Here is a 124015-nt window from a genome sequence, read left to right as displayed (position 1 = left end):
CCATACCTGAAGAATGGCCTGTTTGGCTATGTACTGGAGGACCCCTGGCAACTGTAGGTCTGTATTCCAATCACAGTCAATGCCTTCAGGAAAAGAGGGAAGAAAATTGAGACAAAAAATAATTTTCTGTAATGCAGTTCAGGACTCTGCTACAATGGGGCCTTACTAGGATTCCTTGAGTTTTGCAGCCCCACGCAAGCTGTATTACACCAATCACACTTCCATTTTTGTTGTGTAAACCAGATATTGTTAGCAAACAGCCTGTTGTTCAGATGTGCTCCCTTTTACTTCCTCTAGAATATGGAACGTAGATTTGGTTACAGTGCCTTGTGGTTAGGAGCTGCTAGTAGGTCAGATGACATTGCTTTGTCTGCTTATTGGGAGCTGATGCTTCCTTGTTTCTAAGAAAGGCGTGGTCTTGCATCACATCAGGAGGTTATTATGGAGGTGACTCTTGTGCAAGTTCTTTTGTCAGCAAGAGGTTTTTGCGATACTGCTAACAAACCAAATAATGTATGATAACTGGCCTTGATAATTCCTCAGGATAGATGTTAGGCTGCAGGGATCAATAAAGCTGTTTAAAGAAGACATTGCAGTGAGCACTTCGCAACCAGGAACAGGAAAATCTGTCCCACGATAGTTATGTTGCAACAGTCTTTATGTGCTGCTTGACCTCCATCTCCGCTTCTTCCCCGCTTCTGAGCTATTAGTAAGATCGCTTTTTTTCACCATCGAAACTTTTCCCGCGTCCCTGTGAAGCCTAAATTCTTAACCACACATTTATTATTGTGAGGATTGATTTCTCCCCCGTTCTATTATTAGCTTCTGTCTCTCCCAAAACAACTTAGCCTGTGTCCTCACCCTCACTCAAGGTCTGCACCATTGTCATTGCATCATAGTATAGTAGGTACAGCACAGGAGGAGGCCATTTGACCTATTGTGCCTGTGCCGACTCTTGGAAAGAGCTGTCCAATTAGTCCCATTCCCCTGCTTTTTCCCCATAGTCTTGTAATTTTTTTCCCTTCAAGTATTCACCCAATTCTCTTTTGAAAGTTACTATTGAATCTGCTTCCACCACCCTTTCAGACAGTGCATTCCAGATTATTACAACTCGCTGTATTAAAAAAAAAAGTTTCCTCATGTCGCCCCTGGCTCTTTTGCCGATCACCTTAAATCGCCACCTTCCACTAGCTCCCCGTGCCCTAGATATTTTAATTTAAAATCCTAGCCCTCACCTGCAAGGCCCTTTGGCCTCACCCAAATCTACCTCAGTGATTTCTTCTGCACTCTTGCAATCTCCTTCCAATCCTCTGATATCAGCCTATTCCTTGTTTCCTGCTACATCTGCTCCATCATCAATGGCCACTCCTTCAGCCAGTAGCCCCAAGCAGCTCTGCCTTGTCACCTACTTCCCTGCTTTAAACAGCCTCCTGAAACCGCTGCCCTTCAGCAGTGCTTTCCCGCTTCTGCCCAGTGTCAACTCTTTGTCCACTGCCCTGTAAGGTGCTCTGATAGGTTTCTCTGCATGTGAGGAGTGCTATACAAGTGCAATTTGTTTTGTTTCTAGGACTCGTTTAATTGGAGTCTCAAACCTTGATCTGTCAGAATTCCTTTACCAGCCAATGTAGTCTTCCATTCCATTATAAATAGAAAACCTCTTTATGGTGTCTAGGTCCTTTGTCCAACCTCTAATATTTCTAAGACTGTTTGTAATAGTGTACAAATGCTTAATGCATTTGTTTGAAATTTCTTTGTGGGCTACTTTGATGGAAGTGTTAACCCGTTTAAAATAAATGGCTTTAACACCTCTGCCAACAACGGAATTTTATTTTACTGTTGCAAATGGTAATTTCTAGGCTTTAATCTTTTTTGTCAATAATCTTACTTGTGCTCCTTATGAACCTATCCTGAGTGAAGTGGCATATCACCCACAATGCCAGTCAAGGCTACCCCTACAATTCTTCCAGTCTGGCGAGACTCCAAGGAACTCTGGCAACATGCTTGAGCTGTGCAGCAGGAATGGCAGAGTGATGTGAGGATGTTGTGTCACTGTGCTGCTGGTGCACACATCATACTTAACATTGTCAGTGACCCGAGGCCTCACGCACACTGTGCCTGGAGTGTTCTCAGGAATGGATTAGGAGGTTAGAAGTGATAACTCTTGATTCCTGTGGCTGATGTTTTCCCCCCTCCTGTTTTCTGCAAAAACTGACCGTATAGAAATCAGGACATGTTTGTGACTATATGTTTCCCTAACCATGATGATTGTTGGTTGGTAGCAACACAGCTCCAGTAATGCCTAATCCCTTTTATTCCACCGTTAAGGGATTGTATCACTTTCTGAGGAATCAATGTGGAAGAATTGTCTGGGTAGTTATGAATGTATTATGAATATACGATTTTTACTGCATCATTTGAAGAGTTTTTAACCGGATTGCTGCATAACACTAAACTATGTTTTCGCTTGCAAAGCCTGGAATGCAGACAAAAATGGGCAACGGACATCAAATATGTGTTTTAATATCCTATGGAATGTGACATTGGCATCCAAATCGTGTTAGTCTGCAGTGCATGTGATTGATATTTTTGTACATTGAGCAACAGGGCTCAAGTGAAACCGTCACTTATAAGACCCCAAGGATTTGATTGATGTGTTCTTCTTACTCACGAGGATAGAATGTATGGCCACTTTCAGCAATAGTCAGTTTATGTTTCAGTGGCACATCTCCACCCTTGCCTATTCTTTTTATGCCTTTGTTATGGGACACCTTCCAACATGACATCCTTTTAGATCATTGATGTGTTTTCAGCACTCTGGATTTTTTAAGGATTGCTAATTTTAGCCCAGGCATTTTGACACGCAGTTGTAAATAAGTTGGTCTAGCCTATCATTTCATTCTTTTTCACTGTTGATGATGAATTCTTTCAATAAATTATTAAGCTTCCACTCCCTCAAAATGGCTTACATGTTGGTGTATTTTTGCACACCACTCTCCTACATTTACCACTAGTGTGCAATAAATTGTACCCCACCACAACAACTTGCATTTATATAGCACCTTTAACATAGGAAAATGTCCCACGGTGCTTCACAGGAGCATAATCAGACAAAAATTGACACTGAGCCAAAGGAGATATTCGATGGGGTGACTAAAAGCTTGATCAAAGAGGTAGGTCTTAAAGGAGGAGAGGCAGAGAGGTTTACGCAAACAATTCCAGAGTTTAGAGCTTAGATGGCTGAAGGCACGGCCACCGACGGTGGGGTGAAAGGAGTGGGGGATGTGAAAGGAGTGGGGGATGTGTAAGAGGCCAAATTTGGAGAAACAGAGTTTTTGGAGGGTTGTAGGGCTGGAGCAGGTAACAGAGATGGGGGAGGGGAGAGGCCATGGGTGGATTTGAACACAAGGATGAGAATTTTAAATTCGAGGCGTTGGCAGACCGGGGTGCCAATATAGGTCAGCAAGCACAGGGGTGATGGGTGAATGGGACTTGGTGTGAATTAGGATACAGGCAGCAGAGTTTTGGATCAGCTAACGTTTATGGAAGTTGGAAGAAGGGATGCCGCCAGCAAAGCATTGAAATAGTCAATTCTGGAGGTAACAAAAGTATGAATAAGTGTTTCAGCAGCAGATGGGCAGAGGCAGAGATGGGCGATACTACAGAGGTGGAAATAGGCGATCTTTGTGATGGAGGGGATATGCGGTCGGAAGCTCAGCTTAGGATCAAGTTGGGCACAGTCTGGTTCAGCCTGAGACAGTGGCCAGGGAGGGAATGGAATCAGTGGCAAGAGAGCAGAGTTTATGGTGGGGGCTGAAGACAATGACTTTGGTCTTCCCAATGTTTAATTGAAGGAAACTATGGCTTATCCAGGACTGGATATTGAACAAGCAGTCTGACAACACAGGCAGTGGAGAGGTCAAGAGAAGTGGTGAAGTAGAGCTGGTGTCATCAGCGTACACGTGGAACCTGACATCATGTCTTCGCTGAGGGGCAGTATGTAGATGAGAAATAGGTGGGGGCCCCCCATTGGTATGTTTACAAAACCAAATATCTTCATGGCCTGACTCTGTTATGTCTGCAATAGTCTCCAACCCACATCTCAGCAAACACCTCCCAACTTTGCTCCATTGCCTGTTTTCCCCACTTTCCTTTTATTCTAACACAGAAGGCAAAGTCTCCAGCCACCACGCCTCTGCACTCTGAATTTCTCTTCCTAAACCTTGCTGCCTCGCTCCTCCTCAAAATTCACTTCTGTGCCTTCAATTACCTCCCCTGACTTCTCTCCTACTTTGTGCTCCCTTGTAAAGTGCTTCAGGATGTTGTGAAAGGTGCTAGACAAATGTCAGTTGTTGAAAATTGATTGTTGCTTAAGTTGCAGTCTATTGGATGGTTTCATTTGCTGTTGACAGTAAATTCGCAGGCAAGGATGCGGAAGATATTATTAACGGTTTATGAGCATGTTAGAGCAAAGTTGCTGCCAAAACAGCACGTAGCCCTTTCATGTTGACAAATTATGCTCGACACTTCTGTCAAAAATATCACTAATCAGGTGTTATCCAGCTTGATGTTCCTGATGCAATTTTACGGCTTCACCAAATATTTTTCTCTTTCTCAGCGTCAAGGATCACTTCCCTAAGTGAGTCCTCACCCCCTACAAACTGAAATGTGACCTTACATGCCCAATATTTGCTCATGGAGTGTTGTCCAGGGGTCAAGACCACCCTTGTTACTGTAATTTGCTCACTGGGGTTGACACAAAACCCTCTCATGTTCTCCTAGTCTTCAAATAGCAGAAGGATAAACACTTTATCAGACCGTGTGACTCAGACTATGATCCACGGAACAGGTTTATTAAAATACAAATAAGTTAAATAGCAGAAAACCAATGCAGAACTTTTAATTTACACCTCCTTGGACATAAAAATAATGAAAGACGTGACACTTGATTAACTCTTCATATAATACTGAACCTGGACCAACGTACCCAAAACTAACATACTTGAGGATTAGTCTCCCCTGGGGTCTTCATGCACACACCTCTATCATGGGCTGTAGTAGAGTAGAACAGGAAGAGCGAAAGATCTGCCCAGGTTGGAATTAAATATACCTCCTGCCCCTTTGTTCAAACAGAGACAAAGGAAATCAAAAAGATATCTTTCACAATTAAATTGTCAGTCAGTCAGCAGTAGAATTTAAACTGATCAGCTAGTTGCTGCCACAGAAGCATGTCCAGTGAAGTGTCAGTAGACTCAAAATTGATTAGTTTGTTCCCAACCTGTGATCAAATTTAACTGTTTGAAACACCTGGATAGGCCATGAGACTTTCCCTCGTTTGCTGAACAGTTATTTTGATTTAATTTCAGCACAAAGCAAGCAAGTGAATAAAGTTGCAATTAAATTTGCATATTAAGAACACTTTGTATCGTTGCAGATAGTTTGACTCTAGGGACAAACACACTAGATTAAAGAAACGTATAGTGGCTAAACAGTTAATTTCTTTAAAAGGAAACCCACCTTTAAGCCCGGGAAATATAAAGAAAATACAGTACAAAAGGGAAAATATTCAATTTTTATCACATTAACTAGGCCTCAGCGCCAGGGTGGCCGTGGAGAAGGAGCATGCGGTGTCTGCCAGTACACTTGAGGCCTTCCGCGACCAGTGGGTGCCGCAAGGACTGGGGTGCATAGTCGACATCGGTAACAACATTATGATTTGTTTTAATAAGTTTCCTTTGTCCTTCTTTGTATGATTCAGGTTTAATTAGTTGCTCCCCTTAAAAAAAAACTAGGCCTCACATTTCTGTAAATTGGCTGATGAATCAGGACTAACATTAATCTGATGTTGTCTGGCTGGATGACCTCCATCAATTAGACCTTGCCTATATGACAATGATTTGAAAACAGTTGCTTTCAGATATTTCATCTCTGTCTGGCGTGTGGGAAAGAACCCGATGAGACCACTTGTTTTCAACTGGCATAGGTGAGTAGTTGCTGAATCTGTCACAGGGTTTCTTGCAGGTCAGTGATGATATTCTTTCCATCAATTAGCTTGGTAGTCAACAAAGCTTTGGATTATTCTGTTGTCCAAGTTATCATGCTTCTCCCCGACCTGGATGGCCTGGTCTTCAGTCTCTGCCTTCTGACTTGGATCGGTACACCTCCAGTTCAGTAATATTATCTGCAACCTCTTTTAAGTTCCTGCTGTAAGGTTCTGAGTTTCTCCTTGTGTTCACTAATCCTTGAATTAATACAACTTTTAATGCCAACATGCTCTTTATTTTACATAAATACTATGCTGACATTTAAAGGAAAATACCACTTCAAAAATATAGTTAACAAATGCAATGACCAACAGCAACCCCCCCCCCCCCATCCAATTATACACAGCATTGCAACAACTCATGGTGTATGCTCACTTTCAACATTCAGTTGCAAAAACACTAAACTAATTAAAGCAATAGCTGATTCCATTATCCCTAAAGAGTGGTGCCATTTTGATATCACATTCTCTAATGACAACTCCTACCATCCACAGGTCCAGATTGGTCACGGCCCGTGGGTGCAGTCACTTCGGCTGCCTGCCTCTCCTCTGCAGCTTTCTCTGCGCCCGGGTGGCCCTGGACAGTATGCTTGAGGCATTCCACGACCGGTGGGCACCGCAGGGACTGAAGTGCATAATGGATGCTGATAACATTGTGATTTAAATTGCTAATTGATCCATAAAGATGACAGTGGGTTACCCCATGTCATCAACAGAGAAACAAATTTACACCTGACAACCCCCCCCCCCTCTTTTTAAGGGGCAAAACTAAACAAAAACAATGACAGCTCCAATTAAAAACTCTTTTCTGCTGCAGAGCCCTATCTGACTAACAGTGATTTCATGGAGCACATTTAAGCTGTGAATCAAGCTGTGAACTAGATAACATAAGTTTTCAAATGGGGTTCCCTTAAGACCATCAGATTTCTGTGCTCGTTGACGTATTAGCACTTTATGTCTGTTACGGTGCAGTAATCTTTAAAATTCTGCAATGGTAGCAGTGTTTGCTTTTGGGCAGCATGCTTTCCCTTTTGGAAATTAGGATGGGGCAGGGCAGAAGCGGGGGTGGAGGAGAACACCTGGGAGCCTGTCCATATTTGCAGGAGGTTCCCAAACACCCATACGTCTGAAAACCACTGCTACGTAGTGAAATGGATAAAATAAAAATAGAGAATTTCAAATTGCAAAACCTCCCCTGCAAGTTACAGATTGACTCACCTATAACTTTCCTTGCTAGAAAATTGACTGACCTGCTTACAGTGATCTTCTCTGCAAGAAGTGCAGGCCACTTTATGATAACGATTAAACCAACTATAATGTTTTTTTATAATGTCTTACTATATGGACATGTAATACAGTGCAGCTGTAACAAAAAAAAGTTTAAGTGCTACATGAAGTTTTGTACACTGTGCTCAAGACACTCGCACTGAGAAAATAAACGGGAAAAGCTGTAAAATAGTACAAAATTCACACCAGAGTGTGAATCCCTGACCATAGTCATGGCAACGGAGGGAAACGAGGAGTGGAGGCCAGGTAGATCCGATCACTCCACAGGAACTATTCATTACATGTCATGTCCAAATCCTATACTGGTTCTGTACTGGAAGCAGGTTCCAATTCCCAGTCACACACTATCAGAACTGCATCATCAGATATCTCACTCGAGGGGAAGCGCATTTCTTTTCAGTAGTTCACTCTGCAGAAAGCCTACTCCAGCTTCAATCAATAGAAGCCCCTTCCCAATTCCAACATCAATCCGCAGGAAGCGTGTTTTCAACCTTAGAGTAACTCTACAGGAAGAAAGCTGTTAGCCCCATTCAATCTCATTCTCACTGTATAGAAAGCTAGTTGCATTCTTCAGGAGGCAAATCCTCAAACCCAATCTTCCCACAGAAAGCATACTATAATCCACAGCCAGATTCTGTGAAAAGCAAGCTCCCAGTCCCAGCCTCATTCACTATAGGAAGAATATTCGCAGTCCATGACTAACTTTCTTTATAAGCTACATACCCAATCCCACTCTCACCCACAGCAAGCTGTTTCCTATTTCAATTCTACAGTAAGCCTATTTCTAACTTCTACCTCACTCCACAAGTAGCGTATACCAAATCTGAGTCTTAATCTGGAGGATGTACATTCCCAATCCAACTCTCCCTCTATAGAAACCAATCACAATGTCACTTTTTACAGGAACACATTTACAATCCCAGCCTTGCTCTGCAGCAAGCAAATTACCAATTTCACTCTTACATTTTACAGAATACTGTACCAAACCCAGCCGCAGTCCCTACAGCAAGCACATTTGTATTCTCAGTCCCAGCCAGCTCTCAACGGGAAGTACGTTCCCATTTCTAGTTGCCAGATTTGTTCACTTCAAAGAGCACGCTGCAATTCCCAGACTCTCACAATACAAAGAGTGTATTAGTAATCCCAGATTCCCAATTTAACTTGTCTACAAGGAAGACATTCCCAATTAAGATTCCCAGCCTCCATCACTATGGAGAGTGCATTACCATTCCCTGAATTCCCAACCTCACTTGCTACAGGCAGTGCATTCCTCAAACCAGCTTCCCTGTCTCAATCCCTGTAGGGATTGTAGTCTCAAAACTAGATTCCTAGTCCTTCACTCCACATGGAGTACATTCCCAATCCTAGATTCCCACTCACATTCTACAGGTATTATGTTCCAAAGCCCATATTCACAGCCTCACTCTCCACAGGGACTATATTCCAAATCCAAGATTCTCAGCCTGAGATTCTAAAGAGTGTACATTCTCAAGACCAGATTCAAGCCACACACTTTACGGGGAGCAATTCTTAATCCCAGGAAAGAAAAAAGAACTTGCATTTATATAGCACCTTTCATGACCTCAGGATGTTGGCGCCTTACAACCAACAAAGTACTTTTGAAGTGTAGTCACTGTTGTAATGTAGGGAAACACAGCAGCCAATTTGCACACAGCAAGGTCCCACAAACAGCAATGAAATAATGACCAGATAATCTGTTTTTTAGTGATGTTGGCTGAGAGATAAGTATTGTCCAGGATACCGGGGAGAACTCCCCTGCTCTTCTTTGAATAGTGCCATGGGATCTTTTACATCCACCTGAGAGAGCAGACAGGGCCTCGGTTTAACGTCTCATCCGAAAGATGGCACCTCCAACAGTGCTGCACTTCCTCACTGCACTGAAGTATCAGCCTGGATTGTGCTCCAGTCTCTGGAGTGGGACTTGACTTAGAGGCGAGAGTGCTAACACCTTATACCTTAGCTTTGCACTCCAATCCCAAATTCCCAACACGTCTCTCTACTTGGATTGCATTCCTAATCCCAGATTCCCAGCCTCATGTTCTACAGGGACTGTATTCACAATCCCAGGTTCTCAGCAACTCTTTTTGCAGAGATTGTGTTCCCAATACCAGGTTCTCAGCATATGTCTCTCTGCAGGAACTGTATTCCCAATCCCACGTTCTCAGCCGTGCATTCTGCAGGGACTGTACTCACAATCCCAGGTTCTCAGCATATGTCTCTCTGCAGGAACTGTATTCCCAATCCCACGTTCTCAGCCGTGCATTCTGCAGGGACTGTACTCACAATCCCAGGTTCTCGTGTAGATATTGTGTTCTGAATATGGCGTTCCCATCATCTCGTCCCACAGGTTGTGTTTTCTGTTTCAGATTTCCAGCAGCACTCTGCAGGGATTGAATTCTTAATCCCTTAATCCCATAGTCCCATCATTTCTCTGCTGGAATTATGTTCCCATTCCTTTCTGCCAGGACTGTATTCCCAATCTCCAATTCCCAGCAGTATCCTCTGTAGGGATTATATTCCCAATCCCAGGTTCCCAGCCTCTTCACTGGAAACTCCTTCCCACTCAACAATTCCCGTGACGTCATGCCGTCCTCGCAGCTGGGTAAAAAAATTTTAAAAGTTTGTTTTCAGAAAGAAAAACAGAAACAAAACTTTAGATTTTTCAGGAGGAAATAAAGCCTCTAAGAAAATCTTTACGTACAAAAAAAAGGCACGAAGGAGCAGGAGGTTGTCGGGGAATTTAATAATTATAAAATAATATTTTCAGATTGGGATTTGGCGAGCTGTGCTGTGAGGATGGTTTTGCTGAGTGTGGAAATCGAGAGGATTGTCCCTGGTTTCACTTTTTATTTTCTCGCCCTTCGTTTCCACTTGACTTTCATTGGGAAGTTGTTGATGTGTTTTGGGTATTTTTTTCCTCTCTCCTCTCCAGTTATTTCCTTCTCCCACTTTTTTTTGTGTTTTAAACAAGTGAGCGTGTGAGGTGTGTAGCTGCCAGGACCTGGCTGCTTTGCAGAGTGCCGGAGGAGATATGGAGCCGCGGAAAATCGAGGTAAAAAAAAAATATAATGGTTAAAAGTTTTGTGTGTTTTTTGGGGGAAAGTTTGAGCAAAGCGCGGGTTGCAATGGGAGCTGTGTGGCGGGAGGGTGCCTGGATGCAAGGGGCCAGGCTGGAAGGTTGCCAGGGGGCTCTGGCTGCTTGTTTAGAGGCAAATGCAGTGAAGTTTGATACAATGTGTTTTGTTGCAATGATACTTTGTTATTAATGGCTTTGCTTCTTTGTCTCTCTCGCTCCCCTTCCTCTCTCTTCCCCCCCCCCCCCCCCAGTGGATCGGCTCTCCTTGCGGCGCCCACGGACCCTACACATTCTACAGGGCTTTTAGCCTGCCGGAGCCGGGCTCCTCCGGCAAAGGCAAGGCGGCGAGGGCGCTGACGGCGAGGCTCGGCCAGTTCTTCTTTGTCAGATGCGAGCCCCATGAGCCCGAATGCATCGCCGAGCTGCAGCTCCTGTGGGAGGATCGCAGCCGCCAGCAGCTCCTGGCCAGCACCAGACTCTATTTCAGCCCAGAGGATACCCCACAAGGACGGAACCTGCACCACGGCCAGGTAAGGGGTGGGAGGGGGGGTCAAAGGAGCACCCCCTGGCCAGCTGCTTGCTTATAGACTGGCAGGGGGCAAAGGGCTCAAGCTCATTATGGGATGGGGGTAAACATTCCTTCATTTCCCTGTAACTCTTCCGATCCCATTTTCAGTTCTTTAAATTGTTTCAAGGTCAGATGATTTCTGCTCAAACATGATTACAATCAGGGAAACACACCGAATACATTTACATGTTCAGCACAGTTTAATGAAGATTGGCGACGTCAGCGAGGGATTATGGATACAGATTTGAATTTGAAAAAAAAACTCAGGACGTCACGTCAGTTTAACTTTGATTGAGCAGCACCTCACCAAAAGAGAATTTATTTTATTTAAAAAATACAAAAATATATTTTTTTAAATCCTTCGAAGTTTTATATTTAAAATCTTGTCCGGGGCTGGGTGTTGGATGGAGATGTTAGTGAGTTATTTCCAGGAATCTGCAAAATGAAACTTGGTATGCTTTGTTTTTTAATCTTTTAAACAGTCCACATAACAATGTTATTGGCACGAGTTCAAAACTGCAAACGGCTTTAGACGATTGGTGTGTTTTGCTGTGATTTAAAAATAATTTTAAAAAAGATTAAAGTGTCGCTGCAGTTTGATCACTGCTGCAAAGGGCGTGGGTCCCGCTCTCTTTCCTCAGTGTGGGCTAGATTCAGTTCTGATGAGTAACAATCAGCAATATGACAGTCTTTCTTGAAGTGATTTGCAGCTCTGTGGGGTCAGCGGTTGCTCAGATTCTCTGCATCGGTTTACACCATAACTTCTGGGCAGGATTACAGTACTGTGCAATTATGTTGCGAATCTGCATTGTGGGAGTTGGGTTGGATTCAGGGGGTTGCAAAATCTGTCTCTTCCCCCTCATTTCAGCGAAGTGATTACATGAAGACGGGCTATCTATGATGAAATATAAATAATATGAAGAAAGTTTTACAGATCAACTTTTATTCACTCTCTTCATGCTGTCTGCAATTTGGGATTCAACGGAATAATCCGTTCCGGATCCAAGCCAAGCATTCCCTGTCAAACGAGTTTGATTTTTTTTCCAGGGACAAATAAAGTGACTGCCTCTTTGATAAGAGAATCCTTTTATTCTTAGTTATTTTGACTGCAGTGTTTCTTCCAGGCTTGGTGTTTTGCAGTAAATCAAACAATATGTTGTAGGATTTGTAAATTAGTTAATTACACAGTTGCCTAGTTGCAGCATTAACACTGGCAATAGAAACGAATGACAGGCTGGATGGTACTATTGGCATGGGTCTTCTTTTAAAAAAATTCGCAAAGCCAAAATCTAATGACAACCATAACCCTAAAGGGTGTGTTTATATCATATCAAAGCACATCCACTATTCACTCTTGGATTCACATCTTGCTGAGATCACTGCTGCTGCTGCACTCATTTTCACAAGAAACCAGTAGGTTTCAAAGTTTCCTGTGTGGGGGGAAACCAGTGCAAATATTGACATTTTGTTAGGGAGCCCCTGTCCTATCTTTAGACTGTGTCAGCTATTCAAAGGAACACAAGATATTATTGCAGAATCTTTTTTTGTTATAGAGAATAGCAACAGAAACAATACAACAAATAAGTCAACAAATATAGAATACAGTCAACTCCTGTTCTGAATTCAGTTTTATTTATCATTAAATTTCCACTTTGCTGGGTTATTTATGTTGCTTTATTCAAATTATTAAATAATTCAATTTTTTAGAGCAAAAAATTACTTCAAATTATCAGGAATAAAATGTACAGAATTCTTGAGACACTGCCGTCTGAGCCTTTTCTCTGTTTTTATCCTATCCATCATAATGACCACCTATGTAACATCACCTCTCTCCACCCCTACCTCAGCCTATCTGCCGCTGAAACCCTCATTGATGTCTTTGTCACCTCCAAACCATTCCAATTGCTCTCCTGGTCTGCTTCGCAGCCTCCATCTTCCGTACACTTCAGCTCATCCAAAACCTGTCCTGCACCAAGTCCCGCTCACCTTTCACCCTTGTCCTCGCTAACTACATTGGCTTCCGATTCCCAAATACCTCATTTAAAATTCTCGGCTTTATATTTAAATCCATTCATGACCTCGCCCCTCCTCATCTCTGTAACCTCCTGCAGCCCAACAACTCTTCCCCCCCCCCCCCCCCCCGCCACCTGAACCCTCTTCCTCTGATTCTGGCTTCTCGTACACCTCACCCCCCTCGCCCCGCCCCCTCCCCGTGCCCCATCATTGGCAGCCCTGCTTTAGACTGCTTAGGCTCCCTCTCTAAATCCCTTTTGACTTTCCATTTCCATCCTCCTTTAAGACCCTCCTTAAAATCCAACTTTTTCATCAAGCTTTTGGCACCCCTTCTAATAGCTCCTTCTTTAGCTTGGTGAACATTTTTTTTGATTATGCCTTTGTAAAGCACTTTGGGGCATTTTTCTATGTTGAAAGCGCTACATCAATGCACGTTGTTTTTAGTACGGAGGTGGAAAGCTCTCCACTATCAGGAAGAAAGGAGAAGAGGGTAAATTTGGAGTTGAGCTGGTCGAGTATATTTTGGGCTGTCACAGCTTTTTGCTGCCAGTGGTATGAAAATGATGTCTGAACCCCAATGTTGCACCTCTGATTTTTAGAAATGCACTAAAAAGATGGGTTTCATTTAAGTTGACCTTCTTGAAATGCGCCGTTTATATTGACAAATAGAAGTTGGATTTGTGTTTAAGTTCAACCACAGTTTGTTAAAAATGGGGCACAAGCGATGTTTGAGAAAGCCTTGAGATTTCTGTGATCTGGGAGGAGAGAAATATTCTTTGAGTTTCCTTTTGATTTGTGGGTGAGACACATGGGTCAGTTGAGGGGATGTTGTACGGAAAGGCACTGTAAAAAGTAACTGCCAATCCTGATTGCCTGATTTAACAGCCTGATTGTGATGTGATCATAGAAATTACAGCAAAGACGGAGGCCATTTGGCCCATTTATCTCTGTGCTGGTGAACTGGAGATATCTGTTTTAATCCTATTTTTTTTTTACGCTTTCCAAGTATCTTTTATATTTTTACTTTTCAAATAACTTTCCAATTCCCTTTTAAATTATGTTATAGTCTCTGCCTCAATAGCCACCTGCATTAAAGCATTCCATGCTCTTATAACCCTTTGTGTGATTAAAAGTTCTTCTAACCCCTCTAGCCTTCCAATGACAATCCTGAGTCCTTGATCCCCTGTTATTAATTTGCCAACTTCAGTGAAAGTAATCTTTCACTATTTATCCTCTTAAAACCTTTCATGGTTTTAAAACCCCTTATCAGACCCTCCCTTCCCCTCTAATTTTACCTATTCCAGTGAAGAAGCTCCATTTTCAAGCCTCTTTTCATACCGATAATCTTCGATCTTAGTATCATACTGGTGTATCTTTATTGTTCTATTTCCATGGCTCTAATATCCTTCCTGTAATGTGATGCCAAGAACTGCAAACAGTATTCCAGCTGTCACCTAACCAATTAGATCACTTCCTTGCTTTTATATTCAATGTTATATATAAATCCAGAATCCCATCTTTTAATGCCTTTTCTATTGCACTCTCACCTTTAACAATTATGCAGCAGCACCGCATATCTCTTAAGAGTCTAACCATTTAGGTTTTATGCATCCATTCATTGTTCTTTATCTCAAACTTCTCTGTATTGACCGACAACTGCCAGCTATTTGTTCCCCTGTATTCTTCCTTGTAATTTGACATTATCAGCAAACCTCAGTATCATTCCTCCTGTGCCTATGTGCAAATCACTTATATAAATGGAAAATAAAAGAAGCCCCGGTATAAGTCTCTGGGCCACACCACATCCCACTAATCTGAAAAGAAAAACATCTGTTTACTTAAACTTTTCACTTTCTGTCCTCAACACAACTCTGTTCCTGCGGCTATATTCCCTTTAATACCACGTGCTTTAATTTTCATGACTAGTCTCTTATTTGGTGCCTTATCAAACACCACCTGAAAGCCCATATGTATGACATCCATCTCATTCCCTTTATCTATACACTCCATGATTTCCCTCAAAAATTCAATTAAATTAGTCAAATGTAACCTGCCTTTTACAAGTTGATGCTGACTGCCCGTGATTAGCCCATGTCTTTCTAAAAACTCATTAATTTCATACATTCTATGGACTGTAAAAGTTTACTCACAACTGAGATAAAACTAATTCGTCTATAATTTCCTTTTTTTGAACAGGAATGTAAGCTTAAATTTATATTGCACTTTTAACATAGAAAAACATCCCAAAGCACTCAAAGAGGCATAATCAAGCACGGACACCATTTGTCATGCTCCAGTTCTTCGACACAGTGCTGTTTCCAAAGATGTTTGGAAAATTATAGTTAGTGCTCCCACTACCCTTTCCCCAACCTCCTTCCATATTCTGATAATCCTGTGATCGCTTTCCTCTGTAAAAACTGATACAAAATTAAGCATCTGCGCTATTCCTTTATTCCCAAGTACAAAAAGTTCCCTTCACCTCTAAGTGGCTCTCCTTTTACTACTTATCTATGTACTATTTGCCTGTAGTCCCTCCTGGACTTTGCAGTCTGTTGTTTTGCTTTGTATCTATAGCTTTTATCTTTGTTATAGTTTTCTTCTGTATTAACCCTCCCTCATATTTATCATATGCCTCTTTTTAAAAATCTCTTCTTTGCTTTAACTTCTGTATTTATTTGTGGACTCCTGCCTTTGATGCATCCACTTTACTCCTAGTTGGAATGCATTTAACTTATACTTTATCCATCTTGTATTAAAATATCTCTGACTGCTGGTCCACTGTTTTTGTTCTGCCATTCTTTCCAACTAATTAATTTGGGCTAGGTCCTCTTTCTTCCAACTAAACTTGGCTGCTTCCCGTTCTGACGATTTTATCTTGGACTCCTATTTTCTTTTTATATTTTTAATGGATCCTAGTTAAGTAATGGCCACTGTTATCAAAGTATTCACCTACCTTCTGGCCACTTACTTTTCTTGCTTCATTACCCAAGAAGCAGACTTAGCATTGCACCCTTCCCTGTTGGACTTGCAACATACTGATTAAAGGAACACCGTCTCCATTTCACAGACTTTTATCTTATCCTGGTCTACTTTGGGATAGTTAATGAGCCCCATTATTTCAACTTTACTGCAAACTTCAAATTGCCTACAAATCTTATTGATTTCTTTTCTACTACTTGGTCTATAAAGTACTCTCAATATTGTAACAAATCCCTATTTCTTCATTCTACCCAGCCAGACTTTAAGCACCACAATTATGTATTTAGCTAATAAAACCACCCTCTTTCCTTTTTTCCTTCTCTATCTCTCCTGAGAAATTTTAAAGGCTTGTCTCACCCCAGCTGAAGCCAAGTTTCTGTCAAGACCACATCATCATCTCTGTCCTTTCTAACAAGTGCCTCTAGTTTCCAGACTTTATTTCTAATGCACATTTGCATATAAACACTGATCCATTCATAACCCTCAGTATCCTTTCCTTCTCTTTTAAATTTTTTTTTACTTCACTTTTTTTGTGCTCTCCTATCTGCCCTGAGATATGTCCCTCCAGACCCCCACCCCCACGCCACATGAGCCGATATTAGATAATTTTGTCTCTCGCTATACTTATTCTTGGCCCCTGTTTATTCTGCCATTTTTTTTCCAACCAATATCATCCTCCATCTTACAGATTAAAATCGTTCTCTTCCCGGCCCCCGCCCCCCCCCACCCCTGCCAATTGATTCATGGTCTCTCTGAGATCAATTTGGTTTAGTTGTTTATTGTCCTTTTCTTTAGAAGTGGTTTTGGTGAAGCTCCTAGTTTAATAAGCCAAAAAGCACCTCTCCTCTAACCATCTTGTGAGCTGAACCAGGCATCAGCTTCTGAAAGTAAAAATCTAATGGAAATGCTTTTACTGTATTTCTTCATTGGAGTAAGGCAAGGTGACGGGGCCTGCCCGGAGACTGGCCAATCAAATTCACCATGAGTTAGAAGGATGGTCTTGTAATCAGCCAGATCTTTCTGCTGTTGGTTGCTATCCAGTGACCCATGCTGGAGTGCGTGTATCAATGTTGGGTGGGGACAGGATTGGGCTCAGCTATAATACTCTCCATGGGTGAATAGCCTGCTGACACTGCATGATAAAAGGGTACTAAGGAAAGATACCAGAGTCCTGATGCCAGGGCAAGTGTACCCAAGCAAGAGTGAGGGTGAATTTATGAAAAAACCTAGATCACCATAAAATGTACCAAACAGATTTCATATCACCTGTTGCTAACGATTTCTGTCCAACCCACAAAGCATCCCTGGGGTCTGAAGCGAGCACTATACAGAGTTAGTGTCTGACCCAATAGAACAAAGCAAAAATCCATCTGCATGAAAGAATTGGAGTGTATTGCACAGATAGAAGGCTTAATAAACCATTTCATTGGGAAGAAATGGATTTTCTATCTGTTGTTCAGCTAATGACAGGCAATGATATTCTACCTACATAATATTGGTTCTCTCTACCCCCACCTCAGCCCCTCCACAACTGAAACTCTCATCAATGCATCTGTCAACACTAGACTCCATTATTTCAATACCCTCCTTTCAGGTTTCCCATTAACACAAACTCCAACTTGTCCAAAATGCAACTGTCCTTATCTTGTCCCACACTAAGTCTTGTGCACCTATCATCACCCTTGATGACCTAAACTGATGTCAGTGGCTCCTAAGTTGGTTCTTCAGATGGTTGAGCCGTGTATATCTGATCTTCTGGCAGATAGTGGAATAATCATAAAGGAAAGGTCTGGATTTTGCTCAGAGAGGAATCTGTAGAACCATTTATGGCTTTATTCAAGATTTCAGTGTCGAATGGCTCAGATGAAACCAATTTACATTGCTTTCATCGATTTTCATAAGACTTTCAGCATAGCATCTTATGACCCTCATGAAGAAGCTGGAAGCTATGGGAGTACATCTTGGATCTTGGATTTTATCTGAGATATGTACTACAATTCCAAGATCCATGTAAGGGTACATGAGATAGTTAGGTCCCCCTTCTCTTTTTTTGTCTCTCTCTCTGAGACAAGGTTGACCACTGTCATTTATGCTGTTCAGTGTCTTATCAATGACATGTTGGATAGAACTGTAAGAGATGGACTTGTATCTGTTCCAAGCATTTCTGAAAGTATTGTGGTGCTTTTTACAGAAGATACTGTGTTGGCAAACCCACTGGAGCACCTAGTACACTCTACCCACCATCTTGAACAATGGGTTAACCAGTGTTATATGGGGACCCCAAATGCAGAATTATGGCTTTGCATGGCCCAAGGGGAGGGGATTTTAAGAGTTCTGATTGGTGCTTGGGTGTCCTGGTAGATGCCAACTTCAACCTGGACATAGTGTGTCAGAACCAAGCTGAGAGGCGATGAAGGGTGCTTTGGTCTTTTTAATCTTCTTCAATGATAGCGCAGTCCCAATGCAGGTTAAGTTTGTGGCATATAAGACATGTACCAAACAGTTCTGTTTTATGATTTTAAAAGAAAAAGAAGAAATAAATGTGCATTAATCTAGTGCCTTTCACATCCTTAGGATGTTCCAAAGTGCTTCACAGCCAATTAAGTACTTAAAAAAAAAAAGTGTAGTCACTATTGTTATGCAGGGAAACGTGGCAGCCAATTTGCCCACAGTAATGCCCCAGAAACAACAATGAGATAAATGACCAGATAACCCATTGTAGTGGAGATGTTTGACGGATAAATGTTGACAAGACACCAGGAGAATTCCCTTGCTCTTCTTCGAACAGTGTCATGAAAATGTTTATGCCAACCTGAGAGGGCAGACAGGACCTAAGATTAAAAGAAAGACAGCACCTCTGACAATGCAGTGCGGCCTTAGTACTGCATTGGAGTGTAATTTTAGATTATGTGATCAAGTCTCTGGAGTGGAGCTTGAACCTACAACCTTCTAATTCAGAGTTCTACTACCAAAACTCCTAGGAATACAATAGAAGAGTTCCTCTGGCCGATATGTGAAATACAGGTCCAAGTTTTGGTGCTAAAAAAGGGAAGTGGCTGCAGGGAAGGAGGGTTTGGCCTACACTGATTACCTGGAGGGGGAACCAGCTAGAGGAGTATCCTTCCCATGAGCACCTGGATTGAGCAGCAGGTGATGAGTAAGCCCGCTATGCGACACTGAACTTGGACATCTAGAGCACCAAGATATCTGGCATGATGCAAGCTGCCTTTTTTGGGTCCATCCGCCAAGCTGAAAGCAGATGTCTGTCATATAGCCACTGAGGAAACAGTGAGATTTCCGATGGCTGCAGCTGGAATGCATTACCTGGAGGCCGGGTACGAGAACATGCACTCCTCCACCTGGGGCTGGGTCCCTCCCAAGATTAGGTTACAGAGAGACAAGCAGCTGCTGCCGAATCAACGCATCTCCAGTTGATGGGACCACTGTTTAGTGGAATGCGGTGTGTAGCTTTGCTCTGATCAGCAGGATGATTGTATTTTTCTGGTGGGTTGTGCCTCACACCATGCCTCTTGTGAGGAGCTCCTAGTACCTGCTGTACACCTAATAGGGGCTCAAACCCCTGCTTGTCTGATGAGTGACTTGTCACTCTCCCCTTGGGGCCTCTTTGGGGTTGAAGTGGCTCCACGATGACATGCCTGGTGATGGAAATTTGGAATCAAGTCAGCCCTCTGTGACAGACCCGGTAATCCAACACTTGAACCAGGCAGCTCCGCAGCACTCCAAGGCATTATTGATGACTGACCAGCCAGCCTGGCTCACTAATGAAACCTGGAGGGTTAAACCTGTTACCAGGGGCTGGGATTTTTGACGTTTTGACTCTAGGTTTCCAAAACTGGCCAAACATCCTTCTAGTCTTTATCCCACACAGGGAACGCTGTAGCTAAAAAAGGAGCAATATCCCTTTAAAAATGGAGGCAAACTGTTATGGATTATTTTGCAGTAGTTGATCCCTTTGTATAATCTTTCAGCTGGAAAATTACATTAGTCTGAAGGTGGACTGGAGCATGTTTAAAATAACAGTGGCAGGCAAAGTATGTGAGTGATAAACTTTTAATGCATTTTGTCGAAAATAGGGACATAAAAATACCTGGGAGCCATTTAAATAAATTATTGCTGGATGTGTGTTACAAGGCTGTGACACTCAAGTCGTTTAGATGATGCAGACTTCAAGAGAATGAATCTTAAGTGTTTTACTGAGACATCTGGGCCTCATAGGCTGGCGCAAACTGGGTGCAGGGATCAAACCCTGTGCCGAAACGGGTAGGCCCAAGATCTACCTGCTATTGGGCCTCTGGCCTCATTTACATCAGACCAGCGAGCTGCAGACACCAGCTGAGCATCCCCAGGCAGCTCACCGGCAAAGACCATTTGAATTTCAGGCAGCTGATAACTGACAGTGGCCCTTTGGTAGGTCTAGGGAGTGGTGGGAGCAACCAGCAGAGGGGGGGGGGTAAACGGGAGGGGGTGGTCGAGGCAGCGATCGGGCGGTAGTCAGAAGTCGGGGGGGGGGGGGGGGGGTTGCGAGGGAACATCATTGAATTTCTAGGATCCTGAGCTCGCAAGTGTGTGACACAGTTTTGAATGAGCTCCCACGTCTTGTTAATAAGGCACAGGGGAGAGAGCCACGAGGATGGTCCCTAGTGTCAGGGGATTGACGTGTAAAGAAAAATTAGAGAAATTCAGAAACTGCTGTTCACACAAACAGTAATTAACAGTTGGAACCAACTTCTGGGTATAGGGAAAAATGTTGGAATCATTGTGAGATAGTTGGTGCTGTGATGGATGAACTATAGATTCTTCTGGATAGAGGAGCTAAGATTACTACGGCCGAGTTTTCCTCTAGTAGTTCTTTCTCCATGATGGGAAAAGTGTTTTACATTCTTGAGACTTCAAACAAGAGTGAAGAGGTGGGTGCGTTTCCTGAGAAATAATAGGCTTGTCTACTCTGCATCATCATTCGTCTGCTTGGAGATCCATAACTTTCTGCTTCTAAATCCAAACTGAACAAAATCAGTGCAGAATACCAGTTGGAACTAGATTTTCTAGCCATTGACTACGAATGGGCAGAAACAAGCCCAGATCATCCCTCCGACTGCACAACTAGCACTCTTTACTTGGCAGTTTAATTTGATTGCACTCTCAGCTGATTTTAACAGAAAATATTGATACAGCTACAGTGCATTGATGTCTTGATTTTTATTCCATAACACATCTTTGTTTTCCCAATGCATATGGATTAACCAGGTCTGATTTGTACACTTTTAAAGAGATATATAGTACAACAGGTCTTACAAACTACAACAAATATATTTGAAATTAAATAATGGTATAAAGCACAAAAGATTTCAGCAAGTTCTAAAAATTACAATATAAAATATACATTCAACAAGAAAAATCCATAATAGGTCCACGTACCCCTCAAAGAATCAAGAGGTTGAAAGTTCCAGTTTCCAATAGTTCCACAGTTTTGCTGATTTCAGGTTATAGTCAGAGGAATCCATTTGCATGGATTGTTAAATACATCGACACAAAGTAATATGCCAAAATTGAAAGTTGTTTTTGATGGGAAAAGGAAGTATCTGATAATCATTGAACATTCAGCCCACCTTCATCATCTTTTACTACTTTCGATAAGGGCATTGTGCCATTTGTGTCATAATCTTCAGAGAAAGAAGGACCCAAATGGGCAGTTCAGAAAAGGGACAAATAAAAGCAGCTAAAAAACTGAGATAAGAAAAGGGGTCCACTGATAAGAACAGAAGAAATAGAAGCAGGAGTAGGCCATACTGCCCCTCGAGCCTGCTCTGGCATTCAGTAAGATCATGGCTGATCTTCGACCTCAACTCCACTTTCCCGCACTATCCCCACATCCCTTGATTCCCTTAGTGTCCAAAAATCTATCGATCTCAGTCTTGAATATACTCAATGACTGGGCATCCACAGCCCTCTGGGGTAGGAAGATTCACAACCCTCTGAGTGAAGAATTTTTTCTCATCTCAGTCCTAAATGGCTGACCCCTTATCTTGAGACTATGACCCCTAGTTCTAGACTTTTCAGCCAGAGGAAACAGCCTCTCAGCATCTACCCTGTCAAGCCCTCTAAGAATTTTATACATTTCAATGAGATCACCTCTCATTTTTCTAAACTCCAGAGAATATAGGCCTATTCTACTCAATCTCTCCCCATAGGACAGCCCTCTCATTTCAAGAGTCAATGGTAAGATAAAAGGAAATCTGGAAAGTGTGAAGGGCAAGGTAAGTTCATGTGAAATCTAAATAAGGATGCACAAAGAGGCATAGAACTCGGAGAAGGAAACTAAAGTAACATCAGGAACAGGTTTGGGTACAGGAGAACCAGAAGGAAACAAGTGAAGAAACAGCACGTAAAAGAATGTGAATGTACAAAGTGACTTGAAGGTATAGTCCAAGCAGGAAATTGTGAACGTGATTCTTGGGCAGGAAAGGAAACAAAGGTATAAAAGTAAAAATAATGGGAAGACCACCTTAATTGGAGAGTGAATTGGAGTTGAAAATAATATTGACTTTAATTTGAAGCTTGAAACAAACCTATGAAGTGAAGAACTCATCTTTACAGAAATCAAGAATGCAGAGGAACAAGTGGGAGCCATTCCATCGTCGTCTAGAGTTTGAGACATAGGAACAGGGGTAGGCCTTTCAGCCCCTCGAGCCTGTTCCACCATTCAGTTGGGTGAGGACTGATCTGTACCTCAACTCCCTTTGCTCCATAATCCCTTAATACTCTAACCTAACAAAAATCTATCGATCTCAGTCTTGAAAATTTCAATTCACCCAACATTCACAGCCTTTTGGGGGAGAGAGTTCCAGATCTCCACTACCCTTTGTGCTTCCTGATTTCACTCCTAAATGGCGTAGCTCCAATTTTATGGTCATGCCCCCTTGGTCTGGACTTCCCCAACACAGGAAATAGTTTCTCTCTGTATCTACCCTATTGAATCCTTCAATCATTTTAAAAACCTCAATTAGATCACCCCTCAACCTTCTAAACTCAAGGGAATACAAGCTAAGTTTATGCAACCTGTCCTCATAATTTAACCCTTTACATCCTGATATCATTCTGGTGAATCTGCGCTATGCTTCCTCCAAAGCCAATATATCTTTTGCTGCTCAAAGACTGGACAGAACAATGTAAGTCCTTTTTGTTTGTGATGCCATGACAAAAAGGAAGAATGGGTCTTCTGATTCGTCTCCCTTCCGAGAAAAAAAATGTTTCTCAGACAGAGATAGAAAGAAAAAACTGCAAATCTGAAATTAAAACGTAAAATGCTGGAAATGTACAGCAGCTCTGTCAGCATCTGAGAAGAGAAAAGACTGATTAACATTCTTGGGACCGTCCTTCATTAGAACGGTCTGGCAAAGAGGACCGATTCCTGGATCTTGCACTCAGGAAGTGAAGATCGGAGAATTGGACGTACAATGTTGTAGCTCTGTCTGGCCTGTGCTCTTTGAGCATGACCTCCCTGCTTGGAGTGTGGAATTAACCATCAGATCTACATTTGAAACGTTACTTCGTCTTTACTCCAGGTTCTGATGGGTCTGCTGTGCATTTTCTGCATTTATTTAAACTTATTAAACAGTGCACCATGGGGACAGTGCCCCCTTAAGAGCAGGGAAGTTCTCCTCGGTGTCCTGGCCAATATTTATCCCACACCCAATATATCTAAAACCAATTATCTGGTCATTGTCACATTGCTGTTTGTGGGACCATGCTGTGCGCAAATTGGTTGTTACGTTTCCTACATTACACAACAGTGACTACACTTCAAAAGTATTTAATTGGCTGTAAAGCACTTTGGGACATCCTGAGGTCATGAAAGGCGCTATATAAATGCAAGTTTTTTTCTTTTCTTTCTGTTAAAATTTAACTAGAAGTTTCATTGAAGTTCTTTCATTGATTAATGTACGGCCATAGACTGATGGCCAGGAAGTCGTCTCCTTGTGGTCTCTAAAAGTCCTATGTGAAGTGAGTTTTGCCAGTGAGTCCAGTTCCTCATGGGCACAGCCCTATTTTGACACTAAATTGACAATCTTACTCATGGACCACAGGAAAGTCCGGGAAATGGCAAAAAATGTCACAGTTGTGCATTAGGGGTTACCTTACTGAAATTGGGGCTGAGGCTTGTTGTTGGAGCAGAATTGAGTGCGTGTTACTCTGAATCTGATCATGTTTTACCTGACTGCTTATTGCTGACACTGGGTGTCCAAAATGGATGAGAACGGAATTCACCCAAAATAACTCTACTATTTGCAGAATTATAGTATTCACAATTCATAGAATCTTACTGCACAGAAGGAGTCCATTCAGCCCCTTGTTCCAGTGCCGGCTCTTTGAAAGAGCTATCCAATTAGCCCCATTCCCCAGCTCTTTCCCCATAACTCTACAACTTTTTCCTTTTAAAGTATATAACCAATTCCCTTTTAAAAGTTACTATTGAATCTGCTTCGACCACCCTTTCAGGCAATGCATTCCAGATCATAAATCTCTGCTTAAAAAAATTCTCTTCATCTCCCCTCTGGTTCTTTTGCCAATTATCTTAAATCTGTGTCCTCTGGTTACCGACCCACCCGCCAGTGAAAACAGCATGCGATTATGCAGCTAGCAAATGCTGGCCCAGATATTCTGCACTTTACAGATGTGTTGCTGCTTGATAAAATGGCTTGTTATTCACTTTGCCGGATTTGTAACTGGAGCACATGCTGACGTCATCGCATTTGTTATTTTAGTGTTTTCTTGCAAGTGATTTGTTCAAGAATCCCTGCAACAGGTAGTGTTTGCAGGGCCATGAACTCTTGGTGAAAGCCGACATGGTGGACACTTCGAGTTCCAGGATCTTCTGCGCCCTGTAAACTCTTGTCGACACACGACGGCAGCACTTTTAAAGTAGTAATCTGTCAGAAAATGGACAGTGAAATATTAGTAAGAGCTGCATGTTGTGCAATTTCTAGCACGCTTATTAATTACAGAAAGTTTTTCTGGAACTTTCCAACTTGCTGGAGTTTGATTAGAATGTAAAAACACCACGTTGGAGATGACGTGTTACTTTGTAACGCTGCTGTGGGGTAGGGGCTGAGGTTTTGTCCGTTCCTGCTTTCAGGGATATGGAATTGATTGTAGTGCCCGTCTGTATGTTATTGAGAATACCTGGCTAAGTCTGACTGTACGCTGTGCTTCATGCTTCTCATTCCTAAAATTTCTGTTTCCTCCTTGTTTGCCGGGAGCTATGGTACAGGCATGTTCAAGGCCACAGCCAATCCAGGAAAGTTTTAATTGAGGGAAGAGAAGGAGGAAGAAAATAAAATCTTAACAATTACTCAGAGCACTCTGAAAGCAAAGCAACGGGCTCCCTGTCTAGAGAACTATGGGGAAAGTTTTTTTTTGGAGTTAAATGCCTAGAGTAGAACTGTTATGAAACAAGAGAGAAATACTGTCTTGAGTGTTTCAAATGAACTGCAATTTAGCTATAATACTGGGAATTATTTGGACTTGAAGAATGTGGGAAATTTTCCATGTTGTAACCTCTTGTATCATGCACATAACAAGATTGTGTACTAAGCAAGACCCTGCCACTTAAATATAGAAACTTTTTTTTAAGTTCCTAACTGTTGTGATCATTCCTGCTCGCCAAATTCCTTCTGCCCTAAATACCTAATAAGTGAGTGCTTTTGTTGTAAGCGTGCACTTTTTTTTTGCCTGGGGCTGGCATCTGAACTATAAAGTCTTCTTCCTGAATAGTAGCTGCAAGCAAGTGGTATTGTAGAGCGGAGACTCCAAAATGTTATTTGCACAGTACTGTTCACTCGGAGATTTGAGAGTGTTTAGTCACCGTTGACTTCTGGTGTTAGCAGGGTGGGACACTTCCGTCTCCTCCTGGACTGCAGGCCACGTTCTGATGCACGAAAGGGGGTCTTCAATGATTGGCAACAACTCCGGGGTCATTCACTAGTATGATATAAAGTGGAACCGTTCAGACATGATTCTTCGGACGTGCGAATTTCTAATCTTGACCAGAGCGGTGCACGGTTCCCGCAGATAAGCAACAATTAGAGAGGGAAGACAAGAATCAGAGGGGGGAGTTGCTGCTGGCTGTTTCTAGTAGCTGTTTTATTGAGTGAACCTTGCTATGAACACAGTTTCAGCATGAAGTCGACAACCTATTTGAATCTATGGCGATGCTACAAAAAATAGTATTTTTCCAAAACACAACACAAAATGAGACTGAAGTACATAAAGTAAGGCAATTTGTTTATTGAACTGGTAATAGCAAACCAGAGTGGCTGATTCTTTTTGTCTGATTACGCTCCTGCAAAGTACCTTGGGGCATTTTACTATGTTAAAGGTGTTTTATAAATGCCAGTAGTTGTTGTTATTGAAACGCGGAAAAATGGACTTGCCTACGTTATTACTTGTTCTGTTATCTGGATGCAAACTCATCTGAAATTGATTGAGAAACTGGGCTGGGTTTTTGACTCTTCTGTTAATTAAACTGAAATCTAACAGATCTTTTCGTTAAAAGAAATTATCCACTGTAAGTGAAGGTTTTTTTTTAATTTTGCAGATTAAAGGTGATTTAAGGATGAATTGCAGAGCTGTGATTGACAATGGAAACAATATTAAGGGGAGGTCGAGCAGTCTTATTTGAGGCTGCTTTCTATACAGACGTAACGGGAAGTTAGGGAGAAAGCTAATTTACCACTAATCAAAAGGACCTTATTGTTAAAAGACTAGTAATTACTGCTAATTTTGTTCCAGCTTCAGGTACAGTAATTAGGAATGTGCCACTTAAATTTAGTCCTGTGGATAGCATTTTAAAGAGATAAATTATTCAGTTTTGTTGCTATGATAGTTTGTATCCATATTCATTTAGATATAAAGGGGTACATTTTTAACCCCCAAGAACCAAGTGGGTTGGGGGCGGGTGGGAGGTTACAATAACAGGTTTTTGCAGCGGGACTGCATCCCGGCTCCAACTCGCCCACTTCTAGGTTTAACCCAGGCAGGTTTGTATGGGTACGGACAGCAGACACCAGGAAGTCCTGCCCCCACTTAAAGCTGGCGGGCCAATAGTTAAAAGGGCAATATACCTCATTGAGATTCTTGAGGTACTTAATATTTTGTGTATTGGAAAATTAAAATGAATTTAACTGTACCTTTTTGGGTTTCCCTTCGCTTCCAATTCACGTCAGGTGCAAGCAGGCGGGAACGGCCGGATCCATGAGATGAGTGTCTTTATTGCACTGCTTGTGGGCCTGGAGGAGCAGGAGTGCTTCATCCCGCCCCACCTCTCAGATTTGCAGCTCCTTTTACTGCTGACAGGCAGCCAGCCTGTCAATCTGGCTGCCTGCCGCGTGGGAAACCCGGAAGCTGAAATATTTATCTTCAGTTGAGTTGCGAGCGCAGATTGCAACGCACTCAATTCGCTTCCGGGTTCCCCACCCGAATATCTGCGGACACATGGGGTACTTGGCTCAGAGTAAAAATTATCCCCAATATGTCTATATTGCTTTCTTGCAATTGGATGCTCACCATCAAGATGAAAATTATTTATCAGATTAAGAACATAAGAAATAGGAGCAGGAGTAGGCCATACGGCCCCTCGTGCCTGCTGCGCCATTCAATAAGATCATGGCTGATCTTCGACCTCAACTCCACTTTCCTGTCCGATCCTCATATCCCTTGATTCCCTTAGTATCCAAATATCCATCGATCTCAGTCTTGAATATACTCAGTGACTGAGCATCCACAGCCTCTGGGGTAGAGAATTTCAAAGATTCACAACCCTCCGAGTGAAGATTATTTAAAAGTATAATGAAAACAACTGATTATTTTTATTTTTATTACAGTTATCTCTGTCTGCATGTTGGGTTGTGTAACAAATGGCTCCGATCTCTTTAAGGGCAGGGTTTTAAATGGCCGTTAGTATAAATGTGACTGTGATCAGAGACCTGCTTGGATTCATGGAGTCAGGTGACGTGAATACATCTCATAAAGGATCAGGCTACTTCCCAAGTCGACAGCTTTGTTTTGATTAAGGGAGAGATCCGGATTGCTTAGATCATTTTCCAATAATGTTTGTTACATGGTAATTTGGGTCAATAGGCAAGAGTTCGTGTGTGGCCTATGTGCATCTCTGCACAGACTCCCAATCCCTGGGAAATAAAGCAACCTGCTTCTACAAATAGGCTTCCACAAATACAAGCCCGTAAATCCACCGCTACCAGGTCTCCAGTGCCATTACTTTTAAGTCTAAGTGGCAGCAGCGTGAAAACTGGTTTAAATGCAGGAAAATAGTGATAACCATTGATTTTAATGGGGGGTTGGTGGCGTAGCTATTATAATTCTCACTGTTTTCAGAGAGGGTGATAATGGAGTGGCACAAAAGCCCCAGGAAATTATGGAGTGGTGTAATTAATGGCATAAACCACTTACTCCGTAATTTCCTCTTCATTTACGCCATTCAAGAGTCCTTACGCCATAGAAGCGTCATTACAATGGCACAGATCCCCAGGAAATATGGCCAAAGCTCTGCAGTCTGGTCCTGTTAGGGTCAATTGTTAATGCTGTCAAACTGCCAACAGCTGGCAGTGGGGGGGGGGGGGGGGGGAAGGAAATATCTACAAGCCTTCTTGAGCATGGTTAAGTGATATTTCTTTTGGTTGATATAATTCAGTCAGAGCCAAGTTGGATGACCTGCATGCAGGAAGGTGGCGGGGGATATATGTGGGAGAAGGTGAGGGATGGTGGTGCTGTAAAGAATGTACCAAATGCCACTTACAGGTCAGAGAAGGGGTGCTTTGTGGAATGTACCAAATCCCACAAACAGATCAGGGCTTATCTCATGCACAGAATTGCCGTTGCATACTTGTCCCAGTTTTAAAGTTAAGACCAGAGTGTTTCCATGGTAGCGAGAGCTTTTAACAATAGCCATAATCCACTGATCTGACAGTTGCCCAGTGGGAACATTTCTAAAGATATTGAGTAAAAGCTTACTTGTATGAGGAGCTGGGCTTAATAATGCAATTCATTTGTTCTGTGTAGAGTTATTCACAAATTAATAGAACTATATATAATAAGGGATTTAAATAAAAAAGTATCCCTGTGAAATCAGGGCTGTGGCAGGCACTTCATAAAGCTTCAAACTAGGGTAGGCTTTTGAGAATGTCTTTTGTAAGTACCGGTTTTGAAAGCGTCACAGAAATATGAGAGGGACTCTTGCTGTCTGCTGCCTTTTAAGCAGTCAGCTTTTAGAAAGACTTATTGGTACTTGAAAGGTCGTCTTGTTTTTGTCCTTCCACTTGTTTTCCTCCTTTGGGTGAATATGTTAACATTGATCACTAATGGCGACATTAGGAAAACTGGATTGAAACAGTTACTGATCCTGACAATGTGAGGGAATCAAATGAACTGAATCACTGTCAGACCTGGGTTAATTTCAGTTGAGTGTGGTTTTTTTTGAGGGCTTAATTTCACTCCCTTCGTTTTTTCTTCCTCTTTCTGGTCTTACCAGGCCCCACACTTCCTGAGGCTGGGGCGGACCATAAGAATGGCAATACCGTTCTTAAGTCTGCCTTTGGGAGGCACGTGAGAGTGGCCCGGCAATGACGCTGTCTCCCTGTCACAAACCACTTGGCCTTCATTAAACATCTTCCCTTAATAGTGTGGCTGAGATTGGGACAGTAGTTGAATGGTGGGAATGGGGCAGGGATCGACCATGCAGTGGCTTTGTGCATTGTCCAATGCCATCTTCAACTCTATGTTAATTTAGCTATTTTTCACCATTGGGATCTGTAGTAGAGCTGAATCTTCTAGTGACAAAAGGAATCACCACAGGTTGTAATCTGTACTGAACCTGACATCTTTCATACTGATAATTATTGGGAATTTTAACCCCTTCAAACTCCCCCATCCCCATAGTAGTTATGCCATTATGATGCAGGAATGGGAATTCTCCCCTCTGGCTGTAGAAGTCCATAAGTTGCAATCCCTCTGCTTGTGGAGTCCATACCATTGATTCTTGTTCTGTGCAATATAAACTGGTGCCTTGATCTCCTGTACAGGCAACTGGATGCCCATATGGGGACATGATAGTTCATTGCTTTCCTTACTCTGCTGTTGGGAAACTGGACTCAGAAAGTTGAGGGATGTTCAGTGAGGATGTGAAGTTTTTGGGGACTACACTAATGTCAAATGCCTGGATAGCAGCATTAGTTAATGCATGACCTCTCTGTTTCACCCTCTCATCCTCGGTTTTAATTCAAAAAAAAATCTGAGTGTGCTGGTTTTGTGTTTTTGGATTGTAACCAGTTTTAAAGTGTTAATAAGCTAAACCTTAAAGCACAAATCAAAACCCATGTTTATTTATTTATCCTTTCCCCATCTCCATCCCACCACAATGTCCAGAGCCTTCCCGAAACAACATGGCTGAGATTGGGGCTCACTCTGTGGCATGGCGGATGTGAACCTGTACCCTAATAGAGCAGCACCAATAGGTTTAGGATATGAAATTAGTAATAAATAAAAGATGCCACCAGCAGCTAAATTGAGAAGGGTTTAAAAAAAAGAGATGATTTTCTGTTAAGCAGCTGTGTCTCTATAGTGATGGCACAGGCCAAACAGTAGTCAATATTTGCAGTGGGAAAAAAAAACTGCTGACTGCACTTATGCTGTGAATGTATTCCCATTTAAAGTGAAGGATTGCGGGAGTGAGAGTGGCCTGTTCAGTATCCTGCCCCTAGAAGACAGTTGCCTAGTTTTATCATGGTTATGCCTGTTCTGACATTTCTCTGCCAAATATCTTTTCTTGTGATGGCCCCACTTTACAGTCCGTGAAAAGTCAGGCTGATAGAGGTGGGGATGTGGCAGCCTATAGGTTGCTCGTCTGTATACTGGAGCACCGGCCACAGTGTAATGTAGGAGATGTGCATTGACGCGCTCCAGTGCTCAGGACTGTGTGTCAACCTATATCTCCCACAGTACAGCCATTGGTCTGTAAGAGTGTCAGTGGGACCACGAGCTGGATAAATAGAGGAGCTGGCATGTGTAGGCAGACATATCAACTCAGGTGTAGCTACACCTTTGACTGGCAGTGCCAAAGTTTGAGAGTTAGCATCTCTTTCTTTTAAAGCCTGTTCTGAGCTCGTGGATCTGACTGTTGTCAGTGAATCTTTCTTCATTCTTCTTTCAGTACAGATAGAATCTGTCTTTGACGGGGAAGAAGAGTGAAAACACAACCATGAAGTATAGACAGTGAGACAAGTAAACAGTGAGTCCGTTCACAAGAAAGTACAAAAAAGTTAGGAATCTGAAGAAATAGAGAAAGAGAATGAATGACAAAAAGAGACATTGGCATTAGTAAATCCAGATGATAGTGATTAAAAATAGTGCAGAAAATGGTGAAAAAATGGAAAAGAGAACAAGACATTGATATGTGCAATAGGCAAGCAGACTAGAATGAGCAGGTTAAAATCTAAATTACAATTGAAGGAGGAAGAGATAGATAAGACATTTTAAACAGTTCTTATGATGAGATTATTAGTCTATTGAGTCGTCATAAATCAGTACTCACTAACTAGTATAGGAAGGTGTAAATGATTCTGTGTATCTATTACTGGTGGATCTCTCATGGCATTGCTCATAGTGAGTTGGAGGATGTGGTGTTTGCTACATAGGTCTGTTAAATTCAGAAAGCAGCGTCTTTCTCTTTTTCTCTCACTTTTTTTCTTTCTCTCTTCCTTTGCCCTATGCTCTCTGTCTTTCTCTTCTCCTGTCCCAACTAGCATCATTCTCCACCTTTCAGCCCTCTCTCTAAATCTCATCTGGATCTCTCCCTTTTTACCTCCCCTCCTCAAGGGGTATTTCTCCTCCCTCCCTCCTTCTCCTTTGAGATCTAGCTCCCTGTCCCATACCCAGCAGTATCTGTCTCTTTCTTCTCTTCCCATTCCGTTGTCACAGCACTGCTGGGTGGGAGTTCATTCATCAGGGGTAGAATCCTGAGTATATGAGTATCAAGGTCATTGCAGGTTATACAAAGAAAGAAGCAGGTTCCTTTATACATGGGTTGGAGCCTGAATCTTGGGGTGGCTTCTAGGAATTGTAGTTTTTTTTAATGGAGACAGATCCCAGCTCATGCATTATATCAGCCAGTTAATAAAAGGAGTTAGCTAGCGAGGTGAAGGTTATGGAGTATGGAAGGGACAGTGGACCTGGAATCCAGGATGTTCAGAGGTGAATCATGCTGTTTATAAAAGGGCACAGGAGAATATTGGAACTAAATTTCTGCGGGTTTTTTCGTGCGTGTTTGTTTTATATCTAGGGATACAAAATGAAGAACTGTTATAGTTCTGTATCTCAGGATTTTTCTTTACTTAAGTGTAATTGGGTGGAATTTTTTGATAGAATGTGATTGGGAGGAAATTTGGGAGAAAGGCTTTGCACAGTATGATTGATAAGTAATGGGGATAAAACAACCAATTAGAAATAAGAAAGGTACAGAAACTCAACCAACGAAGAAGAAGAGGAAAATCTTAATGGTCACGATAGATGCAGAAATGTTATTATAAAGATGTATTCTGTTCAAAGGTGATATTTAATTGGTAAATAGGAATGACAATTAATGAACTATGTTATTACAATACATCATGCAGTGTTGGTTAGGCAGCAATAATGAAAATATTTGTACTTCAAGGTAATAACGAGGCTGATGATAACAGCCATTACATTCAGCACCTCCGACACAAGAGAATTGTAAATGGTTGAGTGAGCAAGCATTTGGAGCTATTGTCACAAAATATTCAGGGTTAGTTTTGTTTTTCTTTGAGAACTGATCTGAAGATTAGGAGTGGGACCTACAAGAATTTTATTTTTTTGATTTCTAGAGGATGGCTGGGGGAGAAGAGAACAGTCGTGGCTTTGGATGGTTTGCTGGAAGAGGGGTCAGTTAAGCCATTGCGATTATAGTTTAGTCCATTTCTGGGTTGGATTGAGGATGCATGATGGGAGCTGCTGGTGAGCGGGTCAGTTTTTAACCAAGAGTTGGAATTTTGACAGTGTGATTATGGGGAGGCATTAACTCTACATAGTAGTGTACTGGCAGAACAGAGTGGCAAGGTATGAAACTTGACAAAACATGCCTGAAGACTGGGTGGATATTCTCAAATGGAAATTGAATTTGAAGAGTACAAGATGCAGCTCATGAGGAAAGTGTTTCTCAGACTCCTACACCAGAAAAAAAAATGAAGACCAGTAAATGAGGATTTACATTTTGCTGTATGACTCAGATAATCTGTTTGGTTCCAGGAACAAAATCAGGAGATATAATTTAGCAGATATTTATTACAGTATGTGGAAGCAGAACATTACCAGGGCTTGTAGGGAAAATTGGAGATAATCCAAAGGAGTTTATAGGAAACTACTGGTATTAGAAAATAGATGTTTTTCTTAAAGGTCAAGCTGGAAGAAATATATTGATAAAATGTAACGGTCGAGGATTTTTTTTTCCCTTCCTGATTTTGATGGGAATCTCAAGAGTCCAATTCACAAAATAATCAGTTAGGGGCTAACGAGGAATTCAGTGCCTTTCTGCTTAGAAAATAGGTAAAATATCAAACAGTGTCCACCAGCAGAGGGACAGGAGTGGGGAATGTAGCTTTAGTGTGAAGACCCTAAAGCTAAAGAGAAGATAGTTCCTGCTACACCGATCTTAGACACTACAGAATCTTTGGAGAAGCCGAAGAATCTCTCAGCATTAATAGACTATTAAAAAAAGGAAGCAGCTCAGAATCAAAGAATGTGGGAGATTGCTGCTGTAGGGAGATGGTATAATGAAACATTTCAAGGGCACAGAACCTGTGCTTCTTGAGGTATCATGGTGATCTGGACTAGTTTCCACCACCTAAAGGGGTCAGAGAGGAATTTGCAAGATTTTTTTCCCCAAATTGGCCTGGATTTTTAATCTTTTTTTTGCCTCTCCCAGGAGATTACATGATTTTCGGGTGGGGTGGCGAGTGTATATATTGTGATGCACAAGACATTGCAGTTGTGTGGGACAGGCTGGATGGACCAGAGGGTTTTTTCCTGTCTGTCATTGTTCATATGTTCCTAGCTCAAATATTATGGAGATGATGGTAGTAACCACGTTATATGAGGTGCCAGTCTTCAAAAGAGACACAGAAAAATCCAAATGATTGAGCAATAAAAATATTTGGAATGACACTTGAGTTCAAAGTTGTTAAAATGAAGGAAATATTTATCAATACATATAAAAGCCTTGTTTCTAATTAAATTATATCGCACTTCAAAGTGTAAACGTATTACAAAAGGGGAAAGGAAGACAGTCATTTTCTGCAGACTTTCCTGACCCAATTATAACCTGCCTTCTCCCCAAGGGCTGCTACCAATGCAGATAAATTTCCCTTAAGAATTACCGTCAAACTGACCTCAGCCTGCGCCTTGTATAGATCATTTACATGCAGAGAGTATCTCAGCAGTGGCCTTAAAGGGGCAGGACAGGTTGAACATGGTTTCATCTTCCAAATGGCAACTTGCAAGTGTCCTTAATATAATGGTGCAGCCACAAACATACAAATAATGATGGACAGGAAAAGACCCTCTGGTCCATCCAGCCTGCCACACAAAATATATACTGAATACTCCTGGATTCTGTCAGGAAACTTCCCTTCTCAGTTAGTTTGGCTCCTCGTGCAATCTGTGCAGAAAGGCAATGGAGGAGGTGCATTGCCAATTTAGGAACATTTTTTGTGCCATTTCACTAATATGGGGAAACTCACAAAATGATTTCTTTCAATTTTCAACCAGTAATCCAAAATCCTCTGCTGCCTCAGCCAAGGAGCCATCTTATGTGTGAGGTTGGAGATTGAATGTGAGCAGGTATTTCAAAGGCTGCACACTCTTCAACAGATGGGTACTTTGCGACAGGAGTCGCTGGATAGTGATCAGGAGCAAAAAAAAAGCTGCCCAGTATTTCCCTCCCTATCCTGGGGTGCTGTGGCCAACTGATGTGCTCCTAGTTAGATCAGCTGACTCAGCATAAATGGAGAATCAAACCTGGAACCTTTATGTGTGTATGGATGAAGTACATGCTGCCTTTATCAATTTAGCCCATGGGGTACGTGAGGTTTAGGATGTTTTAACTGGACTTCTTAGTAAAACATTGATTGAGCAACTGCTATAACAATCATCAGGTTATTGAAACCTGTTGTTATTTGGTAGCGCTGTTGCCTCTGGCAAGAGAAGGTTGAGAGTTTGAGCTCCCAATCTGGACAGACACTACAGTGCAGTATTGAAGGAGTGCTTCATTGTTGGAGGTGTCATCCTTCAGATGATATGCTAAACCCGGGTCCTTTCTGCCCTTTCCAGGTTTCTGGCCAACTTTATTCCCTCAACCAATACCACCAAAACTGGATTAACTGGCCATTCATCTTCTTGTCGTTTGTATGATCTTGCTGTGCACCAACATTTTGCCCACACAACTATAATCACTGCACTTCAAAAGTAATTAGCTGTACGTGAAGTGCTTTACGATGTTTCAGAGAGACATGATAAGACATTCTGCAAGTCCTTTTTTCTTTTTAATGATTATCCAGTTGAAGCTTACTAAAGGTTGAATATGTTTTATTTTTCCTTGTGATAGGATGAGGTCATTGCAGTCTCCAAAAAGATAATTATCCGGTTACAAGATTTGGCGAAATGGGTGTGCATGGAGACTTCACAGTGGGGCTCGAACACACAGGAAACAAAATCTAGCACTATGAACTTGGACACCAATGGCCACAAGGAGGATCCCGAGCTGATCGTCAGACCACCTTCACGCTGCCGCCTCACCTCAAACCATGTGGGAAATGAACTTGAAAATTCAGGTGAGGATTCTTCTAGTCAGTACATGAGCTGAATTTGTAAAAGAACTCCGAATGAAGGGCTAAAGCACTTATGTGGGACTTCTTTCCCCCTCTTCCCCCTCCCGACTCCATGAATCATCTGGTGCTGATTTTCTGTAGAGGTCAGTCAACACTCTCATCAACTTTGACGAACCAGAATCTGATTCCTATAGCAGTAGAAAGAGGGACTGAGCATGCTTGTTCGTTTCCTGGGCATACTATTAGTCAAAATTGCTCATTTTGGAACGGGAGTGATGTTTATTCTTTGAATTGATGCCCTCACTGAAGCCGTCTCTGGCCCAGCCAGGCTTACTCACCAACGAAACCTGCTCAGCTCCAGATAACCTTGCAAATCAATCCACAAGGGCCCTTCACTCTTTTCACTTAGAGTGGAATATTCAAAAAAACTAAATCAAGTAACTAGGAGATGAGGTGGTGTAGTGGATTAGACACTGGCCTTCCTCATCTTGGGTAAGCACACATTTCACAAAAATAAAAGTCATAAAGAACATAGCTGCAGTTAAATGAAGTATTCTACCCAGGGGACTGGCTGGTAAATTTGGTTGTCATGGACTTGTGTTTCCAAACGGGATTAATAGATTCTATAGAAAGTACTTGGTGTTTGATGTAACTAGGGTCCACTATCTGACCACGGTGCTCTCATTTGGCCTTGTCAGCACCCAGGGTTGTTAAAGTGGTTCTTCCATAGTTGCAACCGTACTTAGATAATTGGCTTATCAGGACATTGCAGAGATACCAGTCCAGCAAGTGCTAAGTTTTAAAGGGACACTCGGTCTCCTCATGTAATGAAAAAGCCTCCAATAATGGTGAGTGCTAGAAGTAACGTTTATATGACCTTGGTTTCAAATAGCTCTGGCCTTGGGCACCACATTGCTGTGCATCAGAACCTTGCAGCTGGAATGCTCCTTCAGCAAGTAGGGAGACTGTATTTAAGCATAACACTGCAAAACTGAATCTGCTTATTTAGCAGGGAAGCCTGTTTGAAGGGAGCACAGGCCAGACGTAGGGCTACGATATTGTAACCCCGATTCTCTGACCTGTATACTTTATGAGCGGGCTCCCTGTTGGCCCGTATATGTGCAAGTCCAAAAGTGCAAGACTTTTCTGAACACTGTTGCAACTCAGTTTTCTCTCTGTTGTTCCTTAAGAAACTCCACCTTCCAAGGATGTCGAGACTCAGCAATAAGTGGATTGCCATCTTAAGATAGTGGTCTTAAGAGAAATGCACTGAATGGTTTTACTTGTAAGGTCCTGTAATTGTCTTGATGGTTGATACTCCCTCCCAGGATGGAATTCCCCTCTCCAAGCAGCACGGACCAAAGATGTATACCAGTCTAACACATGCAGTGGTACTTAAAGGGATTCAAACAACAACAACTTGCATTTATATAACGCCTTTAATGTAGTAAAACATCCCAAGGCACTTCACAGGAGCGATTATCAAACAAAATTTGACACCGAGCCACATGAGATGTTAGGACAGGGTCACAGAGGTAGGTTTTAAGGAGCGTCTTAAAGGAGGAGAGAGAGGCGGAAAGGTTTAGGGAGGGAATTCCAGAGCTTAGGGCCTAGGTAGCTGAAGGCACGGCCGCCAGTGGTGGAGCGATTAAAATCGGGGATGGGAAAGAGGCAAGAATCGGAGGAGTGCAGAGATCTCGGAGGGTTGTAGGAGGAGGTTACAGAGGTAGGGAGAGGCGAGGCCATGGTGAGATTTGAAAACAAGGATGTGAATTTTACAATTGAGGTGTTCCTGGACTGGGAGCCAATGTAGGTCAGCGAGCACAGGGGTGATGGAGAATGGAACTTGGTGCAAATTAGGATACGGGCAGCAGAGTTTTGGATGAGCTCAAGTTTATGGAGGGTGCTCAGGACCTTGTGTCACTGTAAAATGTCACAACGTCTCCTTGAGCAGCAGGTGATACTCTGAAATGTAACTGATGCTGACATCCCACGGGATCAGAGTGTAGACGGTGAACAATGGCTCTTCCAACAGTGGTAGATACTTTGGCTTTATGAAAGCTTCTCCACTTAGCACCTCTAATACTAAATAGAAGTAGTTTGCCAGCTAATCAGGATCATAATTATAATCCCATTTGCGTGACATTCCAGTTATTTTGATTAGTTTATAGTGACTTTTTACTCAGGATCAAGTGTCTTAAGTTTGAGGCTGAAGTAGCTGCCACATGAATCCTTCCCAGCATTCTGAGAGAAATTTTTCTTTGGCTTTCTGTACTGTTTTGTTACAATTTATTTATATGCAGAAGTTAGATAGATGATTAACAATATGGCCTTCAATGTGGCCTTGTTCTTTCAATGTACTGAAATGCAAAGCTCTATTTTTCTCTCTCTCTCTCACTCACTCACACTCACCTCACTCACACTCACCTCACTCACCTCACTCACACTCACCTCACTCACACTCACCTCACTCTCACTCACTCTCACTCACTCACCTCACTCACTCACACACACACACACTGAGTTACGTCATCCATCATGTCACTCGTGAGGAGTTACTGCTACTATCTGCTGTCTCCTTAGTGCTCGTCAGTTGTCTAGTCACCAACTATTGACCATTACTCTGGAAGGAGGAAGAGAGAGGTAAGCAGAATATTTTTGAAGTCCAGGTGTTTCCAAGATGACATGCCTGATGGGAGATTGGCACCCCAAGTCAATCCTCCATGGCAGATTCTGGAGCATTGATGATTGACCAGCCAGCTGAGCTGATAAGCTGTATAGCTCTAGCTGACTAAACTTCAGCAGTATCACTGTGTGAAATTGTTGACCCCCGGGCCTTATCTGTTGCCAGCCTGTACCTGAGCTCTCTAGACTTAGGTAAGTAGAGTAAGTCCCTAAATGGGAGAGGATTTGATATCGGCAAATATAACTGTGCAGATTTCTCAGCAGCTTGACTTGGAGCCTCTTAAACGCAGTGATGGTTTTCCTTGTGTGTAGGACACCTAGCTGACCCCCCAAAGAATAAAGCCACGGCACTTTCATAATTAGGTTTTATTTAAACAGTGCTGGTTGAGGCAGAGGGGTAGCCACCAAACCAGAATAGTCCCAGCTGCTGTTGAATGTTAGGGTTACTGTTCCAGATCAGTTATTTTTTGAAAGAGCTTTCCCTGGATGGCTCTGTGAGCAAGTGTATAGACTGGCGTGCTCTTGATGAATCAAGCAAAGAAGTTTGATCGCTGATCTGGCCACAATTTGTTTCACTGAAGAAAAGAAAGTGAAGTTTCTCCAGAATATTACCCTCACTCAGACGGATATAATCACTTGTACATGGCGGCTGAATTGCATTCTGAGAGGATGAGGGAGACTCAAAAGTTTTTGTTGTCGTCTTATTTTCCAGTTTCAGTTCTCTAGAATAATCACAAAAAAAGAATTAAAGTGGGATTGGGGGGGGGTGGTGGGTAAAAATAAATTATTTCCACAGAGGGCACGTGTAAGGACAAATTCTCTACCACAGCTGTTGCTGCAGTAGAATCTGTAACTTCTTTCAAAAGGGATTTAGATAGTTGCTTGAAAAAAAAGGAAGATTAAAGGGAGAGGTTAGGAGATTTTTTTTTATACTCAGAAGGCTGTTAAGACTTGGAATGCCCTATCAGACACAGTGGTGGAAGTAGACTCCCATTATATGGGTACGGTAGCGTAGTGGTTATGTTACTGGGCTAGTAATCCAGAGGCCTGGACTAAAATCCAGAGTCACGAGTTCAAATCCCGCCACGGCGGCTGGCGAATTTAAATTCAATTAATTAAATAAAAATCTGGAATTAAAATACTAGTATCAGTAATGATAGCCATGAAACTACCGGATTGTCGTAAAAACTCATCTGGTTCACTCATGTCCTTTAGGGAAGGAAACCTGCCGTCCTTACCCGGTCTCGCCTATATGTGACTCCAGACCCACAGCAATGTGGTTGATTCTTAATTGCCCTCTTAGGGATGGGCAATAAATGCTGGCCTTGCCAGCGACGCCCACATCCCGTGAACGAATAAAAAAAAATGATAGCTTTTGAAAGGGAAGTAGATAAATATTTGAAAAATAGAAATTCTAAAAGGGATGGGGATTGAGACTAAGTGGAAGCTCTTTCCGACGACTGACAGGAGAATGATGTGCTATAAACTATGATTCTATGGAAGGGGGAGTAAGCACATGAGCGGGATCAGACTAGATGGCTCATGTAGAGAAAGGCACCAATGCAGATTTGATGGGCTGAATGGTCTGTTTCCATGCAGTTCCAAAATCTTGCCTATCTGCGCCTGTTTGACCTTCGCTTTTATTAGAGTATTGAATAAAACTCTGCCGTAATCACAGCAACCCAAGTATTCACCCATGCAATTTTGATGCACTGCGGAATGCTAAATCTAATGTAGCATTCTCCCTTGTACCGTGTTAAGCAGTGACTGATTACCTTTGTGAAATTGCTTTTTCCTGATCTCTGTACTTCACCTCTGCGATAGTGAAATTCCTGTGATTATCACATCATAATTCCTGCAGTCTCTTACTTGCCCAAACAACTTGTTATCTGTGCATCTTGAGCAGGCAGTCAAATGACATTGACAGTTAGTACTTAAGGGCCTTGTTATTAATACTTACCCTTATTGCTTCAGCTACCCCCCCTCCTTTGTTCTGTTAATGTAGTCCCTTAACAACCTGTGCCTAGTTTAATAAGTCTATTAGTGAAACACTCCGTCCCTATTAGCACCATCTCCTGTCCATTTTCAGATTGCAGCTGTCTTCAGTATTTTCACTGGCTTCATATTTTTTTTTTATTCGTTCACGGGATGTGGGCGTCGCTGGCGAGGCCAGCATTTATTGCCCATCCCTAATTGCCCTCGAGAAGGTGGTGGTGAGCCGCCTTCTTGAACCGCTGCAGTCCGTGTGGTCATCTTTCTCCCACAGTGCTGTTAGGAAGGGAGTTCCAGGATTTTGACCCAGCGACGATGAAGGAACGGCGATATATTTCCAAGTCGGGATGGTGTGTGACTTGGAGGGGAACGTGCAGGTGGTGTTCCCATGTGCCTGCTGCTCTTGTCCTTCTAGGTGGTAGAGGTCGCGGGTTTGGGAGGTGCTGTCGAAGAAGCCTTGGCGAGTTGCTGCAGTGCATCCTGTGGATGGTACACACTGCAGCCACAGTGCGCCGGTGGTGAAGGGAGTGAATGTTTAGGGTGATGGATGGGGTGCCAATCAAGCGGGCTGCTTTATCTTGGATGGTGTCGAGCTTCTTGAGTGTTGTTGGAGCTGCACTCATCCAGGCAAGTGGAGAGTATTCCATCACACTCCTGACTTGTGCCTTGTAGATGGTGGAAAGGCTTTGGGGAGTCAGGAGGTGAGTCACTCGCCGCAGAACACCCAGCCTCTGACCTGCTCTCGTAGCCACAGTATTTATATGGCTGGTCCAGTTCAGTTTCTGGTCAATGGTGACCCCCAGGATGTTGATGGTGGGGGATTCGGCGATGGAAATGCCATTGAATGTCAAGGGGAGGTGGTTAGACTTTCTCTTGTTGGAGATGGTCATTGCCTGGCACTTATCTGGCGCGAATGTTACTTGCCACTTATGAGCCCAAGCCTGGATGTTGTCCAGGTCTTGCTGCATGCGGGCTTGGACTGCTTCATTATCTGAGGGGTTGCGAATGGAACTGAACACTGTGCAGTCATCAGCGAACATCCCCATTTCTGACCTTATGATGGAGGGAAGGTCATTGATGAAGCAGCTGAAGATGGTTGGGCCTAGGACACTGCCCTGAGGAACTCCTGCAGCAATGCCCTGGGGCTGAGATGATTGGCCTCCAACAACCACTACCATCTTCCTTTGTGCTAGGTATGACTCCAACCACTGGAGAGTTTTCCCCCTGATTCCCATGGACTTCAATTTTACTAGGGCTCCTTGGTGCCACACTCGGTCAAATGCTGCCTTGATGTCAAGGGCAGTCACTCTCACCTCACCTCTGGAATTCAGCTCTTTTGTCCATGTTTGGACCAAGGCTGTAATGAGGTCTGGAGCCGAGTGGTCCTGGCGGAACCCAAACTGAGCATCGGTGAGCAGGTTATTGGTGAGTAAGTGCCGCTTGATAGCACTGTCGACGACACCTTCCATCACTTTGCTGATGATTGAGAGTAGACTGATGGGGCGGTAATTGGCCGGATTGGATTTGTCCTGCTTTTTTTTGTGGACAGGACATACCTGGGCAATTTTCCACATTGTCGGGTCGATGCCAGTGTTGTAGCTGTACTGGAACAGCTTGGCTAGAGGCGCAGCTAGTTCTGGAGCACAAGTCTTCAGCACTACAGCTGGGATGTTGTCGGGGCCCATAGCCTTTGCTGTATCCAGTGCACTCAGCCGTTTCTTGATATCACGTGGAGTGAATCAAATTGGCCGAAGACTGGCTTCCGTGATGGTGGGGATATCGGGAGGAGGCTGAGATGGATCATCCACTCGGCACTTCTGGCTGAAGATGGTTGCAAACGCTTCAGCCTTGTCTTTTGCACTCACGTGCTGGACTCCACCATCATTGAGGATGGGGATATTTGCATAGCCTCCTCCTCCCGTTAGTTGTTTAACTGTCCACCACCATTCACGACTGGATGTGGCAGGACTGCAGAGCTTTGATCTGATCCGTTGGTTGTGGAATCGCTTAGCTCTGTCTATAGCATGTTGCTTCCGCTGTTTAGCATGCATGTAGTCCTGAGTTGTAGCTTCACCAGGTTGGTACCTCATTTTTAGGTACGCCTGGTGCTGCTCCTGGCATGCTCTTCTACACTCCTCATTGAACCAGGGTTGATCCCCTGGCTTGTTGTATACCTGTAATCACAATGGTTTGTTCCTAACACTCCTTGTGTTGTCAATTTAATCAGTACGTTGCTGCCTGGTCTTAAGAAAAAATTTTTTAGCTGACAGGTTGTGTCTCTGACACTAATATCACAGTAATAAAGCTACTCAAATTTCAGAAGTAAATTTATTACAGTAACATTAGTCCCTTTCAGTTAACCTCGATCCCTACTCCCTCTCCTATTTTTTTCTTCCCCTCCTTTTTCTATCAATTTTCTTCCCTCTCATCCGTGAGAGCATACCTGGTCATTATCTCATTGGTGTTTGTGGGATCTTGCTGTGCGCAAATTGGCTGCTGCGATTCCGACATTACAACAGTGACTACACTTGGGAAAAAAAAAGTCCTTTGTTGGCTGTGAAGCACTTTGGGACGTCCTGAGGTCATGAAAGGAGCCATATTAATGCAATAAAATAAAAACTTTAGGTAGAAATAAATATTTACAATCAAACAAAAATACTCGTCCTTCACTTTTGCTCAACTGGTCGTTTTTGTGTGAGTCTAACCATTGAGTGTCAGCAGGTTATTTGGGCAAGGGAAGCATGAGGTATAATCCAATCCTGTTCTTGCCTGAAGTTCACACACATACTTCCGGCAGAGGTTGCTGGATAGGAAGCCTGGCATCTTCCATTCCCTAATCCCAGGGCACTAAAGCTGTCTGTTGCACCGATATCGTCAGCCCTGCCTGAGATTAACTAACTCCGCACAGACCGGGGATCGAGCATGGCACCTTTTCGGTATATATGGCCCAGCTACTCGATACTTTAACCAGCTGACTAATCAGGGAGCTATTTTTGTTTGATTTTAAATATCTATTTCTACCTAATGTTTTTATTTTTTATTTTATTACATTTATATAGCGCCTTTCACGACCTCAGGATGTCCCAAAGTACTTCACAGCCAATGAAGTACTTTTTTTTGAACTGTGGTCACTGTTGTAATGTAGGAATCACAGCAGCCAATTTGTACACAGCAAGATCCCACAAAAACCAATGAGATAATGACCAGATAATCTATCTATATAACCTACCATTGTCATTTAAAAAAAAACATTTTACTTGCCTATTCTCCTCTGTTTCCTGGGTCCGACAGTCTGTTTTTGAAGGTGGGAGGAAGATTGAAAAATGGCAGAAAACTAGCCTCAAAAATTGACACTGTCCTGTGGCCCAGTCAATCTCTTTCTTGCTTTTATTTTCAATGACAGATAGAAACGTGCTACCATTGGATGGGCTGTCTTTCCCACAGCACCAGTAGCTAGGATGGGTAACTTGTCAACTGCAGTAGGGGTTAAGCTTATACTTCAACAACTTCAGTTTATCAGAACCAATTTATTAATTTGCATTCATTTCTTTATCCAGAAAATTGTATTGTAGTCTCAATTCTTGGCAGCAGTAAGACCATTTGCTTTTACATGTTTACCAAAGTCTTGGCTCTTCTCTTCTTCCCTCCGCCACCAAAATCTGGTTTATATGAATCCCAATTACTGTTTCTGTTTTTATGTTTGTGTTTTGCACCAACGTATAATTCATTACATCTCTCATTGGGGGATCCTTGTCTGTTCTCATGCCAGGCTACTAGATGCTGCAATGAATTATATCGAGAAAGCATGTCATCTTTAGGGGAACAGAAAAGTGGCAGTACCTGCCTTACCTGGAAATCTCCCTGTTGCTTTCCTGGTGGCTGTGGAGAAAGTGGTAGGTCAGATTTGCTGCCCTCCCAGCAAAAGTAGGACTATCGGCAGGCAACTACGAGGAGGAGACTTTATCCCATCTCTTGCAGATTTAGGAAATGCTTCCCTAGGTTTGTTTGGCTGAAAGTTTCTAAATTGATGGCTTGGCCAGTGTGCTACCATCTGTGGTTGCCGTTTTTGGTGCAGTCTGGTTCTTCAGATTGAGACGGATCACAACGCTGCTTAACAGCAACGTTACTGGACCTGGTGGGCTACTTGCCAAGAATAATACTCTATAATAGATAGATATGTGCATATTGTACTTCATGGAGGTGGGAGATAGGGGTAAGTGTTGTGCTTGTATTTAGTGGGGAGGGTTTGGAATAAGATGTACACATCAGGTGTGTGGGGTGTTCAGAGGAGAGAGAACCTGTATTTGCTCAGGCTGCGCTGGGGGTGTGCAGGGGCAGAGTGGATCTATATGCTTTCGGAAGGTGTGTGTAGGAGGAATGTAAAACCCATGGGGGCAACTTTCACCTTCACCGGCCGGGCGTTAACCTGGTGAAGCGGATTGCCTGCCCATTGTGGAACCTGCCCGATTTTCATCTCATTAAGATCACTGAGACGAAAATCGGACGGGTTCTACTATGGGCTGACGAACCGCTCTGCCAGAATATTGCCCACTTGGTGAAAGTAAAAATTACCCCCATGTGTGCTCAAACAAGGGGACATGCAGGGAGAAATATGGGGCCGTGCTTGCTTGAACTGAATCAATACAGATAGAAAAGGCTTGGTGTTCCCACTCTTGATGTGCTTCACAGAACTGACTGCTGGATGTTCCACTGTGATAGTAGAGATCCTCATGGGAGCTTTATGTCTTGTAAGTCACATTGTTTTCCACATCCACTATAGTGACAGCATGCAGTTTCCTTCTGGTATCACTAGTACTGAATGAGGTAATCAACCCACAGTCTATATCTAGTCGGGCTGAAATTGGGACCAGTTACCTGCGATGAACGGGAACAGGCCAGTATCTGATATTACTGAAGATACTCCTTTGTGTTTCAGGATTTAAAGATGATCGACCACGAGTTAAAATATTAAGCTACCCCCAATACTGCCGCTATCGGGCCATCCGGAAAAGAATTCAGAAAGCGTCAGCTGAGTGTGTCAGTGAAGCACAACTGCTGGCTCTTGGAGGGTTCCTTTTGGTTAACCAGAACACGAAGATTCTTTACTGTCGTGAAACATTTGAACACCCAACGCTGGGAGATAACAAATCCATATGTGATGAGTTTGGTGAGTTCTGAAAATTTGACATCTTGTTGCCTGTATGAGCTTGTTTCCTGGGTTTATTTAACTGACATTTCGGCACTTTAATCCATGATGTGAATTGTAACCTTACTGTCCAGTGGTGGACCAGTCCCTGTCAAGATGAATCCTTGTGTCTTAGAATGGGAGGACATGAGCCCACAATTCCCGGTCTCAACTAGGTTTCTAAGGGAGTACTGAGCACAAGGAGGGAGGGAATGTTCGAGGGAACAGTTGATCAAGACTGTTCTAGTCTGTGCAATCGATCATCCTGCTTTCCGGCCCTTTAATTTTCACCTGTAGCAACGCTGGGCACTAGGAACACGCAGCCATCTCTTGTGACCTCTGTTGTTAAGGGACCACTGACAGGAAATATGTCGCAATGCACCGTTCTGTCGATTGTGTGTAACTAGTATACACCTTCCCAAATTTGGTGCTTGTATAGTACGCCTGACATCACTTCTAGCAGAAAGCGGCAGCCAGCCCAGGCATGATGGGCCGAATGGCCTCCTGTATTATCAACTTCTGTGTTTCTACGTTACCTCAGAGTGCTCGATGGGATGAATATAGAGCTTGACTCTGAATATATCCTTTGTTGTGCTCTAAATGTTCGGGAGCTGGATTTCCGTGGGGGGGGTTCTTCGGTTCGTCTACTGTAACTTCATTGGAAGAGCCGTGGAAACCCTTCAAGCCTTTTGGAGTTTCCACGGTTCTCCCGCTGAAGTTCCGTTGGATGAGCAGGAGAACCACTGTGGAAATTCGTCCCCTCTGTATTAAGCTAAACCCTAATGTAATTGTGATGACGTAAATGGGTCTGAATTTGTGCCAATCGTACTTTTTTTTTTTTGTTTTCCCTCTTTAGCGCCTCGTGTCCTGACACGTACTTCAGCCGGGAGAGTGGTGCGGACGAGGTTGCAGATTACTGCACGACCACGGTCACTGACGCTGCTCCATCTTCAACTGACAGGAGGTAAGGTTGTCACCACACTAAATTGGCAGTTTGTCGTTTTATTTCTTTCACTCCAAGGTGAGATGCCCCATTTCCATACGACATTCTGTCTAGCAATCTAAAATGGAAATCGATGAATTCTTTCAATATGTGCCAGGTGTATTCAAGGCACTTCAACCCAGTAGCAGAGGGGTACGAAGTGAATGCCTTAACCCACTGATGGTCGTAATCTGAACAATCCATTTCCCTTTTACCTGTGGCCCTCAGCAGAGCTGCGGGTGCCCTTTGGACTCTATGATCAGTCTTTGCAGCCTGACTGTGAGATATTACCAGACCCAGGAACTGGTGTTATTCCCTTTCCTTCCCTTGCTGTCTAGTGAGGAGAAACAAAGGGATACTATTAGGAAGTGAAACCATCTATGTAACTAGCAAAAGGAGCTTATCTTGGGTGCAGACCTGCATCCCAGAACTCAGCCACGTGGTGTGTTGGTGTGCTCTTGAGACTGACTTATAAGCAAAACGTTCTTTAGGATTATGCTCCTTGACAAAGTGAAAAACATTGGTTAACACTAGGTTGCTAACCTCTCCCCAACCTGATTATATCCTGTTCAGCAATAAAAATGGAGCAATATTTGCACGTATGTTTCTTATTGGAAGATCTTTGAGATGAACTCTGTATGAGACGGCTTTGAACTCTAATCTTTTTAGGATGTTGACTTATTTTAGTCATAAATAGTAGGTGGAAACTCTTGGAGCTGAGCAGAAGCAAGTGAGTTGTTGCCTCCAGCCTTCTGTTCAGGCTGCTGCTTCTCAGTCAGACACATGGAGGTGAATTAAGAACAGCCCCTGTGGCATTACATGGAATTTCATCTTGTTTTTGAAAACAAGCAGACTTACTTGTTTGTCAAATATTTTTACATCAGGAGGTTTTTTCAAGAAGGGATGGGTTGGAATCTAATATATGACAAAAATATAGTGCATGTTCAGGCTGAGACACTAGTCACAACAATACAGTACAGTACACAAATCCTTTTTATACCAGTTTTTACTATTAAAATATTTCCACTCGCCCTCTGCTGACTTACTAGGAGAGTTCCAGCAAGTTGCATGTGTCAAACTCCCAATAGGAACAAAATGCTGGAAACACTCAGCAGGTCAGTCAGCATCTGGGGCAAGAACAGAGGATTTGATGTTTCAGATTGGACCCTTCATCAGAACTGGAAGATATTATAGATGGACAACATTTAACAAGGAACAAAGCAAGGAAAGAATGCATACACACAGCTGTAAAGTACTTAAGTGAAAAATAGGAGCTGGTTAAATGGCTGAAGTGATATAAACATGAAACAATAAGAGGCGTATTGAGAGAAAGTGTGAATAGGTGAGGCAGGAATTTTGCCTCCTGTTAATATCATTTGAGTCATTTAACCATCTCTTTTCCACTTTACAAGGCATTCTATTTCTTTCTTTTGTGTGTGTGTTTTTACCCTCCTCTTCCCCTTGTTCCTTTTTAAATGCTGTTCATCTGTAATATCTTCCAGTTCTGACCAAGGGTCCGCGCCTGAGAGATTAACTAACTAGTTTTCTCCACAGATGCTGAATGATCTACTGAGTATTTCCAGCATTTTCTGTTTTCTTTTCAGATTTCCAACATCTGCAGTTTTTCTTTTACTTTTGGTTATATAAGAACATAGGAAATAGGCGCAGGAGTAGCTCATCCGGTCACTTGAGCCTGCTCTGCCATTCAATAAGATCATGGCTGATCTTCTACCTCAACTCCACTTTCCTGCCCTATTCCCGTATCCCTTGGATTCCCTTAGTGTCCAAAAATCTATCGATCTCGGTCTTAAATATACTCAACGACTGAGCATCCACAGTCCTCTGGGGTACCCACATGAACAGTTTGCTGAAGCAGAATATTTCATCCACAGAGTAATTTGTCCTCTACAAACCGGATGCTGTACTTCAGAATGATATTAGCAAGGGTCTTGAGCTGAATAAGATGAGAAGGAACATATTGTGCACATTTTTAGCCTCTGGTATTGAGGAAAAATTAAGAGAATGCAACAATTTCAACACCACAGTCTTACTGTCACCATGTTTTATATGACGATTGATAGTTTTAGGGAGTGCATTTCAATTTCTTGGGTAATCTGGTAAAGGAACAACTAAATTATACGGGCCAAAAAGTTCCATGGTTCAGTTCCTAGTCTGTGCTGAGATAGTAGATCTCAACTGGGGTGACAGAAGAGTGATAGTTGGCCTCAGCACCCCAGATCTACAGAGGGAAAAATTCTTGGCCACTATCCACTGACCACTACAGGACTTTGGTGGGGTTGTGGAGGAAGGACTTTGAAATAGCAACTCTTAATGTGTTACTTCTGTTCTGTGAAAATATCCAGAATAACATAGTAGAGCAGGCAATGTAGTGTGTAGCATGTAGTAGATTGCAATGTAGTGTGTAGCATGTAGTAGATTGCAATGTAGTGTGTAGCATGTAGTAGATTGCGATGTAGTGTGTAGCATGTAGTAGATTGCGATGTAGTGTGTAGCATGTAGTAGATTGCGATGTAGTGAGTAGCATGTAGTAGATTGCGATGTAGTGTGTAGCATGTAGTAGATTGCGATGTAGTGAGTAGCATGTAGTAGATTGCGATGTAGTGTGTAGCATGTAGTAGATTGCGATGTAATGAGTAGCATGTAGTAGATTGCAATGTAGTGTGTAGCAGAGCACACTATGTAGTGTATATCATGTGTAGAAGAGCATACTATGTATCATGTAATAGAGCACACTATACAATGTGTACAATATTATAGTGTTTAGTAGTACATAGAACAGACTATATAGAATGTAGTAGATTACACCAGTTTGTATAGTATGTAGTACACTAGTGTGTGGCATATAGGGCACACTCTATAGTATGTAGTACGGTGCATTGCACGTAGCATGTAACAGCCTATTCTATATAGTGCTTTTCACATATAGAACATATTATGTATAGTAATGTGTGTTAATGTGTAGGGCATACTAGTATTTTTTTTTTTATTCGTTCACGGGATGTGGGCGTCGCTGGCGAGGCCAGCATTTATTGCCCATCCCTAATTGCCCTCGAGAAGGTGGTGGTGAGCCGCCTTCTTGAACCGCTGCAGTCCGTGTGGTGACGGTTCTCCCACAGTGCTGTTAGGAAGGGAGTTCCAGGATTTTGACCCAGCGACAATGAAGGAACGGCGATATATTTCCAAGTCGGGATGGTGTGTGACTTGGAGGGGAACATGCAGGTGGTGATGTTCCCATGCGCCTGCTGCTCTTGTCCTTCTAGGTGGTAGAGGTCGCGGGTTTGGGAGGTGCTGTCGAAGAAGCCTTGGCGAGTTGCTGCAGTGCATCCTGTGGATGGTGCACACTGCAGCCACAGTGCGCCGGTGGTGAAGGGAGTGAATGTTTAGGGTGGTGGATGGGGTGCCAATCAAGCGGGCTGCTTTATCTTGGATGGTGTCGAGCTTCTTGAGTGTTGTTGGAGCTGCACTCAGCCAGGCAAGTGGAGAGTATTCCATCACACTCCTGACTTGTGCCTTGTAGATGGTGGAAAGGCTTTGGGGAGTCAGGAGGTGAGTCACTCGCCGCAGAATACCCAGCCTCTGACCTGCTCTCGTAGCCACAGTATTTATATGGCTGGTCCAGTTAAGTTTCTGGTCAATGGTGACCCCCAGGATGTTGATGGTGGGGAATGTCAAGGGGAGGTGGTTAGACTCTCTCTTGTTGGAGATGGTCATTGCCTGGCACTTATCTGGCGCGAATGTTACTTGCCACTTATGAGCCCAAGCCTGGATGTTGTCCAGGTCTTGCTGCATGCGGGCTCGGACTGCTTCATTATCTGAGGGGTTGCGAATGGAACTGAACACTGTGCAGTCATCAGCGAACATCCCCATTTCTGACCTTATGATGGAGGGAAGGTCATTGATGAAGCAGCTGAAGATGGTTGGGCCGAGGACACTGCCCTGAGGAACTCCTGCAGCAATGCCCTGGGGCTGAGATGATTGGCCTCCAACAACCTCTACCATCTTCCTTTGTGCTAGGTATGACTCCAGCCACTGGAGAGTTTTCCCCCTGATTCCCATTGACTTCAATGGGAATCAGGGGGAAATCAGTATGTAGTACAGGACACTGTGTAGATGTGTAGCATATAGGCCATACTATTGTGGGTATAGAACATGTGTATTACAGGATAGTGTGTGTAACATAAGGAGTACACTATATGGTGAATATAACATGTAGTAGAATACAGTGTGGTATAAATTGAATGCAGTAGAATACACAATGTAGTATGTGTAGCCTATAGAGTACACAGTGTGATCAAATTTACGGCACAGAAGGAGGCTATTCGGCCCTTTGTGTCTGTGCCGGCTGATAAAGTGCCATCCAGCCTAATCCCACTTTCCAGCTCTTGGCCCATAGCCTTGTAGGTTACAGCACTTCAAGTGCATATCCAAGCACCTTTTAAATGCAATGAGGGTTTCTGCTTCTACCACCCTTCCAGGCAGTGAGTTCCAGACCCCTACCACCCTCTGGGTGAAAAAAAATTTTCCTCAGCTCCCCTCTAATCCTTCTACCAATCACTTAATCTTTGACCCCTGGTTATTGACCTCTCTGCTAAGGGAAATAGGTCCTTCCTGTACACTCTATCTAGGCCCCTCATATTTTTCTGCACCTCAAATAAATCTCCCCTCAGCCTCCTCTGTTCCAAAGAAAACAACCTCAGTCTATCCAATCTTTCCTCACCGCAAAAATTCTCCAGTCCTGGCAACATCCTCGTAAATCTCCTCTGTACCCTCTCTTGTGCAATCACATCTTTCCTATATCGTGGTGACCTGAACTGTACGCAGTACTCAAACTGTGGCCTAACTAGTATTTTATACAATTCTAGCATAACCTGCCTGCCTCAGCTAATAAAGGACAGTGTTCCATATGCTTTCTTAACCACCTTATCTACCTGTCCTGCTACCTTCAGTGATCTGTAGACATGCACTCCAAGGTCCCTCTGTTCTTCTACACCTCTCAGTATCTTCCCATTTATTGTGTACTCCCTTGCCTTGTTGGCCCTCCCCAAATGCATTACCTCACACTGCTCCGGATTGAATTCCATTTGCCACTTTTCTGCTCACCTGACCAGTCCATTGATATCTTTCTGCAGTCTACAGCTTTCCTCCTCACTATCAACCACACGGCCAATTTTTGTATCATCTGCAAACTTCTTAATCATGCCCCCTACATTTAAGTCTAAATCATTAACATATACCACAAAAAGCAAGGGACCTAATACTGAGGCCTACGGAACCCCACTGGAAGCAGCCTTACAGTCACAAAAACACCCGTCAACCATTACCCTTTGCTTCCTGCCACTGGGCCAATTTTGGATCCAACTTGCCACTTTCCCTTGGATCCCATGGGCTTTTACTTTTCTGACCAGTCTGCCATGTGGTACCTCGTCAAAAGCCTTGCTAAAATCCATGTAGACTACATCAAATGCGCTCCCCTCATCGGCCCTCATTGTTACTTCCTCAAAAAATTCAATCAAGTTAGTCAGATATGACCTTCTCTTAACAAATCCATGCTGACTGCCCTTGATTAATCCCTGCCTTTCTAAATGATGATTAATACTGTCCCTCAGAATTGTTTCCAATAATTTGCCGACCACCGAGGTTAGGCTGACTGGCCTTTAATTACTCTGTCTATCCCTTTCTCCCTTTTTAAACAACAGTGCAACGTTAACAGTCCTCCAGCACCACACCTATAGCCAAAGAGGATTGGAAAATGATGGTCAGAGCCTCTGCTATTTCTTCCCTTGCTTCTCTTAACAGCCTGGTGATCTATCTACTTTCAAAGATGCTAAACCCCTTAATATTTCCTCCCTCATTATGTTTATCCCATCCAATATTTCACACTCCTCCTTAACTACAATGTTTGCATCGTCGCCCTCTTTTGTGAAGACAGATGCAAAGTATTTATTAAGAACCATACCCACATCTTCCGCCTCCTCAGATAGGTTACCTTTTTAGTCTCTAATAGGCCCTACTCTTTCCTTCGTTATCCTCTTGCTCTTTATGTATTTATAAAACATCTTTGGGTTTTTCTTGATTTTTACTTGCCAATATTCTTTCATGCACTCTCTTTGCTTTCCTAATTTCCTTTTTAATTTCACCCCTGCACTTTCTATACTCCTCTAGGCTTTCTGCAGTATTGAGCTCTCGGATTCTGACATAAGCTTCCCTTTTTTGCGTTATCCTACCCTGTATGCTCCTTGACATCCAGGGGGCTCTAGATTTGGGCGTCCCACCCTTTTTCTTTGTGGGAACATATTTGCTCTGAACCCTCACTATCTCCTCCTTGAATGCCTCCCACTGCTCTGACACTGATTTACCTTCAAGTAGCTGTTTCCAGTCCACTTTTGTTAAATCACTTCTCAGCTTAGTAAAATTGGCCTTTCCCCAATTGAGAACTTTTACTCCTGTTCTATCTTTGTCCTTTTCCACAACTACTCTAAATCTAGCTGAATTATGATTACTACCACCAAAATGCACTCCCACTGATACTCCTTCCACCTGCCCAGCTTCATTCCCCAAAACTAAGTCCAGAACTGGCCCCTTTCTTGTTGGGCTTGCTATGTACTGGCTAAGAAAGTTCTCCTGGATGTATTTTAAGAATTCTGCGCCCTCTATACCTTTTAAATTGATTCTACACCAGTTAGTATTAGGGTAGTTGAAATCCCCTACTATTACTGCCCTATTTTTGCACTGCTCAGAAATTTGCCTACATATTTGCTCTTCTATCTCCTTCTGACTGTTTGGGGGTCTCTAGTACATTCCCAGCAGTGTGATTGCCCCTTTTTTTGTTCTTCAGCTCAATCCACATGGCCTCATTTGATGATCCTTCTAACATGTCAACCCTCCTTACAGCTGTAATTGTTTCTTTAACCAAAATATAGCCACCCCCCCCTTTTTTTAATCTCCCTCTCTATCTCGTCTGAACACCATTCCTGCCTCTCCTTAAACCATGTTTCAGTAATAGCTATATCATCATACTTCCACGTGACTATCTGTGCCCTGAGCTCATCTGCCTTATTCACTATACTCCTTGCATTGAGGTATATGCCATTAAGCACTGCCATACACTTTTGTTGACCTTTATTATCTGACCTTTGTTTCCTCTGCCTTCCAAATTTGCTCACTAATTTTCTGCCCTCCATTTCCAGCTCTGCTTCTCTCCCTTCTGAATCTGCACTCAGGTTCCCATCCCCCTGCCGAGCTAGTTTAAACCCTCCCGAACAGCACTAGCAAACCTCCCCGCGAGGATATTGGTCCCTGCCCTGTTGGGGTGCAACTGGTCCGGCTTGTACAGGTCCCACCTCCCCCAAGAATCTGAAGTCCTCCCTCCTACACCATCTCTCCAGCCACGCATTCACATACGCTAGTGAGTATGAAAGCCTCCTATTTCTATACTCACTAACACTTGGCACGGGAGTAATCCGGAGATTGCTACCTTTTGAGGTCCTGCTTTTTAATCTCTTTCCTAGCTCCTTAAAATCTGCCTTCAGGTCTTCACCTCCCTTTCTATCTATGTCATTGGTATCGATATGGACCATGACCTCTGGCTGTTGACCCTCCCCCCTCAGAATGTTCTGCAGCACCTCAGTGACATTCTTGACCCTAGCACCAGAGAGGCAACGTACCATCCTGGAATCATGTCTGCGGCCGCAGAAATGCCTGTCTGCTCCCCTAACTATTGAATTCCCTACCACTATTGCTTTCCTCCTCCCCACAGCCCCCCCCCCCTCTGCCCTGTACAGCTGAGCCACCCATAGTGCCATAGACTTGGCTGTGACTGTACTCCCCAGAGGAACCATTGCCCTCACCAGTATTGAGAACTGACTACCGGTTAGAGAGCGAGGTGCACTCAGGGGACTCCTGCACTACCTGCCTGGTCCTCCTTGTCTGTCTGGCGGTCACCCAATCCTTCTCTGCCTGCACATTCTTAAGCTGCGGGGTGACCACCTCCTGAAATGTGCTATCCACGTAGCTCTCAGCCTCGCAAATGCACTGCAGTGATGCCAGCTGCTGCTCAAGCTCCGAAACCCGGAGCTCGAGCTCCTCCAGCTGACGACACTTCTTGCACATGTGGTTGTCCAGGACATGAGCAGTGATGTGTCTAACATCTAATAGAGTGTACAGTGTCATGTAGTAGAGCACACAATGTGGCATATACAGCATATGTTCGAGCACACGAATATGTATAGTATGTAGAACACACCATATATTGTGTGTAGCATGTAGCAGAGCACACATCTACTGTACTTACTGTAGAAAAAAAGTGCTCTACTGTCATCCTTCCAGTATGTTGCCTACTGCAAAACAGCAGGGAAATTCAAACAAGTAGCTAGGCAGTGCAGCTTTGGAACAAAGGTTCAAAGTTAGACAAGACTGATGGGGTGAATATTGTTTTTCCATGTTGACTGGAAGAGTTTTCAATGGGAACAAGACTGCCCCTAATTCTTCATTAATGGGCATTAACTGCTTGACTTAGAGGAGTCATAAGGTTGGCTGACATGAAAAAGTCGGATGTTTGTTCTGGTGCAGAGGTTGGGGTTAAAATTCTTTGGGCAGAGTTGAGGGAACTATGATATACAATATACCATATTGTGGAATCTATCTCACCCATTTATTCTCCAGATGGGAGAGATCCGTAGTATTACTCCCTGGTTTCACCCAACGTAATTAGGTAAAATTTTAGAAGAACTATACACGTGTGAAGAAGATTGAGTGACACTGCGATGTGACATTTGAGGTACGCAGAGGATCAGATGGGCTGCTTCGAGACATATAGGTATGCAGAGAGTGGAACTTTTTTTCTTTTTAAGTATTGGAATCGTCTCCTGAGCTAACTTTTTTTTAAAATATCATTTTTTTGCTAGAGTTGCACTACTACACCTCAAACTCAGTTAATCCCACCTCCCTCCAGAACAGTAGGAGTCAGACAGGATAAGCTGACACATTGTGGGCATCCAAGAAGCATTGCGGAAGTGGTGCAAGTTCAACCAATAAGGATGGTTTGCCAAGCATTTCAAAATGGTTATTATTCGTAGTTAATTTAATCTTTAAGCAAACAGCAATAGTTTATAGAATTTTAGATTGGGAGGTGTTAGGCTAGGAACTAATAGCATTTTTATTCATTTGTTCTTTTGGACTTTGCTGACTGCATTTGATGCTTGTAATAGCTGCTTATAGAACTCGTAACGGGATCAATTATTGAGCTAAACAGCGCACTTGCAGTGTTTCCCTACTGCTGCACTTCATTGTTAATGCCCCAATTATATTGCAGTACTTGGGAGGAAGGGAATACCATTCAGGAAGTCTTTACCCTGCCTGCCTCTGGAGACAACATGTCAGCGGCAGCATAGGTAAGATCAGGGGCGACTGTAGACCCTCGCAGCGTTGGATACATTGTTTCATTCCATCCAATAATGCCATTTTGATGTTGCTGTCTAGGGATCTTTCCCCGACACTGGAGAAAATCCTTGGCTGATGTGGCAGAGTTGCAATTGCAACTTTTGTACACGTGCAAATCTTGCACACACACTCCTATTCCGCTGTTGCTAAGTCCAACTCGCAGTCTAAATAGGGACTAGGCTATATATTTATATAAGTGCTTCCAGAGGAAGTGGTAACAGAATATTAAAATAATGGAAAATAAACCTGGAAATGTTTAAACTCATACATTATTGTTTTTCTAAGTGATCCAGAATTAGGAATCCTGCTTATGTGATCTCACTTGTATAAGCCAGTTTCAGTGCTGGTAAAAGTGAACCCTTTCTTGCCCATCTAATCCATATTTCTCAACCCTATCTCCTGGGATTTCATCCATTTGTCACTTGTTGCATCCTTGTCCTCTCCCTGGCCCCTGTGGCTGTACTGAAATTAAACAGCAGGGGGCAATCTGTGCACTCCCAAAGTGGAATAATATTGAAAGAGCTTCAGCCTGATGTCAGCTGGTCTGTGACTGTTTCCACACAGCACTTGACTCAGAAATGTTTGGTTGAAGGCTGTCTTTGTCCCATTCTGCCCAGGTTTCTGATATTCTTCAGCTGCTTGTTTAAATGGTTGATTGACATGTATCTTTATTTTGCTCTCTCTGAACATGAAGACTCCCTAGCGAAACCATCATTACACTAGTGCGTTCTGATCGCGTCTAAATGGTACTCAAAGTTGACTGCCCATAATTGTCCAAAGAATCAACCTCTGGTGTGATCGCACGGTAATTCAGAGTGTCCTTTAATCTAGATGTGGAGGAAGGGTCTTCTCTGTCCAGAGGAGCTCCCAGTTAGAGACAATCATATGGTGATTTATTTCTTCAGAGAAGACCAGTTAAACACTTTCATTTTTAAAGGGGGGAGAGAGAAGAACAGAAAGAAAGTATATCCGAGGTTGTATGAATCTTCTTGCTGTAACATACATACCAACCTACAATACTCGGAAAACTTGACGAAAAGCTTCAAAAAAACTTGACTGCTCAAAAAAAACAACTTACAACTGAAAGACATCCCAGAATAAGGACTTATGAGCAAGGCCACTGCTTCAAGGCGAGTGGCGAAGTTAAAATTTCTCTTTTATTACAGTAGATTTCATATTTTTATTAGTGTTTTGGGATCACATTCTGCAATTGTTTCCTGTCAAAACTGAAAGCGAATACGCTCTCCTATGACGTAGCAATATACGGAGAAAAAACTGAGGGACACAATTTGAACATTTTGTAATGGTAGGTTTAAAAAAAAATTTCAATGTGTCGGCAAGCTCGCTGCCTGACTCTCAAAGTATAGCGATTTGCCTCTTCTGCGCATGTGTGAAGGAAATACATGCACAGAGGAGATAACTCTGGAAATTCGCCAACATTTCGGCCGCCATGCGACTGGTGCGAGCGCAGCCCGAATCACTGACAGACCGCTCGCTGTAAACACAAGCAGTTAACAGCTATGCTCTAAACTTCCAATGTGGGGTATAAAAAGCAGAACTGAAGATGTGTACAAAGCCCACAGAGAAAGTTTAGTTTCACAGTTAACTTTGAGTGAAGTAAAATACCGTTTTAGAGGTGGCACATATTGTTTCACAAAACTGAAGCCTGCAGTAAATAAGGTTTAGTTTCTCTAGATCTTACAGCAGTTCTGTACCCACCAACAGCATTTTTGCTGGTGGCTGGAGCTGGTATTTCGCTCTCTGTGTTGAGTTAAGAGTATCACAGAAGAACTGTATTGGCCTAAGTGTGATTTTTCTGAAAGTTTATTAATACCAGTATACTTGCTAAACATAAGCCTGTTGACCACACTGCAAGAGTTCAGGTGTAAGTCTGGTGAGCGTCTGGGGAGTATCTCATCCATGTGAAATGTTTTTTTTGGTGAAATCATTTTATCAACTCTTGGTTGCTTATTTCTCCTCAGTTCCATAATTGCCTTGGTATTGGATTATAAAGATTGCTGGATCTTGCTGTTGGACTTTTGCCCTGATGACTTCATGGGACCTTTCACCCAGGGGCAGAGGACTGGCAGTTGGATAAACTCTTTCTTTCCCAGCCTAATTGTAATCATTAAATGAGGAATAGGTGACCTTGCTGAAGTAATTTTTGTGTGTTAGTCCAGATAACACTATATGGGCTGAAATGACATGATTACCTGGGTGTGACGGACAGCCTAATGTCATTCCTACTTTATGTTCTTCTGACACTGATCCATGTTTAATAACGTGTCGCGATACCTCCTCGTTCCCCACACAGTCAATATTTAACTTCTTAGAGGGGTAAGTGGCATTTTACCCACAGGACACTGAGAAACAGTTTTGTGATGCCTTTAGATACCTGGGACTACACGTGTATTACATTGAATGGACTTAGATGTGCTTACTGTACACTGTCAGGTGTTGGTACATTGCATCACATTTACAGTATGGACTGGGGACTGTCATTCCCCATGAATTAGTGGAGACCATAATCTCGCATTGAAATCTCTGAATGTACCCACCGATTGGATAGTTCAGTTAGGTATTTAAAATGATACTGCAAGAGACAGCAACAACCAAAGTGGCTGGAAGACTAATATTACAAAGGGAGTAAGTTGGCAGTCTTACCTGCAAAAATAAGGATCTAGATCTGAGTTATTTTAAAACGTTTTAAGTTAAAGCATGCTTTAAAGAGATTAAATTCACAGGACAAAAGAGCCAGCAGGTGTGTATTGGGTTTCAGATGGAGTGTATTAATCTGACATCCTGGGGACTAGGAGAGCTATTTTGATATTCCAGTAAGCATTCGCACTCATTGCTGCTGCAACAATCCAATTCATTGGAACTCAACAGGGTCATAACCCACTTGACCATCAGTAAAGTTGTGGGTAGTTATTTGAAATGTTTTTTACTGACAGTGCATAATTGCCTACTGGTTCCTCTATGCTCTGCTTGCTTTGGAGCTACCAGATTGTGCTGTTCTGATAACTGTTTCCCATGTACCTTGTTGAGATCTCATTGGCTTATGTCATATATGACCAACAAATTATCAACATCTGTTGGTCAAATGTTGATTTGTGTATAAGGGATGAATTAGCAAAATTGAAGCCCATGGGATTAAAGGAACAATGGCAGCATAGATATGAAATTGGCCAATTCGTAAGGACAGAAAACAGAGGGTAGTAGTGAACAGTTTTTTTCAGATTGGAGGGAAGTATGCAGTGGTGTCGCCCAGAGGTCGATATTAGGACCACTGCTCTTTTTGATATATATTAATGACTTGGACTTGGGTATATAGGCCATAATTTCAAAGTCTGCAGATGACACAAAACTTGGAAAAAACAATGTGGAGGATAGTAACAGACTTCAGGAGGACATTGACTGGTGAAATGGGCAGACACATGGTAGATGAAATTTAATGCAGAGAGGTGTGAATTGATGCATTTTGATAGGAAGAATTAGGACAGGCAATATAAATTAAGTAGTGCAACTTTAAACGGAGTACAGAGACCTGGGGGTGTGTACGTACACAAATCTTTGAAGGTGGCAGGACGAGTTGAGAAGGCTGCTTTTTTAAAAAAAAGCATACAGGATCCTTGGCTTTATAAACAGGCATAGGTTACAAAAGCAAGGAAGTTACACTAAACTTATATAAATCAATGGTTAGGCCCCAGCTGGAGTATTGTGTCCAATTCCAGGCACCACACTTTAGGAAGGATGTCAAGGCCTTAGAGAGGGTGCAGAAAAGATTTACTAGAATGGAACCAGGGATGCCGGACTTCTGTTATGTGGAGAGAATAGAGAAGCTGGGGTTGTTCTCGTTAGAGCAAGGAAGGTTAAGGGAAGATCTAACAGAGGTATTCAAAATCATGAACAGTTTTGATAGAGTAAACAAGGATAAACTGTTTCCAGTGGCAGAAGGTCAGTAACCAGAGGACACAGATTTAAGATAATTAGCAAAAGAATCAGAGGTGAGTTGAGAAGAAATTTTTTTATGCAGCGAGTTAATATGATCTGCAACACACTGCTTGAAAGGGTGGTGGAAGCAGCTTCAATAATGACTTTCAAAAGGGAATTGAAACGGTAAGCATTGCGTGTCTCCAGTAGAGGGTGAATCCAACCAGATGTGGGCCCTGGGGTTCATTAGAAGCATGCGGTTCACCTCCTTTATACTAGAAAGACCGTTGGGAGTTCTGCACGAACCCCATCAGCAACATGCTATTAAAAGGCTGTCTTGAGAAAGATATAATTGAAGGCCCTTCTGACTGTGTGCTTGGTGGATCCAAAGTAGTGAGGTGCAAATGTAGTTTTTTGACCAAATTCCCCTCAGCGTGTTGCCTTGAGAGCACTAAACTCTAGTGGAGAGTCTTGCTGGACTTGGCAGGGTTTTAAACTGTGCTGCAACGGGGTACACCCGAGCTCTATAGTTATAGCTGTGGACGCTTGAATTATACTACTGGTACTCTCGAGTCATGGGGGTGTAACGTAATATGCTTTGAATTGAGCCAGTAGTCAGACCTGTTTCTGTGCTGTAAATTCTGTGTAAATACCTGAAGGGGAAAAATTTACAGGGCTATGGGGAAAGGACAGGGGAATGGGACTAATTGTATAGCTCTTTCAAAGAGCCAGCATAGGCACAATGGGCCGAATGGCCTCCATTTGTGCTGTATGATTTCATGATTGAATGAGAGAGCCAGTCCAGCCATGTTCTGTTTAGTTAATGACTTATTTGCTGAAAATTGTATCCAGTAATTAGGAAATGGTTATGTAATGACTTTTGGTACAATTTCTGACATTTTAGCTGGTTTGGAATATCATGAATTGTATGGAAAGTGACTGCATGGAACATGGGCTTGACAACTTGAGCGAACCTGGGTGAACTGGATACTTTTAGCTGTGAGCAGAATTAATCGAATTGGTTTTGGATTTTCAGTTTCTTTCCACTTAAGAACATAAGAAATAGGAGCAGGAGTAGGCCATCTGGCCCTTCCAGCCTGCTCTGCCATTCAACAAGATCATGGCTGATCTTCTACCTCAACATCATTTTCCTGCACTATCCCCATATCCCTTAATGCCTTTAATATCTAGAAATCTAAAAATCTCTGTTTTGAATGTACTCAATGACTGAGCTTCCACAGCCCTCTGGGGCAGAGAATTCCAAAGATTCACCACCCTCTGAATGAAGAAATTTCTCCTCATCTCAGTCCTAAATGGCCTACCCCTTATTCTGAGACTGTAACCACTGGTTCCAGACTCCCCAGCCAGGGGAAACATCCTGCATCTACCCTGACGAGCCCTGTAAGAATTTTGTATGTTTCAATGAGATCACCTCTCATTCTTCTAAACTCTAGGGAATATAGGCCTAGTCTACTCATTTTCTCCTCATACGACAATCCCGCCATCCCAGGAATCAGTCTGGTGAACTTTCGTTGCACTCCCTCTATGGCAAGTATATCTTTTCTTAGGTAAGGAGACCAAAATTTTACACAATACTCCAGGTGCGGTCTCACCAAGGCCCTATATAATTGCAGTAAGACATCTTTACTCCTGTACTCAAATCCACATAGGCCAACATACCATTTGCCTTCCTAATTGCTTGCTGCACCTGCATGTTAGCTTTCAGTGACTCATGTACAAGGACACCCAGGTCCCTTTTGAACATCAACATTTCCCAATCTCTCACCATTTAAAAAATACTCTGCATTTCTGTTTTTCCTACCAAAATGGGTAACTTCACATTTTTCCACATTATATTCCATCTGCTATGTTCTTACCCACTCACTTAGCCTGTCCACATCCCCTTGAAGCCTCTTTGCATTCTCTTCGCTACTCACATTCCCACCTAGTTTTGTGTCATCAGCAAACTTGGAAATATTACATTTGGTCCCCTCATCCAAATCATTGATATGTATTGTGAATAACTGGGGCCCAAACACCGATCCCTGCGGTACCCCACTAGTCACAGTCTGCCAACCTGAAAAAGACCCGTTTGTTCCTACTCTCTGTTTTCTGTCTGTTAACCAATTGTCAATCCATGCTAGTATATTACCCCTAATACCATGTGCTCTAACTTTGTTTACCAATCTCCTGTGTGGGACTTTATCAGAAGCCTTCTGAAAATCCAAATACACTACATCCACTGGTCCCCCCTTATCTACTTATCTGAGATTTGCCTGTGTCAGGTAACAGAACTGAATACAATGGGTGGAGGTGTAAGGGGTTGGACTTTGTTTTCATTTGCTGGCCTGAATTTTTTGTATAATAGATATTCATTGAAATGTGTTAATAGTTTAGTCCAATCATGTGCTGGGCACAGAAGTACTGTGTAGTCTTAAAACATTTCTGCGTGGGGAACAGCCTGTAAGTATTGACACACACCCAGGAACCCCTTGTTGTAAGACAGTATCAGCCTTCCAAATGAAGAGTATTATTGCAGACTATGTTCTTAGTATACTGCAATAGAAATAAAGTGCCATTAGGGTAACCAGCACAGAAAACTGTAGAGGCCTGGTGGCAGATTGACAGAATTGTCCCTTGTGATCCACTAGATTTTTTTGGGGGGGTGGTTGGAGACCCATTCTTTAAAGGGGGAATAGCCATTGTTTAGGAGAAGGGAAAGTCCTGGATGAACTCCATTATGTTATTTCAGATTTCCGTTTTATCATATTGCTGCACAATACGTGCCGCAAATCGTGTTATGTGGCTTTTAAATGGAAGGGGGAACTGGCTTTTCAGCATTATTTTCAGGGTGATTACAGGTGCCCCTTTAACAGACCTGCCCAGACATTACATCTTTCCACTACACTGACATTTAGTGCAACTGTCGGGTTCAACTGTACTTGTAGCTCTCATTCATAATCAGCACAGGTAAAACGATTGTAGTCACAAAGCCTCAGCATTCAGATCCCAGCCGTTGAACCGCGTTAGCACCCGGGGCAGTCTCCTGTCAATCAGGCAGTGAGGAAGAACTGCCCTCCCCTTGGCGTATGTCTAGAATCCGTGGGGAGACCACCGTCAGCAGCACTGGATTTTGCATTTTTAAAAATGTTTTTGAAAGGGGGGTTATTTACACATAATGTGTTCAAAATTAATAACTGGGTGCTAGGGACCCCAAGGAAAGGAGCGGCCTCGTGTAATCTTGGAGTATTTAAAATATTATGAATGTGACTCTAGTGACCCTAAACTCATTTTAATATAAAAAAATGATTTATTCAGATCGGAAATACACTGGTTTGAATTGGCTGTGCTAGGCTGGGGCCAGTTCGCTCAGTTGGTTAGGAGCGTGATGCTAATAACGCGGTGCGGGGCCAATAACTTATTTAAAATAGGCAAATAGGGGAGGTCTGACAGTTCTACGAAACATTTCTGAAAACACCATGGAGCCTGTTTTCTGAAGGTCATGTGATGGTAAAGATGACCTACTCTGTTGTGCACAGTGTAACGGGGCTGGATGGGTTAATGCACATTTGAATCGTTGCACATACTTGAACAAAAGATACCAATAAAATAGAACATTTTGTTCTCATTGGTTAGGAGGTATGCAAGAAGCTACTGATTCGATGTGCTCTGTGAATGACTTGTTTTGTTCGATCTGGCGCGGCTTCAGACGTGATTTGAATTGGCCGATTTTTATATGTGCATGTAACTCTGGAGGATATTAATGATCGCGTCCAAGGGCAGGGCTGTGTGTTTACGAAACTATAAAGAGCAGATCGAGGAATCAGGAACTTTCAGGAGCCGCTTTTATTTAACCTTACCGGTGCAATGTTGCTACTGCAGCAGCCCTGATTCTGAGCAATACTCCAGGGGACTGAGCGGAATTTGGACTGTTGATCTGCTACAGAGTGGACTCTGGTTGATCAGCGTTGGCTGATAAAATATAAAAATGTGGGTATCATAGTCAATCATACAAGAATGTAATTATGCATGAAAGATTGTAAAATGCATTATAATTCCAAGTATAAAGGAAGCAACGTAAAACTCTTACAATAGCAAAAATGCAGGAAAAAACGTAAAACACGTGCAAATTTACAGGAAGGAATAGGTAAAATACTATTATTCCAAATGTGTAAAAAGGGTTGTTGTAAAACTATTATAATTCCAAACAAAACAGGAAAGGATGTAAAATACTGTTGTAATTACCAATATACAAACAGGAATGTTGAGACAATATTATTCCAAATAGACAGGAAGAGATGTAAAACTAATTACAAATCCAAGTATACAGGAAGGAATGTATAACTATTATAATTACAGTTATGTAGAAGTCAAATGACCCAAGTATTTGGTTTTAATGGGATTGGAATAGTAGGTGGTTGGAAAGTTCGATGGGAGTGGAATGGTATCGGTGACGGTAGCTGGTAGTACAGGGGCAGAATGGTATTTATTGGTTGCTTTGGTTTTATTAGAGTGTTACGGTATTGGTGCAGATATTTATTTTATGATTTGTTTACTTTTTTTCCTTCTTGCATTTAAATTACGTGAAACAGTTGTGTGTGAGGGGGGGAGGGTGTTGCGACTGTCCTGGTGGGCTTGTCATTTGAATTGAAATACGAGTGAGCAGTTTGCTGCGCAAGTTGTCCCTTTAAATGTACTGCGTGTCAGTCAATCAACCTTGTGGAAAAAAGGCAGAGGGGGTTGATTACGGGCAGAGTGCATGTGTCCACAGGCTGATATTGACGGGAGCGTAGATAAGGACCGGTGATTGCGTGTACTCATTTTTACATTTCAATGTTGTAACCTCAGTGTGTATTCCAATACAAATTAGGCAAGAACAAAAAAGAGGCATCGGTTACAGATCCTTCCAACAAAACTTTCATGGCCTTTATTTTTGTTGGCGGGTGAGTGGGGAGGTTGAACTTTCTGGGAGTGAGTGCTTAAAACTTAATGTCAGCACGTGGGCTGGGATCTTGAGCCTCCAGTTTGATAATATGCAAGTTAGTTGGCTGCCTGCACTGTTCACATTATTTGCTGCTTATCATTCTATATTCCAGGAATATCTGGTAAATTGCCTGAGGATGTTTGCTTAAACTGTGATTTTAAGGATTATGGTATTCCTTTATTGAAATTACAGCAGGAGGGGAAAAAACCACATCAAGGGAGCAGTATGCAAATTTCAGCTGTTATTGGCTATATTTTGGCTGCCTGGAACCAAGCTCAACTTTTTTGGGGGGGGTGGGGGGGCGGTGCGGGGGAGGAATCAAAAGTCTGTGTTACGCCTCGGGCCGTGATCAACAGGTACAGCAGCTGCCCGCCACTGACAATTTCCTTGTTTTGCCCTTCCTTCCATCCAGCAGCCAGTCTTAAAGGACGATCTCGAAAGAAGAAGAAACCGAGAGGCACAAAGGGCGACGAGAGCTCATCGCGGGAGAACCGGCGGCCCAGCCAGTCGGATGCCAAGGAAGAAAAGGTTTGTACTGTAATGTGTGGTCATTTGCAGTGGGGAGGGGAGGCCCCACTTTGGAGGACTCTTTTCCACCCCCTCCTCCCCCCCCCCGGGCTTGATCGGTGATATTTTGTCTCGTTTGCTAGATAAAATCATGACCCACAAGCTGGCAGCCTCAGGTAATAAAAGCTCCATTATTTGTTTGTGTTGAAACTGTTACCACTGGAATTACGACCTGGAACATCCACAGATACTCTGTAGAATTCTGCATATTAGTTTCATGGAGGTTTAGTTGAACACTTTTTAGCGTAAGTAAGTGTTTAATTTGCTATTTTGGTGTTGTCTGATTTCATGTCCGTTATTTTTGACGTTGGATCTGCCATATTTAAAATGACCAACTAATGATACGCTGACCGATAGCTGGATGTCTTGATGGGATAGAAACCAGCCACATAAAGAAAGAAATACTTGCATTTATTTAGCACCTTTCACGACCTCAGAACATCCCAAAGTGCTTTACAGCCAATGAAGTACTTTTTTGAAGTGTAGTCACTTGCAATGTAGGAAACCCGGCAGTCAATTTGCACACAGCAAGGACCCACAAACAGCAACGTGATAATGACAAGATAATCCGTTTATGGTGATGTTGGCTGAAGGATAAATGTTGGCCAGGTCACCGGGGAGAACATAAGAACATAAGAAATTGGAGCAGGAGTAGGCCAATCGGCCCCTCGAGCCTGCTCCGCCATTCAATAAGATCATGGCTGATCTGATCCCAACCACAAATCTAAAGAACACAAGAAGTAGGAGCAGGACCCGGCCACACAGCCCCTGGGCCCTCTGCGCCACCCACAGGGCATTGACCGATCCGAACTCAGCTTCATGTCCAATTTCCTGCCCGCTCCCCATAACCCCTAATTCCCTTTACTTCTAGAAAACTGTCTATTTCTGTTTTAAATTTATCTAATGATGTAGCTTCCACAGCTTCCTCGGGCAGCAAATTCCACAGACCTACCACCCTCTGAGTGAAGAAGTTTCTCTTCATCTCAGTTTTGAAAGAGCAGCCCCTTATTCTAAGATTATGCCCCCTAGTTCTAGTTTCACCCATCTTTGGGAACATCCTTACTGCATCCACCCGATCAAGCCCCTTCACAATCTTATATGTTTCAATAAGATCGCCTCTCATTCTTCTGAACTCCAATGAGTAGAGTCCCAATCTACTCAACCTCTCCTCATATGTCCGCCCCCTCATCCCCGGGATTAACCGAGTGAATCTTCTTTGTACTGCCTCGAGAGCAAGTATGTCTTTTCTTAAGTATGGAGACCAAAACAGTATGCAGTATTCCAGGTGCGGTCTCACCAATACCTTATATAACTGCAGCAATACCTCCCTGTTTTTATATTCTATCCCCCTAGCAATAAAAGCCAACATTCCGTTGGCTTTCTTGATCACCTGCTGCACCTGCATACCAACTTTTTGATTTTCTTGCACTAGGACCCCCAGATCCCTTTGTACTGCAGTACTTTCCAGTCTCTCGCCATTAAGAAAATAACTTGCTCTCTGATTTTTCCTGCCAAAGTGCATAACCTCACATTTTCCAATATTGTATTGCATCTGCCAAATCTCCGCCCACTCACGCAGCCTGTCTATATCCCCTTGCAGGTTTTTTATGTCCTCCTCACTCTCTACTTTCCCTCCCATCTTTGTATCATCTGCAAATTTTGATATGTTGCACTCGGTCCCCTCCTCCAAATCGTTAATATAGATTGTAAAGAGTTGGGGACCCAGCACCGACCCCTGTGGAACACCACTGGTTACTGGTTGCCAGTCCGAAAATGAACCATTTATCCCAACTCTCTGCTTCCTGTTCGATAACCAATCCTCCACCCATGCCAGAATATTACCCCCAATCCCGTGATTTTTTATCTTAAGTAATAATCTTTTATGTGGCACCTTGTCGAATGCCTTCTGGAAGTCTAAATACACTATGTCCACTGGTTCCCCTTTATCCACCCTGTACGTTATATCCTCAAAGAACTCAAGCAAATTTGTCAGACATGACTTCCCCTTCATAAAGCCATGCTGACTTTGTCCTATTAAATTATGCTTATCTAAATGTTCCGTTACTGTCTCCTTAATAATAGACTCCAAAATTTTACCCACCACAGATGTTAAGCTAACTGGCCTATAATTTCCAGCCTTCTGCCTACGACCCTTTTTAAATAACGGTGTTACATTAGCAGTTTTCCAATCTGCCGGGACCTCTCCTGAGTCCAGGGAATTTTGGAAAACTATCACCAAAGCATTCACAATCCCTACTGCCACTTCCCTCAAGACCCTAGGATGGAAGCCATCAGGTCAGAAACAGTGCCATGGGATCTTTTATGTCCACTTGAGAGGCAGACTGGGCCTCCGTTTAACGTTTCATCCGAAAGACGGCACCTCCAACAGTGCAGCATTCCCTCAGTACTGCACTGGAGTGTCAGCCTACATTTTGCACTCAAGTCTCTGTTGTGGGACTTAAATCTTATGACTGAGAGATGAGAGTGCTACCACTGAGCCACGGCTGACATGTTTAAGTCTCCTTACCAAGCTACAGCGAAATTTACATCAGTAGAATTTCTATTTGCCAATATGGAGTCCATTCTCGTCCCTCGTAGGGATACACCTCACCGAGAAATGTATCAAGAGAATACTGTGAATAGGTGGGCTATATTGACTGAAGGTCTTCTCCTGCCTGAAACTTTTGGTATGTTACTTAAGTTCATCAAGATGCCAGATTGGCAAGAGCTAAAGTTTAGGGAGCCTCCAGCATGCATAGTGGTGCTGGCAGAGTTTAACTGCCAAAAACCAAGACGCCTACCAGCACTGGCATGTTTCCAGCTGCTTGCCCAGCCAGGACTACCCCAACCATTAGGGCTGTGTCTTACAAGGTTGTCTGGAGCCAAGCGGGAAGAATCCCAGTTCCTGGTAACTGGCCTACCTCTCTTGGTCCTATTACTGAGCCAGGCTACATTTGTTCAATTATCAACAGTACCCTGTATTACTGTAAGCCTGGCTGGCTTGAGTTATTGGATTATCAAGTCTAATACAGAGGGTTAGCTTGGTTCTGATCCTCTTTTGGCAGATGTGTCATCTTGGAGCCACCTTGACCCTAAGAGACCTAGCTTTTACTCTTTCTCCCCTCTCCCACAGGCCCAAGGAGGGTAGTTGTTAGTTGGTCATTTACTGTAGTGCCAAGTCATTCTTACACCTGCTAAAATAGTAATTTCGTATTACTGTAGGGAATGAAAAGGCTGGCTGTGTTACAGTGATCAGTCTGTGACCAATGAACATTGGCACATTCTGGAGCTGTGTAATAAAAGTGTGGTTTTATGGTCTCCATTTGCTGTACTGAATGAATGAATGCCTGTGTGCTTCAGGAAGTTAAGTGTTTGTTTCAGTGCTTACGTGGACCAGATTTGTCGTGGACCAGATTTTGTGCATGAATTTCATGGGTGAGAGATCCATCTTAAGAGTATGAGAAATTGGTTTGTCGATCTTGACTGTGGTAGCGCTCTCGTGTCTGAAGATTATGGGTAAAGCCCACTCCAGGGTTTAAGCACATAATGTAGGATTATACTCCAGTGCAGTATTGTGGGAGTATTGCATTGTCAGAGGTGCCATCTTTCAGATGAAACATTAATCAGAGGCCCTGTCTGCCTGCTCAAGTGGATTTAAAAGATTTCATGGCACTATTTGAAGGGCAGGGAATTTCTCCCAGTATGCTGACCTAGATTTATCCCTCAATCAACACAACGTTTCCCTACAAAACAACAGGGACTTCACTTAAAAAGGAAACTTACCAGCACTGCAAAGCTCTTGAGACGTTCTAAGAATGTTAAAGGCGCCATACAGACGCAAGTTCATTCTTTCTTGCTTCAAAATTCTTTGCATGTTTCAACTTGCATCTATATAACGCCTTTAACGTAACAAAGCATCTTAAGGGGCTTCACAGTTGGGAGTTAGACGTGAGTAGGAATAGGAGGGAACTAGGGGAGGTGGCTAAAGATGCGGTCAAAGAGGTAGGTTTGATGGGGAGAAAGGAAATCAAATTTTTAGAGAGAGAATTCTAGAGTTTAGGAGCAAGATGACTGAAGGCTCTATGATTGATGATTTGGGGGGCGGGTGGAGGGGAGCTATCTAGTAGACCAGTTTTGGAAGAGCAGAGAATGGAGAGCCAGTGGAGGTCAAGTGATAGGATAGGATATGGATGGTGGAGCTTTGGATGAGTTGAGTTTATGAAGGGTGGAGTTTGGAAAGCCATCAAGATGTATTGGCAAAATTGAATTTGGAAGTGACATAGGTGTGAATGAGAGCTTCAGCAGCAGTGGGATGGGGTAGAGGCAGAGATGGATGATACTTCAGAGGTGGAAGCAGGTAGTCTTGGCAGAGATGTTGTGGGGTTTGAAGTTCTTGGCTCAGGGCTGAACAGGACACCAAGGTTGCGCACAGTCAGGTTGACCTTAGATAAGCATCTAGGTAGGGGGATGGGTTCAAGGTATAGTGCAAAGAGTTTCTGGCAGGGGCCAAACTGGAAAATTTCTGTCTTGCTGATGTGGAACTGTAAAAAAAAAAATCCAACCTTGATGATTATGGTTCAGAACTGGTATTGCTATAGTGCAGGGATTGGTTACCAGGATTACACATTTTGAAGGGGGAGCTTCATTACTGTCTGAGTTGTATCTGCATGTTACCAGTTTTTGCTTTTGGCAATGAATGGTGTACGTTTTGTCACTAAACTTTAAGGCATAACAGTGAGTGTATGACACTATTATGTCTCACCTAAGGAGGATGGGTAAATTCCTCCTCCATTGGATCAATCTCGCTCTTGTTTACCTAGGAGAAGGGAGTGGCCATAAGCGTGTTGGAGGGAGTAAATCAGGTCTGAGAAAAGGAGTGAGTTAGAGCTGTGCAGTGACCATCAGAAGTGCTTCTGGGTTAGTGAAGGGAGAAATCATCCAGGGTTTCCACTCCTGCAATGCCTGTAGTAAACGTGGATGATGGGGCAGGATTATGACGCCTCCTGCAGTCAAATGGTCTTGTAATTACTGTAGCTATCCCCCAAATATTAAATGTATGATGCAAGCAGGTAAATGACAATATTGAGCCTTGAGGGATAATGGGAGGTATTTGAATTATACAGTTTACATTTCCTGTTGCTCCTCATTGCTTATGACTGGTAAATGATCATTATTAGGCCTTGTAAGACATTATTAGTGTCTGTGGGACAGGCCAATCTTTGTTCCAAGACTTTTGCTGGGCAGGCTTAATTACCAGCTGCTTGTAAGTGCATAAATCTGATTTGGTCCGACTTGCCCTCCATTTCTTTCCCTCTTGTGCTGTGGAGAATCTCAGCACCTCCCCAACCTTACCAGCTAAGATCAGGACATTACTGAGTGGTCTTTTGTGGGCATGAGAATATATCCTCCCACTCCACTGTTGGTGTATCTTGTATTGCCTATCATGCTACTTTCTGTAGTTGTGCATTTGCATGCTGCGTCAGTGATTTTTTTTTTCTTTTATTCAGTTTGAGTGATGAAGATTTTAGTTGGGAAGGAAAAGATTAACAACAATCATTAAACCTGTTACATGTACCTCCATGTGCCCATTTAGTCAAAGTTGAGATCTGTAGGGAGAACATCATGTAGATTTCCGTGTAGAACTGAACTGCGGAAAATAATTCTGAGCCATCCCAATTATTGGCTCCTAAAGCTCTAGTTCCATGTAATTAAATGGCTGTGCAGTGACTCTAGGAGCAGTTAAGATCTTGTTTTGTACATTCCTTCAGATCCTGCATGTTGATTGATTTGTATAAATATTGCGGTCTGTTCCAGTTACACCACGAGTGTTTTTGCTTTTGCTTCCTGCTAGGTTATTTCCATGGAACTATTCCATATAATTTGTCATAATTATTCAAACCTTGTCTGAACCTGTACAGAATTTGTATCCCTTCTTCATTCTCCTCTTAACAGGAAGCCAGCTGGATTGACTATATAGACTCAACAGATGCAAGTAGTAAGACCACTGAGGTTTACATGGCTCTCTTCCCTGGCCAGAATGTAGATTATCAACTCCTTCCACACCATAATGCCCCTTTTCCTAAGTGAGTTCCCCAGTGGTTAGGTATGTCCTTCTGTGAGGTATTCCACTTCTGACTGGCATATTCTGGCAACGTCCTTTCTGTTACCGTGGCATTCTTGTCACAGGATGGTTTTGTCTTTTATTCTTGAATTTTAATTAAACTTTTTTTTTTCCCTTCCAGGACAAAGTTGAATCAGAAAGTATGGCAGCTGGAAATGCACAAGTGAAGCAACCAGCCAATCCAAGCGAACTTCTTTCTGAAGAGCAGCACTTCCTGAAGGCTTTGCATAACTTCATGCGTGACCGCAACACTCCCATCGCCAGAATACCTCATCTGGGCTTCAAGAAAAGTAAGGAGGAGGCTGTAAATTCAAGCTTGTGTAGTTTGACATAAGTATCAAGAAATTAGTTGGCTGGGATCCAACTTCATTAATGGCAGATTTGTTTTGTGTGTCAGGGTAGCACTTCACCATTCTGATTTTCTCTCCTACTTCCCCATCTTGCTCTTACAGTGCTATACACCACCCTTGATCCGAGAGGCGACCAGCTGTTCTGGTCCATAGCACGTGATTGTGCTGATTTGGTCACTATGTGTGGCTTGGGACTAATTCTGCCATTGAATTTTATTGCCTTCTGCCTGGGGAAATGCCTGGCCTCTTATGAATAAGGCAGTTGCAGGACAAATGGCTAAAATTTTGGACAGTTGCAGGAGATGCATTTTTTTTGGCAGCACCAGTTAGTTTTTCCCCTCACCAGCACTTTAAAGTATGCAGCAAATTAAAATTTTAAGTGTGGGTATTCTGCTTCTCTCAGCGCACCTAAGAGTAGAGGAATTTTCCAGCTGATTACTGCAGCAATTAACTTGGCAGTCGTTCAACTCTACTCAGTGGTAATGTTTAAAATTAAGAATCTGAGTGAATGCCAATACTCAGAGCAAAGCTCAGCATATATTGAGTCTGTAAGCCCAACTGGTTGCTATAATAGTTGCTTCGTTCAATGACACTTCACTGATTCTAAACAGTGCTGGTGAATGAAGTAGTTCAGTGTGTTACAGTAACCACGTAGAAACATCCTTCACTCTTGGGTAGGCTGAGCGAAGCAGACACGGGCACTTTAAAACATACTACTGATCAAAATTAAAGTGCAGGTGACTGATGTGCAACATTAAAAGGTACAGGCATCAGCTACATAGCCAAAAGTAGCTGAAAATATAATTCTGTGGGGGGAAAAAAACTACTTGGGATTGATTCTTCTTTTCATGGAACGAGTACATTTGCTATTATATACAGGAACTGGATACCATGGGGCTTTCTCCAAACTGTGTCGCCAGAAAGCTACATTACTTTCCCCAACTTGAGTGGGATATTCTTTTGAGAGACTGGCCACTTCTACCCTATTTGGGTCTTCAGTGATCTTTTACGTATGAGTCTAAAGGATGTGGCAACCATCCCTCTCCCCAAATCCTTTATTCAGAGAAGACAGTCTAACATGAAGCATCGCCTGATCACAATCGAGACCTGACCAAACCACAGATACGAGGCACTGGAAAGCAATGGGGTTAAATAATACAAGAGGGAAGCACACCAGTGCTACAAAAAAAACTAAGGAAATGTCAGATGCCCTGCCTGTTATAATGAGTTTTTTGTAATTAGATTTTATTGTATGAGAGCAGCACCTACAGGATCTGCATGTTATAGGGTCGCCATGACACATCAGCTTCCTCCCCCTTCCAACTTTGATTTAGACTTTGGCTGCAGTAGCTCCCTACACGTTTTAGAAGAGGTAATGAGCATTCTTATGTACTACAGGAATGCCTAATGGTGAATTTTATATCATGGTACAAATCTTGGGTCTGCTCCAGATATTTTCTTGGGTTCAGCATATAGTTATTCCATGGTATGACCTGGGGGTATAACACTGGAATCATCTTGTTATGTGATCTACTAAGCTTAAATTTGTTCTCCAATCTTCCAAGGACTGGATTAACTAACACTTTAGTGAGACATGGCCAGATACAAATAATTTTAGGCTGCTTTATTTTACAGTTATAGGTAAACATACCGCAAATCAGTTACAACAAAATCTCATCTTAATTTAACGTAATTTCAGTCTGTTCTCGTAATAAAGAAGAAAATAAACCACACTGTTCCTGTTAACTGGCTAAGTAACACTATCTTAAGGTCAGCCCTATCACTTAATTGGACCAAGGTTTGCTCTGTCCCTGGCTCGCTCTTTTCTTAAGACAGACTGGCCTAGACTTTACCCTAAGCAGAACTCACCAACTGATACAGAACATGTGTTCCCTAGTTCTCTTCCTTCTACGGACAGGAAGCTGATCGGTCCAGGAGTTGACCAGTTGAGCTGCCAATTAAACTGGCCACTGCTCCCTGGACAGAGACCCCTGGCAACTAACTACTGCTGTTTCCAAAATGATTGGGGGTAATATTCTGGCATGGGTGGAGGATTGGTTATCAAACAGGAAGCAGAGAGTTGGGATAAATGGTTCATTTTCGGACTGGCAACCAGTAACCAGTGGTGTTCCACAGGGGTCGGTGCTGGGTCCCCAACTCTTTACAATCTATATTAACGATTTGGAGGAGGGGACCGAGTGCAACATATCAAAATTTGCAGATGATACAAAGATGGGAGGGAAAGTAGAGAGTGAGGAGGACATAAAAAACCTGCAAGGGGATATAGACAGGCTGGGTGAGTGGGCGGAGATTTGGCAGATGCAATATAATATTGGAAAATGTGAGGTTATGCACTTTGGCAGGAAAAATCAGAGAGCAAGTTATTTTCTTAATGGCGAGAGACTGGAAAGTACTGCAGTACAAAGGGATCTGGGGGTCCTAGTGCAAGAAAATCAAAAAGTTGGTATGCAGGTGCAGCAGGTGATCAAGAAAGCCAACGGAATGTTGGCTTTTATTGCTAGGGGGATAGAATATAAAAACAAGGAGGTATTGCTGCAGTTATATAAGGTATTGGTGAGACCGCACCTGGAATACTGCATACAGTTTTGGTCTCCATACTTAAGAAAAGACATACTTGCTCTCGAGGCAGTACAAAGAAGGTTCACTCGGTTAATCCCGGGGATGAGGGGGCGGACATATGAGGAGAGGTTGAGTAGATTGGGACTCTACTCATTGGAGTTCAGAAGAATGAGAGGCGATCTTATTGAAACATATAAGATTGTGAAGGGTCTTGATCGGGTGGATGCAGTAAGGATGTTCCCAAAGATGGGTGAAACTAGAACTAGGGGGCATAATCTTAGAATAAGGGGCTGCTCTTTCAAAACTGAGATGAGGAGAAACTTCTTCACTCAGAGGGTGGTAGGTCTGTGGAATTTGCTGCCCCAGGAAGCTGTGGAAGCTACATCATTAGATAAATTTAAAACAGAAATAGACAGTTTCCTAGAAGTAAAGGGAATTAGGGGTTATGGGGAGCGGGCAGGAAATTGGACATGAAGCTGAGTTCGGATCGGTCAATGCCCTGTGGGTGGCGGAGAGGGCCCAGGGGCTATGTGGCCGGGTCCTGCTCCGACTTCTTGTGTTCTTTAGATTTGTGGTTGGGATCGGATCAGCCATGATCTTATTGAATGGCGGAGCAGGCTCGAGGGGCCGATTGGCCTACTCCTGCTCCAATTTCTTATGTTCTTATGTTCTTATGTAATAAGGCTACCCCAACACAACGAGCCTAAATGATTCACAAGAAGAGCTTAAAGACTCTCATTGTTTGATCAGAAGACAGATATCATTATACATCTCTCGTGCTTCATGATGCAGAGGGAGTTTTTAAACTCTTCCAAATGGATGGTGATTAGATGTTGGAAGCCTAGCTGATTTTGCTCTCCCTTGCCAATGGGCACTGAGACGACAAGTGTAATTTTCACTTTGGACACTAACAGAAAACTGGTGGTAGCGGATTGACTGCCTACTGAGTTGAGTGGAAGGGAAAATCAGGTGGGATGTACAATGGGAGGCCGATTTGCTAACACAAGTTTTCCGCCCGCGCCCAAAGTGAAAATTACACCAAAATGTAACTCCCCTACTACCTCCATGGCTGAGATCACCAAGCCGGGGATAGAACATCGGATCAGCCTTATCTGTATGGATAATACACAGATTTAAGTATTAAAATCTTTAAGTGTAACTGCAGGTATTGCAAAGTGGAGAATGAACATACTATAGGAGCCTGCAAGACCACAAAGATTGCACCTGCTTCCTGGAGACGGGCACAAAATTTGTTTGTTTCCCATGCCTTGGATACTTCATGTTTCATCAGCCTATTACCAAGCGCCTAACCTTTGACCTAATGCATGTTTGTTTAGATTAATAGTTAAACCTTGTTGTAACCTTTGGAACACTGAATGTAATTGGTCCTAGTGTGCTTTTCAAAAAGCACTGTAGATAGCGATATCGTCTAAAAAGGGCTAACAAATCCCAGTGATCTGGTTCATCAGTAACAAACTGCTGCAGCATAATTTTTAAAGACTTATTAAACAGCTTCACTAATCCAAGCTCGTGGATATCACCTTGGACTCTCAGTAAAACTGTATTGAGCAGTTCCTTCAACAGTTGGGAAATAAAAAGTTTTGTAATCTCCTTAGTATCTGGTTCATTAGCCTCTGAAATGTGGCTGAGACCCATGGAAAACAAAGGATATCACTGTAAAGTTATAAAGGCCGACTAGTGTAGGAAAGAATCTCTGCTGTCAGTAACCCTTACGCAAAACCAAGGTATTAATATAGTGTGCTGTACCAAGTGATCTGCAGTACTCAGAAGCATAATTTCATCCTTAACTGACTAAATTCATAAGCACCCCCTGAAAGGTGCGTCGGTAAGTCCATTGGAATGAGGGAAGCCTTATTTGTGGCTGAGCACTGACACTCTTGAGAGTGGTTTACAAAATTCACCATTTCCTCATGAATGTAAGGGGACCTGAATCCTTGTGGAATTCTTTTCAATGGTCTTTTGTCTCTGAAGGTAGCCTGATAATGGGATGCCATGAGCCAATGTCATTGTTGAGCATCTCAGAATTTCTGCCATTGTCCAACTTGGATTCCGGATAAATTCATAAGCGATACACGATTGCTAATCTCAAAACTTTTTACTCTTAACATTCCCAATTCTGTGGTAGCACTAGTAATACATAAAACTTGGAGTAATGTGGGATTAAGTTATTGTTATTGGCCTGGATTGGCACAATGTGAGAAGATACCCATGGCATGCTGTTACCTTCATCTATCTATTCAGTGGTACCTTTTAATGTATTGTTCTTTCCTGGATTTAAGCTATGGGGTGACCAAACTAGTGTCCAGTGGAAATATTTCTCCTGGTTCAAGTTCGTTTTCACTATTTGCCTTGGCTCAGATAGTAACCAAACTGACTTGAATTCTCTGGGGTAACATCTTTTAACGTGTAGAGGTCAAATCCCAGGACTACCTCTCTGAGCAAGCTGGCCACTACTTCAACAATATGTAAATACGCCTGACCCTCTACTAATCCAAACATAAATAGAGGAAGGTTTAACATCTCCATGTACACAAAGTATTTGGACTTCTTGATCATAGTCAGTGTACTTGGTTAATAAATGTTGGGTCTGCATCAGTTTTGAGAGCTCACCAAACAAATAAATACTTGTATTTCTTTTTCTACCCTCCCAAACTCACTGCAGTAGTCAGCAACTCAGCAATCCTAGGTAAATTGTTGTTGTGGGCAGTGGTTAAGAGTAGATCGTTTTAACTTCCAGTAGTTTTTGGCTTGTTCAGTATCCACCATTGTAAATAATATCTTAGTTCAGCCAGTCCACAGTGGGTACCAGTCAGGTTGCGCAATTCCACAGTTGCTATCAGGTGCTATAGAAGCACATCAGATCCCGTTTCTGATACCAGGATGTGACTACCTCACCTGGAGCATACTTGGGTACAAACTGACACCATTGCAAAGTTAAAAGTGGGTGGAAATTGTCTTTATTAAAAGGTGTTTCTTTCATCTTTCACTTTAAGATGCTGGGCAAGATGATTAAAAACATAACAGGAAACCCATTTGATTGTAATGTGATTTAAACACAGGAAGAAAGCATAGCAGTACTGCATTGATTGCTTTAATTTATTCCTCACCATATTAGCTCATGGTTATAATGTTGTTCACTATAGCCTGGTCCTGTCTATCCATTTAGGAATGGAGTGAACAGAAGGTGGGCCACTTGGTTCATCATTTTTGTTAGCTATGGCAGCTCTTTTTAATCCCGATTGCTTGTCTTTCCTCCATATCTCTCATTACCCTTTCTTCAATTGACTTTGCGTCTATGGGGTAGTGTGTTCAGTTTTTATTTTTATTTACTTATGAAGCTTTAGCTCAAATTTGTATCCTCTTCACTGTAGAGGATACAAATAACATGCCAGAAATAATTGTGAATCAAGAGGTGAAAGGGAGGGAGGAACTTAAAACATTTACAATCACCAGGGAAAGGGTTTTGAAAAAATTATTAGGACTAAAAGCTGACAAGTCCCCAGGTCCTGATGGACTTCATCCGAGGGTCTTAAAAGAAATGGCTGCTGACATAGTAGATGCATTGGTATTAATTTTCCAAAATTCCCCGGATTCTGGAAGGGTCTCATCAGTTTGGAAAATAGCAAAAGTAACTCCTCTATTCAAGAAAGGAGGGAGACAGAAAGCAGGAAATTACAGGGCTCATGGTGTAGGGGGTAACATGTTAGCATGGATAAAGGATTGGTTAGCTAACAGGAAACAGAGAGTAGGCATAAATGGGTCATTTTCAGGTTGGCAAGATGTAACGAGTGGAGTGCCACAGGGATCAGTGCTTGGGCCTCAACTATTTACAATCTATATCAATGACTTGGATGAAGGGACCAAATGTATGGTTGCTAAATTTGCTGATGACACAAAGGTAGGTAGGAAAGTAAGTTGTGAAGAAGACATAAGGAGCCTGCAAAGGGATATAGATAGGTTAAGTGAGTGAGCAAAATTTGGTAGATGGAGTATAATGTGGGAAAATGTGAACTTGTCCACTTTGGCAGGAGGAATAGAGAAGTAGTATATTTAAATGGAGAGAGATTGCAGAACTCTGAGGTACAAAGGGATCTGGGTGTCCTAGTACATGAATCACAAAAAGTTAGTATGCAGGTACAGCGAGTGATTAGGAAGGCAAATGGAATGTTATCATTTATGCAAGGGGAATGGAATATAAAAGTAGAGATGTTTTGCTACAGTTGTACAGGGCATTGGTGAGACCACATCTAGAATACTGTGTGCAGTTTTGGTCTCCTTATTTAAGAAAGGACGTAACTGCTTTGGAGGCGGTTCAGAGAAGGTTCACGCGACTGGGATGAGGGGGTTATCTTATGAGGAAAGGTTGGACAAGTTGGGCCTGTATACACTGGAGTTTAGAAGAATGAAAGGTGATCTTATTGAAATATATACGATCCTGAGGGGACTAGAAGGGGTAGACGCTGAGGGGATGTTTCCCCTTGTGGGAGAGACTAGAACTGGGGGCCACAGTTTAAAAATAAGGGGTCTCCCATTTAAGATGGAGATGAGGAGAAATTTTTTCTCCGAGGGTCGTGAGTCTGTGGAACTCCCTTCCCCAGAGAGCGGTGGAGGCAGGCTCATTGAATATTTTTAAGGCTAAGTTAGATAGATTCCTGATTAACAAGGGAGTCAAAGGTTATAGTAGGTAGATGGAAAAGTAGGGTTGAGGTCACAATCAGATCAGCCATGTTCTTATCAAATGGCAGAGCAGGCTCGAGGGGCCGAATGGCCTACTCCTGCTCTTAATTTGTATGTATGTAAATTTTGAGATTATGTTCCTTTGTTCTTGGGATAATAGGCTTTTGTTGGAATGTGACAGTACCTTTAAGAGTCAAAAAGCCCCTGTTTCCAAGTGAAATGAATGTTTGCAAGTTTTAAGTCTTTTGCCAATAATTGGTATCTCGAATCATGGAGTAGTTGATTTGATTGGGGCAAAATTAGTCCTTATGGAAACTTGCCACAAAGCTGTGTTGAGATGCTTCCTTTACTGGGAGAATCCAGAACAAGAGGGCATAATCTTAAAATTAGAGCAAGGCCATTCAGGGGTGAAATCAGGAAGCACTTCTTCACACAAAGGGTAGTAGAAATCTGGAACTCTCTCCCTTAAAAGGCTCTGGATGCTGGCTTAATTGAAGCTTTCAAGACTGAGATCGATAGATTTTTGTTAGGTATGGGTATCGAGGGATATGGGTCAAAGGCGGGTAAGTGGGGTTGAGGTACAGATGGTCTGATTGAATGGCAGAACAGACTCGTGGGGCTGAATGGCTTACTCGTGTCCCCATGACTGTGTGGCGTTCTGCAGAAATGACCATATTAAATTTCTATAAGCTCTTTAATATTAAGTGATGTATATTTACAGCCTAGTGTTATTCAGAAGAGTAGACCAGTTTAAGCATCTCGTTCTGTAGATTAATGCCCAAATGTTGTTACTTTAGATTTTATACAGCGACCAATGCATAGTGCCATAGAGTGGTGAGGTACAAGTCCGTTCTCCTGCCATTGAATTCCTGATTTTGAATGTATTGCTGCAGGGAGGTATTCAGCGGAGCTTGCTGCCTCCCCTCAGAGAACAAAGGAACGAAAAAGTAGTTGGGAAATCTGCTATGGACTGAACTGTTTTCATGTGCCTCTTGGTGGCCAGCCTGCAGCAGCATTGGAGGTGGCCAGCCGGGAGCAGCATTGGAGGTGGCCAGCCGGGAGCAGCATTGGAGGTGGCCAGCCGGGAGCAGCATTGGAGGTGGCCAGCCGGGAGCAGCATTGGAGGTGGCCAGCCTGCAGCTGCATTGGAGGTGGCCAGCCGGGAGCTGCATTGGAGGTGGCCTGGGACCAGGCTACTAATAGCACCCTCTGTGGGATGAACCAGTGAGGCGACAAAATGTGGGGGGGGAGGGAAATGGCCACCTCTCTTCCTTCTGCATCTGTTGGCGTAACAGTAATTCTGTTGAGCGGGTCGTGTGACCTGTGAGGAGGAGGAAGAGAATGTTCCCGAATGGGATACTCCGGGTATTATTGTACTCGTGCCTAACTGGCTTACAAGGTAGTTTTACCACAGTGGGAGCAGTTTAGTTTCAGTCAGAGCAGTTGGACCAACCAAACTTTTTTTTTATTCATTCACGGGATGTGGGCGTCGCTGGCGAGGCCAGCATTTATTGCCCATCCCTAATTGCCCTCGAGAAGGTGGTGGTGAGCCGCCTTCTTGAACCGCTGCAGTCTGTGTGGTGACGGTTCTCCCACAGTGCTATTAGGAAGGGAGTTCCAGGATTTTGACCCAGCGACAATGAAGGAACGGCGATATATTTCCAAGTCGGGATGGTGTGTGACTTGGAGGAGAACGTGCAGGTGGTGTAGTTCCCATGTGCCTGCTGCCCTTGTCCTTCTAGGTGATAGAGGTCGTGGGTTTGGGAGGTGCTGTCGAAGAAACCTTGGCGAGTTGCTGCAGTGCATCCTGTGGATGGTACACACTGCAGCCACAGTGCACCTGTCCACAGCTGTATTGGCAGGTGAACTGCTGATCAAATGCTGTCTGGCAACTATTGGAGTTAATACCAATACCCATAATGCAGCATCATACTACTCTTCAAAAAAAAATTGGGGAGAGGGAGAGAAATGCTATGTTGTTTCTCTGCTGGTACCATCCAGTGCAACATGGACTTTACTCTTCTCCAGACAAACTTAAAAATAAATCTAATTGTGAAAGTGTTTTTTTTTGTTCTCCTCTGCTTCATTGCTAGCGAAGAGGTTGGACAGGTAGTTGACTCTCAGGCCTCTGGTGTTCAAGAGCAGCCTGAGCCAACAGTCCCTGCAGCGTTCAAGCCTTCATCGTGGAAGAACTCCATGCAACACCTCCCTCACAGTGGGTATGCCTAAGATTGGGAACTCACAAGTGCAGGGGAGCTTCATGTGTGACCCCACGTCCCACTTCTTTACATTTATTTGATTGGCATATTGTATTTTTATACCTGCAACAGGGGGAGGATCCAAACTATTGCAGGTATAAAAATACAATATGCCAATCAAATAAATGTACAGTAAAAACCTGCAATCAGACCAGATCCACACCATCATTATGTGCTGCTGCTGTGTCTAACAACATGATATTGCATTGTCCGTCACGTCTTAACACTACAAAATTTTTCACATACTTTCAATTGAACCCAGATCAAAGTTGGAAAATGGTGGCACATAAGTCCATACCAGAGCAAACAGTTTGCTGCACACACACTTCTGGTACCCAACACGACACTGTGTCCTTTCCAGAATGAGCTGTTTCTAGAAACATGGCTGGCCCCAGATTTCTCCATCACAGTGTTGCTTTCTCTTTACCTGAGTAACTCAGCAGATCAGAAATAAACCTAAACTTGGATATCAGTATTCACAAAAATTACAGAATTGTACTGGTGAAATGAATTGCATAAGCACTTGGCAAGTATTCGCTGGAGTTTAGAAGGTTGAGGAACGACCTAATTGAGGCATATAAAATCACAAAGGGATTCGATAGGGTAGATACAGAGAAACTGTTTCCTCTGGTGGGGGAATGCAGAACATGGGTGCACAATCTTAAAATTAGAGCTAGGACATTAAGGAGTGAAATTAGGAAGCACATTTTCACACAAAGGGTAATGGCAATCTGGAGCTCTCTTCCCCCAAAAGGCAGATGCTAGGTCAGTTGAAATTTTCAAGACTGAGATCGATAGATTTTTGTGAGGTAAACGTATCAAGGAATACAGATCAAAGTTGAGGAGCAGATCAGCCATTATCTGATTGAATGGTGGAACAGGCTCGAGAGGCTGAATGGCCTACTCCTGTTCCTATGTTCCCAACATGGAGGGCAAAGCACAGGCATATAAAGCTCACTTGATATGTGCTGGAACGAATGCGTAAAGATATCTCTGTACTCTAAATTTGCACGTTTTCAGGCTTCTTCAGATAGAGCAACAATGAGACTGATTGAGAGAACAGGATTCCCTGAGGCACAGAGAGTGATGGAAAATGTAATAAAGACTGGCTAATCCTATTGTATGAAAATATAATAGCTTAGTCATCAACTAATGGAGCAGGACATAGTGCCTTTAGAGGTGGATGAGTAACAGGTATTTGATTTTGAATCATTTCCAGTGCAGACAACAACACTTTAGAGTTGCTTCAAAAACACAGTCACAGCTTCAGTGCATGGTCACAATATGTCCACGTGTGACTTTAAATAAAAAAGTCAGTGGTGCACTGTCATTTCTTATCCATCAAATCAAAGTCTGCTCTTGAACAAATGTACCATAGTCTAGGTCAAGGCAACTTGTCCTTTTTATTTTTGGTCAAAGATTTCCGTTTTTTTATAAACAAAATTTGATTCCATTATCTGAGTTATGTAACTTCTGTGTACTTGTTACACACACTCTTCTAGCACTGTTAGTGGGTTTTCCTGGTGTTTTGAGCATATAATGTAGCTAATATCACTGGATCCCATCATTAACCCAGACCATTTCAGCTTTGCCATTTTCAAAGCGAACTCAAATTCTTTTCAGCTGATTTGATTATTAAAAGGAACTCTGCTGGTGGGATTCCCACTCTAGCCTTTAAAAAGTAAATCTGAACGGTTCTATTTCAGTATTAACTTTAGTTTGAAGGTGTTAAAATTCTAATATCGACACTCATTTTGAGGGCGTCTAGAGGTGACCTTGAGTGTGTGGAAATTTCCAAAAGTGAAATAATTTACTACTGCAGTCCACAAGGATTGCCAACATTTGCATAGTTTTATATTCCTTTAGTTCTTTAAAATGATAATTTATGTTGATGATTATTGGGATATTTTTCCACTTGACTGTTGAGTCCTTTCGAGTCAGGTATAATTAATGTAGAGCTGGGTCACTTCTCCTCCCCTTCCCCCACCCCCCACCCCCCCCAAGCCAAGGTACCTAACTGATGTTCTTTTCCCCTAAACGCCCTCTGTTGTGGTTCTTTTGGAGTTATGTAGCCACATTAGTGCTAATTGTGTCAAATCTGGGTTGATTTTGTGCTATGATCTTTACAAATGTAGCTGTCCAATTGTTGGCAGTTCCAGAAAAAAAATATCCTTGGCATCTAAATATATTTTTCATGCCCGTGTTTGAATTCGAGGAGTGTATCCCGTAGGATATGCGTTCTAAGCGTCTGTCTATGAATAGATGGTATTGAATTTAAAGTAATTTTTAAAAATCCACTGCTCACCCACTCTGACATACTTTCTCTTTCTCCACCAGTTGATCTGTTCATAATGTTCACTGTTACACAACAGCTTGGAGGATACGAGGCAGTAAGTTTCCTTGCTCTTATTTCCTCAGAACTATTAAAACATGTCTTCGTAACTCGTTTTGAAATAAACAGTTCATGGAATTCACTGGCCTAGTAGTGTAATGAAGAAGCTGCTCAGTTCAGAACTCTGTGAATACTTTGGAGGGGCTGCCTGACACTCCTGTCCTCCGTCCTCACTTGAGATGAATTTTCCTCCCTGACACTTCAGTCCCCCAGCCATATTTTTAAGACATTTTTCTTTTAACAATTTTGTCCACATTGTCTGGTCGCCAAATATGAAATCACCCTGAATTCTGCTTCTCCATTCTCCTTCCCTCTCCCCTCCCACAACGTAATGGGCCATTCCAGAGTGACCTGTGCCGTGATTCTCACAGCCTCCCTCGAAGTTTAACGTACCATCCCATACTCCTACCTGCTTCGGTGCGGCTGTGGTATTTGGTGGAGGTAGCAAGGAACCATCACTCTGCTGAAGGAAGTGAGAATTCCCTTCCTTCACTGAGCAGCTAGTAACTGTGGGTACAGAGCAATCATCCATCCTGTTCAAAGGCCCTAAGGACTCTGCTTACATCCTAAAGGGAAGGCCCGTTCAGCTGATGACCTCCCAATAGTACATGTCAAGGTAGCACCGAGCCACAGTTTGTATCTAACTGCCCCATCAAACCTTTTGTCAGTGTTTTGAGTAGAATTGAGTTTAAATTTGAAAGTTAGCAATTATACAATTTATATTCGAGTTTTTAAGCTAGACGTGACCTTTATTAAAAGTTCCTGGCTTCTTGTTGCAGGTAACTGCCCGCAGGTTGTGGAAACACATCTATGATGAGCTGGGTGGTAATCCAGGGAGCACTAGTGCTGCCACTTGCACCAGGAGACACTACGAGAGGTAGAGTACATTGCACCTCACTGCCAGCCTGCATTCTTAAAACTCCAGCTAGCAGTGAAACCTTCAATTCTTCAGGCAGTGGACAGAATCTGATACCAGATCAGTGGCTGTTGCACCTGAGCGCAATGAGGTGGAGTGGGGTTGGTGAAAGGAGTCTTCAACCACTGTCTTTTACCCTGGAACCTAGTGGATGTATGGTGATGGTTTCCTGTCTTTTATAAGTGACTGGATGGTGTAATCTGTTAGATTGGTGTAAGGGTCCAATGTGGAATGAGCATCTACAGTGTGAATTCAGTTCCTGGCACAGTACATTAGAAAAGCTCTGGGTTCAGTCCAAGAGGAGGTGAAGGCATCTTGTCTCTCGGGATATAAGTGGTATAGTGTGCTAGAGTATGACCGCTCCTCTGTGGGTTTGAAACCAGTCCACAATATCAAGGGCCCTAAGTGAAGTGAACTGTGACAGTCTCAAGTTCCCAGTCAATAAAGATCCATGCTAAAATTTATTCAAATGTATGTAATTTAAAAAGGCATAATTTTGTATCGAAAAGTGTTCGGCAAAAAAAAGTGAAGCAAACACACAAGCAGTAGTTTGTATCTAAATGTGTCATTGCATCACTTGTGTGTGGCTTCATCATGATGATATGATGCTAAGCAGCTTAGTTGTTTTCCCTCACAATGCACAAAGACTAAACCTTGTTAGAAGTATCAGGGGTGAACCAAAATGTCAGCCTTGGCTCATTGGAAGCTCTCTCACCCCTGAGTCAGTAGGCCATGAGTTAAAGTTCCACTCTCGAGGCTTAATCACATATTCCAGGCTGAGACTCCCAGTGCAGTTCTGAGGGAGTGTTGCATCATCGGAGGTCCCGTCTTTCGAATGAGACGTTAAACCAAGGCCTTATCTGCCTTCTCAGATGGATGTAAAAGATCCTATTTGAAGAAGAGCAGGGGAGTTCTCCTGGTGTCCTGACCAACATTTATCCCTCAACCAACATCACTAAAACAGATTATTTGGTCAAATATTGCCACCTGACAGGGCAGATAGGACCTCGGTTTAATGACTCACCTGAAAGATGACACCTCCAACAATGCAGCACTCCCTCACTACTGCACTGAAGTGTCAGCCTAGATTATGCTCGTGTCTCTAGAGTGGGGCTTGAACCACGGCCTACTGACTCAGAGGCGTGAGAGCTACCACTGAGCCAAGATGACAACTGAAGGAATAAATTCTTCTAAGAGGCAATTAGATAGTTGCATGAAAAAGAGAGATATTGAAGGGTACGAGGAGCGAGCAGCAGAATAGGATCAGACTAGGTGGTTCATTTAGAAAAACAAGATTATAAATTTGGACTCAATGGCCAATCTCTGATTTGAATATTGAGATTCTATATTTAGAGACTTGAGCTGTTAATCAGTGTAATCCTTCAGGTATGTGGAAACACATCCTGAAGAACTGGTTTCTAAAGGTTTACTCAAAGTGAACTATTGTTCTTACCCCAGTAAGAATATTACAGTATCATGTAGGAATTTCATTGTGTTCAGATGAACAATCACACGGGGATATGAGGGGTGAGGTGGAGGGGGAGTGTACTGTGCATGGTCTGTGAGGGGTGAGGTGGAGGGAGGAGTGTACTGTGCATGGTCTGTGAGGGGTGAGGTGGAGGGAGGAGTGTACTGTGCATGGTCTGTGAGGGGTGAGGTGAGGTGGAGGGGGAGTGTACTGTGCATGGTCTGTGAGGGGTGAGGTGGAGAGGGGGAGTGTACTGTGCATGGTCTGTGAGGGGTGAGGTGGAGGGGGAGTGTACTGTGCATGGTCTGTGAGGGGTGAGGTGAGGTGGAGGGGGAGTGTACTGTGCATGGTCTGTGAGGGGTGAGGTGGAGGGGGGAGTGTACTGTGCATGGTCTGTGAGGGGTGAGGTGGAGGGAGGAGTGTACTGTGCATGGTCTGTGAGGTGGAGAGGGGGAGTGTACTGTGCATGGTCTGTGAGGGGTGAGGTGGAGGGGGGAGTGTACTGTGCATGGTCTGTGAGGAGTGAGGTGGAGGGAGGAGTGTACTGTGCATGGTCTGTGAGGGGTGAGGTGGAGGGGGAGTGTACTGTGCATGGTCTGTGAGGGGTGAGGTGGAGAGGGGGAGTGTACTGTGCATGGTCTGAGGAGTGAGGTGGAGGGGGGAGTGTACTGTGCATGGTCTGTGAGGGGTGAGGTGGAGGGGGAGTGTACTGTGCATGGTCTGTGAGGAGTGAGGTGGAGGGGGGAGTGTACTGTGCATGGTCTGTGAGGGGTGAGGTGGAGGGGGAGTGTACTGTGCATGGTCTGTGAGGAGTGAGGTGGAGGGAGGAGTGTACTGTGCATGGTCTGTGAGGGGTGAGGTGGAGGGGGAGTGTACTGTGCATGGTCTGTGAGGGGTGAGGTGGAGAGGGGGAGTGTACTGTGCATGGTCTGAGGAGTGAGATGGAGGGGGGAGTGTACTGTGCATGGTCTGTGAGGGGTGAGGTGGAGGGGGAGTGTACTGTGCATGGTCTGTGAGGGGTGAGGTGGAGGGGGAGTGTACTGTGCATGGTCTGTGAGGGGTGAGGTGGAGAGGGGGAGTGTACTGTGCATGGTCTGAGGAGTGAGATGGAGGGGGGAGTGTACTGTGCATGGTCTGAGGAGTGAGATGGAGGGGGGAGTGTACTGTGCATGGTCTGAGGGGTGAGGTGAGGTGGAGAGGGGGAGTGTACTGTGCATGGTCTGTGAGGGGTGAGGTGAGGTGGAGGGGGAGTGTACTGTGCATGGTCTGTGAGGGGTGAGGTGGAGGGGGGAGTGTACTGTGCATGGTCTGAGGAGTGAGATGGAGGGGGGAGTGTACTGTGCATGGTCTGTGAGGGGTGAGGTGAGGTGGAGGGGGAGTGTACTGTGCATGGTCTGTGAGGAGTGAGGTGGAGGGGGAGTGTACTGTGCATGGTCTGTGAGGGGTGAGGTGGAGGGGGAGTGTACTGTGCATGGTCTGTGAGGGGTGAGGTGGAGGGGGGAGTGTACTGTGCATGGTCTGTGAGGGGTGAGGTGGAGGGGGGAGTGTACTGTGCATGGTCTGTGAGGGGTGAGGTGAGGTGGAGGGGGGAGTGTACTGTGCATGGTCTGTGAGGGGTGAGGTGGAGGGGGGAGTGTACTGTGCATGGTCTGTGAGGGGTGAGGGGAGAGGGGGAGTGTACTGTGCATGGTCTGTGAGGGGTGAGGTGAGGTGGAGGGGGAGTGTACTGTGCATGGTCTGTGAGGGGTGAGGTGGAGAGGGGGAGTGTACTGTGCATGGTCTGTGAGGAGTGAGGTGGAGGGGGAGTGTACTGTGCATGGTCTGTGAGGGGTGAGGTGAGGTGGAGGGGGGAGTGTACTGTGCATGGTCTGTGAGGAGTGAGGTGGAGGGGGAGTGTACTGTGCATGGTCTGTGAGGGGTGAGGTGGAGAGGGGGAGTGTACTGTGCATGGTCTGTGAGGAGTGAGGTGGAGGGGGAGTGTACTGTGCATGGTCTGTGAGGGGTGAGGTGGAGAGGGGGAGTGTACTGTGCATGGTCTGTGAGGGGTGAGGTGAGGTGGAGAGGGGGAGTGTACTGTGCATGGTCTGTGAGGGGTGAGGTGGAGGGTGGAGTGTACTGTGCATGGTCTGTGAGGAGTGAGGTGGAGGGGGGAGTGTACTGTGCATGGTCTGTGAGGGGTGAGGTGGAGAGGGGAGTGTACTGTGCATGGTCTGTGAGGGGTGAGGTGAGGTGGAGGGGGGAGTGTACTGTGCATGGTCTGTGAGGGGTGAGGTGAGGTGGAGGGGGGAGTGTACTGTGCATGGTCTGTGAGGGGTGAGGTGGAGGGGGGAGTGTACTGTGCATGGTCTGTGAGGGGTGGGGTGAGGTGGAGGGAGGAGTGTACTGTGCATGGTCTGTGAGGGGTGAGGTGGAGGGGGGAGTGTACTGTGCATGGTCTGTGAGGGGTGAGGTGGAGGGGGGAGTGTACTGTGCATGGTCTGTGAGGGGTGAGGTGGAGGGGGAGTGTACTGTGCATGGTCTGTGAGGGGTGGGGTGAGGTGGAGGGAGGAGTGTACTGTGCATGGTCTGTGAGGGGTGAGGTGGAGGGAGGAGTGTACTGTGCATGGTCTGTGAGGGGTGAGGTGGAGGGGGGAGTGTACTGTGCATGGTCTGTGAGGGGTGAGGTGAGGTGGAGGGGGGAGTGTACTGTGCATGGTCTGTGAGGAGTGAGGTGGAGGGAGGAGTGTACTGTGCATGGTCTGTGAGGAGTGAGGTGGAGGGAGGAGTGTACTGTGCATGGTCTGTGAGGGGTGAGGTGGAGGGGGGAGTGTACTGTGCATGGTCTGTGAGGGGTGGGGTGAGGTGGAGGGAGGAGTGTACTGTGCATGGTCTGTGAGGAGTGAGGTGAGGTGGAGGGGGGAGTGTACTGTGCATGGTCTGTGAGGGGTGAGGTGGAGGGGGGAGTGTACTGTGCATGGTCTGTGAGGGGTGAGGTGGAGGGGGAGTGTACTGTGCATGGTCTGTGAGGGGTGAGGTGAGGTGGAGGGGGAGTGTACTGTGCATGGTCTGTGAGGAGTGAGGTGGAGGGGGGAGTGTACTGTGCATGGTCTGTGAGGGGTGGGGTGAGGTGGAGGGAGGAGTGTACTGTGCATGGTCTGTGAGGAGTGAGGTGAGGTGGAGGGGGGAGTGTACTGTGCATGGTCTGTGAGGGGTGAGGTGGAGGGAGGAGTGTACTGTGCATGGTCTGTGAGGGGTGAGGTGGAGGGGGAGTGTACTGTGCATGGTCTGTGAGGGGTGAGGTGGAGGGGGGAGTGTACTGTGCATGGTCTGTGAGGGGTGAGGTGGAGGGGGGAGTGTACTGTGCATGGTCTGTGAGGGGTGAGGTGAGGTGGAGGGGGAGTGTACTGTGCATGGTCTGTGAGGAGTGAGGTGGAGGGAGGAGTGTACTGTGCATGGTCTGTGAGGGGTGAGGTGGAGGGGGAGTGTACTGTGCATGGTCTGTGAGGGGTGAGGTGGAGGGGGAGTGTACTGTGCATGGTCTGTGAGGGGTGAGGTGGAGGGGGAGTGTACTGTGCATGGTCTGTGAGGGGTGAGGTGGAGGGGGGAGTGTACTGTGCATGGTCTGTGAGGGGTGAGGTGGAGGGGGAGTGTACTGTGCATGGTCTGTGAGGGGTGAGGTGGAGGGGGAGTGTACTGTGCATGGTCTGTGAGGGGTGAGGTGGAGGGGGAGTGTACTGTGCATGGTCTGTGAGGGGTGAGGTGGAGGGGGAGTGTACTGTGCATGGTCTGTGAGGGGTGAGGTGGAGAGGGGGAGTGTACTGTGCATGGTCTGTGAGGGGTGAGGTGGAGGGGGAGTGTACTGTGCATGGTCTGTGAGGAGTGAGGTGAGGTGGAGGGGGAGTGTACTGTGCATGGTCTGTGAGGGGTGAGGTGGAGGGGGAGTGTACTGTGCATGGTCTGTGAGGGGTGAGGTGAGGTGGAGAGGGGGAGTGTACTGTGCATGGTCTGTGAGGGGTGAGGTGAGGTGGAGGGGGAGTGTACTGTGCATGGTCTGTGAGGGGTGAGGTGGAGGGGGAGTGTACTGTGCATGGTCTGTGAGGAGTGAGGTGGAGGGGGGAGTGTACTGTGCATGGTCTGTGAGGGGTGAGGTGGAGGGGGAGTGTACTGTGCATGGTCTGTGAGGGGTGAGGTGAGGTGGAGGGGGAGTGTACTGTGCATGGTCTGTGAGGGGTGAGGTGGAGGGAGGAGTGTACTGTGCATGGTCTGTGAGGGGTGAGGTGAGGTGGAGGGGGAGTGTACTGTGCATGGTCTGTGAGGGGTGAGGTGAGGTGGAGGGGGAGTGTACTGTGCATGGTCTGTGAGGGGTGAGGTGAGGTGGAGGGGGAGTGTACTGTGCATGGTCTGTGAGGGGTGAGGTGGAGAGGGGGAGTGTACTGTGCATGGTCTGTGAGGGGTGAGGTGGAGGTGGAGGGGGAGTGTACTGTGCATGGTCTGTGAGGGGGGAGGTGGAGGGGGGAGTGTACTGTGCATGGTCTGTGAGGGGGGAGGTGGAGGGGGGAGTGTACTGTGCATGGTCTGAGGGGTGAGGTGGAGGGGGGAGTGTACTGTGCATGGTCTGTGAGGTGGAGGGGGAGTGTACTGTGCATGGTCTGTGAGGGGTGAGGTGGAGGGGGAGTGTACTGTGCATGGTCTGTGAGGGGTGAGGTGGAGGGGGAGTGTACTGTGCATGGTCTGTGAGGGGTGAGGTGGAGGGGGAGTGTACTGTGCATGGTCTGTGAGGGGTGAGGTGGAGGGGGGAGTGTACTGTGCATGGTCTGTGAGGGGTGAGGTGAGGTGGAGGGGGGAGTGTACTGTGCATGGTCTGTGAGGGGTGAGGTGGAGGGGGAGTGTACTGTGCATGGTCTGTGAGGGGTGAGGTGGAGGGGGGAGTGTACTGTGCATGGTCTGTGAGGGGTGAGGTGGAGGGGGGAGTGTACTGTGCATGGTCTGTGAGGAGTGAGGTGGAGGGGGGAGTGTACTGTGCATGGTCTGTGAGGGGTGAGGTGGAGGGGGGAGTGTACTGTGCATGGTCTGTGAGGGGTGAGGTGAGGTGGAGAGGGGAGTGTACTGTGCATGGTCTGTGAGGAGTGAGGTGGAGGGGGGAGTGTACTGTGCATGGTCTGTGAGGGGTGAGGTGGAGGGGGAGTGTACTGTGCATGGTCTGTGAGGGGTGAGGTGGAGGGGGAGTGTACTGTGCATGGTCTGTGAGGGGTGAGGTGGAGGGGGAGTGTACTGTGCATGGTCTGTGAGGGGTGAGGTGGAGGGGGAGTGTACTGTGCATGGTCTGTGAGGGGTGAGGTGGAGGGGGAGTGTACTGTGCATGGTCTGTGAGGGGTGAGGTGGAGGGGGAGTGTACTGTGCATGGTCTGTGAGGGGTGAGGTGAGGTGGAGGGAGGAGTGTACTGTGCATGGTCTGTGAGGAGTGAGGTGAGGTGGAGGGGGAGTGTACTGTGCATGGTCTGTGAGGGGTGAGGTGGAGGGGGAGTGTACTGTGCATGGTCTGTGAGGGGTGAGGTGGAGGGGGGAGTGTACTGTGCATGGTCTGTGAGGGGTGAGGTGAGGTGGAGGGGGGAGTGTACTGTGCATGGTCTGTGAGGGGTGAGGTGGAGGGGGAGTGTACTGTGCATGGTCTGTGAGGGGTGAGGTGGAGGGGGAGTGTACTGTGCATGGTCTGTGAGGGGTGAGGTGGAGGGGGGGAGTGTACTGTGCATGGTCTGTGAGGGGTGAGGTGGAGAGGGGGAGTGTACTGTGCATGGTCTGTGAGGAGTGAGGTGAGGTGGAGGGGGGAGTGTACTGTGCATGGTCTGTGAGGGGTGAGGTGGAGGGGGAGTGTACTGTGCATGGTCTGTGAGGGGTGGGGTGAGGTGGAGAGGGGGAGTGTACTGTGCATGGTCTGTGAGGGGTGAGGTGGAGGGGGGAGTGTACTGTGCATGGTCTGTGAGGGGTGAGGTGGAGGGGGGAGTGTACTGTGCATGGTCTGTGAGGGGTGAGGTGGAGGGGGGAGTGTACTGTGCATGGTCTGTGAGGGGTGAGGTGGAGGGAGGAGTGTACTGTGCATGGTCTGTGAGGGGTGAGGTGGAGGGAGGAGTGTACTGTGCATGGTCTGTGAGGGGTGAGGTGGAGGGGGAGTGTACTGTGCATGGTCTGTGAGGGGTGAGGTGGAGGGGGAGTGTACTGTGCATGGTCTGTGAGGGGTGAGGTGGAGGGGGAGTGTACTGTGCATGGTCTGTGAGGGGTGAGGTGGAGGTGGAGGGGGAGTGTACTGTGCATGGTCTGTGAGGGGTGAGGTGGAGGTGGAGGGGGGAGTGTACTGTGCATGGTCTGTGAGGGGTGAGGTGGAGGTGGAGGGGGAGTGTACTGTGCATGGTCTGTGAGGGGTGAGGTGGAGGGGGAGTGTACTGTGCATGGTCTGTGAGGGGTGAGGTGGAGGGAGGAGTGTACTGTGCATGGTCTGTGAGGGGTGAGGTGGAGAGGGGAGTGTACTGTGCATGGTCTGTGAGGGGTGAGGTGAGGTGGAGGGGGGAGTGTACTGTGCATGGTCTGTGAGGGGTGAGGTGGAGGGAGGAGTGTACTGTGCATGGTCTGTGAGGGGTGAGGTGGAGGGAGGAGTGTACTGTGCATGGTCTGTGAGGGGTGAGGTGAGGTGGAGGGGGAGTGTACTGTGCATGGTCTGTGAGGAGTGAGGTGGAGGGGGGAGTGTACTGTGCATGGTCTGTGAGGGGTGAGGTGGAGGTGGAGGGGGAGTGTACTGTGCATGGTCTGTGAGGGGTGAGGTGGAGGGGGAGTGTACTGTGCATGGTCTGTGAGGGGTGAGGTGGAGGGGGAGTGTACTGTGCATGGTCTGTGAGGGGTGAGGTGGAGGGGGGAGTGTACTGTGCATGGTCTGTGAGGGGTGAGGTGGAGGGGGGAGTGTACTGTGCATGGTCTGTGAGGGGTGAGGTGGAGGGAGGAGTGTACTGTGCATGGTCTGTGAGGGGTGAGGTGGAGGGAGGAGTGTACTGTGCATGGTCTGTGAGGGGTGAGGTGGAGGGGGAGTGTACTGTGCATGGTCTGTGAGGGGTGAGGTGGAGGGAGGAGTGTACTGTGCATGGTCTGTGAGGGGTGAGGTGGAGGGGGAGTGTACTGTGCATGGTCTGTGAGGGGTGAGGTGGAGGGGGGAGTGTACTGTGCATGGTCTGTGAGGGGTGAGGTGGAGGGAGGAGTGTACTGTGCATGGTCTGTGAGGGGTGAGGTGAGGTGGAGGGGGGAGTGTACTGTGCATGGTCTGTGAGGGGTGAGGTGAGGTGGAGGGGGGAGTGTACTGTGCATGGTCTGTGAGGAGTGAGGTGAGGTGGAGGGGGAGTGTACTGTGCATGGTCTGTGAGGGGTGAGGTGGAGGGGGAGTGTACTGTGCATGGTCTGTGAGGGGTGGGGTGAGGTGGAGGGAGGAGTGTACTGTGCATGGTCTGTGAGGAGTGAGGTGAGGTGGAGGGGGGAGTGTACTGTGCATGGTCTGTGAGGGGTGAGGTGAGGTGGAGGGGGAGTGTACTGTGCATGGTCTGTGAGGGGTGAGGTGGAGGGGGAGTGTACTGTGCATGGTCTGTGAGGGGTGAGGTGGAGGGAGGAGTGTACTGTGCATGGTCTGTGAGGGGTGAGGTGGAGGGGGGAGTGTACTGTGCATGGTCTGTGAGGGGTGAGGTGAGGTGGAGGGGGAGTGTACTGTGCATGGTCTGTGAGGGGTGAGGTGAGGTGGAGGGGGGAGTGTACTGTGCATGGTCTGTGAGGGGTGAGGTGAGGTGGAGGGGGGAGTGTACTGTGCATGGTCTGTGAGGGGTGAGGTGAGGGGGAGTGTACTGTGCATGGTCTGTGAGGGGTGAGGTGAGGTGGAGGGGGGGAGTGTACTGTGCATGGTCTGTGAGGGGTGAGGTGGAGAGGGGGAGTGTACTGTGCATGGTCTGTGAGGGGTGAGGTGGAGGGGGGAGTGTACTGTGCATGGTCTGTGAGGGGTGAGGTGGAGGGGGGAGTGTACTGTGCATGGTCTGTGAGGGGTGAGGTGAGGTGGAGGGGGAGTGTACTGTGCATGGTCTGTGAGGGGTGAGGTGGAGGGGGGGAGTGTACTGTGCATGGTCTGTGAGGGGTGAGGTGAGGTGGAGGGGGAGTGTACTGTGCATGGTCTGTGAGGGGTGAGGTGGAGGGGGAGTGTACTGTGCATGGTCTGTGAGGGGTGAGGTGAGGTGGAGGGGGAGTGTACTGTGCATGGTCTGTGAGGGGTGAGGTGGAGGGGGGGAGTGTACTGTGCATGGTCTGTGAGGGGTGAGGTGGAGGGGGGAGTGTACTGTGCATGGTCTGTGAGGGGTGAGGTGAGGTGGAGGGGGAGTGTACTGTGCATGGTCTGTGAGGGGTGAGGTGGAGGGGGAGTGTACTGTGCATGGTCTGTGAGGGGTGAGGTGAGGTGGAGGGGGAGTGTACTGTGCATGGTCTGTGAGGGGTGAGGTGGAGGGGGGGAGTGTACTGTGCATGGTCTGTGAGGGGTGAGGTGGAGGTGGAGGGGGAGTGTACTGTGCATGGTCTGTGAGGGGTGAGGTGGAGGGGGGAGTGTACTGTGCATGGTCTGTGAGGGGTGAGGTGGAGGGGGGAGTGTACTGTGCATGGTCTGTGAGGGGTGAGGTGGAGGGGGGAGTGTACTGTGCATGGTCTGTGAGGGGTGAGGTGAGGTGGAGGGGGGAGTGTACTGTGCATGGTCTGTGAGGGGTGAGGTGGAGGGGGAGTGTACTGTGCATGGTCTGTGAGGAGTGAGGGGAGAGGGGGAGTGTACTGTGCATGGTCTGTGAGGGGTGAGGTGAGGTGGAGGGGGAGTGTACTGTGCATGGTCTGTGAGGGGTGAGGTGGAGGGGGAGTGTACTGTGCATGGTCTGTGAGGGGTGAGGTGAGGTGGAGGGGGAGTGTACTGTGCATGGTCTGTGAGGGGTGAGGGGGAGGGGGGAGTGTACTGTGCATGGTCTGTGAGGGGTGAGGTGGAGGGGGGAGTGTACTGTGCATGGTCTGTGAGGGGAGAGGGGGAGGGGGGAGTGTACTGTGCATGGTCTGTGAGGGGTGAGGTGGAGGGGGGAGTGTACTGTGCATGGTCTGTGAGGGGTGAGGTGGAGGGGGAGTGTACTGTGCATGGTCTGTGAGGAGTGAGGTGGAGGGGGAGTGTACTGTGCATGGTCTGTGAGGGGGGAGGTGAGGTGGAGGGGGGAGTGTACTGTGCATGGTCTGTGAGGAGTGAGGTGGAGGGGGGAGTGTACTGTGCATGGTCTGTGAGGGGGAGGTGAGGTGGAGGGGGGAGTGTACTGTGCATGGTCTGTGAGGAGTGAGGTGAGGTGGAGGGGGGAGTGTACTGTGCATGGTCTGTGAGGAGTGAGGTGGAGGGGGGAGTGTACTGTGCATGGTCTGTGAGGGGTGAGGTGAGGTGGAGGGGGGAGTGTACTGTGCATGGTCTGTGAGGGGTGAGGTGGAGGGGGAGTGTACTGTGCATGGTCTGTGAGGGGTGAGGTGGAGGGGGGAGTGTACTGTGCATGGTCTGTGAGGGGTGAGGTGGAGGGGGAGTGTACTGTGCATGGTCTGTGAGGGGTGAGGTGAGGTGGAGGGGGGAGTGTACTGTGCATGGTCTGTGAGGGGTGAGGTGGAGGGGGAGTGTACTGTGCATGGTCTGTGAGGGGTGAGGTGGAGGGGGAGTGTACTGTGCATGGTCTGTGAGGGGTGAGGTGGAGGGGGGAGTGTACTGTGCATGGTCTGTGAGGAGTGAGGTGAGGTGGAGGGGGAGTGTACTGTGCATGGTCTGTGAGGAGTGAGGTGGAGGGGGGAGTGTACTGTGCATGGTCTGTGAGGAGTGAGGTGGAGGGGGAGTGTACTGTGCATGGTCTGTGAGGGGTGAGGTGGAGGGGGGAGTGTACTGTGCATGGTCTGTGAGGAGTGAGGTGGAGGGGGAGTGTACTGTGCATGGTCTGTGAGGGGTGAGGTGAGGTGGAGGGGGAGTGTACTGTGCATGGTCTGTGAGGGGTGAGGTGAGGTGGAGGGGGAGTGTACTGTGCATGGTCTGTGAGGAGTGAGGTGGAGGGGGAGTGTACTGTGCATGGTCTGTGAGGGGTGAGGTGGAGGGGGAGTGTACTGTGCATGGTCTGTGAGGGGTGAGGTGGAGGGGGGAGTGTACTGTGCATGGTCTGTGAGGAGTGAGGTGAGGTGGAGGGGGAGTGTACTGTGCATGGTCTGTGAGGAGTGAGGTGGAGGGGGGAGTGTACTGTGCATGGTCTGTGAGGAGTGAGGTGGAGGGGGAGTGTACTGTGCATGGTCTGTGAGGGGTGAGGTGGAGGGGGGAGTGTACTGTGCATGGTCTGTGAGGGGTGAGGTGAGGTGGAGGGGGAGTGTACTGTGCATGGTCTGTGAGGGGTGAGGTGAGGTGGAGGGGGAGTGTACTGTGCATGGTCTGTGAGGAGTGAGGTGGAGGGGGAGTGTACTGTGCATGGTCTGTGAGGGGTGAGGTGAGGTGGAGGGGGGAGTGTACTGTGCATGGTCTGTGAGGGGTGAGGTGAGGTGGAGGGGGAGTGTACTGTGCATGGTCTGTGAGGGGTGAGGTGAGGTGGAGGGGGAGTGTACTGTGCATGGTCTGTGAGGGGTGAGGTGGAGGGGGAGTGTACTGTGCATGGTCTGTGAGGGGTGAGGTGAGGTGGAGGGGGGAGTGTACTGTGCATGGTCTGTGAGGAGTGAGGTGAGGTGGAGGGGGAGTGTACTGTGCATGGTCTGTGAGGGGTGAGGTGGAGGGGGAGTGTACTGTGCATGGTCTGTGAGGGGTGAGGTGGAGGGGGGAGTGTACTGTGCATGGTCTGTGAGGGGTGAGGTGGAGGGGGAGTGTACTGTGCATGGTCTGTGAGGGGTGAGGTGAGGTGGAGGGGGAGTGTACTGTGCATGGTCTGTGAGGGGTGAGGTGGAGGGGGGGAGTGTACTGTGCATGGTCTGTGAGGGGTGAGGTGGAGAGGGGAGTGTACTGTGCATGGTCTGTGAGGGGTGAGGTGGAGGGGGGGAGTGTACTGTGCATGGTCTGTGAGGGGTGAGGTGGAGAGGGGAGTGTACTGTGCATGGTCTGTGAGGGGTGAGGTGGAGGGGGGAGTGTACTGTGCATGGTCTGTGAGGGGTGAGGTGGAGGGGGGAGTGTACTGTGCATGGTCTGTGAGGGGTGAGATGAGGTGGAGGGGGGGAGTGTACTGTGCATGGTCTGTGAGGGGTGAGGTGGAGGGGGAGTGTACTGTGCATGGTCTGTGAGGGGTGAGGTGAGGTGGAGGGGGAGTGTCCTGTGCATGGTCTGTGAGGGGTGAGGTGAGGTGGAGGGGGGGAGTGTACTGTGCATGGTCTGTGAGGGGTGAGGTGGAGGGGGAGTGTACTGTGCATGGTCTGTGAGGGGTGAGGTGAGGTGGAGGGGGGAGTGTACTGTGCATGGTCTGTGAGGGGTGAGGTGGAGGGGGAGTGTACTGTGCATGGTCTGTGAGGAGTGAGGTGAGGTGGAGGGGGAGTGTACTGTGCATGGTCTGTGAGGGGTGAGGTGGAGGGGGGAGTGTACTGTGCATGGTCTGTGAGGGGTGAGGTGGAGGGGGGAGTGTACTGTGCATGGTCTGTGAGGGGTGAGGTGGAGGGGGGAGTGTACTGTGCATGGTCTGTGAGGGGTGAGGTGAGGTGGAGGGGGAGTGTACTGTGCATGGTCTGTGAGGGGTGAGGTGAGGTGGAGGGGGGAGTGTACTGTGCATGGTCTGTGAGGGGTGAGGTGAGGTGGAGGGGGGAGTGTACTGTGCATGGTCTGTGAGGGGTGAGGTGGAGGGGGGAGTGTACTGTGCATGGTCTGTGAGGGGTGAGGTGGAGGGGGGAGTGTACTGTGCATGGTCTGTGAGGAGTGAGGTGAGGTGGAGGGGGAGTGTACTGTGCATGGTCTGTGAGGAGTGAGGTGGAGGGGGGAGTGTACTGTGCATGGTCTGTGAGGAGTGAGGTGGAGGGGGAGTGTACTGTGCATGGTCTGTGAGGGGTGAGGTGGAGGGGGAGTGTACTGTGCATGGTCTGTGAGGGGTGAGGTGGAGGGGGAGTGTACTGTGCATGGTCTGTGAGGGGTGAGGTGGAGGGAGGAGTGTACTGTGCATGGTCTGTGAGGAGTGAGGTGAGGTGGAGGGGGAGTGTACTGTGCATGGTCTGTGAGGAGTGAGGTGGAGGGGGGAGTGTACTGTGCATGGTCTGTGAGGGGTGAGGTGAGGTGGAGGGGGAGTGTACTGTGCATGGTCTGTGAGGGGTGAGGTGGAGAGGGGGAGTGTACTGTGCATGGTCTGTGAGGGGTGAGGTGGAGGGGGAGTGTACTGTGCATGGTCTGTGAGGGGTGAGGTGGAGGGAGGAGTGTACTGTGCATGGTCTGTGAGGAGTGAGGTGAGGTGGAGGGGGAGTGTACTGTGCATGGTCTGTGAGGAGTGAGGTGGAGGGGGGAGTGTACTGTGCATGGTCTGTGAGGAGTGAGGTGAGGTGGAGGGGGAGTGTACTGTGCATGGTCTGTGAGGAGTGAGGTGGAGGGGGGAGTGTACTGTGCATGGTCTGTGAGGAGTGAGGTGGAGGGGGAGTGTACTGTGCATGGTCTGTGAGGGGTGAGGTGGAGGGGGGAGTGTACTGTGCATGGTCTGTGAGGGGTGAGGTGGAGGGGGAGTGTACTGTGCATGGTCTGTGAGGGGTGAGGTGAGGTGGAGGGGGAGTGTACTGTGCATGGTCTGTGAGGAGTGAGGTGGAGGGGGGAGTGTACTGTGCATGGTCTGTGAGGGGTGAGGTGAGGTGGAGGGGGAGTGTACTGTGCATGGTCTGTGAGGGGTGAGGTGAGGTGGAGGGGGGAGTGTACTGTGCATGGTCTGTGAGGGGTGAGGTGGAGGGGGAGTGTACTGTGCATGGTCTGTGAGGGGTGAGGTGAGGTGGAGGGAGGAGTGTACTGTGCATGGTCTGTGAGGGGTGAGGTGGAGGGGGGAGTGTACTGTGCATGGTCTGTGAGGGGTGAGGTGGAGGGGGGAGTGTACTGTGCATGGTCTGTGAGGGGTGAGGTGGAGGGGGAGTGTACTGTGCATGGTCTGTGAGGGGTGAGGTGAGGTGGAGGGGGAGTGTACTGTGCATGGTCTGTGAGGGGTGAGGTGAGGTGGAGGGGGAGTGTACTGTGCATGGTCTGTGAGGGGTGAGGTGGAGGGGGGAGTGTACTGTGCATGGTCTGTGAGGGGTGAGGTGGAGGGGGAGTGTACTGTGCATGGTCTGTGAGGGGTGAGGTGAGGTGGAGGGAGGAGTGTACTGTGCATGGTCTGTGAGGGGTGAGGTGAGGTGGAGGGAGGAGTGTACTGTGCATGGTCTGTGAGGGGTGAGGTGGAGGGGGGAGTGTACTGTGCATGGTCTGTGAGGAGTGAGGTGAGGTGGAGGGGGAGTGTACTGTGCATGGTCTGTGAGGGGTGAGGTGGAGGGGGGAGTGTACTGTGCATGGTCTGTGAGGGGTGAGGTGAGGTGGAGGGGGAGTGTACTGTGCATGGTCTGTGAGGGGTGAGGTGGAGGGGGGAGTGTACTGTGCATGGTCTGTGAGGAGTGAGGTGAGGTGGAGGGGGAGTGTACTGTGCATGGTCTGTGAGGGGTGAGGTGGAGGGGGAGTGTACTGTGCATGGTCTGTGAGGGGTGAGGTGAGGTGGAGGGGGGAGTGTACTGTGCATGGTCTGTGAGGAGTGAGGTGAGGTGGAGGGGGGAGTGTACTGTGCATGGTCTGTGAGGGGTGAGGTGAGGTGGAGAGGGGAGTGTACTGTGCATGGTCTGTGAGGAGTGAGGTGGAGGGGGGAGTGTACTGTGCATGGTCTGTGAGGAGTGAGGTGAGGTGGAGGGGGAGTGTACTGTGCATGGTCTGTGAGGGGTGAGGTGAGGTGGAGGGGGAGTGTACTGTGCATGGTCTGTGAGGGGTGAGGTGAGGTGGAGGGGGAGTGTACTGTGCATGGTCTGTGAGGGGTGAGGTGGAGGGGGAGTGTACTGTGCATGGTCTGTGAGGGGTGAGGTGGAGGGGGGAGTGTACTGTGCATGGTCTGTGAGGGGTGAGGTGGAGGGGGGAGTGTACTGTGCATGGTCTGTGAGGGGTGAGGTGGAGGGGGAGTGTACTGTGCATGGTCTGTGAGGGGTGAGATGGAGGGGGGAGTGTACTGTGCATGGTCTGTGAGGTGGAGAGGGGAGTGTGCTGTGCATGGTCTGTGAGGGGTGAGGTGGAGAGGGGAGTGTACTGTGCATGGTCTGTGAGGTGGAGGGGGGAGTGTACTGTGCATGGTCTGTGAGGGGTGAGGTGGAGGGAGGAGTGTACTGTGCATGGTCTGTGAGGGGTGAGGTGGAGGGAGGAGTGTACTGTGCATGGTCTGTGAGGGGTGAGATGGAGGGGGGAGTGTACTGTGCATGGTCTGTGAGGGGTGAGGTGGAGGGAGGAGTGTACTGTGCATGGTCTGTGAGGGGTGAGGTGAGGTGGAGGGGGGAGTGTCCTGTGCATGGTCTGTGAGGGGTGAGGTGAGGTGGAGGGGGGAGTGTACTGTGCATGGTCTGTGAGGGGTGAGGTGGAGGGAGGAGTGTACTGTGCATGGTCTGTGAGGGGTGAGGTGAGGTGGAGAGGGGAGTGTGCTGTGTGTGATATGGACAGGTGCCTACATTGTACAGGCCAGTGCAAGTGTGATAAGATTTTCTTTTAAGGTAATCTTATCCAACTCAAGTAAAGCACAAATACTGATCCAAATTTAAAACTCCGATGAGCATGTTGGTTGGAAGCTAACCAGAAATCAACTTTGTTGGAGTTTGACTTGTATGTTTTTTTCAAATGTTAACTATAATTTTTTCTTTATCGAGTGTCATCCTCATTTTGGGTCATTCCTGTATTATTATGTGACCACCACTAAGAGGTACATGATAGCAACTGGGGGTGACTTCCCACTTACTTATCGTTGACTGACTTATTTTGCTTTCAGCCTCTCCTCACCCCATGAGGAAATGCCTAACCTTTAATTGTGCGCTCCACTGAATAGTGCAGATAAGAGCTGGGACCACCCATAGTGAGAATCGCCCTGACGGATTTGTTGCTTAGCAGCACCAAGATGTATCAAATAGTGGTGAGGATGTTCTGAGATACTCAGTCCCTGTACTGTAATGTGGAGTTGTGGGTTTACACCATGACCTTCCTTGCACTGAGTATCTGGTCAGACCCATGCCACGATACGTATGTGCCAAGCATGGCGTAAGAGCCTCCCACAGGTAGGGACAGTTTTTTAAAAAAAAATCAAATGCCACTTGCCATCTAGTTCAGGGGTGTTCAAGCTTTTTGCCTCCATGTTGGGCCATTAAATTGTGTATCAAGGAGACCGGATATAATCCATATATTCCTTTTAATTTTTATATATTTCAAATTGCTGATATTGAGAGATCTTGTGTGTCCTGATTTGAGGTCTATTCAGTGATTTTTTTTTTACGCGTTCATGGGATGTGGGCGTAGCTGGCGAGGTCGGCATTTATTACCCATCCCTAATTGCCCTTGAGAAGGTGGTGGTGAGCCCCCTTCTTGAACCGCTGCAGTCCGTGTGGTGAAGGTTTTCCCACAGTGCTGTTAGGAAGGGAGTTCCAGGATTTTGACCCAGCGACGATGAAGGAACGGCGATATATTTCCAAGTCGGGATGGTGTGTGACTTGGAGGGGAACGTGCAGGTGGTGTTGTTCCCATGTACCTGCTGCTCTTGTTCTTCTAGGTGGTAGGTTTGGGAGGTACTGTCGAAGAAGCCTTGGCGAGTTGCTGCAGTGCATCCTGTGGATGGTACACACTGCAGCCGGTGGTGAAGGGAGTGAATGTTTCGGGTGGTGGATGGGGTGCCAATCAAGCGGGCTGCTTTGTCCTGGATGGTGTCGAGCTTCTTAAATGTTGTTGGAGCTGCATTCATCCAGGAAAGTGGAGAGTATTCCATCACACTCCTGACTTGTGCCTTGTAGATGGTGGAAAGGCTTTGGGGAGTTAGGAGGTGAGTCATTCGCCACAGAATACCCAGCCTCTGACCTGCTCTTGTCGCCACAGTATTTATATGGCTGGTCCAGTTAAGTTTCAGGTCAGTGGTGACCCCCAGGATGTTGATGGTGGGGGATTCGGTGATGGTAATGCCATTAAATATCATGGGGAGGTGGTTGGACTCTCTCTTGTTGGAGATGGTCATTGCCTGGCACTTGTCTGGCGCGAATGTTACTTGCCACTTATGAGCCCAAGCCTGGATGTTGTCCAGGTCTTGCTGCATGCAGGCACGGACTGCTTCATTATCTGAGGGGTTGAGAATGGATCTGAACACTGTGCAATCATCAGCGAACATCCCCATTTCTGACCTTATGATGGAGGGAAGGTCATTTATGAAGCAGCTGAAGATGGTTGGGCCAAGGACACTGCCTTGAGGAACTCCTGCAGCAATGTCCTGGGGCTGAGATGATTGGCCACCAACAACCACTACCATCTCCCTGTGTGCTAGGTATGACTCCACCCACTGGAGAGTTTTCCCCCTGATTCCCATTGACTTCAATTTTACTAGGGCTCCTTGGTACCACACTCGGTCAAATGCTGCCTTGATATCAAGGGCAGTCACTCTCACCTCACCTCTGGAATTCAGCTCTTTTGTCCATGTTTGGACCAAGGCTGTAATGAGGTCTGGAGCCGAGTGGTCCTGGCGGAACCCAAACTGAGCATTGGTGAGAAGGTTATTGGTGAGTAAGTGCCGCTTGATAGCACTGTCGACGACACCTTCCATCACTTTGCTGATGATTGAGAGTAGACTGATGGGGCGGTAATTGGCCGGATTGGATTTGTCCTGCTTTTTGTGGACAGGACATATCTGGGCAATTTTCCACATTGTCTGGTAGATGCTAGTGTTGTTGCTGTACTGGAACAGCTTGGCTAGAGGCGCAGCTAGTTCTGGAGCACAAGTCTTCAGCACTACAGCTGGGATGTTGTCGGGGCCCATAGCCTTTGCTGTATCCAGTGCACTCAGCCGTTTCTTGATATCACGTGGAGTGAATCGAATTGGCCGAAGACTGGCTTCTGTGATGTTGGGGATATCGGGAGGAGGCCGAGATGGATCATCCACTCGGCACTTCTGGCTGAAGATGGTTGCAAACGCTTCAGCCTTGTCTTTTGCACTCACGTGCTGGACTCCACCATCGTTGGGAATGGGGATGTTTGCAGAGCCTCCTCCTCCCGTTAGTTGTTTAATTGTCCACCACCATTCGCAACTGGATATGGCAGGACTGCAGAGCTTTGATCTGATCCGTTGGTTGTGGAATCGCATAGCTCTGTCTATAGCATGTTGCTTCCGCTGTTTAGCATGCATGTCGTCCTGAGTTGTAGCTTCACCAAGTTGGCATCTCATTTTTTGGTACGCCTGGTGCTGCTCCTGGCATGCTCTTCTACACTCCTCATTGAACCAGGGTTGATCCCCTGGCTTGTTGGTAGTGGTAGAGTGAGGAATATGCCGGGCCATGAGTTTACAGATTGTGCTGGAATACAATTCTGCTGCTGCTGATGGCCCACAGCGTCTCATGGATGCCCAATTTTGAGCTGCTAGATCTGTTCTGAATCTATCCCATTTAGCACGGTGGTAGTGCCACACAACACATTGGATGGTGTCCTCAGTGCGAAGACGGGACTTCATCTCCAGCAGGACTCTGCGGTGGTCACTCCTACCAGTACTGTCATGGACAGATACATCTGCGACAGGTAGGTTGGTGAGGACGAGGTCAAGTAAGTTTTTCCCTCGTGTTAGTTCGCTCACCACCTGCCGCAGGCCCAGTCTAGCAGCTGTGTCCTTCAGGACTTGGCCAGCTTGGTCAGTAGTGGTGCTACCGAGCCACTCTTGGTGATGGACATTGAAGTCCCCCACCCAGAGTACATTCTGTGCCCTTGCTACCCTCAGTGCTTCCTCCAAGTGGTGTTCAACATGGAGGAGGACTGATTCATTAGCTGAGGGAGGACGGTCGGTGGTAATCAGCAGGAGGTTTCCTTGCCCGTGTTTGACCTGATGCCATGAGATTTCATGGGGTCCAGAGTCAATGTTGAGGACTCCCAGGGCCACTCCATCCTGACTGTATATCACTGTACCGCCACCTCTGGTGGGTCTGTCCTGCCGGTGGGACAGGACATACCCAGGGATGGTGATGGAAGAGTCTGGGACATTGGCTGAAAGGTATGATTCTGTGAGTATGGCTATGTCAGGCTGTTGCTTGACTAGACTGTGGGACAGCTCTCCCAATTTTGGCACAAGTCCCCAGATGTTAGTGAGGAGGACTTTGCAGGGTCGACTGGGCTTGGTTTGCCTTTGTCGTGTGCGGTGCCTTGTGGTCCGATGCCGTGTGGTCCGTCCGGTTTTATTCTTATCGTGACTTTTTTTTAGCGAGATTTTACAACTGAGTGGTTAGATGAGGTAACTACGCTAAAAAAAACAGGCCTTTCCAAACCTCTGGGCCGACCCGATTGAAACAGGGAGACCCTGCAAGTAGGACCGAGTTGCCTGGGCTTTGAGGGGCAGATTACCAGGGCTCAGCTTGGACACCCCTGTCCTAGTTAATGGTTCAAAGGGACAGCTACAGGCTTGGCACTGCCCCTCAGTCCCCAGTGGTAGTGAAGACATATTGGAGGGGTAAATGATAACTAGGATGGATCGTGCCCCCCCCCCCTCCCCCCCCCATATAAAGAAACAAATGGAAAGATGGGACTGAGTCAGGTTTCAGGAGGGACCCTGGTACACTGGATGTGAATTTGACAGTAACGACATTTGTTCATCCTGAATCCTTTCCGCCTTCTCGAGAGTGGAGAACTCGTGAGCAAATTGCCGAAGTTGTGTGAGACCTGCCGTATGTACTTTTGCTTCTGGAGATTGGTTTCGGGAAACTTGTGGAAAATGATGGTTGAAACTAACTGTACCCAGCACAGTGAGGTAACTCCCGGTGCTGTTTGTCTACAGGCTGATTCTTCCGTATGAGCGCTACCTCAAAGGGGAGGAGCACAAACCACTGCCACCAGCCAAGCCACGCAAGCACACGACCAGCACGTCCGAGGACTCGGAGAAAGATGTAAAAACTAAAAACGGGGAGCTGAACTTGAAAGTGCAAAATGTTCGTGAACTGACTCAAATACTAGAGAAAGAGGTGAGATTCTCCTAATTCCACTGGGTACTAATTTACAATCGGGCCTGTGGTATAAAATGCTACTCTGGTTTCTGAAATAGTGTGTAATGTATCTTTTTTACAATTTTTTTTTGTAAGGCATTATTTTTCCCCGCTTCCTCTTCTATAGACCATCACACCATCCCTGTCTGGGACGATAGTCAGATCATGTGCTCTCAGATCATGTCTAATATTGCTGCATAACTCTCTGCTAAGAGGTATATGAGAATCTCTGGGCAGAGTGGTACCGCATGATGTGATACTGTCAGCCTTGGCTCCGTAGTAGCACTCTCCTCTGAGTCAGAAGGTTGTGGGTTCAAGCCCCACTCCAGAGACTTGAGCGTATAATTTAGGCTGACACTCCAGTGCAGTACTGAGTGAGTGCTGGACTGTCAGAGATGCTGTCTTTGGAACGTAAAGTTAAACCGAGGCCCCATCTGCCCTCTAAGGTGGATGTACAAGATCCCATGGCACTATTCCCAAGAAGAGCAGGGGAGTTCTCCCAGTGTCCTGGCCAATATTTATCTCTCAACTAACACCAAAAATAGATTATCTGGTCATTATCACATTGCTGTTTGAGGGATCTTGCAAGTTGGCTGCTGCGATTCCCTACATTACAGTGACAACACTTCACAAGTACTTCATTGGTTGTAAAGCTCTTTGGGGCATCCTGATGTCATGAAAGGCGCTATAAATATATGTATATACATTCTATAAAATCTAGATGCCTCCCTCACTCAATATGGAAAAAGCCATTGTGGCCTGTGCTTGGCGCATCACACAGCTTGGATCATTAACAACGCTTTTTTTCCAGAGAGACCCACAGAGGCTTCAGTATCAAGGAATTCTACTCCAGTTTTATCCAGCAGGTCTCCTCGACCTTTGTGCTGATTTGTAATTGAGGCAGAGTGATATATTGCAGCCTTATTATTTATAAAGGAGGTGGACCTGTGGGCATTTAATATGTTCCATTTTCCTTGTGCCAACTATGAACTGGCACAAGAAAGTGGTGGCAGTGTCAAAAATGCATTTAGGTTACAAACTGACATTAAGGGATATCCCCATTGTTCCGGTACAGAACTTGAAGCGTTTTATATTTTTAGTTTATTTATTTATCGTAATTTAATTTAATTAAATTTTTTCCTTTCCTACACTCTCAAATTATGTACCTTCCTACCAGCAAGACGATGGACTTTGGAGATTAGGTCCTAGTCCTCCAGCAACGCTGCTGTAAAATTGACCACTAGGGGTGCATAATTATACAGAAATTACAGCTCAGAAACCAGTCAGTGTTGAGCTTTATCCTGCACGTGAGCAGTAGTCCTAATCCCGTGTGCCTGCCCTGTTCCTGTATCCCTTTAGTCCCCTTTCCTTCAACCACCGGCCTAACCTATTCTTGAACGTTGACATTGTCTCTGCTTCAATCGCAAGCACAGCAGGTGGTGATTGCCTGGTATGTTTTCTCTCTTTGTTGGAACGTGCCTCCTTTTCGCTCTCCATGGTGACGTGGCTGAGATTGGGAATTTGCTGTGAGCAATATCGGCCATAAATTCCCGTTCTGCCAATATTTATTGCTAAGAACTGAATCTGCAATGTGCTTTGCCACCTGTTGTATTTATTTGAAAAGTTTCCAACCTGGAAGAAAGAGCAACACATGTCAAAGTGCTGCTAGTGGTGGGACTGACCCAGTTGGTGCACTTGTACAGCAATTTCCTCACTGGTGTGAATACATTTTTGGCAGTCAGATTCCTGACTATTGTAGCAAGTCACAGGGTACGAGAAACTGCCCAGCTGCAAATGCCAATTTCTTTTTTTCTTAAAATGGAGCCTTTTAGGTCCTTTTTAAATTTATAAGAAAATCATTGAGTAGGAATTGGGCTCGTGCTTCCAAGAATGTAAATAGCAATGTATGCTTCTTGTAAAAGACACCTAGTCTGCATGTGGGGAGTTAATACACAAAGTAACAGGGGGGAAAAGTGTTTGTTTAGCATACTTCTTAAATTTGTGAACCTGCATTTGAATTTGTAAACTATCTTTTGAATGTTACAGGATCCTACCCCTTCATTAAAAAAAAATCATAGCGAGTCAATGGGTAAATTCACCATGTGGTGTGTAGTGCTGAGCCATATCAAGCAGGAATGTCCTCGGTTTGATTTGCAAGTTTGTGCTGATTTAGCGCATTTCAGCTGGACAGTGCTGGTGGCGGTACTAAAATTAGCCTCCCTGTCTGTGGATTCCTGCAGTGGAATGCTCTCCAGTTAACCTCAGTGTAAAGTGTACAGTTGTGAAAATTGACTGGAACTGGATTGGGTTCCACTGTAACGTCTCCACAGTTGAGCACACTGTCGACACTCTGGGCTCTCAGATAGTGGAGAGACCACCTGAGCGAGGGACAGCAATGTCTGCTGCTGTTTGTGGAACCGTGCTGCAGCGACAGTTAGTGCCCAGGGGAGAAAATTGGAGAGTGCAGGGGTAATAAACTGAAGAGAGTGAAATAGGGTAGAAAATGAAACCATTCTCTCTTCCCTTTTCAGGGTCATCTAACAAGTGCTGAAAGATGCCAAGAAAAAAGCCAAAGGACTATCACTGCTCAACACATAGGTACTCAGGGCAACCCCCAAGACAAACGGATACAAACTCTAAAATGTAAAAACCAAGGTGATGGTGCATCGATTGCGGAGGAATATTCCAAAAGCAAGGCTATCCCTCCTACAGGACTAGAAAAGGGTGAGAAGACTGAGGCTGAAACACACCGGCCACGCGAGCAAAAAACACGAAACCAGGAAAATCGAGAGTGCCCAAATGCAGGAAAAAGCCAGAAGTTACCCCTGCACCCTCAGGACTTGTCCAGTGGCCCCAGTGTTAAACAAAGTCTGCACATTGGCACAGAGGGCAGTAAGTCCATCTTTCCATCTGCAATGTTCCAGCACCTTCACTCTGGTATACTGAACTTCCAGCTGCCCGAAGGCGTTTCGCCACTCGATGTTCTCAAAAGCAGGCTGGGCTTGACCGCGTCCAAGGATGCATCCAGACCTACTTTGCACAAGACTGTCAAGGTGGAACGACCACAGAGCATCACACTGGACAGTCAAATGATCAAAGTGTACAGCAAAACTCTGGGGGACAGTGAAACACAAAATGTTGCTGGACTTAGTCGAGGAGACCCTGAAGTTATTCCTCAACCAGCAAAGAAGCTTTGTTTTGGACAAGTGAATGGAATTCAGCTGGTGAAACGGAACACATCTCCACTACCCTTGTTAAGTAACTCGAGCTCGGTCAAACATGTTTCAGATTCCAGGGGAGAACACAAATCTCACCCAAGGCCAGTAGCATTTGAGGGGCTACTTGTTGGTAGTGACATTGGGACTTCATTGAGTCGCCCGATGAAGGGGGATTTGGTAGAGGAAGGCTTGAATTTAAGCAAGTCCAAGGACAGCAGCTATATGTATGATCGTAAAGGACAACTGTGCGAGATTTTACCTCAGAATTTATCCAATAAACAGTCACCATTACAGAGCAAGCCTTCAATACTGTATAGAGAACAGTCCTCGCCACTAAACCTCAGCAAGTCAAGTAGGAGTTCTCCAGGAAAGAGAACTGCAGACTTGATGGATGCACCAGTCTGTGTGTCACATAAGAGTGTCCTTCCTTATCTACTTCTTCCATCTCTGCAAAATCTTTGTGAGAACAGGGAAAGCCATAACAAAAATGAACAGCCGACCAAGAAACTGAGGCTGGATTCCTATTGCACAGAGGTGAGTGACCGGAGAAGAGATTCTACTCATTCAGATCATAGCTCTGGTGTAGAGTCACTTAGTTCATCACCCCTGAGCCTAGGTTCTGGAGTTATGTCTGATCTACCCACGGACTTAAGTCTACCAAAATATCCTAAAACCCAGAAGTCAGATTATACTTCGACCTGTTCTGAGAGCCCTCAAGACAAGAAAGCAAGATCGAGCTCTGAGACAGCAGGCAAGCATCCAACAGATCTATCGCGGCTGTCTTCCTTACCTGCTGTCTCTGAAACAATTACTACAACAGTTAGCAGCCAAAGATCTCTAGCACAAAATGGCCTTCATGCACCATTTGGAACAACCCTAAATTTAGACCGAACAAAGAGCTGTCAAGAGGAGCTCCAAAAAAGCTCCAGAAACAGGCGGCTTCCATCAAGTAGCACGATATCGGCTGAACAAAGCCGCCTTGCGCATCGTCTGGATGAGTCGAGGAAAGAGGCTGAAGAGCCATCTGGAAAGAAGCCACTTACCTCTCGCTTAGACGGAGTCAGTCAAGAAGAAAAGCCTGAAAGAGACCAAGAATCAAATCTGTCCAATCATCAGGCCTTATCCTCAATGAGTCAAGCAGACAGCCAGAAAGGAACGCTGTCAAGCCCCTATCTCCTTGGAGGCTATCACCCAGAACTTCAGAATATGGCAGAAAAATTTGGAGCGCACTTTCAGCTGGTTGACTTGAATAAAAATTCTTCAAAGACACGCAAGTCTGATCCAGTAATGGTGCCAGTATTAACCCCTGGCCTTCCCGTTTCACCCGCGATGGTTCCTGGCACTGTGCAACATCGACAGCTTCTTGCTTCCCATTCACAGCAAATGTATAACCACCTCCTGCGAACTTCAATGCTACCTAACTTGCCTTATGATGAGGTAGTGATGCACAGACTGTCTTCCAGCCCGTCAGCATTCTCTCCCTCCCACCTTTCTACAGTTTACCCTGAAAAACGAATGTGAATGGCTTTGCCAGTTAAGTTAAAGGTGGGAAAAGGTTATTTCTCATGGATCTGCAGATACTGTGTTTCAGTTTATCAATATGCAAGGTTGCACCTGCACTCACTTTTTTGCCTTTTGTGTGTGTGAGACTTTGTGCTGTTAAAGTTATTTTCTCCCCTCCAAACTCTCTAAGTCTCTCTTGGCAACACATCAACTGTGGCTGAGAGGGGGGATCTCAAGCTGCCTCTAGACCCTTGTCTATGACACTATGAACTAGTTGCTGTGAGCTACATGAGAGTGGCCTGGTGACAGTGATGAGTCCTGATTTTTTTTTTCTCTCCTCTCACTGTGTGGGGATGGGGGGTGAGTGGAGGAGATCACTTGGCTTCCCCACAGCTCTTGCAGTGACATGGCTGAGAGCAGTAGAGTGGTGTAAGCCAAGCCTGGTTGTATTGAAGCTTGGAGGTGGAGCGCGGGCGGCCATTCCAGGAACAACCACTCTGGCTACTATTTGCCATTCTAATCAAGGCAGTCGGAACCTCTGTCTTTTCTTTGAGCAGGGAAGTGCTTCCTTTTAAAGAAGAAACTAAAACACTCGGAAATGGAAAGATGCTACTGTTTAATACACATTCAGAATCTCTCACACAGAAAAATGGGAGTTGTGCTCAGGGAGGGTTTTGTATAATAAACTGCGGATACAGGCTGATCCCAATAGACTTATAAAAGGTAACTTAACTTTGATATTTGACTTCTACCTGTCATGGTCTTAAACACTAGGGGGAAGTGCAAAAGGCTCACATTTGTCACCGCTCCAGTGGAGGACTTACCTATATGTGAACAATGGACAAATCTTCTGAAAGATACTGTGAAGTAACAATGTTATAGTCCAAGGTGCTGCTCGAGGATCTGTGAGAGTAGGAGGCCCCTCCTTAAGAACTCAGCAAGAAAGAATCTCCCTTGCGGGGTCCGGTCTCCTCCAACCCTTTTGCTTGCCCTTGTTTCTGTCCAACTTAAACAGAAACTCGGGACGTGGGTTTTCTGTTTAGTTGGCATGCCTGCTATTGCACACGTTTGACTACTAATTACTGTGGAACTCTGATGATGTCAACTCCGATTTGCCAAAGAAGAAAACTTGACCTTAACCAGAAACTGATTTTTATCAGGGATACTTCTCGAATTTTGTACATCTTTTGCCTCGCCTTAGATCCTTTTCATATTGATTGTACATGTGTGGACACCTTACTGATTTCTGCAATGAAAGCATGTTTCTTTCTGTTGGCTTGCCGAGGTTATTTTTCAAAGTTTTAAAAATGTGCTTGTCCTTTTGAAAGTAATACTCTTGTTTCTAGAATATAACTATAGATTGTGTGCGGATAATGTTGAATCTTTTACAGCGCGCTCTAATGTATTGATGTACCAGAATATATGAAAAAAAAAAGAAACTGGTCCATAGCATTTTTAAAAAAATACAATTTCTGTTTGTAAAGAGACCTCAGGACTTGTCTTGCAAGACAGAAAATGCACTGGGTCAGTTTGAAGGAATATAACAAAGAAACCGCATGGAGTCTTGTTACTGCCACAGCAGTAATGTTTTTATACAAAGGTGATCTGATTGCAGCTATGAAACAATTTAAAAGAATAATTGCTATGAACACGGATTCAATGATAGTTGAAGCATTGGACACCGCCTCCCTCATTCTGAATTGGCCCTGTACAATTTCTGTTTTGGCAGATTTATTTTCCTTCTTAAGCCAATGCAGCCACTTTAAATAACTGACTTTAAACTGTAGTCTCTAAATGTTTGTAGTATTTCCAGTACTGAATTTAGTTTAGTGTAAATGAATCCCTGTATATTTTGGCAATGGAGGTACGATAATGATTTCCTCAGGTACTTGCAGCTCATTGCACCATTAAAATCATCACATAAAACAGTTCATCATCATCTCCATTGCCAGAAAGTCCTGCCTACCTGGCACTATGCGGTATCTAAGGTGTACCTTAAGAACTGTACTTCCGAATGGTTATGGTGACCTAAAAGAGGATAGTGGCAGACTTCTGCAATATAATTGTCTTATTTGACTAGATATATTTTAATTTACCTTCAGCTTGTTGGATAAAGAATAGCTGATTGAGAAGCTGTGTAAATGGGCGGGAAGATAATTTTGAAGTTCAGCCTTTTCAGACCAACAAAATGGATGTACTCTGGAGATCTTGGAAAGAGAAAACTAAAGAGGAGGTTATGTACATAAGAAACTGTTCACCTATGCCTCTGCAATCCTACGCAGGGAGAGTGCACCCAGATATCCCCAGATACAAGTACTGTATGTATAGCTGAAAATAGCCGGCTATACTGTGTGGATCTTATTTGACCAACCTTGTCTCGCTTAAAGACTTGAGGAATCAATGCTAATAATTTAAACTATAGACTTTTGCTTTCATATATACAAATGACACTACAATCTCCCCAGCAAGATGTTAGCGGCCGCAGATCATGTTGTCCTCCAGCTTTCTTTTCCCAGAATTTCTGTGGCTCACTCTTTCAGAGATTTCAAATGTACATAATTGTGAACACTCTAAAAGAGTTCATTAGGTGTGTTACCCAGTTACAAACTTGGGTTGAGATTCTGAAAAGAAAAACCATCTTGAAATGGTCACTAGCATTTTCATATTTATTTTGCAATAACTTTTTCAGAGTTTTTTTAAGTTAACTATATTCTTTGTTGAGTGGTTAAATTTTCGCTACCTGATTTAAGAATCCTTTCTGTTAAATAATCACCGATTTTACTTTTAGACTGAAAGAAGTTTTTTTAAGAAAAAAAGCTTTAAAACTGTCAGAAGTTTTTATGTCAGTCAGTCCTGTGATCCAACCATCCCCACTCCTCTAACCCCCCCCCCCCCCCCCGCCCAACCCAAGAAGAGGTGAAAATAACCCAAACGGGGTCCAAAAAGTTAGTCCTTTGCTGAAGGGCGCAGCACTAGAATCATGGTTAACGAGGTGAATTGTTATGACCAAAAAGCACTATTGAATACAATTTGAAAACTGAGCCCCTAATGTTGCCAACACCCATTGAAATAGTCGGCCAGACTGACTAATGTCTGCACTCGTGTGATGGGTTTGTTGCTCTGCGTCTTAACCCTTTCGTCTGCAAATGTTCACAAATTCCCAATTATTTCCAACAAGAATTCCCTACTGCTTTGGTCAGAAAAGGCATTATCCTAATATTCTCAGGAGCAGGTGTAGGTCAGGAATTGGTAAAACAGAATAATGGCAGGAATGGACTGTGCAAAAGCCGTGCTTATCCTGTGCCGTATGTCATTTGAACTTCCTGTATCACACCTGACCTGTTAGTAATATGGATATAAGGGTAGACATGTGCTGCCCTTGTAAAACTCAGCAAGTGACTCTTAAAATTTATGAGCATTTTAACAGGCCACACATTCTCGAGCTTATAAATTTGAGCAGCGGATCTCCATATATTTCCTAAATTTAAATCCCTGGTGGTTAATCCAAGAAAACTAATCTCTAAACCGTGTCCTGATCCCAAATGAAATGGATCTTTTGTCCTTTGAGGGGCTACCTTAGTTTTCATGTTCCCCAATGCCACCTCCTTCAGATAGAATGGGCAGGTCTCTGCATGACAGGGATGCTTGTTCAGTCAACTTTAGGCAGGGCAAGATGTACAGCATATAGGCCAATGCTCTCGGTGTTACATACTTAACTCAAGCAGAGTAAGCTTGAGCACCTTGTCGAGAGAGTGCAATTAGATTAGCTTTGACCCTTATTTTAACATCATAAAGTGTGTTGTAGTTATGTACGTACACCCTGCACTTGCAGCCTTCCTTACATAGTGGTATGCAAAATTGTTGCAATAAAGGAATGTATCTATTGGGCTTGAAGTATTTCACTGTCCGTTGATTAGGTTGCTTGGGCCATAGTACCGTGTGCAGGAAGCATAATAAGGGAGAGGGACTTTGAATTTGTAGGATAAGGGAGACAGGTATGTGTTACCATTGTATAAACATGGACTGTAGGATGGCAAAGAATTGTCAGCATTACAGTCTGTGTGATATACCTTTCCAACTCATCACTCACTTATGAGCCTTTGTAAATAAAATACTAGACAGTTTACTTTTTGCATGCAAGTATGCTATCAACTGCCAAATGTTGTAGGGACAAGAATTGCCTCAATACATGTTCTGGTGCCCAAGTCTGTGTGTGTGTGTGTGTGTGTGTGTGTGTGTGTGTTATTAAAAGCACATTTCTGAATTTAAAAGATGATAATGCACTTGGTTTGCAAAACATGTATAAGCTCCAACCTATGACCAGATGCTCAGTCATTCAAAATGTTGCTGCTGCATTTGACAGCTTGATGTCTGTTGGATTTTGAGTTTGGTATGCCTCCCTCATAATACTCCTCATCAGAAATGTGAATGAAAGTTGTATTATGTGAAGAGTGATCAACCCAATTTCATTGAATCCAGTCCAATCCAAACCAAGGATCTTTGCAAATATTGGCTGCTTTGAAGAAATGCAATAATTTGTGACCCATTTTGCTTAATAAAAGGTTTTACTCTCATCCTACCTCATCCTTCCTAAACCTGACCATGTCATTTTAACCAGTCAGGAATGTAGCAGGCTAAAGGCAGCACCTTTCAGTAAAGTGCTTTGAATATTCCCTGTAGGAGTTTGTCTATGACCAGTATCTTGATTAAATCTGTTTGCATCTCTCTGTTGAAGATGCTGGTCCACTGCATGTTACGTGGGTTAGACTGGTCGATGGGCATTATAACATCAGTGTCCTCTGCCTGTGATCTCAAGTCCAACATCCAGCACTTCTTTGCATTTGATTCAGCCACCAGTTATGCTGAGTATTTTTTAGATCTCTGGTTTGGTTGCACAGTATGATTTCTGGTAGTGAAACCGTATACTACTTAAGGAAGTGAACCCAGCTAACCAGATTGTGCATCAAGTGAGCCCTGTTGGGTTTCTATATGAAGTTAGATTGAAAGAAATCACACGAGTCCACAGTCTATTTGATTTCTTGGCCCCACCTCTGCTGTTTCTCAACCACTATTACTGCACTTCCTCTTTTGGCTGGGATTGGCAGGGTAGTCTGGGAGTTGGGGTCTAAAGTTTGGGATTTGAACTTGTTGCTTTCTGAATGGGTGGCCTGAGCTCCTAGGTCACCACTTTTGACCCAGTGCATCTGTTTCTGGTACAAACCTAACATAAGATCCCATTTATGCCACAGTGCAGTTGATTTTTACAGGGTTATATACAGACTTCTGGTCTGTATGCCAACATCATAGTGGGAGCCCAGCAACCTCCAGTGACCGTTACTTAGCCTATATTTGCATATGGAGACCATCTTCAGGGGTGGAGGTATTAGATTTGTGAACTAACCTTTTGGTCCCATTGGACTGGGGAATACTGTGGTATGTACTTGCTCTATACTGTGGTTTGAAAAGTGCAGTTTTTGTTAAATGCTGTCGAATGCACTGTTTCAGAAATCTTGACTTATTTCCCCTTTAAGCAATTTCCAAACAAAGAAACGTACTGTATATAATGGGACCATGTATGAATAAAGAATCCTTTGGAGCATCGTCTTACTCTCTTCTGAACTGTTTGAAACTTCAAAGTATTTTTGTATAATATTCTGATAGTTTGAAAAAATGATGTGTTGCTTATATTTTCACACTACATTATACGAAGATAACTACTTTTTGATAAAAATATTTACGATTAGATTACTAACTGATTTTTTTTGTATGACTTCTCTTTCAGTATATTGCAATCGTATTAAAGAAATTCACAAAGATTCTTTGTGTCTTTTCAGTTGATTCTTTATCGTTTTCAGAAATTCACTGAAAAACTTCTTATTTTCTTTCAAAGCAGTTTTGATTTCTATGGAATTGATCCCAAATCTTCTGTGGTCGGCATATGGTTGTTAAGAGTGTTGTGTGAAATAGAGAAATGATAAATTGGAGGCTTGACCTTGCAAGAAGGGGTGTGCCAATTGCTATGTATATGGTAACTGCTTTGGATACCAGCTGATAAGCAGTTACAGCGAACCATAGATACCTGGGTACAAGTAACCACCTCAACTCTCAATCAGGGAACATTGTACAAACTAAAATGGAAAAGTGCTCCATTTTCCAGCATTGATATTCTTCACCTTGATGAGCACAAAGTTAACTTGAAGATATCTAGTACATTTCTTCTCCTGAAGGTGCTAAATTTTACTTTAGTACACATCCATGGGTGCTGGTACCCTGTTGTCTTGCTTAAGTAGGGATTCTTCATATGTGAGCCTAGATTGTGAGTGTCAAGCAGTTATTCAACTATGGTGGGCAGCTGAATTGGATTCTGCCCTTGCCTGAAGTCCACATACACACTTTTCACCAGGTGTCACTGGGCAGCCCTTATGAATGGGATCTCGAGTTGTATTTTTTTTCTCACCTAACCCAAGGCACCGAGGCTAACAGTGGTGCTTCAACTGCTACTCTGGCTTGGGCTCAGTTTGGGAACTGCATTTGTAAGATCTGAGCTCTGTGCCTTAGAACACAAATGTAAGGAATCTTACAACACCAGGTTATAGTCCAACAGTTTTATTTGAAAATCACAAGCTTTCGGAGGCTTTCTCCTTCGTCAGGTGAAGTGTGGGATTCCTTGAAGGTTACCGCATTTATAGTCAGAGAACAATGCCTGGTGATTACAGATAATCTTTCCAACTGCCCGTTGTCAAGGCAATCAAAGTGTTCAGACAGAGAGACATTACATACAGGACCACCGAATATACAAACGGCCAGAACAAAAGACAGAGAGAGAGAGAGAAACATCCGAAAGGAAGAGAAAGAGAGAGAATGACCCGTTGTACACCACCCAGGTAGTACCTTTACCCACTAATCATGAGAGCTACATAATCTGTTTTTAAACTTTCCTGTAGATGGAATGTGAATAATGAAAGGTCTGAGTTAATTAACTTGCAAGCGGTGAATAAGGAATCATTGAACTGATGCTCTCTAACATTTATAACTTCTAAATGTCAGATCTGGTGATTCATCTGGGACTTTTTAGAAGCATTGAGGTGGTGAAAAACCAGGTTCATTGACTCACTCCTTCCAATAATTTATGCTGTTGTGGAATCTTCCCAATGAAACGATAAGTAAAATTTACACAAAGGTAACAATCTTCTGTGAAATTGATCAAGATGACATTAATAGCGGTGTCAGTTGTTCAAAGAGTTCATTGTGTAAGTGAGATGTTGATCAGTCATGATTCTTGGTTACATGACAGTCAACACTGGCACAATTCTCTCAAGTGTCTGTGGTGTACGTGGGGTGGTTTGAGGTTGATAGTACTGTTTTTAATAGTGGCAATGGGGGAAAAGTCATGCACGTAAGTTGCAAGTGTTTCATGTGTGACCTTTCAAAAGTGCTTTAAAAATGCACTGGCTGTCAAAGTGTGCAGTTTTAGAAGTAGTAGAAGATTAGCGTACTGTGCCTCACTACTGAAACCTCACAATGTGTTGCAGCCAACGATAGGGTTCCGATTGAGGTGCAGTCGGAAGTGAGAGAGGTCAGTGTCCGAAATCAAGAGAATTCAATCATGAAGTACAGCGAGCGCTTGAAGGGGAGACACACGGAATGAGAGTCCATCATGGGAGAATTCAGACAAATGGGTCAGATCAGGTTACAAGAGACGAATGGGGAGAGAATATATTTTACAGCACGATGTACCAATGGGAAGAGAGAAGAAAAGCCGACGGGTTTTGTGCAATGTTTCAGTCCATATTCTTCACGCCATTTTTGTTCTCATTTCAAACTTTCTTTATTCGTTCATGGGATGTGGGCATCGCTGGCAAGGCCAGCATTTATTGCCTATCCCTAATTGCCCTTGAGAAGGTGGTGGTGAGCCGTCTTCTTGAACCGCTGCAGTCCGTGTGGTGAAGGTTCTCCTACAGTGCTGTTAGGTAGGGAGTTCCAGGATTTTGACCCAGCGATGACGAAGGAACAGCGATATATTTCCAAGTCGGGATGGTGTGTGACTTGGAGGGGAACATGCAGGTGGTGTTGTTCCCACGTGCCTGCTGCTCTTGTCCTTCCAGGTGGTAGAGGTCGCGGGTTTGGCAGGTGCTGTCGAAGAAACCTTGGTGAGTTGCTGCAGTGCATCCTGTCGATGGTACACACTGCAGCCACTGTGTGCTGGTGGTGGAGGGAGTGAATGTTTAGGGTGGTGGATGGGGTGCCAATCAAGTGGGCTGCTTTGTCCTGGATGGCGTTGAGCTTCTTGAGTGTTGTTGGAGCTGCACTCATCCAGACAAGTGGAGAGTATTCCATCACACTCCAGTTAAGTTTCTGGTCAATGGTGACCCCCCGGATGTTGATGGTGGGGGATTTGGTGATGGTAATGCCATTGAATGGCAAGGGGAGGTGGTTAGATTCTCTCTTGTTGGAGATGGTCATTGCCTGGCACTTGTCTGGTGCGAATGTTCCTTGCCACTTATGAGCCCAAGCCTGGATGTTGTCCAGGTCTTGCTCCATGCGGGCTCAGAATGCTTCATTATCTGAGGGGTTGTGAATGGAACTGAACACTGTGCCATCATCAGCGAACATCCCCATTTCTGACCTTATGATGGAGGGAAGGTCATTGATGATGCAGCTGAAGATGGTTGGACCTAGGACACTGCCCTGAGGAACTCCTGCAGCAATGTCCTGGGGCTGAGGTGATTGGCCTCCAACAACCACTACCATCTTCCTTTGTGCTAGGTATGACTCCAGCCACTGGAAAGCTTTCCCCCTGATTCCCATTGACTTCAATTTTACTAGGGCTCCTTGGTGCCACACTCTGTCAAATGCTGCCTTGATATCAAGGGCAGTTACTCTCACCTCATCTCTGGAATTCAGTTCTTTTGTCCATGTTTGGACCAAGGCTATAATGAGGTCTGGAGCAGAGTGTCCTGGCGGAACCCAAACTGAGCATCGGTGTGCAGGTTATTGGTGAGTAAGTGCCGCTTGATAGCACTGTCGACGACACCTTCCATCACTTTGCTGATGATTGAGAGTAGGCTGATGGGGCGGTAATTGGCCGGATTGGATTTGTCCTGCTTTTTGTGGACAGGACATACCTGGGCAATTTTCCACATTGTCGGGTGAATGCCAGTGTTGTGGCAGTACTGGAACAGCTTGGCTAGAGGCGCGGCTAGTTCTGGAGCACAAGTCTTCAGCACTACAGCCGGGATGTTGTTGTATCCTCAGATGAGAAAAGTTGAGCTGTGACTCTACACTCTGTACTTCTTGCAATGGCCACAGGTTTGTATTTCCATACCATCAATTCCAGGCTGAATGTGGATCACCTCCCTCCGGAGCAGCGCCGGCCCGCGATGTGCTGGGCCGAATCTCCCGGGAGAACTGATCCTTTTAAAATTCACACTTCAGTATCAGCATAGGTACAGCAGAGGGGGAGGCCATTTGGCTCATCGTGCCTGTGCTGGCTCTTTGAAAGAGCTATCCAATTAGTCCCATTCCCCTGCTCTTTCCCCATAGCCTTGTAAATTTTCTTTAAGTATTTATCTAATTCCCTTTTGTAAGTTACGATTGAATCTGCTTCCACCACCTTTTCAGGCAGTGCATTCCAGATCATTACAACTGGTGGTAAAAAAATATTTCCTCATGTGGCCTCTGGCTCTTGCTGATCACCTTAAATCTGTGTCCTCTGGTTACCGACCCTTCTGCCACAGGAAATAGTTTCTCCTTATTTACACTATCAAGCGGTTCATGATTTTGAACACCTCCATCAAATCTCACCTTAACCTTCTCTGTTTTAAGAAGAACAAACCCAACTTCTCCAGTCTCTCCACATACTTGAAGTCCCTCATCCCTGGCACCATTCTAGTAAATCTCTTCTGCACCCTTCCTAAAGCCTTGACATCCTTCCTGAAGTGTGGTGCCCAGAACTGAACACAATACTCCAGCTGAGGCCTAACCAGCGTTTTGTAAAGGTTTAGCATAACTTCCTTGCTTTTGTACTCTTGTGCCTCTATTAATAAAGACCAGGATCCCATGTGCTTTAACAGCCTTCTCAACTTGTCCTGCCACCTTCAAAGATTTGAGTGTGTGCACCCCCAGGTCTCTCTGTTCCTGCATCCCCTTTAAAATTGTACCATTTAGTTTATATTGCCTTGCCTCATTCTTCGTACCTGTATAAATGTATCAGTTCACACTTTTCTGCATTAAATTTCATCTGCCATGTGTCTGCCCATTAGTCTGTCTATGTCCTCCTGAAATCTGTTACTATCCTCCTCATTGTTTGCTACATTTCTGAGTTTTGTGTCATCTGCAAACTTTGAAATTATACCCTGTATACCCAAGTCCAGGTCATTAATATATATCAAAAAGAGCAGTGGTCCTAATACTGACTCCTGGGGAACATCACTGTATACTTCCCTCCAGTCTGAAAAACAACCGTTCACCACTACTCTCTGCTTTCTGTCCGTTAGCCAATTTTGTATCCACGCTGCCACTGTCCCTTTAATCCCATGGGCTTTAATTTTGCTAATAAGTCTATTATGTGGTACTTTATCAAACATCTTTTGAAAGTCCATATACACATCAACTGCACTACCCTCATCAACCCTTACTTCATCAAAGAACTCAATCAAGTTAGTAAAACACGATTTTCCTTTAACTAATCCGTGCTGACTTTCATTTATTAGCCCGTACTTTTCTAAGTGCCAATTAATTTTGTCCTGGAATTTTATCTCTAAAAGTTTCCCCACCACCGACGTTAGGCTGACTGGCCTGTAATTGCCAGGTTTATCCCTCCACCCTCTTTTGAACAGGGGAGTAACATTTGCAATCCTCCAGTCCTCCCTCGCCGTCCCCATATCTAAGGAGGATTGGAAGATTGTGGTCAGAGCCTCTGCAATTTCCACCCTTACTTCCCTCAGTAACCTAGGATGCATCTCATCTGGACCGGGTGACTTTTTTACTTTGAGTACTGCCAACCTTTTAAGTACCTCCTCTTTATCTATTTTTATCCTCTCCAATATCGCTACTTCCTCCTTCTTTACTGCTACAATGACAGCATCCTCTTCTCTAGTGAAGACCATTGCGAAGTATTCATTTAGTACCTCAGCCATGCCCTCTGCCTCCACAAGAAGATCTTTTTTGTCTGGAATTGGTCCCACCCTTCCTTTAACTACCCTTTTACTATTTATATGTTTATAAAAGACTTTTGGGTTTCCTTTTATGTTAGCCGCTAATCTATTCTCAGACTCTCTCTTTACCCCTCTTATTCCCTTTTTTAGATCTCCTCAGTACTTTCTGTATTCAGCCTGGTTCTCTACTGTATTATGAACCTTTCATTTGTCATAAGCCTTTTTCTGTTTCATTTTAATCTCTATATGTTTAGTTGTCCTGGAGCTCTAGCTTTGCATGTCCTTCCTTTCCCTCCTCGCAGTGATGTGTCTACTCTGTACCTGAACCAACTCCTTGAAGGCCTCCCATTGTTCAATTACTGTTTTGCCTACCAATTTTTGATTCCAATCCACCTGGGCAAGATCCGTTTTTAACTCACTGAAATTAGCCCTTCTCCAGTTAAGCATTTTCACATTTGATCGTTCCTTGTTCTGTGACGTCATGAAGGGAGCGATGTCACTCCCTGACCGTGAGCAGATCCCCGCTTAAGAGTGACCAGAAATGGATCGGCTGCTGGACCGGGCAGTGGGTGGCCTGGAAGAGGGTGAACAGGGACTAAGGGGCAGGAGATTGGGACGGGGCAGAGGGAAATGGAAAGGGGTCGGGGTGGATGCGGAGGCGCGAGGAAAGCTGGGGAATAGGGATGGGAGAAACTGGGAAATAAGGGCGGGGAGAGAGAGACTGGGGATAGGAGGCTTAAGGGGGAGAGAGAGAGAGGAGCTCTGGGGGGATGGGGGAGTGTGCGGGCGACTAAGGATTTGGGCTTGGCCAGGGTCGGAGGGATTGGGACTTGGGCAGAAGGAGAGAGAGGGGGACTGGGGGTCGGAGGGATTGGGACTTGGGCAGGAGAGAGGGGGACTGGGGGTTGGAGGGATTGGGACTTGGGCAGGAGAGGGGGGGACTGGGGGTCGGAGGGCTTGGGTAGGAGAGAGGGGGACTGGGGGGTCGGAGGGATTGGGACTTGGGCAGGAGGAGAGAGAGGGGGACTGGGGGTCGGAGGGATTGGGGCTTGGGCAGGAGAGAGGGACTGGGGGTCGGAGGGATTGGGGCTTGGGCTGGAGAGAGGGGGACTGGGGGTCGGAGGGATTGGGGCTTGGGCTGGAGAGAGGGGGACTGGGGGTCGGAGGGATTGGGGCTTGGGCTGGAGAGAGGGGGACTGGGGGTCGGAGGGATTGGGGCTTGGGCTGGAGAGAGGGGGACTGGGGGTCGGAGGGATTGGGGCTTGGGCTGGAGAGAGGGGGACTGGGGGTCGGAGGGATTGGGGCTTGGGCAGGAGAGAGGGGGACTGGGGGTCGGAGGGATTGGGGGTTGGGTAAGAGGAGAGAGAGGGACTGGGGGTTGGAAGGATTGGGGCTTGGGCAGGAGAGAGGGGGACTGGGGGTCGGAGGGATTGGGGGTCGGAGGGATTGGGGCTTGGGCAGGAGAGAGGGGGACTGGGGGTCGGAGGGATTGGGGCTTGGGTAGGAGGAGAGAGAGGGGGACTGGGGGTTGGAAGGATTGGGGCTTGGGCAGGAGAGAGGGGGACTGGGGGTCGGAGGGATTGGGGGTCGGAGGGATTGGGGCTTGGGCAGGAGAGAGGGGGACTGGGGGTCGGAGGGATTGGGGCTTGGGCTGGAGAGAGGGGGACTGGGGGTCGGAGGGATTGGGGCTTGGGCAGGAGAGAGGGGGACTGGGGGTCGGAGGGATTGGGGCTTGGGTAAGAGGAGAGAGAGGGACTGGGGGTTGGAGGGATTGGGGCTTGGGTAGGAGGAGAGAGAGGGGGACTGGGGGTTGGAAGGATTGGGGCTTGGGCAAGAGGAGAGAGAGGGACTGGGGGTTGGAGGGATTGGGACTTGGGCAAGAGGAGAGAGAGGGACTGGGGGTCGGAGGGATTGGGGCTTGGGCAGGAGGAGAGAGGGGGACTGGGGGTCGGAGGGATTGGGGCTTGGGCAAGAGGAGAGAGAGGGACTGGGGGTTGGAGGGATTGGGACTTGGGCAAGAGGAGAGAGAGGGACTGGGGGTTGGAGGGATTGGGGCTTGGGCAGGAGGAGAGAGGGGGACTGGGGGTCGGAGGGATTGGGGCTTGGGCAGGAGGAGAGAGGGGGACTGGGGGTTGGAGGGATTGGGGCTTGGGCAAGAAGATAGAGAGCGACTGGGGGTTGGAGGGGAATGGGGTGGGTTTGGGGACCCAGCATTTCCTGCAGAGCCTGGAGCAGCAACAGCAACAGGATGAGTGGGAGTGTCATTGAGAGAAGCCACCAGTAAAGGGGTAAGTGAAACCCGGGGACTGTACCGTGGGTAAATAGTGAAAGATTGTTTCAACTGGTGGGCAATGGGAAACAAGGGCAGGGAGACCGAGGATTCTCACTGGAAGAGTCAAGGGGGGGGGGGGGGGGGTGGGAGGAGG

The 124015-nt window shown here is 45.5% G+C and overlaps 1 protein-coding gene across 1 annotated transcript; it reads left to right on the top strand.

The window, feature by feature from the left end:
• The first annotated feature begins 10351 nt into the window (after positions 1-10351).
• Positions 10352-116235, top strand: LOC137332553 (AT-rich interactive domain-containing protein 5B-like). The gene is made up of 11 exons (XM_067996466.1): positions 10352-10400; positions 10676-10954; positions 35690-35915; positions 45526-45756; positions 46631-46738; positions 65545-65660; positions 71942-72110; positions 84044-84096; positions 84878-84975; positions 105508-105691; positions 108244-116235. The coding sequence occupies exons 1-11, from the start codon at positions 10380-10382 to the stop codon at positions 110449-110451; spliced, it is 3693 nt and encodes a 1230-aa protein (XP_067852567.1). The 5' UTR covers positions 10352-10379; the 3' UTR covers positions 110452-116235.
• Positions 116236-124015: the final 7780 nt, after the last annotated feature.

The sequence above is a fragment of the Heptranchias perlo genome, chromosome 14, assembly GCF_035084215.1.
Source record: "Heptranchias perlo isolate sHepPer1 chromosome 14, sHepPer1.hap1, whole genome shotgun sequence".
NCBI classification, from domain to species: Eukaryota; Metazoa; Chordata; class Chondrichthyes; order Hexanchiformes; family Hexanchidae; genus Heptranchias; species Heptranchias perlo.
The sequence above is the reverse complement of the archived record's forward strand: the minus strand, read 5'-3'. Positions and strand labels throughout refer to the sequence as shown.

Coding starts and splice junctions, on each gene's coding strand:
- LOC137332553 (XM_067996466.1), top strand. CDS start 10,380: ATGGAGCCGCGGAAAATCGAG. Junction 35,916..45,525: donor AAATGAACTTGAAAATTCAG/GTGAGGATTCTT, acceptor TTTGTGTTTCAG/GATTTAAAGATGATCGACCA. Junction 72,111..84,043: donor TCATCTGGGCTTCAAGAAAA/GTAAGGAGGAGG, acceptor TTTCTCCACCAG/TTGATCTGTTCATAATGTTC.